At 45.0% G+C, this 144,179-nt stretch overlaps 2 protein-coding genes and 1 pseudogene across 7 annotated transcripts; 1 reads left to right on the forward strand and 2 right to left on the reverse strand.

Annotated features, from left to right (window-relative positions):
• Positions 1–7,912: 7,912 nt before the first annotated feature.
• Positions 7,913–31,027, reverse strand: LOC309630177 (interleukin-10 receptor subunit beta-like). Of its 4 annotated transcripts, none has more exons than XM_082395103.1 (7): positions 30,825–31,027; positions 29,433–29,556; positions 25,750–25,907; positions 24,331–24,431; positions 20,454–20,601; positions 15,547–15,704; positions 7,913–8,801 (listed from the first exon to the last, which is right to left on the reverse strand). In XM_082395103.1, exons 1-7 carry the CDS (start codon positions 30,871–30,873, stop codon positions 8,640–8,642), a joined length of 900 nt encoding a protein of 299 aa, XP_082251229.1. In that variant the 5' UTR covers positions 30,874–31,027; the 3' UTR covers positions 7,913–8,639. The 4 variants fall into 4 exon arrangements, with proteins under 4 accessions (XP_082251229.1, XP_082251227.1, XP_082251230.1 ...); XM_082395101.1 differs by having other exon boundaries at positions 24,331–24,497; positions 30,825–31,024; XM_082395104.1 differs by lacking the exon at positions 7,913–8,801 and adding an exon at positions 8,812–9,887 and having other exon boundaries at positions 24,331–24,497; positions 30,825–31,025.
• A 752-nt stretch (positions 31,028–31,779) lies between these two features.
• IFNAR2 (interferon alpha and beta receptor subunit 2) lies at positions 31,780–65,169 on the reverse strand. Of its 2 annotated transcripts, XM_082395068.1 has the most exons (9): positions 63,882–64,014; positions 50,751–50,842; positions 49,601–49,642; positions 48,260–48,383; positions 46,738–46,910; positions 44,557–44,717; positions 42,972–43,140; positions 37,363–37,493; positions 31,780–33,196 (listed from the first exon to the last, which is right to left on the reverse strand). In XM_082395068.1, exons 2-9 carry the CDS (start codon positions 50,803–50,805, stop codon positions 32,492–32,494), a joined length of 1,560 nt encoding a protein of 519 aa, XP_082251194.1. In that variant the 5' UTR covers positions 50,806–50,842; positions 63,882–64,014; the 3' UTR covers positions 31,780–32,491. The 2 variants fall into 2 exon arrangements, with proteins under 2 accessions (XP_082251194.1, XP_082251195.1); XM_082395069.1 differs by lacking the exons at positions 46,738–46,910; positions 48,260–48,383; positions 49,601–49,642; positions 50,751–50,842 and having other exon boundaries at positions 63,882–65,169.
• A 1,109-nt stretch (positions 65,170–66,278) lies between these two features.
• Positions 66,279–86,543, forward strand: LOC309630184 (mortality factor 4-like protein 1 pseudogene; annotated as a pseudogene). Its single transcript has one exon. The product of its transcript is annotated as a mortality factor 4-like protein 1 pseudogene (transcript).
• The last annotated feature ends 57,636 nt before the right edge of the window (positions 86,544–144,179 follow it).

Raw genomic sequence — 144,179 nt, forward strand, 5'->3', positions numbered from 1 at the left:
CCCCGCTTGGTATCCATACATTTGTTCTCTATGTCTGTGTCTCTGTTTCTGCTTTGCAAATAAGTTCATCTATACCATTTTTCTAGATTCCACATACATGCGTTAATATATGATATTTGTTTTTCTCTTTCTGACTTACTTCACTCTGTATGACAGTCTCTAGGTCCATCCATGCGTCTGCAAATGGCACAATTTCATTCCTTTTTATGGTTGAGTAATATTCCATTGTATATATGTATCACATCTTCTTTATCCATTCCTTTGTTGATGGACATTTAAGTTGCTTCCATGTCCTGGCTATTGTAAATAGTGCTGCAATGAACATTGGGTGCATGTATCTTTTTGAATTATGGTTTTCTCAGGGTATATGTCCAGGAGTGGGATTGCTGGGTCATATGGTAGTTCTATTTTTAGTTTCTTAAGGAACCTCCATACTGTTCTCCATAGTGGCTGTATCAATTTACATTCCCACCAACAGTACAGGAGGGTTCCCTTTCCTCCACACCCTCTCCAGCATTTATTATTTGTAGATTTTTTGATGATGACCATTTTGACCGATGTGAGGTGATACCTTATTGTAGTTTTGATTTGCATTTCTTCTTCTAGGTTTTTATCTTGTTCCTACATTTGGAACATATTCCTCCATTGCCTTGTTTTGCCTAATTCTTTGTTTATTTGTATGTGTTAGGTAGCTTGGTTATGTTTCCTGATCTTGGAGAAGTGGCCTTATATAGGAGATGTCCTATGGGGCCCAGCAGCACACTCCCCTCTGGTTATGAGAGCTATTGCTCTAGGGGTGTCCTCCATGTGGGCTGCATGGGTTCTTCTGTTGTGGCAGGGCTGACTACTGGGGGTGTGCTGGTAGTTGGGGCTGCCAGGCCCTGCCTCATGCAGTGGCTGCCAGCCCACTGGTGGGAGGAGCTGGGTTCTGGAGTGGCTGGCTGTGGGTCCTGGGGCTGGTGCTGGTGTGCTGGTGGGTGAAGCTGAGTCCTGAGGCAGCTGGCTGTGGATCCCGGGGTGTTCCAGGACTGGTGCTGGCCCGCTGGTGGGTGAGACTTTGTCCTGGGCCCCCTGGTAGGTGGGGCCAGGCTCTAGGGCAGCTGGCTGCAGGGCAGGGCTGGCCTACAAGTGGGTGTGACTGGCTGCTTGGCCTGGGTGGCTGTGGGACTGGTGCCAACCAGCTGGTGGGTGGGTAAGCCCCCAACACTAATAGGCTAGAGGGAGGACCCTAAAATGGTGCTTGCCAGTACCAGTGTCCATTCCAAAAATGGCTGCCACAAATGTTTATGTCCCCATGGAGAATCCCAGTGTCCTCCTGCCTCTCTGGGAGGCTCTCCAAGATCAGCAAGTGGGTATGACCCAGGTTCCTTTCAAATTACTGCCTCTGTGCTGGGTCTTGGAGAGTGTGAGAACTTGCACACACCCTTTAGGAAGAGAGTCTCTGTTTTTGATGGCCCTCTGCCTCTCCTGTATGCAAGCCCCACTGGCCTTCAAAACCACACATTCTGGGGGCTCATCTTTCCAGTGCAGGACCCCCCAGCCTAGGGAGCCCAACGTGGAGCTCGGACCCCTCCCTGCTTGGGTAGAATCTCTACAATTGTTATCCTCCTATTTGTGGATTGCCTATAGTGGGGTATGGGTCTTCACTATATAATGTCTCTACCCCTCCTACCTGTCTCATTGTGGTTCTATCTTTATATCTTTAGCTGTGGAAAATCTTTTCTGCTGGTCTTCAGCTTGTTCTCATCGATAGTTGCTCTGTAAATAGTTGTAATTTGGGTGTGCCCATGGGAAGAGGTGAGCTCAGCGTCTGCTTACTTTGCTACCTTCTCTGTCCTTTGTAACAGGACTTTTAAAAAACTTAAGTTTCTTTTTAAAAAACCTTAACTTTCTTCCACAGTATTTGGTCCATCCTTATTACAGTTCTCCATTTCTTTCTTTCAAAGAGCTAAATTTTAAAAGCTCATTTGGTGAAAATACTCCACCATTGGTCCTTGTGCTCAAAGATGACTTTTAACATTAAAACAAAGTTTACTACTGATGGTATGATTTCTAACCCACTTTTCTGCTGCTAACTAAAATAAGGGCTGCAGTTTTGGCAACAAGAAGTAAAAATACTAAAAATGGGGAGTAAAATTGAGATGCTGTAAAATTCTGAGTGACCTCTGATATACAGTTGAAGGTGACAAACAACTTCAACTCAATTTAAAAGTAGTCAGGACAACCGTATAGAATATAACCTTTTTCTTTTATCTGGAATATTTTCACTGATTTTATTTTTCTCTTGCATATGTTTTGTGTTCTGTTAACTTACTTAAACAGAATTAGTTCTATTTCATCTGCGTGTGTTAATGAGTCTCTGTTTGATCTTCAGTGTAGTTACCAGGTATTCAAGAAGGCTTCAGTTTACCATTTTTTATTATCCATTATTTCAGCAGACACTTCTTAGTACTAGGTACTGTGTTAGGTGCTAGCACAGAGAAAGGGGTAGCTGCGGGGAGAATTACTTCCCAGATGGCCAGTGGTGAGCAGCTCAGAAGCCTGGAGCAGTGCTGGGAGGGAAAGTTTTCTGCCATGAAAATATTTTCCAGAGATGTTCACAACCCCAAATGACTTCTGACCGTCACGTAAAAGTGGAGAGTGATGGTGGACCCTTTAGCTGGGTATTAAAAGCAAGAGTGATGCCTTTGAAGGCTAGAGAACAGGAAGACAGATGGGAGTGTAGGGTAACAAGTACTTACAACCTCTCACACCTGCTCTGACAGAGCAGCAATCTGCACCTTGGTTGCAAACTCCCTGGAATAACCTGGGAGAGATTTAAAACCTAGGATGCCTGAATCCCACCCCAGAGAGCCGGAATTGTTTGGTTAGGGTGAGACCTGGCATTGACACTTCTAAAGCTCACCAGGTGGCTGCATTGGCAGCTGTGGCTGAGAACCACAGTGATGAGGAGGAACAGGGTGACCTGGAGGCTGATCTGGGGTTGGAGGGCAGGGTAGGAAGTGCCCGTGAGGAAGTGCAGTGAGCTCCTCTCTCACAAGGCTGGGCTTCCAGAAGAAAACAGCAAGGGGAGGGTTGGGAGTGACAGGAAGTTGGCTCATGCTGGCTTCCCTCAGGGGGCCTTTCAAACAAACAGGACATATGTTTCTGCTACAATGTCTTCATGGTGGCCCACAAGACGACCTGCTGAATCCCTTTCCAGTCTCAGAGTTCTCGGACATTTTCTCACTGGTGAGATTCTCCCCTCCTTCTTCACTTCCTAGCTGCAAAGTTTGCAGCCTCAGCAGCCAGTTGCCCACATCCTCCTCAAGATAGCCGGGCTCTAGAGACTTGGCAAGGCCACAGAATCCACCCTGAGCACCAGCAAGGCCCAGGCCATGGCCCTCGTCACACATCTGGGATGAACTCTTAGTGCAGCTCCCATGGCCTGCCTTGGGCTTTCGTTACATGGCTTCAGAGGGTCCTGTGGAAGGTTCAGCCACAAAGAATAAGTAAGATAATAAATGTAAAGTATTTATCACAAAGCCTGGCTTCTACTCACTTGATGTCAGTTGGGACAATCAAAAGTGTTTCCAGACATTGTCAAATGTCCTGTGGGAGACAAAACTGCCCCTCCTCAATTAAGAACCACTTCTCTAGTAATGAGGTGACTCTAGAAATTTTAATACTTATCCATGGCTCAGATTCATCTTATTCTCCTCTGAAACACAACAGGACCTTAGAACGTTTCATCTTCAATCGTTCTCCTCCCTGTGTTTAAGTTGTTTTTTAAACCCAGTATATATTATTATTGTTTTATACAGAAAATAGTTGTTTAGATTTACTCATATATTTACCAGTTTCTTTCCTGTATTTCTTCTTACATAACTTCCATCTGGGAATAGTTTCCTTCTGCCTGAAATATATCCCTTAGATCTTTATCCAAAAAGGTCTTTTTATGTCAAACGTCATCAACTTTTGTTTGTCTGAGTCTTTATTTTATCCCTTTTCCTGAAAGATATTTTTTGCAGGATATACAGTTCAAAGTTGACAAAAATTTTGGTGCACTTGGAAGGTAGTCTATCACTTTTTGGCTTTTATTACTGCTGAGAAATCATCATTTATTATTTAAGCTGTTTATTTTATATTGGAGTATAGTTGATTATCAACATTGTGTTAGTTTCAGGTGTACAGCAAAGTGATTCAGTTATACATATATATGTATCTATTCTTTTTCAAATTCTTTTCCCATTTAGGTTGTTACATAATATTGAGCAGAGCTCCCTGTGCTACATAGTAGGTCCTTGTTGATTACCAATTTTAAATACAGCAGTGTGTACATGTCAATCCCAAACTCCCTAACTATCCCTTTATCGGAAAAATCTGCGTATAAGTGGATCCACACAGTTCAAACGTGTGTTGTTCAAGGGTCAACTGTATTACATTTTTCATTTCCAGAGGTCTGTTTACCACGTCCTCTACTTCTTCCCCCCCAACCCCCCGCCCCCCACCGCCAAATCTGTTTGATCGTTTCTTAGTCTGCAGTGGATTGTAATTATTGCTCCCAGTTGTTCTCTCTCTTCCTTGGGAGGGAATCATACAGTCCCGACTGCTCCTGTGTGACTTGGAGTTCCTCCCTGGGGAGTCATACACTTCCCCATTCCACTGACGTCTCACCTGGCCATACCTTTGGCCAAAGGAAGTGCAAAGCAGTGACATGCTCCGTGTCCAGCAGAAGCTCTAAGGACTATTGTGGGGCTGGCAGTTCTCTCCCAATTTGGCAGGTCCTTCAGCCTAGATCCTAGAATAAAGATGTCACTGAGATAAGAACAGACCCTCAGTTGACTGAGAGCCATAAACAAAATTAAGTGAGAAAGAAGTCTTTGTTCTCAAAGCCACTGAGATTTGCGTTCCTATGAATCATTCAGCCTCTTGTGCTGTCCTGATGTTATCAATGTCTTCTTACATTTCTTTGACTGCACCCGGCACACTGTCTATTCTCGGAGTGTTTATGTCAGTATCTGAAGTGTTGGTGGATCTGGCTCAGCTGCCTGTTGTTTCTGCTGGCTCTTGCTTGTGATGCTTTCTTTTTGGGTTTTGTGATTTCTAACAGTTAACCCTGAAGTTTTATTTGGCCACCCAGAAAGTGTGATTTGGGGCTTCGAACCTACAGTTTTGAGATTGTAACTTCTCAGGAAAGATACTATCTTGCCTCTCCACTCAGAAATAAAACCGAAGCCAAAAAGGTTCGCTTGTAGTCCCTGGGGAGGGTGTGTAGTAGGCTGAATAATGACCCTCAAAGGTACCAGGTCCTAGTCTCTGGCATCTGTGAATGTGACCTTATTTGGGAAAAGGGTCTTTGCAGATGTGATTAAATTAAGGATCTTGAGTTGGGTAAGTGATCCCGGATAATTATCTGGGGGGGCCTTAAATGCAACCACAAGTGTCTCTATCAGAAGGAGACACACATACAAAGGAAGGGCAGGTGATATGATTATGGGGCAGAGATTGGAGTGATGCTGCCGCAAGCCAGGGAACACCGGCATTTGGAAGAGGCAGGAACAGGTTGTCCCCTAGAAACTTTGAAGACTTTTTCGACACATTAAATTCAGCCTAGTGATACTGATTTTGGACTTCTGAAGTCCAGAACTGTGAGAGAATAAGTTTCTGTTGCTTTAAGTCACAAACTTTATGACACGTTATTATGGCAGCCACAGGAAACTGATATGAGGGTGGGATGGAATTCACTTATTCCCGGTTCGCCTTTTACAGGATAGCGGACGTTCTTTGGGATTTCAGATTTATGGGGAGGCCTCCTTTACGCCCCACCTTGAGTGAGCCCAGAGCTTTGTCTTCTGTCCCCTGAGTCCTTGTGAGGGGCTGAAATCTACAGGATTTGTCAAATGCCCTCAAGGTGAAAGGTGGTACTTGACAAACTTCTCTAGGTTTCGGCCTCTGAATATTCCTTCCTTCCTTGCTAGGAAACATTTGAAGTGTTGTTTTTTAAACATAACATCCAGCATTTTAGTTGAATTCATCTGAGGGTCAGGGAAATTGCCATCCTGCGGGACAGGGAAGTCTAGATGTAGTTCCCTAAGATTGCTGACATCTTGGGGGCCAAATGGTAGACATGTCCCCTTCTTATTCATCGTGCAGAGACATGAGCAGATTTCATCATTAAAGAGGCGATCAAGAGACACACGGAGTCATGAGGAGGATGGAATATGAGGGAGACCTCAGCAAACATCCATCAGTGGTGGGAGTTGGGGATGTATGCCGGGGGAGGGGGGAGGCACTCAGACAGTGGACAGTGCATCTCTCAGTGTGGCTAGAGACCCTGGTGGCTGAGATGCCTCTGATTCCACTCCCACAACACAAAATATGGGGCGGGCCAGGGCAGCAACTCGGGTCAGCTCCCGGCCCTGGAGGGCCTGTGCCTTTCTTTGCCCCCATCTTAGCCGCACTGTATCTCCCATTCTTGGTAGGAGGTTGTTACACCTGCAGTCTCCAGCTAGTCACTCTCAGGCTTCAGCTGGTCCCCCGAAGGCCTCCAGGATCTCCCAGCCCTGGAGGACAGGTGCTGCTGAAAATCCCTCTGCTGGGGAATCATGCAGAGATGTGATGGCTCACTCCTGTCTTACTCGTGTGCCCGCCCGGGTGGGCTTTTAGGACTGGGAGATCCACATCCACTCTGTTTTGCTTCTGGAGGCCTGCTCGGGGTTTTAGTTGCAACCACTGGAAGCTGACTCTGGCTGATAGAAGCAGGAAACGAGTGTCTCAACCTGATCTTGGGGAGCTCACAGAATCTCAGGAAGGGTTGGAGGAACAGCCTTGGGAGGACGCAGGCAGGAACAATGTCCAAGTCAGACCTAGTCTGTTGCTGATGCTAATTCCCCCTGGCTACTGGATGCTTCCACCGGAACCCCTGCCTCTACTGCTGCGCACCCACCTCCCCATCTTCCAACTGAAAGCTGGGCTGGAGCCCCGGTTATGTGCCTATAGTCCAGCAGCAAGGGGGCTGGAAATGAGCAGGTGGCATTTTGAGCCCCTTCAGAACACTTGCCAAGATGGAGATTCCTCAAACATATGAAGAGGGGTTTAGGCAGGGACTGGATGAATAATGGGGCATCTCCTTTCCTTCTCTCCCAAGTCAGGTGCATCTACATGTGTACAACTTGACAGCCCTCCTGTCACGCCTCCTTCAGGGAGGAAGAGCTGAACTGGGAAAGAGAATTAATTTCTCCCTTGTCGTAAGACTAGCCCCAGATTAGAATCAGGGGCACTAAGAACCCAAAACATGGTGATCTCTCCCTCACATTATTGAAAGAAATTTAAAAATACTGAACGGGTCAACAAACTTCTGATCTCTTCCCCCATGTAGTCTCTTTTAAAAAATGTCAAAAAAACCAAAAAAACAAAAAAACAAAACAAAACCAAAAAAACAAAACAAACAAAAAAAAATGTCAAATTATTTCAAATAGTGGTTTTTCTATTCTGGGGACTTTTGATGGATCTGCTTTATTTGTCTGCTAGGACATTTGTTGCTGACCGAGGTTTGTGAAGTCAGTCATACCCATGAGATTATGTAGCTGGTAAGGCCAGCTACCGTTTATTGAGTGACTACTATGTGCTGGCACTGGGGTGGGCATTTTTCACCAAGTGTCACTAATCCTTACATCCCCAGGTACAGATGAGGAAACTGAGAGGTTACAGGCTAGTAAGTGTCCGAGGTAGAATTCAAAGCCCAGGGCCTTCTATTCTCTGAAGATTCCCAGATGCTGTCGGGCCCCTGCTCCTGGCACAGTCCCTGGTTGACAGCAGGCAGGGACTGAGGAACATCCGCTGAATCAATGAACATTAAAGATGGCACACGAGAGCCTGGTTGAATCTGACAATCACACAGATGTAGTGTCATTAAACGAACGCACACGGATTAAACAGAGAATAAGACTTTAATTGAGCACCAGCACTATATATATAAAATGTGTCCGCATAGAAAAATAAATCCAGTCAAAGTGTCCCTGAGAATCCACAGAGTCTGCGCTCTGTACATGTACAGTGTTTGCTGACGGTTACTTTTGAGTCGAGGCCATTTTTCACATCAGTCTATCGGCACTCTGGTCAGGTTTTACAGCATCTTGGTTTTACTCTGGTCAGGTTTTACAGCAAATGTTTTACAGCATTTTAAGTATTTTTTGTTTCTCACCATTTAAAACTTGTTTTTCGTTTTGTTTGTTGGGCCGCGTGGCTTGTGGGATCTTAGTTCCCTGATCAGGGATTGAACCCAGGCCCCAGCAGTGAGAGCGCCGAATCCTAACTACTGGACCGCCAGGGAATTCCCTGGAACTTTTTTATATGAGTGAGCACATGAGGCTGAAGATCATACCTTCAGTGGCTAACTGTTTTTTCAAATCATTAAGGCCTTTATAAGGTGACTAGTTCCCAAGATGGAGTATTTGTGCCAAGTGAGCCTTTCAAATCCGGCTCCTTGGCGGTGTGGATGTTGTCCCAGCGTCTGAGGTTCTCAATTTGGGTGTTACTCAGCTGGTCTCAGCCCTTGTTTGTCGGCTGCCCTGATCACCTTCAGAGGCAGGCGTGAGAAGGAGGGGGTCGCTGTGCCCGGCTGAGTGTGTTTCCTCCTCGGAGACCAGCTCAGGGGATCACGGCCCAGACAAGGTGCTGAGGCTGCAGCCCGCCCCGAGCTTCGGCGTGTGGCTTTCGGACACTTCTGTGATGACGCTCAGCGTGTCAAAGACTTCATTCTCAACAGCCAGTGGGAAGGAGAATAAGAGAAGTGTGCTGTGATGAGAGTGGTTCAGAAACTGCCGGAGAAGAAAAAGAGTTACTTATCAAAGCTTCCCATTTCTTTTTCTGGGCTCACAGTTTTATACAGAACTCCTGGCTGGAAAACGCTGTTTTAAAAAAATGTGACAATAACAGTATGACACTTCCTCAAAAAATTAAAAATAGAATTACCATATGACCCAGCAATTCCACTTCTGGGTATACACCCATAAGAACTGAAAGCAGTATCTATCTATCTATCTATCTATCTATCTATCTATCTATCTATCTATCTATCTATCTATCTATATACCCGTCTTCAGAGCAACATTATTCACAATTGACAAAGATGGAAGCGGTCCAAGGGCCCATCCATGGAGGACTGGATAAACAGAATGAGGTCTAGCCGTACGATGGAATATTTTCTGCCTCAAAATGTAATGAAGTTGATACACGTTACAACGTGGATGAACCTTACGCTAGGTGAAATATGCCAGACAGAAAAGGACAAATGGTGCATGATTCCACTTATACGAGGCACCTAGACTAGGCAAATTCACAGACAGAAAGTGACGGTGGTGGCCGGGGCCGGGGGGAGAAGGGAGATGGGGAGCTTTGTTTATCGGATACAGTTTCTGTCTTGCAAGATGAAAGGAGTCCTGTGACTGGAAGGTGGCGAAGGTTGTACAACAATGTAAATGTACTTAATACCACTGAACTGGACGCTTAAAAGTGGATAAGGTGGTAAGTTTTATGTTATGTGTATTTTACCACAATTTAAAAAACGCGACAATAAACCTGCATCTCATGTGCTAAGTGATCACAGGTCCCCCTCTGAGAGTTCCTCCTGTAAACCCAGAGGGAGACTTTTAAGAAGATCCGATGCTCTGGGGCTGACGCAGCCTGCCATCCTTGCCTCTAGGAAGCAGGGACGCTGTGAGCACGGCGGGTAGATGTGTCCTGGAATAACAGTCAGTCTCCCGTGCGTCCTCAGGCTGAGCTGGGGGCCCTCTTTGGCGCTCCCCAGCAGCCTGTGTGTCCCTCTGTTTCAGCCCTCAGCTCCGTGGCGTCCAGCGTGGCGGCCACCAGCCGCTTGAAACCTGGCTGGTCTGGATCTACGTGTGCTGGAGGTGTAAAACACATACCTACCTGATTTTGAAGACTTCGTATGAAAAGGAGAATGTAAATATTTCAACAATGGGAACAAATAATTGATTGCATGTTGAAATGATATTTGGGATATACTGGGTTGCATAAACTGTATTATTAATATTAATTTCCTCTGTTCCTTTTTACTTTAAAAGTAACTGTGGCTACTAGCAAATTTAAAATCTATGTGCTTTGTTTCCATCTAGCCCATTTTACGAACGATGACTCCTCAGGGTGTGTCCCTCCCAGCAGACGGGCTAGTTACAGACAGGAACCAGAGTCTGATCATCCTTGTCACTCCAACACTTCAACCATGAAGATGCCCATGTATGTTTCCTGAAATATCTGCTGAGTGCACGTTCTCCACTTTTCATCCTTGTAGGTTCACCAAGGCTCTTAATCTTCAGGACGAGGTGCAGAAACATTTCTTAAAGCGTGGCATTTTTAACTTCTTCCCCTCAGTTGGTTCCACCTTTAAGGGATCAGTTAAGCCTTCTGAAAGTAATTTCCATACCTCAGCCCTTTAAGACGACTTAACCTAAATTCTACCCTCCCCCACCCCCATCAGCCGACAGAAGGGAAAGGGAGGGGTCAGAGGAATTTCGCCCAGATCTGTTGTGCAAAGGCGGTAGCTGGGGGGAGGAGGGACCTCCCCAAATGCTCTGTTCCAGCGGAGCCACGGGAACAGACTGGAAGCTACCCTTGACTCTCCTGGGAGACAGGAGAGGCGAGAACAAAGCAAGATGTGCTAAATGTCAAGAAAGCGAATAGCAGGTTGGTGGCCGGCTCAGTGTATCTGCGGTGGGTAAACCTCCCGATGGCTTTTTCCACTAAAAGTCTCCATCCCCAGCAAATCTCCCTCAACTCAAAATTATGGTTAATGAATTCTCTGCATTTTGAGTCAAAACTGGAGAATTTCATGATCTGAGGACCCTGATCTGCTCATGGGTTCCTGGCACTTCCTTCGCCCTCGCTCCGCTGGCCCCTCTCCAGCCTCCCCCGCCCACCCATATTTCTCACTGGTCCACAGTCAAGCCTGCCAAGTCTTCTAGCCTTGGAGGCCAGAGCTCCTGCCAACTGACCCCTTAATTAAACTCGTCTCTGGCTTTGATTTGCCTGATACCACATTGTTGTCCCATCTGTCCTTTCCTGTCTGATGAGCCCCTTTGATGGTGAAGGCAGAAGCAAAAAAGCAGGTGCACAGTTTTGCTTCCTCTTGGCTCTCCATTTACACAACACCTCCTACGCAGAGCAAAGGGCCTGCCCCTCTTTGTTCTTCCTGCCGCGAATACGGCTTCTCAGAAGTGCCCCTCTAGAAGGTGCGTGTCTCACCCTGGTGCTGCAGTCTCGCTGGCACTCTCGTTAGAAGGTTCCGGCCGCTCTGAATCTCTTGCCTACAGTCACGCGGTCCACCTTCTACCCACGTCAGGAGCTGTACTGCCCACACTTGTTCACTGGAGCTGAAACAGCTCCCAGCCAAGTCCCTGTCCGGGAACTGCCCTCCGCAGAAGGGAGCCGCCTCGCACGAGTCCTTCCCAGGGGCAGCCGGGACAATGGACCGGCCGGTGTGGGAACAAAGGCCCGACGTCAGCTACCACGACGACAACACGTTAACAGGCCCAGGAAAGCAAGAAGCGGCAAGGCCTCCCTAAGACACGCACTTCAGAGGGTGGGGAACTCACCCTGTGAAGAGTCAGGGACCTGTCACATCAGTTTTAGGGATCCCACGGAATAGGGAATGCCAGGACATCCTCTCCAAAGGAAGGGACCGTTATTGTGTCTTACCCGCCACCCCTACCAGGGAAGCACGATGCGAGGTGGGCCTCTTTGGGTTCTGGGGGGCTGCACGTTCCACACCAGGAATATGGCTCCTGGTGTGAGTGATACAGAAGGCCGCCGGCTCTGAGGGGACCCTGGAGCAGGAAAGGGCCCCAGAGAGGGTACGGGCTTTGGAGCAAGCCGTCCTAGCCACACCTCATGCCGGCTAATGTCGGGGTACGAAGGCCCGGCCTCATCTCCCAGTGGCATCTCAGCTGAACCCAGTGAACGTGAAGAGGCCGTGAGACCCGGCAGATCCTTGGAGGGTCCGTGGTGGGTAAAGAGGCTGAGTAGAGTTTATGGCAAATCCCAAGAGGAGAATCACTGTGTGATCACTACAGTTCTGAGGCCAGGCTGGTCACCTGCAGCAGAGAATTATACCCTGATTGAAAACAGCTCTGGGAGTATTGGGCATGGGGACTTGGGAGAGACAGAGCCTTGGGCCACAGGACACCAGGTGACCGTGCCACCTAGAAGTGACCCTCACGAGGCCTGCCAGACCCACCAGGTCCTGAGGTGGGGTCAGAGGGCACACATGCAGGCGGCCCGGCCTCCCCTGCACTTACCCCTGCTGCACCAGCACATCTGCCTCTGCTCACACCATGACCGCGCCGGGGGACAGGTCCTTGTGACCAGGAGAAGCAGGAAGAGGCCAAACGTGGCTCACAGGGAGGTCAGCGTGGCACACGGGTACAAACCAAAAATGGCCCACAGCTGCACTGGAGCCCCAACTGGGGGCCCTGAATGGCAGTGGGGAGAAAGCTCCCAACAGGCAGAGCTCTGGGCCGTGCGTCTGGTCATCCCCTTTGTGTGGAAAGAAAAGCGGCCCAAGATCAGGTACTCATGGAATCCGAGGCAGGGGCCGATGGCGAGGCTGGTGCTCAGGGGCCAGAGGAAGGGAGTCCGGAAAGAGGCGTGTGGATGGACTATGGGAGCAGCTGCAAGTGGGGAGGTCCCTGGACCACACATGAACTCCGAGACCCAGAGCGGGGCCCTCTGCCAGTGGAGCAGATGCTCTGTCAGGCCTCAGCGGTGCCGGCCGGGGCCCCGCAGGACAGGGACAGCCAATCATTCCCGAGACAGGTGTCAACTCCAGTCAGAGCGCACTGGTGCCCCTTCCAGAGTCCATGCCTCAGAATGTGACTTTATTTGGAGACAGGTCCTTACAGAGGTAATCAGGTTAAAGGAGCTCATTAGGGTGGGCCCTGATCTGACCTGACTGGTGTATTTAAAGAAGAGGAGATTTGGACACAGCTGGGAGAACGCCATGTGAAGATGAAGGCAGAGATGGGGGGATGCTTCTACAAACTAAGGAACCAAAGGTTGCCAGCAACCACCAGCAGCCTGGGGAACGACCTGGAACGGCTTCTCCCTCACAGCCCTTGGAAGGAACTGACCCTGCCGACACCTGCATCTTGGACTTCCAGCTTCCAGGACCTTGAGACAATACGTGTCTGTGGTTTAAGCTGCCCAGCGTGTGGCACTCTGTTACGGTGGACCGTGCTGGCTGACACAGACCTCACGTTACATCACGTCAGGCCATGGGACCCAATGACAGCAGAGGAGGCCAGGAGTGCAATACCCTGATGGTGCTGCACGCTGGGCCACCCACCCAGCGTCTGCCAGCCTGGAAGGGCGACGGCCGGCCCGCTGAAGGTACGGGGGTAGGGGGGGACTGGGGAGTGGCGCCAGCTTGGAGACGGTGCCCTGTGAGGACCGGGCATTGTCCTCCAGCACCAGGCGTGCACTGAGAATCGATGACAGTATGTGATGGTGTGCCCCCAAGAAGTAGAGTACAGGGGTTCAGGGACCAAGGGGTAGAAGTAGGAGTGGCCCTGCCTGCCATCACTCCCGCTGACCCACTTGGGGAACTGGTGTCCATGCAATCTTAGGCTCTGTGAGCTCAGAGCAGGGGTCAGCAAGCTGTGGCCCACGGGCCGAATCCATGTTTCTTTGTATGGCTCAGGAGTTAAGAATGGTCTTAGAGTTGTAAGTGATGCCATTTAAGTGGTTACGTAAGTATCTACATAATGTCTCAATCTTGGTCTCAAAGCCTAAAACAGTTACTATCCCAGAGGGGGACGTTTCCACCAGGAGACACAGCAGGGATCCCATCGAACTTTAAGTTATAGCTGCCACCTCGTCATGCCAGGATCCTTGTGCCAAGAAACTAGCCAGCAAGGAAAGGAGTCACCACATGGGTCATCAGGAGGAGAAAAGGCTGCTGCTACATGATGGGGGGCACCCAGCTGGGTGATGGGGCATCTCATGGTATTGGGACTTCCCCTACCCAATTCTGATGGCAAGTGGATAAGCACAAGCGCCCAGATCTCTGGTGTCCTGCGACCAGGGGCTCAGTCCTCGCAGAGCGGAGGGTCTGAGTCACCCCATCAGGTCAGTAGCCTATGTCAGCAGCGGCTGGTCAGGGGAAAGGGGCCTCTAGAAGGGAGAGCCGAGCAGCGGGTGTTACTTGTGCCCGTGGGACCAGCTGCAGTGATGGGGCTGACCTTGTTCTGTTAACCTTCCTCTTGTAACCTTCCCCGGGGGAAGAGATCGACTTAGCTCCTCGAGAAGCTGCGCCCGTGGGTCCCGGTGGTTTACGGGGTGGGCTGGAGTGGACGCTGCAATGCGCCACCCAGAGGTCCTTCAGGAAGGAGGAACTTGCTCCCCTGGCTGCTGGGAGTGGGGCTGCCTCCCCGCTGAGTGTCTCCCCCAAGGTTCCCGGGGCTGAAGGAGCTGCCACATCTAGTTACACCTCCTTCCTGGGGGCGGCCACACCCAGCCCAAGGGTACTGTGGGCCCGCAGGCCCTCTAGCCTCAGCCCTGGACGTCTCTAAAGAGCCACCCCAGCTCCAGAGCCCCTGCAGGACTGGCTTCATATCCCTCATCCCATCCTGCTGCCCCCTCTCCCTCAGAGGTGTTACTCCCGAGGCTACCGCCACTAAGACTTCTGAATGCAAATCTCCATTTTAGAGCCTGTTTCCTGGGGAATGAGACCAAAGACAGGTTCATTTGGGGCTGAGCCCGGCATATTTTCATTTCTAAGTGTGAGAGTATAGCCACGATGATTTCATTTCTAAGTGTGAGTATAGCCAGGATGATTTCATTTCTAAGTGTGAGAGTATAGCCACGATGATTTCATTTCTAAGTGTGAGTATAGCCAGGATGATTTCATTTCTAAGTGTGAGAGTATAGCCATGATGATTTCATTTCTAAGTGTGAGAGTATAGCCACGATGATTTCATTTCTTAAGGCCACTTCCGTCCTACAGTCTCTATCCAGGTACATCCTTTCTTCTTCCCAAACCTTTTGAAAATAGCTTTCTTGAAAAAAAAAACAAAACTGCTTTCCTAAAGTCTCGGACACACATCCCATAATTTCAGTCACTCTCAGATATCCCACAACTGACACCGCTCTTGCCCCTCCCCCCACCCTCTGCCCATGGCTGTTCGCTGGCACTCAGCCTACAGTTTTCCCTCTCTCATCTTTTCTGCTCTGAGCTCTGCTTTACCTCTTCCTGTCCCAGGACCATCACCTTTGCTCCCTGATGACTTGGGGGTCGGGGCAGGGAAGGTCGGAGAAGGAACAAGGTCCAGGTTGGAGGGCGGGATTTGGAAAACAAACCTTTACCCCCTCCCGTAGGGCTGTCCCATGAGCTCAGACTTCCCTGAAGTGGCACCAGGGATGGGACCAGCGTGCAAGGTGTGTGTCATTCTCCAGGAAGCCACGCTGAGCTGAGTTAGGCGGCCCTGACTTAGAAGGACAACTTCCGGTCAGCGTTTTCGAATCCACATCTGGCTCCATCCTACTACCTACCTCTTTCAGGTGCTGTGGAAGAGAATTCCTCGGGGGGATGGCATGCTTGGCTTTCTTGTAAACGCACCGCAGCAAGACGAAGCAGCCAATGAGCAGCAGGAGGGCGGCGCACACCGAGGCTCCCAGGACACCGGCCACGACCCAGGAGGGGGTGGTTTCTGCAGGGACAAGGGGCTGGGTCATGTTCTTGTCATGCACAGATTGGGTGACAGTGACCTTAACATTATTTTCACCATCACATCCAATGGTAACCCTTTACCGTTGGGGGGACCCACACGTTTGTCTTGGAAGGTGTGAGGAGGAAACCCAGCAGTTGTTCGAGGATCCAGCGGTTTCCAAGTCTCACCCTCTCCTGTCTTCCTCCAAGTTGGGTTTCTGGCAGGATTGCTGATACACACAAAAAGCAGCAGCCGCAAGAACTCTGATCCACCTTATCTACTCACAGGGTAGCAATCAGCCCCCTGGTGGGGATAAACCTCTTCTGCCTTGAAGCAGAAAACAGGACCCCCTGGGCCCCAGAGCCCCAGTGAAACACACACGCTACAGCGTTTTGAACTGAGAACTTCACAGATGACCCCACCTGATCCCCTGCACTCAGAGACCTCCCCAACAGCTACTGTGGTCGCCAGCAGCCTAAGGCTGAGCTCTGGGACCACTCAGCGCCCCCTTGAGCTCCTCTCTGGAAAAACTCAAGACTACCCAAAGAATTTACCTTTGTTCTGCCAACTCTTGACCTTCCTTTCTCAGTGCATATTCACAAAAAGCTCGGGACTGTAAATCTTTCCTCTGTCCCTTTGGGACCTATATGTATCTCCTACAACCAAGGAGTGTCTTTCTCAAGGACCTGAAAGCCATTTCTTTGAAATGTCATCATCGGGAAGGAGCAAGCCCCCGTCTAAGAGTTCCAGTGGGACCTACCCTGGCATGGCTGGTGACACTATGATGAACCCCTGGGGGACAGTGCCTGGGTCTCCTTGGGTCTCCAACCCAGACATCTTAGCATCTTAGACAAGGACATTCCACAGGCACAGCTGGTTGATGGTGACAAAATTCAAAGGATGCTTTTGTGACTCACCAAGAGGGGGAAATGGGGAAGGAGAGCAGACACTGTTTTACGCAGGCTGTGAATTGTGGGAGAATCTAATGATCAACACCTTCTATGTAAGGCTCTCTAACTTGTTTCAGTCTGTCTGAATGCTGTCAGGTGGACTCCCTTTCTGTTTCACCCACAGGGAAATCGTGCCTTCGCTTACCTATGGGATTAATCTGTAGGCAGTGGGCTTAGATGTTAATTCCTTCCTGTCATTTACTAGCTGAGCAAGTTTGGGCAAGTTACTTCACCTCTCTGGACCTTCATCTTCCGTCTGTGAAAGGGGAGAAGAGCCTTTCAATGCTCTCATTGAAAACTTGTGAGGTTTAAATGAGAGAACTATGTTTAAAAAAACCTAAAATGATGTTTGACAAAAGCAGATTTTCAGTGGGTTATACTTTTCCTTTTTTAAAAAAATTTATGTATTTATTTAGTTTTGGCTGTGTTGGGTCTTCATTGCTGCGCACGGGCTTTTCTCTAGTTGTGGCGAGCAGGAGCTACTCTTCCTTGTGGTGTGCAGGCTTCTCATTGCAGTGGCTTCTCTTGCTGCGGGCATGGGCTCTAGGCACGCGGGCTTCAGTAGTTGTGGCATGTGGGCTCAGTAGTTGCGGCATGTGGGCTCAGTAGTTGTGGCTCATGGGTTCTAGAGCGCAGGCTCAGTAGTTGTGGCGCACGGGCTTAGTTGCTCCATGGCATGTGGGATCTTCCCGGACCAGGGACCGAACCCATGTACCCTACATTGGCAGGCAGATTCTTAACCACTGAGCCACCAGGGAAGCCCTACTTTTCCTTTTCTTTTAAAAAAATGTTTGGATTTTGTCAGTTAATGGGTGATCACTTAAGAGTCACGAAATATTTGAAATAGTTCTCTTTTCGGTCAAAGTGTGTGCCTCATGCCATGTTTCATGATATAAACCTTAAGGAATATTTAAATGTATGATTTTAATAATGTCCTTATAATAATGGTAATGACATCTAACCCATATTGCGGGCTCACTCTGTGCCTGGTGCTGTCCTGTGTGACACCCTTTGATTCCCCTCATTTTGCAGACGAGGCGGCCAAGGCACCAGGCAGTTCAGGATGCGCCCCACACCACTCGTTATGTTGGAGTTCACAGCAGGGAAGGACGGGACACAGGACAACCGGGCATGTACTGTACTCAGGCTTGGGGAAAGCAGTTGGCAGGTGTTTAGAGGAAAGAGGGATGATTCCAAGGTCAGGGATTCTAGTGATTCAAGCTGAATGGGGATTCCCAAAGCACAGAATTCTGATTCAAGCACAAATGATTCATGAAAGGAATAAAAAGATAAGCTCTTGTTATTTAACGGTGCTTTTGAGAGGCTTAGTCATGGCAGGAGGAACACAGGCAGGTCGACTCAGCCTCAGATAGAGGCGTGGCACTGGACAGGGAACTACAGAAAAAGAAAGGAGACTGACAGAGAATTCCCTCCAGAGAGACAGCAAGACTTTCCATCTTCTATATGGCTCTGCATTCCTGAGAAAATTTGCTTAATATGATTGTAGAACAGCTTTGGATGGCACTGAAAAGATCATGTGCCTGGGTGAGGTGAAAGATTCCTAGATTCAGGCAAGTAATTTGTGCATTTACAAAACGAGGGAAAAAAACCCAACAACAACAAGATTCAGGAAACTCCAGGCTGGAAAGCTTGATGTGATATCCAGAAAAAAATACAAACATTCTAGAATGGATGGTTAAGTGGCTAATTACAAATACTTAAAAAAGATAAGGACAATAACAAAAAATAATAACATGAGGACACTGTAAGAAATTAGCTCAAAGTGGCTGCCTTTCCTTTTTTGGATAGGGTTACTTGTTGGTAAATTATGGCACATTATGGGCTGGTTTTTCCCAAGCTGTTTTCCTTGGAATGCTCATCCTCAAAAAAGATGTTGAGGGCTTCCCTGGTGGCACAGTGGTTGAGAATCTGCCTGCTAATGCAGGGGACACGGGTTCGAGCCCTGGTCTGAGAAGATCCCACATGCTGCGGAGCAACTAGGCCCGTGAGCCAGAACTACTGAGCCTGCGCGTCTAGAGCCTGTGCTCCGCAACAAGAGAGGCCACGACAGTGAGAGGCCCGCGCACCGCGATGAAGAGTGGCCCCCGCTTGCCGCAACTAGAGAAAGCCCTCGCACAGAAACGAAGACCCAACACAGCCAAAAATAAATAAATAAATAAATTTAAAACAATACCTTGTGCCTATGTACTTATTAAAAAAAAAAATGTTGAAAGATCAAATATGCAAAAAATGCTAATATATAGGGTAACTTTTCTGAGAGGGAAATGCGGTGTACCATCATTTCTAAGCACATCTGACTACCGGGCTCTTGTTTTGAGAAATATCCCATAATCACGCATGGGACACAGTTGTGACAATGCTGCACTTGGCACTGGGTGTCAATTTCAGCTGATATTTGCCAAAGTCTTTCATGGTGACTTTGTGGACAGTAAAACGAAATAGCTTACATAATAGTCCACTATATTCAGATGGATTGGTGAGCAGTAAGCAACTAGTTAAGCGGTCCAGAGGAAGGTGTATCCTAGACACACCAACAGTTTAAACAACAAACTGGTAAGGATCCTGAACCTCGTACCAGCAAATCAGTTGATGAGACAAAGCAAAACAGGGAGAGAAATATGTTCAATGACAAAAACCAACATTCACGAAGAACTTGATAAGCTGAAATGATGAATCACTGTGATGGCAGCACTGCAACTGCCTCAGAACTGCAGTGACACAGAAGATGAAAAGTTTTGCTCTCTGGAGGGAATTCTTTATTACTTTATTACTCTCCTTTGTATTTCTGTAGCCCCCCAGATCAGCACCTTGCTTCCAGGAGGGCCTCCGTAAATGAAAATGGTCAGGAGCGGACCTGCACGTATGCATCCTTTTGTGGTCTGAGCTGGCGAAGCCTCTGGACATCTTTAAGTAACAAAAAGGCCCCAAAAGGCCTGACGTTTGTACACAGACATCTAGGCCACAAGTTTTTATCATTCTGTACGCCAATGCAATGCATCCGTACAAAATTACTCAGTGTCTAGGCCATCTGGTACCCTCCCCCTTCCTCTTTTCCTCCTTCCCTTCCTCCTTCCCCGTGTTTTTTTTTTTAAGAAACACCAAGCATGGAGGCACTCTGCTAGACACTGGGGTACATATCATATGTGGGGGACTGTGTTGAGGTCCTGAATTCACGAGGAACCCTAAAACCAGCTTGCTGAGGACAGGGAAAGGTTTTCCAAACTCTTCCCACCATGTGCCTGAAGGAACTGGAGATGTGCAGCCTCGGAAGGAAAGACTTCTGGCGGGGGGGGTGTCAGGGCTCGACCTTGGCTGGGTGGGCTTGGGAGGACTGAGACTTGCTTCAGGGAGCCCAGGAGGACAGAACAAGCACACTGGAGGCGGACGCGTGGAGGGAGACCTCAGCTCCCCGGACGGAAGGACCTCCCATCAATCCCTTTGGTCTAGGAGTGAATGAGCTGCCTCAGAAGGTGGGGTCTCCTTCCCAGCATGAGGCGGTCAGTCACGGCTGAACGGGGTTGGAGTTTGAGCTGGATGATGATCTCTAAGGAGGCTTCCGGCCCTCACACTCCCGGGGAGTCTCTAAAGCTACTTAAGATGCTCAGAGGAGGGACTTCCCTGGCGGTCCAGGGGTTAGGACTCCACGCTTCCACTTGAGGGGGCGTGGGTTCGATCCCAGGTCAGGGAACAAAGATCCCGCAAGCTGCATGGTGCCCCCGCTTCAGAAAAAAGATGCCCCGAGGAGACAGAACTGCAGACGGTGCATCTCGAGACTCACCGTCAGTGGTTGTCTGCTCACAGACAGGCTCACTCCACTCCCCAGTTTTGTTCCGATCAGGAAGAAACCCTCGGACTTGAACACAGTAAGTGGTGTGTGACTCAAGATTTCGGAGGACCTCGAAGTCATACTGACCAGTAGCTGGAAACTAGTAACAGAGACAAAAATAAGAACATGCCTCAGCAGAGAAGGGATGTCATCTTTTATTTTCTCCCCCCCACTTACTGGTTATAATCGTTCCTTCAGGCTCAAACTAGGAGGATGAAGGACGCAGGCGCTCCTCCTGGTCGTCTCTGGGGCCCCGGAGACCATTCTAAGGTCGGGGTGGGCAGGGCAAGGACCGACCACGGTCCTGCCAAACCACCTCATGCCCTGAATTCTCCAGTTTAAATGACACGCAAGCCATCCCACTTCTTTTTTAAAAAAAAAATAAACCAGTTGTATGGGTTGAATTTCGCCCCTCCCAAATTCGATGTTGAAGTCCTAACCCTTAGTACCTTCGAAAGTGACTTGGTCGGATAGAGGGTCTTTACAGATGTAATCAAGGTAAATGAGGTCATTAGCGTGGGCCCCAATCCCATACGACTGGTGTCCTTACAAGGAGAAAATTTAGACACAGACGTGCACACAGAATGCCACGTAAGGATGAAGGCAGGGATATATACTCAGGACCCAAAGATTGCCAGCACCCACCAGAAGCTGGGCGAAAGGCCTGGAAGAGATCCTTTCTCGTAGCCCTTAGAAGGAACCAATCCTGCTGGCACTTTGATCTTGGGCTTCCAGCCTCTAGAACCTTGATACAACACATTTCTGTTGTTTCATCCACCCAGTTTACGGTACTTTGTTAAAGCAGCCCTGGCGAAGGAACATACCAGTCATCTACAGTAAGACTCAGTGTGATTTTCTAAGTCCAGAGCGTGTTCCTGACAAGGCGGCCTGGGGGTCTCCTCTGAATTACTTCTCCATTCACGAGCCTGAGCTGCCCGCCCCCAGCAGCTCAACTCCCCTTGGGGGCACACCCCTCAGCCTAACTCTGGTGGGGGCATCCCAGACTCATCTTAGTTTAATTTAAATATATCATAATTGATGATGTATTTCTGAATTTGAGAAACCAAAATAGTTTACAGCAAAATAAAGGGAATTAAAAGAGTACATACTGCCTGTATTTCCAGCATGGTTACAATTTCCTCATAGAAGGGCCTCATGAAAAATCTGTTACGTGAATAGGAGCTGCAATAGAAAGTGAGCACAGACTCTGTTTTTACTTTAGTAATTGGTTACTTTTCTTTGGGGGCTGGGCCTGCTGACAGCTTGATTCCTTTACTGTATAAGAAGCTAAGTTCACTGAAGGCGAGGATTGGATTTTACCGATTGAAAACATGAAGAGTACAGTATAACTTCTAATCATTAAAAGCAGAAATAAAAACAAAAAACCCCTGGTTTTATTTCCAGGAACCCAATACTTCTAAAACCTTACAATGCATTTTTTTCAAGGCTAAACTCAGAGGCTGACACGTCAGAAGCATACATGGAAGAGGGTGGCACGGATGTGAGGGCTTTTCTAGCCTTTTTTTGCTTCTGGACAACTTCTGATTTTACCTTCTCACTTTCTCCCATCAGGAAGAAAGAATTTCTAAAAGCTTTTAATGCTCTTAGCTCGTGACCTAATATGGCACGGTCTCAGAGACACCTGCATTCTAGAAGGGAACCCTTTAATCTTATTTCTTTCAGGCTGCTGTAACAATACCAATGGCTGGGTGGTTTATCAACATTTATTTCCCACAGTTTTGGAGGCTGGGAAGTCCAAGATCAAGGCACTGGCAGATCTGGTGTCTGAGGAGGGCCTGCTTCCTGGTCCATAGCTGGGTCTTCTCAGGAGTCCTCACATGGTGGAAGGGGCAAGGGAGCTCTCTGGGGCCTCCTTTATAAGGGCACTAATCCCATTCATGAGGGCTCCACCTTTATGACCTAATCACCTCCCAAAGGCTCCATGTCCTACTACCATCACATTGGGGATTAGGTTTCAAAGTATGAATTTGCAGGGGAGTGTGGGTGGGGTGGGGAGAGGGGGAAGGGAACACAAACGCTGAGTCTATAGCACCTATAAACTGGTAAAGGTGACCCTGCAGGCACAGTGAGGGAGGCACTGGGGAGCAGGCAGCCTTTCCAACACTCTGTGTGTCCCACCAAAGTCTTCCACACTGCAGGCAGGCAGAGTGAAGGCACAAATGTGTAACCATATGCCTGTCCTGAGGGCATATTCTAGGTAAGAAGCTAAAGACATAAACTGGGTTTTGAATTTCATGCCTGGGGCAGGAGGCACTCAGGCCTGGTAACTGTGGAATCTGATCCTTAATCACAGTAGGCTGCTAGCTCCAGGAGTTATCTCCAGACTTTAGCAGGCACACTTGCATTTGATAAGTGACCATAAAACTTTCTGTGTTGCTTCCTAGGTACACAAATCCTGGGGTCTTGACTATAAGCAAAATCATCTATTCTGTGAAGAAGGCAGATACCCTGCGTCAGTTAACGAAGCATTTTTAAAAACTGAAGTATAGTTGATATACAATATCTTATTGGTTTCAGGTGTGCAACATAGTGATCTGACATTTATATATGTTACAAATTGATCACAACAGAACATTTTTTGGGGGGGGAAATTAACTTGAGATTTTTGGGGGGCTACATAGTATGTAGATATAAATTTAATTACATCATTCCTCAGACAATATACACAGGTGACCCCTTCTTCCCAAACGCTTGAGAATCAGTGATAAAATCAACATTTAATGCAGAGGAGATAACATACGCATAACTTAACTTACATAAAATATACGTAAGTTAGTTTAGGACCACAGATGGCATTCAACTCAGAAGCACTAAGTGTAAGAGTTGACCAAAGATGAATGAAAATAGCCTTAACACGTCTACACAAGGGGACGGGAACCTCACGTATTGACCATACCCATTGTTCAGGTAATGGGACAAGCTTACTTTTTTCATTATGTCATTAAATTCCTCAACAATCCTATAAAGTAGGTTATTATCCTCACTTTATTAATGAAGTGGATTATATGCCCATTTTGCAGACCTGAGAAGCTGAGGTCAAGAATGTGACTAGAGTCACACAATGGTAGGGGCAACGTTCCAACAGGATCTTTCCACTCCCAGCCCATGTTGTGAAAGGCACTGTCCCTGGAAGAGGAGGAAAGCAGTGGGGAAAAGTGGGGTCAGTCCAGTAAAATGTGACACCCACCATTCATCCAGGGCTGGGGCTGCCCTGGCCACAGCCTTGACTATTCTGTGGTGTACTGGGGCCTCATGCCATGGAACAGTAGACATTCACTGATCACCTGACTCCGCTGACTCCAAGTTCCGCCAGCCAATAGCTGAGTCAGCTCTGCCTTCTCAGGCGACTTCCCTTTGGGGAGAGAAAGGCCTGAGCTCCTGCACCAGCACCCAGGAAGTCTGCTCTGTGCATTGCCCTTGTGGACTGGGAAGCATGACCTGACATACCGGCCAACCCCCACAATGGGAAGCTTCTGGAGTTCAAAGGACCAGGCCTGAGATCCTCTGGACCAGCGGTCCCCAACCTTTTTGGTACCAGGGACCGGTTTTGTGGAAGACAATTTTTCCAAGGACCAGGGGCGGGGGGGATGGTTTCGGGATGATTCAAGCGCATTACATTTATTGTGCACTTTATTTCTATTATTATTGCATCAGCTCCACCTCAGATCATCAGGCATTAGATCCTCGGGGTTGGGGACCCCTGCTCTGGACCATAAGGTGCTGCCACCTGGCAAAGCCTCCCTCCGACCAACACTGAGCAAAGGAGAGGGAGCTTACATCTGCAATGCATGTGATTCGCCATGCTTACCTTTTCGTCAGAGCCATTTTTCCAATATTGCACATGATAAGTCCATGAGTTATAAATATTCCTCATGGTCCATGTTTCAGGTTCATTCTTAATTTTCGGGGCTAAGAAACGCATATGTAAAGAATTAGCAAGTGCTTCCACTTGGATTCTGGGAGGTCCGATAATGGCTAAGTATGAGAACAAAGCAAAATGACAATCAAAATTCACATGTTAAAAACATCAACATTTATTTTTCGTAACTGGGCAGACCAACTGGGCTACTGAAGTACTCTGCCCTGTGATACACTGCTGAGGTGATGCTGACAGACATGGCTAAGGAGGATTCTTGGATTTTGTTTCTTAAAAAAAAAAAAAAATCTTTTAATCTTTGCCTTTATCAATCAGGTTTAGTCCATTTATGTTTACTGTGATTTGATATATTTGGAATTATTCCAACTACATTACTTTGTGTTTTCTGTAAAGACTCCCTTTTTTTTTTTTTTTTTTTTAAATGGCTTATTCCTCTCCTCTTTTTTTCTTTCTGTTGGGTTGAATTTTCTTTATTTCCATTGCTGGGTTGGAAGCAACAGATGGTATTTCTATTTTTAGTGTTGAACCTATATAATTAAACCACTTTCCAGCAAATACATTTTCCAACAAAGTCTGAAACTAGATCTTCCCAGACCAGGGCTTGAACCCATGTCTCCTGCAAGCGGATTCTTAACCACTGTGCCACCAGGGAAGTCCTGGGCAATCCTTCTAAATGCATCTCTCGATCTGCTCTTTGGAGGGCTGCACTTGAGTTTTGTTCATGAGATTCTTATCCTCCTTATTCTCTCAATTGCTATCTGGTGGTTTAATTAGTTTTCAATTCCTGATGTTCTAATGATGTTCATTTCATGACCTCTGGTGGGTCCCCATGACTTTCCAGCTCTAACCTGGGAATACTTTTTTCAATGCCGACCAACCAGCCTGACCCAACCCATCTGCCATCAGCTGTATCCGTCCCTCTGTCCTTCATCCTGGGCCAGCTGGTCTTTCTGTCTCTACACCTGCCTAAAATCAGTCTTTATTCTTCTGCTGATGGTATCACATTTCTTTAAGTCATGATTCCAAACTGACTTCCTCCCCCAAAATTCAACACACAAATCCTTCTAGTTTTTCTCATTAACAGCACTGGCCCCAACTCGTTTTTACCCTCGAGGCATTAAAGTCATCAAATTTATATTTAATTATCTTATTGCTTTATGCCTATCCTGTCCTATCTCTCCCACAAACGCCTTTAAGGCCACAGCCCTCTTTATTACATTCCCTAAGCTCCTCGTGCAAGGCCATCCACTTTGTGGCACTCAAAGAATTCTTGCTAACGGGCCAACCAAGGGGGAAATAATCAAGGCAAGATGATGGCATAACAACAAAATAAAAACCGAGATGGCTTACTGTCATCCACAGGACAGAAGGTGATGTTTATCCAGTCTGAATGCTCGTCTTCAAATTGAGCCCTGACCCTCAAGGTGTGGTCACCATACTTGGAAAGACTTGAGAAATCACATTCCGTCAAGACAGTACTAGTGCATATATCTTGGAATTTCCTATAACTACAAAAGCAGAAGGAATCATGAGAGTTCTAACCTCAGTCGCTCTGAGGCTGACTGGTGCTTTATTCTTCTGCTACCAAAGGATAATGGAGGATGATGAGAGAAGAATAAAGCAAATTCTTTATTGTCAATTTCAAAGAATACTACGTATCATTCATAGGAGCATTTTCCAAACTGTGCTCCATGGAACCTTAATGATCCTTGAGGTATCATAAGACATTTCAAAAATAATCCATCCCACAGTCAAACAATTGGGGGCAAAAACTGGGTGAGACATGAATAGGTGTCTGTCTTCACAACAGAACTGCTCAGAGACTTTCATATCCTAATAAAACGTGTCTTTCCAAAAAGGGGTTGAGCATTCAACATATTTGACCAAGAAAGCTGCCTTCTTTGACTATGTATTTCTGAAACTTGTGGGGCATGGTTTGTGAAATGTTGATATTCACAGATTAGCCAAAATAAGTGTATCACAATGATTTCAAATAACGTCTCGTAAATGACTATTGTTCAGTTACGCTGGAAAAATTATAAAATTCGTTGACCTCAGATCTCCAGCCCTGGCACCAACCCCTGAAGGGAGGGTGGCAGAAACATGAAGTGGAAGGAAAGAAATGTTTGAGAATACCTACCAGGTGCGTGTAACTTAACCTCACAACAGCCAAAGGAGCTATAATTAGCTGACGTAAGGAAATCCAGGCTCTGGTCTTGCAAAAAGTAAGAATTTTGTCTGACTGGCACCTTCCTGTCTTGGTGCCAAAACCAATCTGGCTACCCTAAGAGGTAACAATGAAGGTGATGGTGATAAAAATAATGACAGCCAACACTTGTCAAGCACGTAGGTGTCAGGTAGGGCACTGATTTCGCAGTATCATCTCACTGAATTTTCACAACCCCAGGAGGGCGGAACTGACATCACTCCTATTTTATAGATGAGGCACAGGCGTGGAGAGCCTAAGAAACTCGCCCATGGGACTCAGGTGTGCTTGACTTCAGAGCCCATTGCCTCAGGCACCACCCCACACTCCACTGCGCTCTTAGGAGGCAGAGATAATTGGGCTTATGCTATCTTACCGTCTGCTTTTTTTACTTAATAGACCACAAACATTTCTCTAATCAATCAACTCTTCGTGGCTGCCTAACATCCCATCACTGGGGAAATCCAAGGGTCATTTCATGAAGGGGGTTTTCTCACATGTGGCCATTTCTTTCCATGCATTTAAACTAATGCATGACTTGGGCGGAACACAGAGTATTTCAAGAGTTGTTCTGCAATAACTTCCCTTTCATTAGGTCATTTTTATTGCATCTACATATATTTTTCTTCCCATCAAGTAGCTAATAGGATCTATTCCCCATATTTACATCTAATTGTTTTATTAGATGTTTCCATATTAAAATCACCAAGCCATCCTCTGAAGTCCCCTCCACCACCGGTCACCCCTACCCAATGTACACATACAACAACAGTTTGTGCTATGCAACTGCTCAGGTTAAATTCTAATCAAACCTTTCCCAGGGCCACAGAAGGGTAATCAGATTTTTCAGGATCCAATTTCTTCCACACCCAGCACGTGTTTTGTTTTCCCCAGCACAGGCCATGCTTGGTCTGCACGTCTATGCTGAGGAGACCTGGAACCCAGGTATCCATTCTTGGTTGCTGGGAGCTCTCATCTAAAAGACAAACACCTAAAACCAAACACCTCTACTCCAATGGCAAAGAAGCAAAGAACAGAACAACAAGAAATAAACCACAGGGGAGAGGGACAGACAGAGAGGGAAGTTCATTTTCCACAGTGAAATCCCTAGAGCTATCAAGACAGAGTGGAGAAAACACAGAGACGAAATTATAAAACCAGTCAGTGCTAGAAAATACACCGCAGGAGGAAAATAAATCTCAGAATGATGCTTATTGAGTCCTTGGGGAAACTGACAAACCTGGAATATGGACTTAAAGGACTGTATTATTGGTGATGCTACCAAATCTTGACAACTGTACCACAGCGACGTAAAAGGTTATCCTTGCTCTTATGAAGTACACAATGAAATATTAAGGGGCAAAAGCAAGAAAATGCGGCGAACCTTAAAAATTGGTCAGTATCAGCTCTTTGGAAGTTCTTTGTATTATACTTGAAATTTTGAAATGTTTTGTTACCTGGGAATTATTTTGAACTAAAAAGTTTTAAGGGGCTTCCCTGGTGGCGCAGTGGTTGGGAGTCCGCCTGCCGATGCAGCGGGCGCGGGTTCGTGCCCCGGTCTGGGAGGATCCCACGTGCCGCGGAGCGGCTGGGCCTGTGGGCCACGGCTGCTGAGCCTGCGCGTCTGGAGCCTGTGCTCCGCAACGGGAGGGGCCGAGGCGGTGGGAGGCCCGCGCGCCGCGGTGAGGGGTGGCCCCCGCTTGCCGCGGCTGGGGAGGGCCCTCGCGCAGAGGCGAAGACCCAACACAGCCAAGGATAAAAATAAATAAAATAAAAAAAAAATAAAAAAAAAAAAAGTTGTAGCACTGAGTGCAACTCTTAAAAAAAAAAAGTTTAAAAAAAATGTAAACGAGGATTATCTTATTCATCTTTCTCCTTCTTCTCTGACTTAGCAGGCCTTGGATATGTTTGTAAAATAAAGGCCAGGTGGGAGGAGTGTGGGATCCATGGCATCTGAGACCCCCATTTCCTCCCTCCTCACTGAAGGAGTCGTCTGCCTTTGACAAAGTTTCCGAGTCACACGGGAAGCAGGTGCGCGGCTCACTGGCCTTTGGCCTCCTGTTGCTGTGTCTGCACCTGGCACAAAGGTACATCATCTGCACTCCAGCCTGGGGTGTACAGTGGCAGGCTGCCAAGGGAGGGCTGGCACAGGGAAAAAACCGACAGGCCGGGCAGGTCCTGGGAGGTCAGAGCACCACTGAGGCAATCGTGGTTGGTGATACCCTTCCTTCATAAGCGGCTGCTGTCTTCAGAGGACACAGCCAACAGCCAGCAGCTGTCTTACATTCAATTTCAGAGTAACTGAGTGCCCACTATGCAAATGATCTGCACCCCCCAGCACTGGGGTGTGCAGTTTATAACCTACTGGAGGGGGTCGGTGGTAAGCAAGCAAGGGGCTTCCTGCCTGCTTTGCATACCTCAGTTTTCTTGGATAGCTTCCACTGTTGACTTCTAGCAATACTACTCTAATAACTGGAAGATGGTCACCACTGGCATTTGTCTCTTAAAAAACATTAATAGTGACAAGCCCGATAGGTTTGCATTGCAGTAGGCTGCCACGGGGGCCAATGACACTCACCATCTACGTGATAAAATGTCTGTCACACCATGAACCATCACAGGAAAAAGGAAAGAGGATTTTACTTGTCTGTTTTCAGAGAACAGAGCTTCCACAAGAATTTCTGGGACAGAAAGAAGGCCAGGAGAGAGGCTCCCCCTGGGCTGTCAAGGTCACTGGGGTGACAGCAGTCAGACTCTCTCCTTGGTCCGGCCCAGTGACCAGCCCAGCCAAAGCCACCATCCTCTGCCAAGAGCACCCCAGACTTACCTTTGGTACTGAGCTGTGAAAGTCAGATTCCCCTTGGGAAAAACAGGCGACTCCCACTGTAGAATGTTCTTGAAATTAACTGAATTCATTCTGACATTTTCAGGAGGTGGCACCATTCCTAATGCTGTAAAAATAAAGGGGAAAAAGTTGGCAACTCTCTTCCTCTAAAAGGCTGTCCAAGAAAATAACTATATCCAATACTCAGGTCTTCCCTATGTCTCCAAGTCTTCAAATGGGCATGTGGGTGAAGGAGAGACATGCTTTAGCTGTGCTGAGGAGTCTGGATTGTATTTGAAGAGAAGAAATTGCTAAGGGGAGGAGGATAGTAAGAGAGAAGTGGGGATGGCTGAGGGTGACCTGGATTTGGGTGGTGGTAGAAAGGTGTGAAGGGGTGGGTAGATGGATTTTAGATATATTTCCAGAGGTATAAAATCTAGGCTTCCTGATACATTTGGTGTGAAGAAGTAGATGTTAATATCCATTCCTGGCTGAAGCACCTGATGGCCTGACTGGGGCTGGGGACAGGGAAATCAAGAGTCCCAGTTTAGAATTTGTATTAGGTTTGAGATGCTGAAGGATACGTAAGTCGGAATATCAGAGACAGCAGGGTGAATGAGCCTGGGGCACAGAATATAGATTTGGGCTAGAGACAGAAATAGCTGGTAAACTTTTTAATAGAAAATGCCAAACATACACAAAAGTACCGAGAAGAGTATATTAAACCGCCACCGGCCCATCACCCAACTAATGCCAACAGATATAAATTTGAGAGTCATGAGCCCATACCTGGTATTTAATGCTAGAGTTCTGCTGATACCCCCCAAAAGGGATTAGTGTAGGGGAAGGAGAGAAGAGGGCTCGGGCATGAACTTGGCTGTATGGAGATCTGGTAGAGGGGGAGGATCCCAAATAGAAACTGGCTGGTAGGTAGGAGGGAAACCGGAGAGCAAGGTACCCTGGAAGGCCAGGGATGAGTTCATCAGAAAGGAAGGAGGGATCCATAGTGCTGTTTGAACCTGGGCTGGCAATTTAGAGCAGGACAGGAAGGGTTTCACTGGATTTAGAACTCAGAAACCATAGAGCTGCGGAGTTGAGGGGCAGAATTCAGATCTTGGGGTGCTGGGGACTTAGTGGGAGGCCCTGACGGCCCGCCCAGGCACTTAGTCACTTTGAGTGCGCCTCTGGGGTCCGCTCAGGGGTCGTCTTTGGGGCCATCGCTGCCCGACGTCGTAGCCGGGCCTCCTGGTTCCCGAGCGCACCTCGGGTCGGGACGCAGCGCCACGGCGGGGCCGGATCCTCGCGCAGGCAGCCCGGCTTGGGAAGCGCGCTGGGCGAGTGACTGAGCCGACACTCCGGAGAATGTCCGGCGTCCCCTCCCCGCAGACCCCTCACCTGACACCAGGAGGCAGCCGCCCAGCCAGCTCCGGAGGCTCTGCGCCATGGTCGCGCATGGAGCCCGGGTGGGCGCTCGGGGGGCCGCGAGCAGCCGCCGGGCGCCGGGGTACGCACCCCTACGCCCGCTTCCGCGCCGGCGTAGGGGAGATCCGGCCCGCCCGCCCCGAGGCTGCTTCCGAGAACCGGCGGGGCGGGGCGACACGAAGCCCCGCCCCTGCCTCGGACCCCGCCCCCGCGCGTCAGTCTCGAGAGGCCGCTCTCACCGGATTGGCAGGGGCAGGTGCAGAGGTGGAAGGGCACTTTCCTCCTCCGGGTGAGTGGAAAACAGATTGTAAAACAGGTTGCAAAACTGTACGTGCCGTGTCCCCATTACATTAAATGCGTGCTTTGAAAGGAGCCGCAAGTTAAATACATACACTCCAACGCCAACCCAGAGGTGATATCTGGATGGTGGTGGTTTACACCATGCAGTATTCCCCAAGTTTTCTCCAGAGAACAAGCACGGCCTCTATAATGCCCTCTCCCCGCAAATAAACTGATCTTAAAGCACTCCATTAGCAAATCCAGTTTGAGAGGGTCTTCTTTACCGTAACTCCCCCCTCCCCCCTGGGATAAGCAACAACACAAAGCCAAGTCATTTCTTTGGCAATAATCGTTTCTCTCACAACACTGCTGAGAAAGGCCTAATTTCCTCTTTTTCAGCTTTGCAGTGGTGAGGTTGGAAAACCCAGAGCAGGGTAAGTACCAGGGGGTGTAAGACACTGCCTGACGCCTGTCGCTAGAACACCTCACGTGAACTTGAACGCAGGGAGGGAGAATGTGCCTTTGGCCCCCAGAGGCCACTGCACAGAGTTGGAGGGAGTTTTGTGCAACCTAGAGATGCCAGCAGAACCACACATCCGCTGCATATATATCCTGTCTAATAAGAAACAACTCTGAAGACATTCCCAAGTTTATATTAAAAAGCGTGTTTTCTTTTTTACCAACCTCCAACCATTGTACAAAATTAAATCTTAAAATATGACACAGAGATTCTATCCCTCTCCCTTACGCAAATGTTTCTGTATTAGTCACCCGCCCCGCACTAGAGTTATTTATGGTGTGTCTGTCTTCCTCACTCAGATTGAGGAGGGTTGTGCAAGGGGCTGAGAGTTGAATTTTCAAGAGTGTAGGCGACAGAATATCATCTGGGAGGTGCCCAAGACTTGGCTGGACCTTCCCTACTTCTAACCCAACCCGAAGCGTGTGCTTCTGTTTCCTGGTGTGTGCTGCTTTCTCTCCCGCAGCCCAGCCTCCCTTCTCTTTTTCTGCTGCTTTCCTGGAGCCTGTGGAAAACAATGCTGACTGCTCCTGCCATAAACCCTGCTCTTTACTCTGGGAAACATGATACAGAAACATTAGACACCCATGAGAGTAAAGGGAATGGACAGGGCCTTTTCCCTTCAAAGCAAATCACTTTGAACAGGTAAACAACGCACTGAATGATACCAGAATACTGTTTCCCACCTCCCCTTCCCCCAGACTGGGAATTTGCACAGATGATGTCACCAATCTCCTAATCCTTCCCTCGGAGAACACTTGGAGACCCCAAAGGAGCAAGTGGGGGTGCTGGGAGGGACAGCACCGGAGGTAGCAGGTGTCCAATTAAATATTTCTTGATTCATTCATCTCGTTACATAACCATCCCCCATGTCAACATCCGACTCGGAAGTGTCACTTTTATCAGAAGGAGTATCTTCAGGCCACGGGCACTCCGCAGAGGGGCCGGGGAAGGGCAGCTGTGTCCCTTCTCCACTGGCCACCAGAAGGTCCGATTCTGTCTCGTCGGGGTCCTCTAGCATGACTGTCTCTTCTGGACGAGATGGTAACACTGGAGTGACTTCTGAGTCGTCGTTGTCCTCAAGGGCCCTCATGCACACAGAGTTCAAATCCACATTGAAGACAATTCTGTCCCCAGACCCCTCCGTGGAGCTGCTGTCCTCCTCGGAAAAGTGGTCCTGCAGCAGGTTCCCTCTCCCCTGGTAGCCCCTACTTGTGCATTCCGACTGCCAGGGGCTGGGCCCTGGTGCCATCGGGGCCTCAGCACCAGCCTTGGGCTCGGGCAGGTCACACTCCTCAGTAGCCAGGTCACTGCAGTCCTCCAAGGTGGCCGAGGACACAGAGGCGGGACACAGCCTTCCCGTTAGTCCGTGCGTGGTGTAACCACCTGCGCTTATTCGGGGGGCTGCTTCATTATCGCTGTCACTTTCATCATCATAATTATAATTCCACACTTTCTTCTTTCTGTTGATGTGAATGACCTCCATGGTAGCCACTTTTTCCAACGGAGGCAGCTCGGGAAATACGCAGACTGACAATTTATAAAAATTCTTTAAAAAAAAAAAACAACAGAGGGTATCAATTCTGAGTGTTTGTTCTTTACTTTCTGACATAATAAAACTTAATGAGGTTAACTACACAGTGATGGGGAAGGTGGTAATGAGGACGATGACGACAACAACGGCAATAATGGCTAATGGTTACATAGTGTTTGCTATTTGCAGGGCACTGCTTCTAGTCATCTACACGTTATAATTCATTTTACCCTCACAACCGCTCTATGAGGTAGGCTTACTATTCTTATCCCCACTTTACAGGTGAGAAAATGAGGCAGAGAGGTTAAGAAACTTGCCCAAGTTTCACAAGCTTCAGGAATACTAAGTGGTGGAGGCTGGGTTTCAAACCAGGAGGCTGCCTGCAGCAGAGACTGGGCCGCTCCTTCCTGCTGCTGTTTCCTCGCTGCTTCTTGCTTGTCAGGGGAATCTATCCATTTAGTCTGGATAGATTTCAGCCCTGGACTGCTGACATTCTTAAGGGTGTCAAGGAACTGTGAGTAAGGAGAGATTCAAGGGAGCCCATTTCCACTGGGGTCAAAGCCCTCTGGACTGCAGGACCTTAAAGAGGCAGGTGACCCCTAAAGGGTCAGAGGTGAGAAGAGCAGGGAGACTGCAGCTTGCTCTGATCCAGCACCTCCAGGACACAGAAGGTGAGGTGGGCTAAGGAGACTGGCTACAATGGGGTCACGCTGAGGAGGGTGGTCACGAGATTCCTTTCACAGACCTGGAATCATCATTGACATCCTCCTCCTCTCTGTTCTCTTGCTCAGGCTGCCCAATTTGACAAGCCTACTTTTCCCTGACTCTATCCAGACCTAGCCTTGGGATGAATTGTTCCATTGGGTTGTTCATCATTTTTCTTATTGATTTATAGGGGCTCTTTATACAATCTATAATCTAGATGCCAATTATTTGTTGATTATTTATGCTATATGTAATTTCCCCCAGTCTCTGGTTTAACATTTTACTCTCTTTATGATAACATTTGATGGAAAGAAGTTCTCAACTTTACTGTAAGAAGATGTTTCACTTTTCTTTCTTCATGGTTTCTGCTGAATCTTCCTTGCCCCAAAGTAAGAATCTCCTTTATTGCCTTCTAAAACTTTTAACAGTTTTGCCTTTCACATTACAGTCTTTAATAAGCCTGAAATGGATGTTTGTGTATGGTGTGAGGTAGGGATCCAATTTCATTTCCCCCCATATAGATAACAATTATTGACCTGTCAATCCTTTCCCCACTGCAATTCCTACTTGTCATTAGTCATGTTTCCACATATGTGGGTCTGTCTCTGGGATCTCCATTTGACTAGATCTTTGTTAATGCTTTTCAATAAGGTTAGATAATTTTCTCCACAATGGGCTTGTGACATCTTCTGTTAGATATCTTCCTTGTTTTTAAAATATTTTTATTACCATTGTAATGGTATTATAAAAACGGTATGTTTTCATTTAAATCACATTATTCCATTTAACTGTATGATTCCAAGTTCAAAACCAGGTAAAACTAATCTATGCTATTAGTAATCAGGAAAGTGGTTATCCTGGATGTGGGCAGTGACTAATAGGTAGGAGAGACTTCTGGGGAGGTGGTCATGTTTTCTTTCTTGACCTGGGTGTGAGTTATGTGGGTACATTGAGTTTGTGAAAATTCACAGAGCTTTTTGCTATGATTTGTGTACTTAATTTCTTGGATGTTGAAAAGCAACTTATATAAAAATGTATTTGTATTCTAAGTGATTGTTGCTAGTGTATAAAAATGCAAGCATTTTTATATTGATTATTTTGTGTGTAACACATTGCTAAACTTATTAGTCCTAATAATTCGTCTCCAGATGCTGAATTTCTTACTTAGCCAGTCATATCATCTATAAATTATCATTGTCTCTTCCCCCATTTTTCAGACTTTAAGCTCCATAAGGGCACATTTTTTGTTTGCTTTATTCACATCTAGATCCCCAGCACCTATAACATGTGGACACACAGTAAATACACAACACCTATTTGTTAAATGCAAAAGAGGAGAAGGAGGGGGAGGGGAGGGGGATGGGAGAGAGAGAAAAGACATTGTTTAAAATTTTTAATATCTGTTCTTGATTAAACATACATACACAAACATACTAGACCTAGGGTGTTCTGTTTTACTATTCCTAGAGTTTTTACTTAAACACAGAGTAACAATTTTTAATGGAGAAATACCAGGCAGACACAAGATAACAATACCTCCTGTCATTACTTGGGGTTAGCACAATAACAGGTATAAATATAATTGGCATATAATTTGGGTGCATTTTAAGGATGGGAAGAGCCCCAGGGAGACCTGGGAGGAGGGTTAGTAATGAGTTTAGGTAATTCAGGCAGAAGATTACCTAGGAGGTGATGGGTGTGGTGCTAGGGGCCTTTATATCTCAAGGCTGCATGAGAAATATGAATTGGAGTGGGATTTGCCTAAGACCTCAAGGCCAAAGCAGTACATGGCCAACAGAAGAGTTGGAGTGAAGGCTGAGAATAAACTTGCAACTGAACACTAACATAAAAGATTCAAAATATACATTGTTAAAGACACAAAGATAAAAGTTACACTGATAGATAAAAACCAACCATTCTTGCAATACAGGGATCATAGTGTGGATGAAATCCAACACAGAGCAATTTACTTCTCATAAGCTACAACCAAATGCCATCTAGGTTCAAACACTAATGGTAATTAAAAACTCCAAAAGCACCCCTCCCCCCAAACAATCCCTCCCCCAACCCAACCTGAACAAATAAGAACAAGAAAAAGAAGAGTACATCATCCATAACAAAGAATGAAATAATGCCATTTGCAAAAACTTGAATGGACCTAGAGTTTATCATATTAAGTGAAGAAAGTCAGAGAGAAAGACAAATATCATATGCTATCACTTACTTGTGGAATCTAAAAAAAATGATACAAATGAACTTATTTACAAAACAGAAATAGATTCATAGACATAGAAAACAAACTTATGTTTACCAAAAGGGAAAAGGGACAGGGGTGGGAAGAGATAAATTAGGAATTTGGGATTAACATAAACATACTACTATGTATAAAGTAGGTAAACAACAAGGACCTACTGTATAGCACAGGGAACTATATTCAATATCTTGTAATAACCTATAATGGAAAAGAATCTGAAAAAGAATATATATATATTCTTCCTGTACACTTGAATCACTTTCTGTACACTTGAAACTAACACATTGTAAATAAACTATACTTCAATTAAAAAAATTTTAAAGAAACAAAAGAATTAAAAAATAAAAAGACTACACTTTTATCACCTGTGGAGGGATATTTATTTGTGGCTGTTAAAAAAATTAGAAGAAGAAGGTGAATGAGTTCAAACATAGAAAAATAAGATATTTCTGATTATTTTCTAATGTAGAAGGAAAGTGACACGATAGGGAAAATGAAAAATGATGGGCAAAGTGCTTGAGTCAAAACACATGAGGAGGCTTTAGAAATATGTAAGATCAATACCCAGACTTGGCTGAGTGCTAAAGGCTCTGAGCAGGAAGAATATGCCTCAGGTAGCAGAGAGAAAATATGAAGACAAAATGGCTGGTTTCACTAACAATGAACACAAATAAGAGCAACTCTGGGGGACAGTTATACTACGATAAATGAACAAAAGTAGAAAAAATGATTAATTAATGCCAGCAGAGCTTTGGAGAAAGGTGTCCATCTCTATGTTGACACTAGCATTATAAAATAATTCTTTATATTTTTATATAAGATAAATTCACTTTGTGTATCTATTCCATGGAAGTAATCCAAACTAAAAAGACAACCTGTATAAAAATGTTCGTTGCATTATTCATAATGGCCAAAGACAGACATGAAAGGAAAAGAAATCAATCCAAATGCCCTACAGTTGAGAAATGATTAAGGGAAAAAGAAGACATTAATAACAATGGAAAACTATGTGATTATTGAAAATCATATGTGGACAAAGTATAAAAAGAAAGCAGAAAATTCAAAATAGAGGTTTATAGGGATGGAAAAGAACCCAGAGTGATAAAACACCTTGATGTTCTGAGACAATGGGGTTTTCTTCTGTGAAAATATTTAAGCGTATAATAAAAATTCTTAAGTTAAAATGAAAAATAAAGACAGGAATTAAAAAAAAAATACGTACCAAAACTTTGGGTAAATCATTTCTTAAGCATATGTAACCGATCTGTTTCAGCATCATTACAGTGCTTATGATGACAGCAGCTATTAAAAACAGAGTAATTATTCCTCCTATTGTGGCAGATTCTGATGACTCTGTTGATGAAAAATTAAATGGCTTTATTTCAAAATAAATCCAATGAACAATTGTGGTTGGGATTAAATGCACATTGATCTGGCGGTGGAGGGGTTTATCAAGGGGGCAAAAGTTGGAAAAACTATTGTTAAATACCAAAGAATGGAAAGTAATCCAAGTACACATTTTAAAAAAATGATAAAAATTCAGTTTTTAAAAGTAAAATTTCTTCCAGTTGATAATTATGCTCTATAACTGCACTGTCCAATATGGTAGCCACTAGCCACATGTGACCATTCAAGTGTAAATTATCAAAATTTAAAAAAAACAAAAACTTTCTGAGTCACACTAGTCAGGTCTCCAATGCTCAATAGGTACAGTTAGCATGCACGACAGGCAGGGAGGAGTGGAAAAGGGGAGTTTGTCTGAAGAAAACAACTGCATCACTCTGAAGCTGGACTTTGGCCATGCCAGGAGCCAAGAACTTGCTTTGTCCTGTTATGAGTTCTCCTTTAGTTTCTTGTCAAAATTACTTTTGGAAAATTTCAATTTTCTGAATGAAAATAGCTTTCTTCCATAAGTCCAACTGGACTGAGAAGAAATCAATAGTTACATAACTAAGGCTCTCTTAAATTTCCAGAAAGACTTTTATTAATATTAATCCTATAGCCACAGCCTCAGGCAAAACAAATACAGGAGAGGAAAAAGTAAAGATGGCTCATATATTTTTAAAGTCTTTCAGAAGGTTAAAGAATGAACAGAAAGAAACTCAGTGAAGGTCTGCTCCCTCAGATGGCAGAAGATTCACAAACCCCTTTCATTCCCATCAAGAATGAATGGGTCATCTTCAAAAAACCTACAAACAATACATGCTGGAGAGGGTGTGGAGAAAAGGGAACCCTCATTTACTGTTGATGGGAATGTAAATTGGTAAGACCATTATGGAGAACACTATGGTGGTTCCTTACAAAACTAAAAACAGAGTTACCATATGATCCAGCAAGCCCACTCCTGGGCATATATCCAGAGAAAACCATGATTAGAAAAGACACATGCACCCAATGTCCATTGCAGCACTATTTACAATAGCCAGGACATGGAAGCAACCTAAATGTCCATCAACAGACGAATGGATAAAGAAGATGTGGTACATACATACAATGGGATATTACTCAACCAAAAAAAAGAACAAAATAATGCCATTTGCAGCAACATGGATGGATCTAGAGATTGTCATACTGAGTGAAGTAAGTCAGGGAGAGAAAGACAAATACCATATGCTTATATGTAGAATCTAAAAAAATGGTACAAATGAACTTATTTACAAAACAGAAACAGAGTCACAGATGTAAGAAAGAAACTCGTGGTTACTGGAGGGAAAGGGGGGGGAGCAAACTGGGAGATTGGGATTGACATATACACACTACTGTATATAAAATAGATAACTAATGAGGACCTACTGTATAGCACAGTGAACTCTACTCAATACTCTGTAATGACCTATATTGGAAAAGAATCTAAAACAGGGTGGATATGTGGATATGTATAACTGATTCACCTTGCTGTACACCTGAAGCTAACACAACATTGTAAATCAACTATATTCCAATAAAAAAAAAGAAGAATGAATGAAGGCATGTCATATCAATGGCAGTTCTAGAATCAGATCTAGCCATAAAGGCACACCTTTATAATACAAAATTCTTACACATATAGAGCTTACATTCCTGAAGAGGATTCTGTGAACCAAAGTGATTTCTTTGGAGAAGCAATGATGTCATAGAATTCTGACCCATGTGTCCACCCCTCCTCCTGCCCCAGTGAGTCACTTGAACTAGAATTTTGGTTTTGGCTCCGCTTCTAGGGAATGTAAACAAGACACCACCCTATTTAAAAGAGACCTACCACCCTCTACCTGAAATTGCCCCCCTCCCTGCACCCTTTCTGCTTAATTTTTCTCCATAGTACTTACCATCACTTAACACACTATATATTTTATTTTTTAATCTTGTTTCTCTGTCTCCCAATATAAGCTCTATAAGCTCAGGAATTTTTATCTGTTTTGTTCACTGCTGTATCCCCAGTATCTAGCAAAGAATCTGGCACATAGTAGACCCCTGATAAATATTTGCCAAATGGGGAACTCCTGGTGGTCCAGTGGTTGGAACTCTGCGCTTCCACTGCAGGGGACACAGGTTCTATCTCTGGTCGGGGAACAGAGATCCCGCAAGCTGTGCATGTATGTGGCACGGCCAAAAAAAATTTTTTTTTGTCAAACGGATAAGCACAGCTTTCCCTCAGGACCTTACTGAAAAAAGCCAACCAATTAGTTTAATGTTTGACAAAGGGGAGACATTTCTCCAGCTCTCTGGACTAAATTCCCCCATATCAATACTGCCTTAAGATACCAGTGTTCACCACTGAGTCCCAGTAAGTTAACTCTGGTTCCAGGTCATCCTTCAGGAATTCCCCACCTGGTCCCTGAGTTTGGCTAGTTGAGGGTGGCTCACACGGCCAGTTTGGATAGTGAGAGGGGCCACGTTATATGAACCTACTTGGTTCCTGAAGTTTCAGACAAGAATTGGGACATGAAATATTTGGATAGTGAGGCACACCTGTACTTTAACTGTCTCATGTAATGATAAAAATAATGGAGGTTGACAATATGCAAGGTGATGTGTTCACACCAAGGAAACATGAAGTGATGGGACAGCATGCTGCTGCATGACCATTTCTTTTTTAGTGGGTGAAACAGAGAAAAGTCAGGGGAGACACTGAACCATCACAGAACAAGGATATCAACTTCCAAAGAAGCAGTGCCTTTAGTCAGGCTTGGATTCACCTAAGTGCAGACTGAGTTTCAGCAAACCACTGTCTGTCATGTCATATTACTGAGTTTTTTATTGCTGTGATATTGTGATTTATAATAAGAAGTACATATTTGGTCTTTGTCATCAGTTCTGAAATCCTTAGAATTTCCTAAGTGATTAGAGCAAAGAAAGTGAAAGGAGCATTTTTTGTTATTCATAACAAGCCCCTCTCAACCTCACTTTACATTAAGGAGGTGATTTTTGGAAAGCCCCAGAGGATGGGCGCTGGTTGCCAGGGGAACCAACCCTGTGATTTAGAGAGTTGGAACTTTCAGCCCCACCCCTTGACCTCTGGGGAGGGGAGAAGCGGGAGGTTGAAGTAATTGCCAATGGCCAAGGATTTAATCTGTCATGTCTACATAAGCCTCCTTAAAAACCCTAAATGATGGGGTTTGGAGAACTTCCAAACCTTGCCCTATGCATCTCTTCCTTCTGGCTATTCCTGAGTTGCAACCTTTTATAATAAACAGGAATCTAGTAAGTAAACTGTTTTCCTGAGTTCTGTGAGCCATTCTAGCAAATTATCAAAGCCAAGGAGAGGATGGTGGGAATCTCCAATTTATAGCTCGTTGGTCAGAGTTCACGTGACAACGTGAACCTGCAACTGTGTTTAAGTGGGGGGGGGGGCAGTCTTGTGGGACTGAGCCCTTAACTTGTGGGATCTGACGCTTTCTCCAAGCAGATGGTGTTAGAATTGAGTTAAATTGTATGCCAATGAGCTAATGTGGAAGAAGTGTTTGGTGTGGGAAACCCCCCCCGCCCCCCCACAGATTTGTAGTACAGAAGTATTCTGCTGAGCAGAGGAGAAATAATTTCTTCATTCAATTGGTTTCACAGTTCTGTTTGTTTATAAGATCATGGTATAGTAATAATAATAATAATAATAATATCTGGCCTTTGTCCCTGGTTCTTGGCACAGAATTTCAAAAACCCTTGGAATTTCCTCAGTGATAGGAGTGCCTTTTGGGCACTATATCTGAGTTTATGTTAATGAGCTGAACTTCTGGAAATTCTGGTCCCACCCCTGACCTCTAGGGAGGGGAGAGGGGCTGGAGATTGAGTTAATCACCAATGGTCGATGATTTAATTAACCATGCCTACGTAATGAACCCAATAAAAACTCTGGACAGTGAGGCTTGGGGAAATTCTGGTTGGTGAACATATCAAAGTATAGGGAGGGTGGTGTATCCCGACTCTGCAAGAACAGAAGCTCCTGCACTTGCAACCTTCCAGACTATGTACCTCTTCATCTGGCTGCTCATTTGTATTTTCTATAATAAAATGGTAAGAGTAAGCATAGTGTTTTCCTGAGTTCTATGAGTCATTCTAGCGAATTATTAAATCTGGGAACCTCTGAATTTGTAGCCAGGTTGGACAGAAGTGTGGGTAGCCTGGGGACTTAGGACTTGTATGGCAAGTTGTAGGACTTGTAGGACTTGCTGGCATCTGTAGTGAAGGCAGTCTTGTGGGACTCAGCCCCTTAACCTGTGGGGCATGCGCTAACTCCCTGTAGTATCAGAAATGAATCGAACCTCTGGACACTTGGTTGATGTTGAGAATTGGTGTTAGAACACAGATATGTTAATTTGTTTGGGGTTTACATTTTTGTAGGCATGAAGAATCTGTATGCAGTTTTAGGTTTGCCCATATTTAACTGACATTATATAAATTATTTAAGCTAAAGTCATGAAATAAAATTGGCCTGTGTATCATTCCTTTAAAATTAGCCTGTGTATCATTTGATTCTGAGGAATACTGGAGAACAAAATCACACTGCCTGGAGTTATAGCAAACACCAGGCACCTTGATATGCCAGGCACTGGTTAGTGAAACTCACTTCATACACAAGTAAGCCATAGCACTTACAGTCACTTCCTTATAAATCTCATCTTATTTTATTTTTACTCCGGTAGATCAGAGCATTAAAGAAACTCTCACTGGGGTTGGGAAATTCAGAAAGGCTTCTTTGCGGGGGAGTTTTTCACTTTTGGCAAAACATTTTGGAGACCTAGTGACTTCCCGAGAAAATAATCAGCAGTGGATGTTCCTAAGGCTGATGGATTGTTCTCCCTGCAAATTCCTCCATTCAAAGGAAGGTTCGGGGAGCATGCTGTGTACTGTTCTGATGCCTTGGCCACAGAAGGGCTTTCAGCATTCAGCAGTGACTATCTCATCCACACTGGCAAGTTTCTCTTTCATCTATGAGCTACAGCCAACCTTCCTGAGAGCCAGGCCACATATATGAACCTTACCACATCCATCATTCTACCCTTTGATACCTCTGCAGGCAGTTGTTTCAGCAACCCAGCCTCCTCCAGCTCTTGGCTTGAATAATGGCTGGGCTAAGGGCACACAGAACTGAACTTGATCCTGACTCCCTGAAATAAAAGCATTTCCACTTCAGGAGGATTTCTGATGTTAAAAAGGAAGATACCTGATTGTCCCCATGGTATGGCAACATAAAAGTGACTCCACCACACGGTAGAGACTGACTGACAGAAAACATCTCTGTGATGTGCCTGTGTTGGAAGAAATGCCTTTAGTGCTCCACAACTTTCAGATTCTTTTCTTGAAACAGGTTTTCCCTCAGAGTAAAAGCAAAACATGAATTTTCAAAAACTGTCATACCTGATTCCCATCCAGGTTGAAAGAGGGTACATTTTAAGGGAGATCTATTTATTTTTCTCGGATCTTTAGGCTCAAAATAAACAGATACACAGTAGTTTGTTTTTGGAATTAACTTGTTGATGACATAACTGAAATTTTCAGTGATGTTTCCATTTGTTTTGGGTTTATGCTGTAAAAATAAACAAAAAAATCAGTAAGACTTTAAGTGAGAATTTCATTTAGAGGCAAGCCTTAAGAGAGTCTTTGGAGATTTGTCTTCAAATCTTAAACAGGGATAGAAATATCACAGGCTTGGCAAGAAAAAGTATTTTATAAGTTACTTGGGGCAAGCAATTTATCACAAAACTACATGTACGCGTATACACACACATACATGCACACGCACACACACATGCACACATACATTTTTAAACCATGAAATCTAGTCTAACAACTTCCTTTTACAAATGAGGAAAAAGTCACAACGAGGAGTAAAGGTCTCCATGATGTCATGTTTGCAGTAAGATAATCTTGCAAAAATAAGAAAATAAGATTATCCTATTTCATTAATGATATGTGTCTATACTTCAGAAATTGCTTTTATACATATTAACTCATTTGATTACCAAAAGAGTCTGCAAAGCAGGCATTCTTCCCATTCTCCAGGTGAGGAAACTGCAGCTCAGAGTGGTTAAGTAACCTCCTCAAGGCCACACAGCTTATCTGTGGCAGAACTGAGGCTGATGTCTAGTTTCCCTGTCTTCTCCCTAAAAACACTTTGCCTCTTCTTCGCCAGCTACTTCTGTTCCATTTTGGAATTAAAGAGATGATCTGAAGGTTCTTTCCTGAAGAATAACTTTTGTATAATGTTTTATAGTTTTCAAAGTACATCCTTATCAGTAGTTTTATACATGAGGATTTCCACCAGCTCAAACACAGCCTTCTATAATAATATTTTTCTGCAAGTTTATATTTGAAAGGAGGAGGATTTATTTTTTAACATCCCGCCCCCGTAGCAAACTAAAAGCTCATGCCTGGAAAACAAGCAATGAGGAAGAAGAGGGCCAGAAACCAGAGGAAGTGTCATGGTGAGAGGGCTGTCCTCGAAGGGAAACTGCAAACCGACAGTGGAGAGTCAGAACGCCTGGGTTGCATACCTGGCATTAGTCACTGTGGTCATCGTGTGATCTTAAGTCGGCAATGCTTGCTGCCTGTTTCACCGGAAGCTCCCTCCCACTGTGACTCGGATGCGTAGTCCCTGCTCCGAGCCTAAGGCCAACCCCGTCTCATGCTCACGAGATTCCGTCCACTCTCATCTCCTCCCCCAGACATTGCTCCCTGCCCTGCACCCCCCGGAACACTCCTTCTGCACACGAACATGCTGTCATTTCTTCCATCTTAAAAAGTCCCTCCCTCGACCTCACCTTTCCCTCCAGCTACCACAGCATCTCTCTACTTCCCTTTATACAGAAACTACGGAGACCTCTTTCCTGAAGTCAGACCACACTGAAGCCTAGACCCTTCAGTTGTAATTGTTCAAATCATTACAGATTTTTTTTTTTGGCAATGTATTCATTGCCAACTCAGGACTGTTTTGACCACTTACCTTCTTAACGATCCCCCCTGATTGTTCTTCAATTAATGCTAGGTAAAACTGTAATTCTTCCTCATTTAGTATCTTGGGAGCGACAGACTGAAATTTCACATTCACACTGACGTGGTCTGTAAAACGAATAATCTCAAACTCTGGTGGGTCCAAAGGCAGTGCTTAGAAAACAAGACAAAGCCCAAGGTCAGTCAATAAATAGCATAACCATAATGATACCATTGTCATGATACAACCATACCTCTTTACAACTGTCTTTTAATTCCCCGTGGCCCTCGTTGTGGTGTGGGTTATATATATTTTTTATTGGTGAAAAACTGAGAACAATAAAAGTGAAGTGATTTGTTTACTATTACCACAAGAAATGGAAGACAGATTTTGGGATGAAAGTCAGTATTTCCCCAATTTTCAGGTTGTATTCTAAACACAAGAGTGAAAATGACTTCTTCTCATACAATAATAATAATAATAATAATAATACATAAACATTGCAGAAATATCAGAAAATACAGACAGGATTGTCCCTGAATGTGGTTAATCCTCTTTTGTCCATGCTGTACGTGTGTAAATATATCTACACATATAAAAACTGAACTAGTGTACACACACACATACACACACACACATCTAAACTAAAATTAAGTTATTCTTACACTGTTTTGCATGGTATATGTTTTCACTTAATTTATTTCATAAACATATTAATGCATGTTTATCTACATCATGAGCTGGCAAACCATGGCCCGTGGGTTAGATTTTGCACAGCCTGCAAGTTTGGAATGGTTGTTATTTTTGAAAGAGTTGTGAACAAATGAAGGATCTGTGACAGAGACCATACATGGCCCACAAAGTCCAAAGTGTTTCTTCTCTGGCCCTTTACAGAAAGTCGCTGACCCTGATTCTTCATCATAAATTTTCACAGCTAATTCTATTCCACTAAGCGGCTGTCCCATAATTTAACTGATTCACTCTTTTGAACATTTAGATTGGCTCTAAGTTTTCTGAATAGAATCTATACAGCAATGAGTATTCTTAGAGCTCAATCTTTGCATTTGGCTGTAATCATTTCTTTAGGACAAATTATTAATGGAATTCTGGATTAGAGCAGGCACATGTTAAACTTTTCAATACATACTGCCAAATACCTTCAGAAAGGCTGTGTCAAAGCACGCTCCCTGCATTTCCTCTAAATCTGGGTATTTACATATTTTTAATATTTACCATTTTGAGCCTTGAAAAATGATATCTCATTACTATTTTAATATACATTCTTTAATGGTCTGAGTAACGTGTTCTATAAGTTGGGTTATTTCTTTTCTCTGTGGACACAAACACAAACAGGCAATTCCACAATTCCAGAGAAGCTCATCAGTATCTAAGTTTGCTACAGCAGGATTCAGCTGTCATCTGAATACGTGCTTTGCTAAGCACATATGTGCGAGTATACACCTACACAGCCTTTAACAGGGCCCTGAAGCCGAATCTTTCTCTTGGAAACAGGCTGCAGATCAGGACACTGAAGAAGTGATGGGGTCTGGCTGAGAGCCACTGCCAGCTGCTCTGTAGCTGTTAACACAAGTGCCAAAGGGAGCTGACTCCAGTTGTAGGGAAAGAAAGAGAGGGCAGACCCGCTCTTGGGATCCAGTCTTCTCTGAGTCTGGGCCCCGCGTGTGCACACATCTGGGCATTCACACGTGCAAGAGCTATTGGGCTCTGATCTGGGGCAGGGGCTGAAGTATTAAGGAAAACATTGGCCCAAGGAGTTGTGACAGCTCTTACAGGCCATCTGAACTCCGTTCTCCACTTCCTGTCGGGTTGTGAAACAAAGCAAAAAGTAGAAGCTTCTATACACCAGAAATGAACACAACATTGCAAGTCAACTATACTTCAATAAAAAATAAATTCAAAAGAAAAACAGCAGCTACTACTGCCTGAATGCCTGCCTCGTACAGGCATGGATGCAAAGGACAGGTTAGCATTCCACTTTTGGGAGAAGAAAACGGAGGCTCAGAGAAGAAAAGTCACCACTCCACGGTTACAGAGTTGGAAGTAGCAGGGCCAGGAGGTGAACCTTAACCCTGCGTCTCAAACACCTTGGTAGAACTTCCTACTTCATGGCAAAGCACATGACGATGACCTTGAAGATGATGATGGTGAAGATAATAAACAAGATCGACTCACTGTCCATTGCCAGGAAGAAAGAGCCCATACAACTGACCAGAGCTGCGTTCCCTCTGAATCCAACCACTTTGGGGATGTACATCTCTGTCATGTTTACCCACACATCTGTTAGGTCACAGAATGATCTTGTGATATTTGTACAGTCCCCAACGATCTTCATATCTTCTTGTTTACTTTGAAAGGCAAAGAAATGGTAAAAGAAAACTTCAGCATTTATGTGACGAGAATCCATTAACTGCAAGCCCCACTTCCACATTCCTGTCTAGCTCTGCTCAAATGTCCCTGTGTTGTCATCTGCCCTCACCACCTTATTTCAAATGGAACACCTTACCCCGTGCCCCCCACCCCTCTCTCTTGATCCCTCTTTCCTGTCTCTATTTTTCTTCATACCATTTGCCACCGCCTGCCCCATTATATCTTTGTTTACTGATATCTCTGCCTACTTTCAGAATGTCTGCTCCAAGAGAGCGGGGATTTGGGTTCATGGTTTGACCCCTGGCATGTAGTAGGTGCTCAGGAAATATTTGCTGTATGAATGAACGAGCAAATGTTGGGCGTTCATGGCAGAGGCCCCAGATCTCCCTGCCCCTACAGGACAATCATGAATGCGCCTTGCTGAGACCCCCTCTCTCTCTGGCTGAGGACCACATGGTCCAGTCCTAAGTCAGCCTGTGCTATATGGGGACAACACAGACATCTGCTCTCTTAAGCTTCAAAAAGGTAGGTGGGCGATACATGTGACTGCCTAACGCAGGGAGAAACTTAACGACTTTAGCAGGTGCCAAAGCGAACCCCACAAGAGGCCCTCCAGCGGGTCAGTCAGCAGCAGCAAGAGCTATAAGCCAAATAAACAGCCAACAAAAGGACACCCCGAAGGGCTACTGGATCAAAGTAATGGCTTAGGAGGGTGATTGTTAGATGTGGGAAGAAGAGAGCCAAAGAGGGCTCCGTCCATTAGGTCACGAGTCCCTCAGCAACCCCTAAGTAGGAAGATTTGCACAGAGAGGCTGCACTCTGCGTTGGTTAGTGACCAAGCCAGACTTTGGACCTGGGCCTGTCTTAGTCTGGGCCACACAGCTTTCTGATGTGCCACATGCCTCCCTGAGTAAAGGAAAGTAAACACAACCCATCAATATGATCACCAGATCTTTGGACTTCTGTCCTCAGAAAATGCAGCACTTTTCAACACCCAGACTTACTGAATTAGAGAAATAATTGTGAAAAACAGACACAATAATTATTTTGCTTCTGAGGCTTTGACATGTAGAAATTAGCTTTGGTTCTAAATGCAAGCTTTGTCAAAAATAACTTTGGGTTATTAAAGTATTCAGTGTAATTAAAAATGGATGGGTCTTTTGTCTTTAGACTTTTAAAGCTCTGATTAAAAAACCAAAATTGAGAAGGGGCGAGAGAGGGGGAGAGAGAGAAAAGCTCTATCACAAGTAAGATCACCTCTTCCCCACTCCCCACATTATAGAAAGATAATATATTTAGCAAGAGAAAAATGAAATGTCAAACCAACCTCATGATGGTGTACCATAATGTATAGTGAGTTGGTACAACTGAATGGTTTTTAAATTCCCATGATAAGATTGACTGCAAATTTCGTAATGTCATCTTTAAAGTGCAAGATTCATCTGAAAAATCTAAAGGGAACAAGAGGAAAAAAAAGAAAGAAAGATTGAAACCTGGAGCCCAGCGTTGTACCTTGGCCACTGTTCAAACTGTCCCTTGGGATCTGGAGCCCGACACTTCTAGCAGAGAAGCCCTCCCAAGAGCCCTGGGATCTTGGAAACACAGAAGGAACTGGTTTTGCTGGACACGAGAAATGAGCTAACACAATTAATAGATGAGTAACACATTGTCAGGGTGGACAAGCTTAGGAAACAGGAACTCAGCACTGTGTAAACAGAATTTGGGCTCACCCAATTATCACCGACTCTCAGCGGCTGTTTGGATCAAAACAATCTATGTCATCCTGGGCCACCCATCCTCTCAAGTCAACCCTCGACCCCTCCTCCAGTCCCCCTAAGTAGCCTGGCCCACGGCAAGCTTTCCCTCCTCTGAATTCCCCACTGTGCTTATTCCCTATCACAGAGAGGAGAGGGAGAATGTGTGTCCAGATTGAATCTTCCATTTCATCCCCAAGCCTATGCTGAAGTATTGATAGGTGCTATTAACAAACCCATTTTACAGACTGTGAAATTGAGACGTTGAGTTATGTAATGTTAGGTAGCTGGGAAGTGGCAGCAGCAAAGGAGACTTCACAGCTGCATTTGTCAAACCCTGCCTTATATGGTTAAAGTTTCAAAAAGCATCTAAGTTTCCTATGGTTAGGACCTGGGCCTTTGCTTTTTGGTTGCCAAATCTTCATTCCCCCAGTGCTCTTCACAAGGCTGGATACATATTTAACACATAGTGATGTTTTGTGGACAGGTTTATATGTAGGTAAGAAATTTAGTTTAAAAAATGTGATTTCCTTTATCTGGTACCAGGTACCAGGTAGCAGGTGGAAGAATGCAAATTAATGGGAAATTATTTCTGGATGATTTTTTTGTTTGGCACAGTCTGTGTCTCCTCATTCTTCTACTAGTGAGAATATTAAGAGGTGAATATTCTTTTAAGGGGTTTAAAGATTAACTCTAGTGTTAATTTCTTATAATAGTTTTATGAGACAAATGTGAAAACCGGTATTGGCTAAATTCTCCTTTAACAGGGAAAGTATTTGAGGAAAAAGATTCAAACAAAATGGCAACAGATCTGGGATCAGGAATCAAATTTCCCACACTTTTGACTTCTAAATGGTCACTCCAACACTCTGACCCTTACACAAAGTTTTGTCAAGCCAAGAAAAATCTCTTACCAGGCAAAACGTACGAAATACCAAACATGAGGCTGATGTGCACTGGGAAGAAGAAAAACATGTTAGACAAGCAACAACACTTTCACCAGGTTCAATTTACAATTGCTGCTCTGAGTCTGGGATTCTTCTTCACAGATGTATTTATATTGGATTGAGACTTTTCTTACGCTAACGAAAAAAGCTCAAGTAAATGGTTCTTAGAGAGCGGACTTTGGTATAAGCAGCGCATTGTCTAAGGATGTTTTGTCCTGACTGGATCCAAAATAAGATGTTTGGGAGCTGATACTAGTCATGAGGGTTGGCTGGTTGAGGGACTGTCCTGAGAAGCAGTCATCTGTTTGGAACAATTCTCAGAATATGAATAAGCATGTTGCTAATTAAAAAACTTCCAAGGTAAAGATATTTACCAGGGTTGGTGGAAGAAGAAAGGTCTTGGTGATGGGAAGTGGGGATTCTCATTTGTTTCCTGGATGTCACCACGACTTGGCGAGTCGGGTGGCGGGTTAGGGGCATTTTTAGTAGGTGGGGGACCAAGGCTGTCATATACTCTCCAATGCATGGCACTTGTCGGGGGAGAAGTGTCCCACTCATGGATACCTTACTGATAAACTATGGAACAGATGACACAGTGATACTGAAATAGAATCAAAAGAATGGTAAAGAAAAGGCACAAATGAATAGGACTATAGAAAAAGAAATCAATAATAAATGAAGTGTGGAAACCAAAGTTCAGGGATGACTGTTTGGTTTTGTGATGAGGAGGGAGATAAGGCGTCTGGCCTCTTTCCAAATGTAGGAGTAGAGTGATAAACTCCACCCTGGATTAGAATGAAGGTATTCAGGGAAATTACTCTTCAAATTACAGTGAGGCTAACCCCGTTCATTATTGAGCCTTAAGTCAATTATTATTTGTTTGTTTTCCTAAGACAACAGTAGGGCAGAAACCCATTGTGAATCAAACCATTAATGTTTGTTTCCTATCTACGTTCCAGTTGGCTCTTGACATTGGGCAGCTGATACTGGATCCTCAAGGCAGGGAAATCAATTGGGTACTCCCTAACAGGGTCCCTGGCAAAGGACCCTGAGAAAAGTGTTACTATGAGAAAAAGGACCCTGAGAAAAGTGTTACTATGAGAAAAGTAACACTTACCCATGGGATACAAATTAAGTGGTCCAACCGCTGAGACATTCTGGCTCAAAAGCATCTTTGTTATTTTATATGTCCTTTCTTTACTTTCACATCTGAAAAGCAATCAATATTAGGTGATCAAAATGCTGAAGTGTCTAATTAAACTTCAAAGATAACGGGCAAAGACAAGACAATGAAAGATCAGCAGGAAATTCCTGATTCCATGTTTCCTCTGCCCTTTTGGGAGCTGGACCATTTACCCCATTTACACGAGCAGCTTTACCTCAGCTTCTGGGACCAATTCCCTACCTAGGCAGGGAGAAATTTTAAATTCAACTTTTGAACAGATAACACAGTCATTTGGTTCCAAACTTTTAAACATACAAAAAAGTAAATAGTGAAAAGTCTTGCTTCCTTCAGAAAAGGATTTTTATTTGTTTTTTTTTGGTGAGTCCTTCAGAATATCTTCATGCATAAGCAAAAACAAATATGTACTCTTATCCCCCCCACCCCTTTGTTTTACACAGAGATAGCATATACATTCCCTGTCCAATTCCTGCTTTTTCTACTTAAAAATATATTTGGGAGATCTTTCTACATCAGCACCAAAGAGAATTTCCTTGTTTTTTAAAATAGTTGCACAGTCTACTCTACGGATGTACCATGATTTATATAATCAGTCTCCACGACGAACATTTGAGTGGCTCCCAACTGTTTCTGCAATGGATAATCTTGGAAATGCCTTATTCTGCACATGTCACGTCTAAGTGTGAGAAAGCTTCCCAGAAGTAGGATTGCTAGGCCAAAGCGTGTATCAGTCAGGGTCCCAGCAGGAAATAGCACATTCAAGTTAGGATAATTTGAGGAAGATTTTAATCAAGGGACTATTTACAAATGTGTAAATAGCCAGATGCAGGCCAACCATAAGGAAGAGTGTAGTATCTGAAACTAACAACAGCAGGGGTTCTTATCATCCTGGGCTTGAGGTGCAGAGGGAAGATATCAACACTGGAATTTGGAAGGAGAGAATCCTGTGTGAGGAGCTAGGATGTAAGCCGACCCTAAGTGACTGTGCAACGAGGGGGGCTGAGGGATAAACATTCCTCACTGTCTTCTCTTACTTGGGGCTCCCCATTGGCTGAACCCAATCAGAAGTCACAGGACAAGGCTGTGGGCAGCTGTACCCATACAAGACAGGATCCCAGGGCACAGTAAAGGGTGGGGAAGGTGGAGGCTGGGTTTGCAGGGGCAGACAGAAGAGACCTGGCACAGAGGGGCCATTTGTAATTTTTCTTCTTTTTTTTTGGCCGCACAGCGTGTGGCTTGTGGGATCTTAGTTCCCCGACCAGGAATCGAACCTGTGCCCTCTGCAATGAAAGCACGGAGTCCTAACCACTGGACCACCGGGGAAGTTCCTGCATTTGTAATTTTGATAGAAACAGTCACACTCTCGCCGCTTGTGGCTGTACCAACGTACACAACTGCCTGCGACGTGTGAGAATTTCTGCTTCCCCACAAAGGAAGAGCTTGTGGGGATGGATAATAATTATGATCATGATAACCATCAAGCTCTTGGATTTCTAAAAATCAAATTCATAAATGCAAAGTTGTCTTCGGACTAATATTCATTTTGTATTTCTCTTATTCTGGGTAAGACTGAGCATGTTTTCATATACGGAAGAGCTATTTCCTTTCTTGTTAACTGTCTGTATCTTTGTCCATTTTTCTATTGAGTTGTTGCTTTTTTTTCTTATTGGTTTGAAGGAGCTTTTTAAGTATGAGGGAAACTGGCCCTTTGCGATATGAATCACATCTTCTTTTATTTTTCTCTGCCGTTGTCACTTGTCCTTTGATTTGCCAGTGCTATTTGTGTTTTTTAAACCATGCAGAAACTTCTGGGTTCTATGCTTTCAGACTTAAAGGTATTTTCTTTCTTAGCACTTGCATTCTGAGTTACAGACTCTTCCTCCCTCCAAGGTGAGAAAGGAATTCTTCAAACATTTTAAGGAACCCCCAATCGGTCTCATTCCTTCTCTCCCTCGGAGCTTTTGTCTCCCTCCATCCAAGCAACTGGGTATTCTTCTGTCCCGCAAAACACTGAGGCAGCATCAAGCCCCGAGTCAAAATGAAAATGCGAGCATGCCTTGAAGTAGCAAACTCAAGAAGCAAACCAGACTCAGGAGGGTAGCAAGGAGGAAGAGACGGTCCCCCCAGGCACACAGCCAGCCCAAGGAGCACTCTCTCATGCACAGGGATACTCAGGGCCAGTGCCACTCCCCACAGGTGCACACATGCACTTGCACCTGAAGGATGCTGGGAACCCTCTCCTGCTAGCCACCCAACACATCAGCCTGGGATGGGCTCTGGGAAAATCAAACCCTGAGTCTCCCCTTTCCAAGGATCTGCTATCCCAATCCACAGCGTGCTGGTGACGCTGAAATGTCTTTAAACCTCTGCTCCTGGCCACGCTATGTACCTGAATCAAGGCTGACCTAGAAACTTAACCCGCGATGGACCAGCTAGCCACTCCCTGGGTGAGGCGGGCCGGGGACAGCTTCCAGTCTGCCCGGCCTACCCTCCCTGTACGCACGCCAGATGGGCATCAGTGCAACATGGGAGTCTCCCACGATGCAACCCAGCTGCTGCCCCCATGAAAAGAGTGTCAACGGTCAAGGGGTGTAGAGAGAGGCCAGGCAGGGTCCCCATCCTGCAGAGAAGGGGCGAGTAAGACCCAAGTGTGAACTGAGACTCCAAGCCTGCCGTGTGTTCCATTGTCCCATCAGATTTCACTAACAAAACACAACTTCAAAGATAAAATGATTAAGAATTTCAAGACAACCACAGGAGAGCAATAAACCAAGTGTGGGACTCTTCTACATGCAGGGTCCCTGGGGACTGAAGCCGGCCCTGGCTACAGAGATGAGAGTAACGAGCGCTTCAGGAAGCCTGTTCTGTTTGGAGTCGGGGAGAGTCTTAAGGAGATTCATGAACAAATCCAGGCAGGATGCCAAGATGGGAAATTAGATTTTCCAAGCAAGCAATAATCTAGTACCAGAAATCTAACTAGAAGTGGAGTATGAGTCACCAGGAACAAAGAGAGGGAGGAGGCGTCCCCTGGCTCAGAGCAGGAGAGTGGGGCTTCTCATTGTGTAGTTGTGTGTGTGTACTTCTCAGCTGCTGAACAGAGGGAAGGTTTTGCAGATGCAGAACAAAGGCAAAGATGTGCTACCATCAGAACAAAACAGAGGGACCAGAGGCCACAGGACAGATGACCAGGTAACAAGGGAGTCACACCCAAAGTGGCATTCTACAACCTTGGTGCGCCCAGCACCTAGGGAACGTCCACAATCATGCAGGCCCTCTGCTGAGGAGTAACGATGGGAGATGACATCACATCTCACAAAGATGTCTCTGTGGATGTTCTGAATGGATACAATATTATGGGATAAGTTGAGGTGCCTGGATAGCTCATGGGTGGTAGATGGCAATTTTGACTTGGAATCTTTTGGATTTCTCTAGAAAACCCTGGGTGAGACCTGATAGCGTGATAGTCAAGAGGACTTTTTAATGTGTTTTTAGCTTGAATTCAAGTCTGCTATTTTGTGTGCTATGAAATGCCAATTGTAATTCGGTGATTCTTCATTTGGATTAAATGCTCTTACATTTGCATTTAGATCTGGCTTTTGCACAATGTAAAGGAGAATGGTAAAATTCATGTTAGTAATTAAATTTATATTTTTTTACTTAGAATGACCTTCAATAGAAAAAAAAAAAACGGGCAAGTTGAGAGACACCATGGGAGAAAAGAAAAAGCTTTAGAATAAGCCAACAAAGAGAGGGAGGAGAGAAGATGGCGGAAGAGTAAGACGCGGAGATCACCTTCCTTCCCACAGATACAGTAGAAATACATCTACACGTGGAACTGCTCCTACAGAACACCCACTGAACGCTGGCAGAAAACGTCAGACCTCCCAAAAGGCAAGAAACTCCCCCGGTACTTGGGTAGGGCAAAAGAAAAAAGAAATAACAGAGACAAAAGAATAGGGACGGCACCTGCACCAGTGGGAGGGAGCTGTGAAGGAGGAAGGATTTCCACACACTAGGAAGCCCCTTCGCGGGCAGACACTGTGGGTGGCAGAGGGGGGAAGCTTCGGAGCCGCGGAAGAGAGCGCAGCCACAGGGGTGAGGAGGGCAAAGCGGAGAGATCCCCGCACAGAGGCTCGGCGCCGAGCAGCACTCACCAGCCCGAGAGGCTTGTCTGCTCACCCGCCGGGGCGGGCGGGGCTGGGAGCTGAGGCTCGGGCTTCGGGAGGTCGGATCCCAGGGAGAGGACTGGGGTTGGCGGCGTGAACACAGCCTGAAGGGGTTAGTGCACCACAGCTAGCCGGGAGGGAGTCCGGGAAAAAGTCTGCAGCTGCCGAAGAGGCAAGAGACTTTTTCTTGCCTCTTTGTTTCGCGGCGCGCAAGGAGAGGGGATTCAGAGCGCCGCCTAAACGAGCTCCAGAGACGGCGCGAGCCGCGGCGATCAGCGCGGACCCCAGAGACGGGCGTGAGACGCTGGGGCTGCTGCTGCCGCCTCCAAAAAGCCTGTGTGCGAGCACAGGTCACTCTCCACACCGCCCCTCCCGGGAGCCCGTGCAGCCCGCCACTGCCAGGGTCCCGTGATCCGGGGACAACTTCCCCGGGAGAACGCACTGCGCACCTCAGGCTGGTGCAACGTCATGCCGGCCTCGGCCGCCGCAGGCTCGCCCCGCCTCCTCCGTACCGCTCCCTCCCCCGGCCTGAGTGAGCCAGAGCCCCCGAAGCAGCTGCTCCTTTAACCCCGTTCTGTCTGGGCGGGGAACAGACGCCCTCAGGCGACCTACACGCAGAGGCGGGTCCAAATCCAAAGCTGATCCCCAGGAGCTGTGCGAACAGAGAAGAGAAGGGGAAATCTCTCCCAGCAGCCTCAGAAGCAGCGGATTAAAACTCCACAAACAACTTGATGTGCCTGCATCTGTTGAATACCTGAATAGACAACGAATCATCCCAAATTCAGGAGGTGGACTTTGGGAGCAGGATATATTAATTTTTCCCTTTTTCCTTTTTTTTGTGAGTGTATATGTATATGCTTCTGGGTGAGATTTTGTCTGTATAGCTTTGCTTTATAATAGCTTTATTTTACTTCACTATATTATAGCCTCTTTCTTTCTTTCTATTTTTTCTCCCTTTTACTCTGAGCCGTGTGGATGAAAGGCTCTTGGTGCTCCAGCCAGGCATCAGGGCCGTACCTCTGAGGTGGGAGAGCCAACTTCAGGACACTGGTCCACAAGAGACCTCCCAGCTCCACGTAATACCAAACGGCAAAAATCTCTCAGAGATCTCCATCTCAACATCAAGACCCAGCATCACTCAATGACCAGCAAGCTACAGTGCTGAACACCCTATGCCAAACAACTAGCAAGACAGGAACACAGCCCCATCCATTAGCAGAGAGGCTGCCTAAAATCATAATAAGGCCACAGACACCCCAAAATACACCACCAGACGTGGACGTGCCCATCAGAAAGACAAGATCCAGCCTCATCCACCAGAACTCAGTCACTAGTTTCCTCCACCAGGAAGCCTACACAACCCACTGAACCAACCTTAGCCACTGGGGACAGATACCAAAAACAACGGGAACTACGAACCTGCAGCCTGTGAAAAGGAGACCCCAAACACAGTAAGATAAGCAAAATGAGATGACAGAAAAACACACAGCAGATGAAGGAGCAGGGTCAAAACACACCAGACTTAACAAATGAAGAGGAAATAGGTAGTCTACCTGAAAAAGAATTCAGAATAATGATAGTAAGGATGATCCAAAATCTTGGAAATAGAATAGACAAAATGCAAGAAACATTTAACAAGGACGTAGAAGAACTAAAGAGGAACCAAGCAATGATGAAAAACACAATAAATGAAATTAAAAATACTCTAGATGGGATCAATAGCAGAATAACTGAGGCAGAAGAAAGGATAAGTGACCTGGAAGATAAAATGGTGGAAATAACTACTGCAGAGCAGGATAAAGAAAAAAGAATGAAAAGAACTGAGGACAGTCTCAGAGACCTCTGGGACAACATTAAACGCACCAACATTCGAATTATAGGGGTCCCAGAAGAAGAAGAGAAAAAGAAAGGGACTGAGAAAATATTTGAAGAGATTATAGTTGAAAACTTCCCTAATATGGGAAAGGAAATAGTTAATCAAGTCCTGGAAGCACAGAGAGTCCCATACAGGATAAACCCAAGGAGAAACACGCCAAGACACATATTAATCAAACTGTCAAAAATTAAATATAAGGAAAACATATTAAAGGCAGCAAGGGAAAAACAACAAATAACACACAAGGGAATCCCCATAAGGTTAACAGCTGATCTTTCAGCAGAAACTCTGCAAGCCAGAAGGGAGTGGCAGGATATACTTAAAGTGATGAAGGAGAAAAACCTACAACCAAGATTACTCTACCCAGCAAGGATCTCATTCAGATGTGATGGAGAAATTAAAACCTTTACAGACAAGCAAAAGCTGAGAGAGTTCAGCACCACCAAACCAGCTTTACAACAAATGCTAAAGGAACTTCTCTAGGCAAGAAACACAAGAGAAGGAAAACACCTACAATAACAAACCCAAAACATTTAAGAAAATGGGAATAGGAACATACATATCGATAATTACCTTGAATGTAAATGGATTAAATGCTCCCACCAAAAGACACAGGCTGGCTGAATGGATACAAAAACAAGACCCATATATATGCTGTCTACAAGAGACCCACTTCAGACCTAGAGACACATACAGACTGAAAGTGAGGGGATGGAAAAAGATATTCCATGCAAATGGAAATCAAAAGAAAGCTGGAGTAGCAATTCTCATATAAGACAAAATAGACTTTAAAATAAAGACTATTACAAGAGACAAAGAAGGACACTATACAATGATCAAGGGATCGATCCAAGAGGAAGGTATAACAATTGTAAATATTTATGCACCCAACATAGGAGCACCTCAATACATAAGGCAAATACTAACAGCCATAAAAGGGGAAATCGACAGCAACACAATCATAGTAGGGGACTTTAACACCCCACTTTCACCAATGGACAGATCATCCAAAATGAAAATAAATAAGGAAACACAAGCTTTAAATGATACATTAAACAAGATGGACTTAATTGATATTTATAGGACATTCCACCCAAAAACAACAGAATACACATTTTCCTCAAGTGCTCATGGAACATTCTCCAGGATAGATCATATCTTGGGTCACAAATCAAGCCTTGGTAAATTTAAGAAAATTGAAATCGTATCAAGTATCTTTTCCGACCACAACGCTATGAGACTAGATGTCAATTACAGGAAAAGATGTGTAAAAAATACAAACACATGGAGGCTACACAATACACTACTTAATAACGAAGTGATCATTGAAGAAATCAAAGGGGAAATCAAAAAATACCTAGAAATAAATGACAATGGAGATACGACAACCCAAAACCTATGGGACGCAGCAAAAGCAGTGCTAAGAGGGAAGTTTATAGCAATACAAGCCTACCTCAAGAAACAAGAAAAATCTCAAATAAACAACCTAACCTTGCACCTAAAGCAATTAGAGAAAGAAGAACAAAAAAACCCCAAAGCCAGCAGAAGGAAAGAAATTATAAAGATCAGGTCAGAAATAAATGAAAAAGAAATGAAGGAAACAATAGCAAAAATCAATGAAACTAAAAGCTGGTTCTTTGAGAAGATAAACAAAATTGATAAACCATTAGCCAGACTCATCAAGAGAAAAAGGGAGAAGACTCAAATCAATAGAATTAGAAATGAAAAAGGAGAAGTAACCACTGACACTGCAGAAATACAAAAGATCATGAGAGATTACTACAAGCAACTCTATGCCAATAAAATGGACAACCTGGAAGAAATGGACAGATTCTTAGAAATGCACCAACTGCCGAGACTGAACCAGGAAGAAATAGAAAATATGAACAGACCAATCACAAGCACTGAGATTGAAACTGTGATTAAAAACCTTCCAACAAACAAAAGCCCAGGACCAGATGGCTTCACAGTTGAATTCTATCAAACATTTAGAGAAGAGCTAACACCTATCCTTCTCAAACTCTTCCAAAATATTGCAGAGGGAGGAACACTCCCAAACTCATTCTACGAGGCTACCATCACCCTGATACCAAAACCAGACAAAGATGTCACAAAGAAAGAAAACTACAGGCCAATATCACTGATGAACATAGATGCAAAAATCCTCAACAAAATACTAGCAAACAGAATCCAACAGCACATTAAAAGGATCATACACCATGATCAAGTGGGGTTTATCCCAGGAATGCAAGGATTCTTCAATATACGCAAATCAATCAATGTGATACACCATATTAACAAATTGAAGGAGAAAAACCATATGATCATCTCAATAGATGCAGAGAAAGCTTTCGACAAAATTCAACACCCATTTATGATAAAAGCCCTGCAGAAAGTAGGCATAGAGGGAACTTTCCTCAACATAATAAAGGCCATATATGACAAACCCACAGCCAACATTGTCCTCAATGGTGAAAAACTGAAACCATTTCCACTAAGATCAGGAACAAGACAAGGTTGCCCACTCTCACCACTATTATTCAACATAGTTTTGGAAGTGTTAGCCACAGCAATCAGAGAAGACAAAAAAATAAAAGGAATCCAAATTGGAAAAGAAGAAGTAAAGCTGTCACTATTTGCAGATGACATGATACTATACATAGAGAATCCTAAAGATGCTACCAGAAAACTCCTAGAGCTAATCAATGAATTTGGTAAAGTAGCAGGATACAAAATTAATGCACAGAAATCTCTTGCATTTCTATACACTAATGACGAAAAATCTGAAAGTGAAATTAAGAAAACACTCCCATTTACCATTGCAACAAAAAGAATAAAATATCTAGGAATAAACCTACCTAAGGAGACAAAAGACCTGTATGCAGAAAATTATAAGACACTGATGAAAGAAATTAAAGATGATACAAATAGATGGAGAGATATACCATGTTCCTGGATTGGAAGAATCAACATTGTGAAAATGACTCTACTACCCAAAGCAATCTACAGATTCAATGCAATCCCTATCAAACTACCACTGGCATTTTTCACAGAACTAGAACAAAAAATTTCACAATTTGTATGGAAACACAAAAGACCCCGAATAGCCAAAGCAATCTTGAGAACGAAAAATGGAGCTGGGGGAATCAGGCTCCCTGACTACAGACTATATTACAAAGCTTCAGTAATCAAGACAGTTTGGTACTGGCACAAAAACAGAAATATAGATCAATGGAACAGGATAGAAAGCCCAGAGATAAACCCACACACATATGGTCACCTTATGTTTGATAAAGGAGGCAAGCATATACAGTGGAGAAAAGACAGCCTCTTCAATAAGTGGTACTGGGAAAATTGGACAGGTACATGTAAAAGTATGAAATTAGAACACTCCCTGACACCATGCACAAAAATAAACTCAAAATGGATTAAAGACCTAAGTGTAAGGGCAGACACTCTCAAACTCTTAGAGGAAAACATAGGCAGAACACTCTATGACATACATCACAGCAAGATTCTTTTTGACCCAGCTCCCAGAGAAATGGAAATAAGAACACAAATAAACAAATGGGACCTAATGAAACTTAAAAGCTTTTGCACAGCAAAGGAAACCATAAACAAGACCAAAAGACAACCCTCAGAATGGGAGAAAATATTTGCAAATGAAGCAACTGACAAAGGATTAATCTCCAAGATTTACAAGCAGCTCATGCAGCTCAATAACAAAAAAACGAACAACCCAATCCAAAAATGGGCAGAAGACCTAAATAGACATTTCTCCAAAGAAGATATACAGATGGCCTACAGACACATGAAAGAATGCTCAACATCATTAATCATTAGAGAAATGCAAATCAAAACTACAATGAGATATCATCTCACACCGGTCAGAATGGCCATCATCAAAAAATCTAGAAACAATAAATGCTGGAGAGGGTGTGGAGGAAAGGGAACACTCTTGCACTGTTGGTGGGAATGTAAATTGATACAGCCACTATGGAGAACAGTATGGAGGTTCCTTAAAAAACTACAAATAGAACTACCATACGACCCAGCAATCCCACTACTGGGCATATACCCTGAGAAAACCATAGGTCAAAAAGAGTCATGTACCAAAATGTTCATTGCAGCTCTATTTACAATAGCCAGGACATGGAAGCAACCTAAATGTCCATCGACAGATGAATGGATAAAGAAGATGTGGCACATATATACAATGGAATATTACTCAGCCATAAAAAGAAATGAAATAGAGGTATTTGTAATGAGGTGGATGGAGTTAGAGTCTGTCATACAGAGTGAAGTAAGTCAGAAAGAGAAAAACAAATACAGTATGCTAACACATATATATGGAATCTAAGGAAAAAAAAAAAAAAAGGCCATGAAGAACCTAGTGGCAAGACGGGAATAAAGACACAGACCTACTAGAGAATGGACTTGAGGATATGGGGAGGGGGTGGGGTGATATGTGACAGGGTAAGAGAGTGTCATGGACATATATACACTACCAAATGTAAAATAGATAGCTAGTGGGAAGCAGCCGCATAGCACAGGGAGATCAGCTTGGTGCTTTGTGACCACCTAGAGGGGTGGGATGGGGAGGGTGGGAGGGAGGGAGATGCAAGAGGGAAGAGAAATGGGAACATATTGTATATGTATAACTGATTCACTTTGTTATAAAGCAGAAGCTAACACACCATTGTAAGGCAATTATACTTCAATAAAGATGTTTAAAAAAAAAAAAAAAAGAAAAGAAAAAGCTTTATATTTTAGTACCTTTGGTGGTACTTTTTCCTACTTTTTAATCCAATGGGGCCCTGCATTTTAATTTTGCTCTGGGCCTTGCAAATTCTGCCACCAACCCAGCCTGTAGTTCACTGCTGCCTGACAAGAAACCAAAGCCTTAGGTTGAATTCAAGGCTGCCACCAGCCTTTCCAGTGTTCCCACTACTGTCCCACACATCACATCCTGCTCTGACACTCCCATCACCACCCACCCTGCCCCCTCCCCGACTCCCCACCCAGCAATCCTTGCCATTGATACCCAAAGAAAAAACTTTCCATTTTTAAGGCCCAGCTCAAGGAGATGCAACCTGGGCAAAGTGATTCTTCTCTGAATTTCAACTCCTCCTAAACAGACAGACAGACAGACAGACAGACAGCCCTCATGGAACTTGCTGCCCCCTATTCTCCTGGTAGAGAGCAGAATGCTGTCTTTTCTCCTACCCAGCACAGCCTGACACCTGGCGCATCTTTGCTAATCAATGAATGAATGGATTCAGAAAGACTCTACAAATAAAACTACATACTTTTTCTCCTGGAAATTAAAAAAAAAAAATACAAAAAAAAGCACAAAGAAGAAAGTACCAATCATCTTTATTTTTACCACCAAGCACCAACCATTGTTTACATCTTGGCATATTTATTTCTAGTTTATGTCTTGTTTTGGTAAAAATACTTGTACGCACTCATTAAAAAATTAAAAATAATGTATAAAAGTAAAATCCCAGCATCCTGATATTTCCATCATTAACATTAGGTGAACAGAATCCCAGAGATCTTTCTATGCATAGACACACACAACACACACACAAACACACTCACACAGATGTTTCTGTCTAAATTTATTTTACTTGGAAAAAAACTGAAGCAAAGCCTGAAGAAACTGTTGACACAAATTATTTCCGTAAGAAAGAATAGCTCCCTAAAATATCCCTCTAAAGTTAAAGAAAATTACAAAAGACATTAGGAAGTTGGAATATGATCTGTTCACAGCATTCTAACTGTTCGACCCTGTTTACCGATCCATGCTTTCAAAGACGAGAACTAGGACTTCCTTGGTGGTGCAATGGTTGGGAATCAAGCCATTTCCTGCGACAAAGAGTCAAACCTTATCACTGATGCGCACATTACTAGGAAATGTTTTCTTTAGAGCACATTTTGCTATGGCCTCGCTTCCACCCCTTTTGTCTCCAAGCCAGAACCGTAGGGGGAAGGATACTTTGAAACCTGTTCAAGATGCGGGACAAGTGACGGAAGGCCTGTTGGTCTCAGCCGCCGGGGTCAGTTAGTGTGACACCTGGGGGAGGGGGGACTCCAGGCCTCTCGCTCGCTGCGCCTGCCTCTGCACCTCCCATCTCGTTCCGCTCAGTTTCTAAGACTTTTTGCCAAACAAAAGCAAGGAGATCAAACAAACATTAAAAGAGAGAGAGAGACGGACAGACAGACGGGACATCTAGAGTTTCTCAAAGCCATCGCTAGCCACACAAGTGGGTTGATGGATCCAATTAACTGGGTTTAACTGGTTTCTTTGGTCAGGGTTGAAACGCGAGCGTCGACTCGCACCCCGTTCCTCATTCCTTCCCGACCCTGGAGGGGGACCCACTCCTGTCCCCGCGACGCTGTCCCATCGCCCCGTCCTCCCTCCAGCTTCCAAGCGATGGGTCTGAAATGACATAGGACACTCCAGCTCCGGTTGCCCTTCCGTGACCCTCTCCCGCCCGGGAACAAAGGATGGCTAAACTCAGTTTGCTCTCTTGGAGGGCGGGCGGAAAACCCCGGACCGGAGACCCGAGCCGGTAACCCAGTTTTGCAAGGCGTTGTGGATCGTGAGGAGTTTGACTTTTGAACTTGACAGTGGCTCTCATCTCGCAGCGACCCGCGCCCTCGGTGTGGCAGGTGGCGGAGCCGCAGGGCTGGGCGCGTGAAGACGGCTCCCAGGAGGGGCGATGAGCGCGGGACGGCCGGCCAGGGCCGAGGGCAGCGCGGCCGCGGGGGACAGTCAGCGGACGCACTCCAGCGACCCGCCGGGCCGCGGGGGGCGTGGGCGGGGGGCGGCCCCCGGGAGAAGGGCGGCGGCAAACCCCCCTCCCGGCCCGGAGCGCCGGCGGGAGCCCGTGGAGTCCGGTGCGGGGCGGGGGAGAGACAGGAACCTGGAGAGGGATTCCGGGAAGCGGCTGCGGGGAGGCGGCGTTCGCCCGGTCCCCACCCCCTGTCCCCGCCGCCCCAGTAGTCCCGCGTTACCTCGGCCGCTTGGCCTCGCCGTTGTCCTCGGGGTGCCAGCCTCGGGCGCACCCGCCGCAGCCGGGCTCCGCCGCCACTCCTCCGCACCCCTGGTCGGCGCTCGCGACCAGGATGCGCGCGGCTGGCGGCCCCTTCGGCAGTGACGACCGTCGTGGGGCAAAGGCGAGAAGAGTGGCGGGGTGGTGGCCCTCACCATCCGCTCCGATGGTGCCCCGGATCGGTCCTCGGGGTCTCCTCCCCGAGAGGTGGAGCAAGTCTTCAGTGCGGGTGCGCGCGCCGAGCGCCGGCCCCCAGCGGAGAGCTCGGGCCCGGGCGGGGCGGGGACACCAGGTCTTGTAATTTACCGAGATTTATTAAAACAGCGCCTCCCGCCGCCACCCCTCCTCCATGTAAGCTCCACTGGGGAAGAGAGAAAGGATTTTGGCTGTTGTGTTTACAGCAGTATCCTCAGGGGCTGGAACAGTGCCAGTCACTTAGAACAACGCCTAGCACATTTAATCCACTCAATAAAAATGTGTTGAATGAATGAATGAACGAAAGACCGAACGGGCTCTCTCCTGCACTCCCCGCCTTTACTAGTTCCACAAACTGCTCAGACCATAATTCTCCAATCAATAAAACAGGGATAAAAATAACTATCATTGAGTTGTAAAGGCTTGGTATCGTTGCAGGCTCAAGCAGAACTTTGTAAATATGGTAAATATTGGCTCCCTCCCCCTTCTCTGTGGCTCTTTCCTCTGTGCTCCTGGTTGCCCAGTCCTCCACTGATTAACGTCTTTGGGGGTAGGTAGAGAGGAAAGACAGTCCCTCATTATTTTGTTTACCTATCATTTATATCCCATCAATTTCCAAAATAGAACATGAGGTAGCTTTCAGTAAAATGTGTGTAAATTTAAAAAAATTTATGGGCTTCCCTGGTAGCGCAGTGGTTGAGAATCTGCCTGCCAATGCAGGGGACATAGGTGCGAGCCCTGGTCTGGGAAGATCCCACATGCCGTGGAGCAACTGGGCCCGTGAGCCACAATTACTGAGCCTGCGCGTCTGGAGCCTGTGCTCCGCAACAAGAGAGGCCGAAATAGTGAGAGGCCCGCGCACCGCAATGAAGAGTGGCCCCCGCTTGCCACAACTAGAGAAAGCCCTCGCACAGAAACGAAGACCCAACACAGCCATAAATAAATAAATAAATTACTTAAAAAAATTTTTTTTAAATTTCTGTTTATTTTTTGGCCGTGCCCAGGGTCATGCCAGATGCAGGATGCTAGTTCCCCAACCATGGTTGGAACCGTGCCCCCAGAAATGGAAGGGTGGATTCTTAACCACTGGACCACCAGGGAAGTCCCAAATGTATGTATATTTTAAACATTAAAGCTACTGAAATGTACATGTTAAAATCCTTTTGAAGGAGGAGAAGAAAAAAAAAACAACTAACCATCTAGATAATTCTAATTGAGAATTCAGTTTCACTTTCAGTTTTGTGACAAGGGAGGAGTAGGAGGGGACATGCAGGGGACATGGGTTCGAGCCCTGGTCCAGGAAGATCCCACATGCTGTGGAGCAACTAAGCCTGTGCGCCACAACTACTGAGCCTGTGCTCTAGAGCCTGTGTGCCACAACTACTGAGCCCGTGTGCCACAACTACTGAGCCAGCGTGCCACAACTACTGAAGCCCGCGCGCCTAGAGCCCATGCTCCGCAGCAAGAGAAGCCACCGCAATGAGAAGCCTGCGCACCTCAACAAAGAGTAGCCCCTGCTCTCTGCAACTAGAGAAAGCCCACGTGCAGCAACGAAGACCCAACACAGCCAAAAATTTAAAAAACAAAACAAAACAAAACACAAATGCTGTCCACCCCAAGATGTAAAGAGTTTAGAATTTTGTCACTCCACTCTTCACAAGAGAAAAGCTGAACCACTGGAAAAATCAACTCTTCTTAGATGCATTAGTGAATTGAGGTCACAGGGCAAACTGCAGCCCCCAAAACTGGAGAGACGGGCAAATGCAGAGAATCAGTGGACAAGGGGCAGAAGCCTCAGAAAACAGGGAAACAAGCCGTGCTTGACTTCCTGCTGGAGGCTGAGCGTGGACTAGCTTGAGAGTTAAAAACTCCTGGGGAAAGATCGGCCCTGGATGTGGAGCTGGCGGTGCCTGAAGGCATGTCTGACGTGGAGCCGGGCGGGGTAGAGAGTAGGGGGCAGTAGTCGGGGTGGTGGGAGGAGGAGGAGGGGGCGGCCAGTCACTTAAAATTGGTGCCCAAGCAGGACCGGAAACCTAAATTCCAGGAGGGTGAGAGAGTGCTGTGCTTCCATGGACCTCTTCTTTATGGAGCAAAGTGTGTAAAGGTGGCCGTAAAGGATAAACAGGTGAAATACTTTATACATTACAGTGGTTGGAATAAAAATTGGGATGAATGGGTTCCAGAAAGCAGAGTACTCAAATACGCGGACACCAATTTGCAGAAACAACAAGAACTTCAAAAAGCCAGTCAGGAGCAGTATGCAGAGGGGAAGATGAGAGGGGCTGCCCCTGGAAAGAAGACTTCTGGTCTGCAACAGAAAAATGTTGAAGTGAAAACAAAAAAAGAACAAACAGAAAACACCTGGCAATGGAGATGGTGGTAGCACCAGTGAGACACCTCAGCCTCCTCACAAGAAAAGGACCCGAGTAGATCCGACTGTTGAAAATGAGGAAACATTCGTGAACAGAGTTGATGTTAAAGATTCCTGAAGAACTAAAACAATGGTTTGTTGATGACTGGGACTTAATTACCCGGCAAAAACAGCTCTTTTATCTTCCTGCCAAGAAGAATGTGGATTCCATTCTAGAGGATTTTGCAAATTATAAGAAATCTCGAGGAAACACAGATAATAAGGAGTATGCTGTTAATGAAATTGTGGCAGGGCTAAAGGAATACTTCAATGCAATGTTGGGCACCCAGCTACTCTACAAATTTGAGAGACCACAGTATGCTGAAATCCTCGCAGATCACCCTGATACGCCTATGTCCCTGGTGTACGGAGTGCCACATCTACTGAGATTATTTGTACATATTGGAGCAATGTTGGCCTATACACCTCTGGATGAGAAGAGCCTTGCTTTATTACTGAATTATTTTCATGATTTCCTAAAATACCTGGCAAAGAACTCTGCAACTTTGTTTAGCGCCAGCGATTATGAAGTGGCTTCTCCTGAGTACCATCGGAAAGCTGTGTGAGGTGCTTATACTCACTCATGTTTGGATCTCTGTAAACACATTTTTGTTTCTTAGTGCTTCTCTTGTACAAATGATGTACTTTGGAAATGTTAGTGTATAACAGAAGTGATGTTTGTTTTCTGTTTGATTTTAAACAGCAAATAAAAGGGGTTACAGCTCCTTTTTTCTTTTCTTTCTTTTTTTTTTCATTTCAAAGTTGCTACCAGTGTATTCAACGATGGACAACAGAGAGACGTACTGTAGAGTGTTTTATTGCTTAGTTGACAAAGCTGCTTTTGAATGCTGGTGGTTTTATTCCTTTGGCACTATGCACTTTTATAATATGTGTTAATACTATATGACAAAATGCTCTGATTCCTAGTGCCTAAGGCTCAGTTCAGTGTGTATAACTGAAGACACTCGTCCAGTTGTGCCCCCCCTTTTTTTATGGTGCTTACAGTAAAGACCCCATCCTTTGCAAGTCATCCATGTAGTTCCTTAGGCATTTTATCTTTGCTCAGATTGTCAGAGAATGGTGGCTTGTTTCATGGTTTTTGTATTTGTGTCTAATGCGCACTTTAACATGATAGACGCAATGCATTGTGTAGCTACCGTTTTCTGGAAAAGTCCATCTTTTTAGAAATAGTTTTTCAGATCTTCAATACATTTTTTCTCTAGGTTTCAAAAAAACAAAACAAACCAAAAAAAACCCCCAAAACTCCTGGAGACCCAGTCTTAGTGGGGTCCTCCTACTTTCTTGAGCTTTTTTCACAGGTGCCCCACCAGAAGGAAGAGAAAGCTTCCTTCCTGTTTAGCCAGAAGGAGGTGAAAAGTAACCATCTGAAATACACTGAGAGTGTTCTGTTTAAAAAAAAAAAAAAAAAAAAAGCCTGCTTTCAAGGGGAATTATTTTAGCCAAGTCTACTGTGACCCAGCTCAAAGGCAATTAGCTCAGCCCCCTCAAACCTTCTTGTCATAAGGGGAGGAAAAACAGAGGGACAGAGGCTAAGAAACTCCTCTGAGGGTCTCAGTCCAGAGGTTCAGGCTCATTAAAAAGAAAAAACAAACCCTGAAATTTAATTTTAAGATTATTGAATGTTTCCCCTCCACAAAACCTTCCACCACACCCATAAGACTCCAGTGGATTACAACTCTATTTAAGAGAGAGCTTCTAGGGAAACCCAGAGACAACAGGGAAGACAAAAAAATGAAGATACTGGAAGAAATCAAAGCCTCTGACACCCACAGGGGCAGCAAGCATTAAACACAGACTAACTCTTAACCAGATAAACATGACACTTCACAGTAAAGGATTATTTATCTCAGCTCCTGTTATCTGATACATCATGTCCAACTTTCTACAAAAAGTATAAGAAAAAAAAAAGCAGGAAAAACACAATCTGAAGAGACAGAGTAAGCTTGAGAACAAGACTAAGATGTGACAGAGAATCTGGAATTATCAGACTAGATGGATACATGACATCATGCATTCATCAAAACCCATAGAACTGTATAACACAAACAGTGAATTCTATTCTACAAACTATTACAGCATTTGGTTAATATTAATGTATCAATATTGGCTCATCAATTGTTACAAAGGTACCACACTAGCCCAAGACGTTAAAGATAAGGGAAACTGTGTGGAGGAGAAGAGGCCTGTGGGAAATCTCTGTACTATATGCTCTATTGTCCCATAAATAAAGTCTACTATATTTTAAAAAATACACATTTGTTCATTCATTCAGAAATATTCATTGAGTACCCGCCCATGCCAAGCACTCTTGTAGGTTTTGGAGTCAGTAGAGTATATGACACAGGCCAAGTTCCTGCTGTCCTCTGGAGCTTATGTTCCAGTGGGTGGGGAGGTGGGGGTGATAGTGGTACAAACTATAAATAAACAAGATAACTGCAGAGTGACATGAAGACAAAACAACAGGTGGTGAGCTGGAGGGTGCCTGGCTGGTCTTTCTCAGCTGAGGACATCTGGGCTGAGATCTGAGCTATGAGAAATCTGCAGCCAAGAGTTCCTAGAGGGTGGGGCTGCAAAAATAGTTACTAATTACGCAGGGGACCAGAGTAGCTTTACAGTGGCAAATACTGGCAGAGGTCGTCTTAACCAAACAATGCAATCGAACACCATCAACGATGGAACGGAGTAGAATTCCACAGCACTCAACAGGGAGCAATACCACATCTGTGACACTTGTGTCAAATGTGCGTAACCAGAGAGAGGGACATTCTCCAAAATCTCTGGCCGCTAGTCTCCTAAAGTCACGGAGGTTAAGTTGTGACGGTCAAAGTCTGAGGAATCATTCAAGACTAAAGGAAACTAAAGAGACTTGACAACTAAATGCAATCTGTGACTTTGAGACGGATCCTTTTAATCGGAGAGGGCATGACCAGTGACACTTGAAGAGGGTCAGAGGATTAGACGGCATTCATGTATCAAAGTTGAGTTCCTGATTGTGAGGCTGTATTGTAGTTTATACAGAAGTGTGTTCTTGTTTGCAGGAAATAAACACAAAAGTATTTAGGGGTGATGGGGGCACCAGAAAATGGTTCAGAGATAAAGGTCTCTGTACTGTAGTTCAACTTTCTTGTAAGTTTGTGATTGTTTAAGAGTACAATTTTATTGAAGATGTACCAAGAAGGAAGCAGCGAGGTAATACAATTTGGGGTCTTTGTGGAAAGGTATGAGCCGGAATTATAAATTTGCACGTCATCAGCATAGAGCTGAAATGTTAAATAATCAATTATGTGGGGTCACCTAAAGAATAGATGGAGAAGACAGATGAGGACCGGGCCCCTGGGTCTCACCAATGTTTAGATGGCCAGGAGGGAAGCAAGGCAAAAAAAACAACCAAAAAAAAGTCATACATGGTCAGTGTGGTTGGGAGGAAACCAAGAGGCTGGATGTCATGGAAGCTGAGAGAAGAGAATTTCTTGATCACTTCTGTCGAATGTGTTGAGGGGTTAAGTAAGACTAACTCGTGACCAGGGCTCTGCCACTCAGAGGCTGCCGGTAATCTCTTGATAAGAGCTGTCTCAGTGGAGCCCAGGTAGAGAAGAGGCTGAATAATCGCTCCCAAAGATGTCTACATCCTGATCCCCAGAATCTGTGACTATGTTAACTTATGTGGTAAAAGGGACTTTGCAGATGTGATTAAAGATCTTGAGAAGGGCAGATTATCTTGGATTATTTGGGTGGGCTCAGGGTAATAACGAGGCCTATATAAAAGGGAGACAGGAGGATCAGAGTCAGAGAAAGAAGATGTGAGGACAGAAGGAGAGGCCAGACATTGGAAGATGCTGTCCTTGAAGATGGAGGATAGGCGCCGTGAGCCAGTGGATGCAGGTGGCCTTCAGAAGCTAGAAAAGGCAAGGACATGGACCTTCCCCTACAGTCTCCAGAAGACACAGCCCTGCTGTCATCTTGATTTTAGGGCTGACCTCCAAAACTGTAAGATAATAAATTTGTTTTAAGCGGCTGAGATTGTACTAATTTCTTATAGCAGCAGTAGGAAACCGACACAGGGAGAGAGGGTTAGGAACAAAAATGGGAGGTGAGAAAAGAGAGGAAACAACTTTGAAGAAGTTTTGTTGTGACAGTGAGCAGAGGAAAGGGGTGGGAGCCAGGGTGGGCCATGGATATTCATGGGCCATTGAATATTTTTAATTTTTAATTAATAGATTTAATTTTTAAAGGCAGTTTTAGATTTATAGAAAAATTGCGTGGAAAGTACAGAGAGTTGCCATCTTACCCCTCCCTCCAGTTTCCTCTATTAATATCTTGTAATAGTGTGGTACATTTGTTACAATTGCTGAGCCAATGTGGATACATTGTTATTAACTAAAGTGCCTAGTTTACATTAGGGTTCACTCTTCATGCTGTACATTCTATGAGTTTTAACAAATGTATAATGTCATGTACTCACCATTACAGTATCACACAGAGTTAGTTTCTAAAAATGCCCTGTGCTGCATCTATTTGTTCCTCATTTTTTCCTCCTTAGCCCCTGGTAACCACTGATCTTTTTACTATCTCCATACTTTCGCTTTTTCTAGCATGACATACAGTTGGAATCATACAGTACATAGACATTTCAGGCTGGCTTCTTTCACTTAGCAATATTCATTTAAGGTTTCTCCATGTCTTTTTGTGACTTGATAGTACCTTTCTTTTTAGTGCTGAGTAATATTCCATTGTATGGATGTACGACAATTTGTTTATCCATTCATCTATTGAAAGACATCTTGGTTGCTTCCAAGTTTTGGCCATTATGAATAAAGCTGCTATAAACATCTATGCTGGACTTCCCTGGTGATGCAGGGGTTAAGAATCCGCCTGCCAATGCAGGGGATATGGCTTCGATCACTGGTCTGGGAAGATCCCACATGCCGTGGAGCAACTAAGCTCGTGCACCACGACTACTGAGCCTGTGCTCTAGAGCCCGTGAGCCACAACTACTGAGCCCACGTGCCACAACTACTGAAGCCCTCACACCTAGAGCCCATGCTCCGCAACAAGAGAAGCCACTGCAATGAAAAGCCCGCGCACCGCAACGAAGAGTAGCCCCTGGTCGCCGCAGCTAGAGAAACCCTGTGCACAGCAACGAAGACCTAACACAGCCAAACATAAATGAATTAATTTAAAAAAATCCATGTGCAGGTTTTTGTGTGAACGTTTTCAACTCATGGGTAAATGTCAAAGAGTGCAATTGCTGGATTATATTTTAAGAGTTATATTTAGTTTTGTAAGAAACTACCAAATGGTCTTCCAAAGTGGCCGCACCATTTTGCATTTCCATCAGCAAGGAATGAGGGTTCTCACTTCTTCACATCCTCACCAGCATTTGGTGCTGTCAGTGTTTTGCATTTTAGCCATTCTAATAGGTGTGTAGTGGTATCTTGTTGTTTTAAGGGATGGATATTTTTAAGATGGGAGATTACTATGCATGTTCACAGTCTGTTGAGAATGGTCCTATAGAGAGTGGTAAATTGATAATGGGGAAGAGAGGAGATAAAGGCAAGAGTGAAATTGTTCAGATAGGAGGGGGGAATCCAGGAACACTGGAGGGGCTGGTCGTAGGTAGAGGGGACGTTTTGCCTTTTGTAACAGGAGAAAGGAAGGCAGAGAGAGGGTAGATTTGGAGGCAAAAGATAAGAGAGTGTCTGACAACTTTTGCTTTTTGCAGGAAGTATGTGGCAAAGTCATCTGCTGAAAATGAGTGCGTGGACAATACTCTCGTATATCAAAGACTTCATAATGGGAGGGGACCTGTGAAGGAATTCCTCCGGACTGAAGAGAGTACTGATAGGGGTTTGATCCTTCCCTTCATAAAATCCACACCCCTACACCTCTCTACTCTCCTGGGGGTGGGGGGAGTTCAGTGGAAAGAATGCCAAATTAGGAGTCCAAGAACTGCCTCGGGTCTCAACTCTGGCATGAGCAGCTCATTGGTCAAGTTTACGTCTGAGGTCAGAGGCTTAGCTCTAACTTGCACTTGGTGGCTCCAGGCTAGGAGTCTAGATGCTGTGCCCATGATAAGCTATGAGTTCTCCCTCGAACTTGCACGTGTGACAATGGTGGAGTCAGCTCCTCCCCTGAGTCTCTGACTGAGAAACCCCAAACTGTAGTTTGACCACATTTTGCTTCTCTTTGTGCAGCTGCCCTCCTTAGCCCAGGCAAATGGAGTAAAGGAGCAGCGAGGGGCTGCTTCTTTCAACTCGGCTGCAAGCTCTCTCTACTAATAGCAGTTCAGGGCATTGCAGCCTTGACACCTCGTGCCCCTGTGTGAGCGATGAAGAGTGGCTGCCCTCATCACCCCAACCTCAACTAAGGGACTAAGCCACAGGCACATGACTCTCTTTCCCCACTTCTGATTCTCAGAATGACTCATTTCCTTCCTCCTTCCCCCACTTTTTAAGCCAGCATTGCCCTTTACCTTGGCTCTACCCATACCCTCACCTTGTGAGGTATGTACCAGGGCCTTGTGGCCACTGCAGTTGAATGCAGTCGAGATCATCCCCCTAGCTTGCTTGAGAAATGGGTGCCACCAGGGCTTGAAAGGAAAGAAGAAAAGAAATGAGGGGATTTGAGACAACTTTCTCATCTAGAACATGCCTGTTAGACCATGTGATTCCTGAAGTCTCTTGAGACTTTGCATTGTGGCAATGAATTAATTTTGCATATACATTAATAAATATCATCTAGTGAGTGACTACATAAATGTAGATTGATTTTTAAAAAACCCTAAACCTCATTGTTTTCTCTCGTACCCCAAGTCTCCCAATGGCCCATGACCATCTGTTGGGAGAACTCTGGGCATAGAAAGCTGATGGATTCCCAGGAGGCCCCGCTTTTCTACGGGAGTAGCCCCAAAAGGAAGGTAGCTCATATGAGGCTGGCAAGGGCAGATCAAGGTCCTTGGACTCAAACCTAGGTCCCTGTGCATCCCTGGGAAGCAACGACCCAGGGAGAATTCATTCCGTGTCCACAGAGGGAAAGCTGTAAGAAACTCCAAGACAAATGCTATGAGCCCTCTTGATGGGATTAGTGCCCTCTTAAGAAGAGGGAGAGATGACAGTTTGGGGCAGAGAGAGTTGGAAGTATGGGGGTCATTGAAGAAGTTTCCAGGAGGGAATTGGTTCTACGCACCCAGAGTGAAGAAGATTTCGGCTGCAAGGAAGGATTTGGAGATGAGCAGTGTGCAAATGGCAACTGATGCTGTGGGAGCAGATGAGCTATTCCAGAGAGATGAGGGAGCAGGGCCCAGGGATGTGAGGACAGAGCCACAAGCAACGTCAACAAGTACAGAACAGCAGAGGAAGATGAACCTGCGGATGAGACAGGAGAGGAGGGGCAGGGAGATGACAGAAAAAGCAGGGAGCTGTGACAGCTGCCAAGGGAAAAGGGTGCACGGAGGAAGTGGTCCAGAGTCAAAGGGCACCAAAATGTCAGGAGAGTTAAGGGCTGAGCAGTTGCCTGTGACCTGGTGGAGCACACGTGTTGTCCAGTTGGGAGGGCAAAAGCATGGGCTGAGGACTGAGACCGAGAATGTAGGGGACTTGTCTGCAGGAAGTTTTGCTGGGAAAGTGTGGGAGGGAGCTGGTGTTGCACGTGTGGGGTGTAGGGGGGAGAGAGGTCCTGCTTCATTCTTACCCTTTTTCTTCCGCAAGTGGGAGAGCCCTGAGTGTGTTTAAAGGCTGGTGCAAAGGACCTAGCAGCACTTGGGAGGTGCAGGCAACAGAAAACCAGGAAGCCTGAGGTTTGAGTGGTGGAAGTGACAGGCGATCTCCCCAGATATGTTCAGATGAGGCGTTTCTGAGAACAAATGGTAATTTCTACTTACATTTTGGAAGGTTTCCGGGGTGACGAGTTTGTCCTGAAGAAATCAGTCACTGCCTCTTTGGTGCTATCTGGAACCCAAGGGCTTCGCCTGCCCTAGAGAGAATATACTTTTCAATTCCTTAGTATGTTCTTTCATTTAAGAAGTATTTTTTCTTCTTCATTTTTAATTAGACTTCAGGTACACAGAATAGAAATTATTAATCATAATCCTCAGTACATGACGTTCTCTCATCACTGGTCCATATTTGTCCTGCTTCAGATTAGTTATTTTATTTTATATTTAGTATTTATTTATTTATCCAGTTTTATTAAGTTCTAATTGACATACAGCACAGTATAATTTAGTTATTTAAAATAATATAATAACATCTATGAACCCACTTACCCTCTTCCCTCCCCAATCTAGACCCCCTAACAATAACCTACATCTAACTCCTCAGCTACCTGGCCCTCTGCCTCCCCCGAGCTGGGGCATCCAGAATCCAGTCCACCATCTCGTTATTTTCTTTTTTTTTATATCACTCTGTTGCATCTATATGTAATCCTTTAAAAGCACTTTTAAAATTTTAGTTGTTTTTAATTTAGAGTCTTTTGGGACTATATTTTTTTCATATGATGTTAAATTTCTAAGACTCATGCACATTGTTGCAGGTGACTGCGTTCATTCCATTTGAAGCTATGTAATATTCATCGCATGGATCGAGCATTGTGGAAGGCAGAATTCTAAGAGGGCCATGAAGCTTCCTAGGCCCTGGTGTGCATACACATTATTTAATCAAACACTAGGTGCTGCTGTGATGGGATTTTACAGATACAATTGGGGTCCCAAATCAGATCTTAAGAAAGGGCACTGGACCAATCACATGAGCCCTTTAAATCTGGGTCTGGAGTCAGAGATGGAAAGCTGCAGTGGAATTTGTAGAAGAAGACTGTCATGTTGTGGAGAGGGCCCTGTGACAGGTGGCTTCTAGAGGCTGAGAACAGCGCCTGCTGATGGCCAGCAAGAAAGTGGCGCCTCTGCCCTACAACCACTAGGACCTGAATTTTGCCAACAACCAGTGAGCTTGGAAGTGAACGCCAGCCTTGGATGGGATGGCAGCCCTGTCTAGCACCTTGATCCAGCCTGGTGAGACCCTGAGCAGAGAACCCAGCCACGGTATGTCCTGACTACTGACCTACAGAACTTGGAGACAGTAAATGGGTATTGTTTTAAGCCACTAAGTTTGTGGTAATTTGTTATGCAGCAGGAGAAAATGAACCCAACCATAATCTATTTTCCCATTTTTCCTTGAGTGTTTGTGTTATTTCCAGGTTTTTATTATTGAGAGCAGTCCTGCTCTAAACATTCTTGTATATTTTTGCTGGTTTTACAGGTGCAAGAGTTTCAAGTGTGTTTCTAAAAGTGAAACTGCTGATGTGAATTTCTAACTTTAGGAGGACATGCCAAACTTTCCACCAATGCTCTTACATCAGTTTATATTCCCACCAGCAAATATGCAACTATTTTTGTTTATATTGGCTTCTATCTCAGTTGCATGTGGTTAGAAGATCTGGTTTGGGTGATATCTATTCTTTGAAGTTTGTTTAGGGTTTCTCTGTAACCTAGTATATGGTCAGTTTTTGTAAATGTTTCATGTGTGCTTAACAAAATGTTTTCTTTAAGTTTTGGGTGCATAGCTCTCTCTATTTTTTTTTTTAGATGATTAAATCTTTTACATTCTTGCAGATTTTTTTGTTGTGGTTTGTTTACTTGACCTATCATTGATTGAGAATGTTATATTGAAATCTTTCACTGTGAAGGTGGATAGCATCTGTTTCTCCCTATATTTCTATCACTTTTTGCTTCACATATTCTTGGGGAATTATCATTTTTAGAGACCTTCCTCATCCTTAATAATACTTTTTGATTTATTTTGTATTGTATGACTGACCATAAATCCTGATTTGCCTAAGAAGTCTTGGTTTATTTCTCTTTTCCTGTTGTAATTCTTAATAATACCTTTTATTCTCAAAGGTATGCTGGTTTATACAATAAATTATATATAGTTACCCTAATTTTAGATGATATTAATATTGCTACAAGAGCTATCTTTTGGCTAGTATTTGCCTGATATGTCTTTTTCCATGCTTTTGCTTTCAACCTTTGTGTGCTCTTATGTTGTATGTATATCTATTAATCTCTATTTCAGTTATTTCTGCACTGATCTTTATTTTTTCCTTCTTTCTACTAACTTTGGGCTTTATTTGTTCTTCTTTTTCTAGTTCCTTTAGGTATAAAGTTAGATTGTTTATTTGAGATTTTTCTTGTTTCTTGAAGTAGGCCTGTATTGTTATAAACTTCCCTTTTAGAACTGTTTTGCTGCATCCCATAGATTTTGGTATGTTGTGTTTCCATTTTTATTTGTCTCAAGGCATTTTTTGATTTTTCCTTCAATTTCTCCGTTGACCCACTTGTTGTTCAGGAGCATGTTGTTTAATCTCCACATATTTGTGATTTTTCCAGTTTTTTTCTTATAATTGATTTCTCATTTCATACCATTGTCATTGGAAAAAATGCTTCATATGATTTCAATCTTCTTAAATTTATTGAGACTTGTTTTGTGGACTAGCATATGATCTATCCTGGAGAATGTTCCATGTGCATTTGAGAATAATGTGTATTCTGCTGCTTTTGGATGGAATGCTCTATATCTGTATCTATATCTATATCTGTATCTATATCTCCATCTGGTCTAAAGTATCATTTAAGGCCAAAGCTTTCTTATTGATTTTCTGTCTGGATGATCTATCCATTGATGTAAGTAGGGTATTAAAGTCTGTTACTATTATTGTATTGTCAATTTCTCCCTTTAAGACTGTTAATATTGTCCATATATATTTAGGTGATCCTATGTTGGGTGCATAGATATTTACAAATGTTATATCTTCTTGTTGAATTGGCCCCTTTATTGTTATGTAATGCCCATCTTTGTCTTTTACTATATTCTTTTTTTTAAAGTCTATTTTTCTGATATAAGGATAGCTATCCCAGGTTTCTTTTGGTAACCATTTGCATGAAACACATCTTCCCTTCACTTTCTGTCCCTTCACTTTCAATCTGTTTGGGTACTTACATCTAAAGTGAGTTTCTTGTAGGCAGAATATAGATGGTCTTGTTTTTTTATCCACTTAGCCACTCTATGTCTTTTTTTTTCTTTTTTTTTAACATCTTTATTGGAGTATAATTGCTTTACAATGGTGTGCTAGTTTCCGCTTTATAACAAAGTGAATCAGTTATACATATACATATGTTCCCATATCTCTTCCCTCTTGCGTCTCCCTCCCTCCCACCCTCCCTATCCCACCTCTCTAGGTGGTCACAAAACACCGAGCTGATCTCCCTGTGCTATGCGGCTGCTTCCCACTAGCTATCTATTTTACATTTGGTAGTGTATATATGTCTTTTGATCTGAGAATATAGTCCATTTATATTTAAAGTTATTGTTGATAGGTATGTAGTTATTGCCATTGTTTTACTTGTTTTCTGGCTGTTTTGGTAGTTCATTTTTGTTTTTTCTTTTTCTCTTGCTTCTTCCCTTGTGGTTTGATGACTTTCTATGGTGTTATGCTTAGATTCCTTTCCCATTATCTTTTGTGTACCTACTATAGGTTTTTGCTTTGGGGTTACCATGAGTCTCACACATAGCAGCCTATATATACAACAGTCTGTTTTAAGTTGATAGCAAGTTAAGTATGAATGAATTATAAAACTCTACATTTTTACTCTTCCCATCCCAATTTTTATGTTTTTGATGTCACATTGTACATCCTTTTATTCTGTGTGTCCCTTAACTAGTTATTGTAGTTATAGTTATTTTTACCACTTTTGACTTTTAACCTTCACACTAGTTTTATAAGTGATTAATCCATTACCTTTACTATATATTTACTTTTACCAGTGTGAGTTTTAATTTCATGTTTTCTTGTTACTAATTAGTGCCCTTTCTTTTCAATTGCTGGCTTAGTGGGATGAACTCCTTTAGCTTTTGTTTGTCTGGAAAACTCTTTGTCTCTCTTTCAATTTTGAATAATAGCCTTGCTGGGTAGAGTATTCTTGGTTGAGAGTTGTTTTCCTTTTATTACTTCGAAAATATCATGCTGCTTCCTCCTGGCCTGCAAAGTTTTTGCTGAGAAATCTGCTGATAGTCTTAAAGGGGTTCCCTTGTATGTAACAAGTTGTTTTTATCTTGCTTCTTTTAAGATTCTCTTTAACATTTACCTTTTTTTTAAACATCTTTATTGGAGTATAATTGCTTTACAATGGTGTGTTAGTTTCTGCTTTATAACAAAGTGAATCAGTTATACATATACATATATCCACATATCTCCTCCCTCTTGCATCTGCCTCCCTCCCACCTTCCCTATCCCACCCCTCTAGGTGGTCACAAAGCACCAAGTTGATCTCCCTGTGCTATGTGGCTGCTTCCCACTAGCTATCTATTTTACGTTTGGTAGTGTATAAATGTCCATGCCACTCTCTCACTTTGTCCCAGCTTACCCTTCCCCTTCCCCATATCCTCCAGTCCATTCTCTAGTAGGTCTGACCTTTACCTTTTGACATTTTAATTATAATGTGTTTTGGTGTGAGTCTCTTTAGATTTATATATATTTTTGGAACTCTCTGGGTTTCCTGGATCTGGATGTCTGTTTTATTCCCCAGGTTGGGGAAGATTTTCAGTCATTATTTTTTCAAATAAGTTCTCTGCCCCCCTTTTCTTTCTCTCCTGCTTCTGGACCCTTATAATGCAATGTTATTGGGTTCCATATGTTTCTTAAGCTATCCTCACTTTTTAAAATTCTTTTTTTTTTTGCTTCTCTATTTGGGTGAATTCCTCTGCCTTGCCTTCCAGCTCACTGATTCTTTCTTTACTTCATCTAGTCTGCTGTTCAACCCTTCTTTTGTATTTTTTAGCTGAGTTATTGTATTCTTCATTGCTGTGACTTCTGTTCATTATTTTCTTATATTTTCTCTCTCTTTGTTGAAGTTCTCACTGTGTTTATCTATTTTTCTCCTGGGTTTGATGAACATCCTTATGACCATTACTTTAAACTTTTTATTAGGTAAATTACTTATCTCCATTTCATTAAGGTTTTTTTCTGGGGTTTTATGTTACTCTTTCATTGGGAACATATTCCTCTGTCTCCTCATTTTGCTTGACTCTCTGTGTTTATTTCAATGTATTAGGGAAACAGCTATCTCTCCCAGTCTTGAAGGAGTGGCCTATGTAGGAGATTAATGTTATTATTTAAACTTGCCCTAGCTTTGGTTGTCACTTGAACCTTTGTGATTGTCTAGGCAGTCTGATTTATTCTTGATACGTCCAGTCATTGAGCGTGTGCCAAGAGCTTTGAGTATTCCAGAGGGAGGGATCTCTGTCCACACCTAGTATTAGGCTGATTAGAAGCTAGACCCTCAGGCAGCAGCTTTTAAGGTATGCAAATATATACCATCCTGTGAGACTGCAATTGTAAAGGCTACTGACCTCCAGCCCAGATGATCTGGAGGTGTTTCCTTGGCAAAAGTTGCAAAAATTGTGGCTCCAGTTGAGTGTGTGAGCTCCTTTCTGGAAGGTACTGGTGAGCTGTAGTGAGGCCAAGGGAGAGCACAGAGATGGTGTCTCCTGGCCTATGTTCCCTGAGAGCACTTCTGTAGCCTGTAGATGTGTGGTAAACCTGAAACCTACTTCTTAGGCTGAAGCTCCAGGACAAGTATTTAGGCCTTTCTTCACAAGGATACTGGGGTTGTGTGTTTCAGTCTGCTGTCTGTGCATTGCCCTGAGGATGGTAGCCTGCCAAGAACCGTCCCTCTGATTGTTTCAGACCAGTAGGTCCCAGAAATGCAATCTCCCTTGGCCCATCAAGGGGCATCCCCTATGTAAGCTGTGAGTGCCTTCCTGGCTTTGGTAGGGCCATGGGAGCACCTCTGTCCCTAGAGAGAGTCCGGACAGGGTTCTGCCTCTCCAGCAGATGCCTTAGGATTAGCAAATGAGTTTCCTTCCCATATGGTCTTGGTGTGGTTCAAACTGTGGCTTTTGTTCAAGGTCCCAGGACAAGTGAGTATTCCTGTGAGCCCTTTAAGAGTGGAATCTCTGTCAGCTCGGTGCTTTACAACCACCTAGGGGGTGGGATAAGGAGGGTGGGAGGGAGATGCAAGAGGGAGGGGATATGGGGATATATGTATGCATATAGCTGATTCACTTTGTTATACAGCAGAAATTAACACAACGTTGTAAAGAAGTTATACTCCAATAAAGATGTTTAAAAAAAAGAGTGGAATCTCTGTTCCCTAGAGCCCTATTGTTGCAGGAAAGAAAATGCAGCCGGAGAGAATGATCATGTCCCAGGTCTCAGGCGAGTCCCTGGGACAGCCGCCAAGTGTGGGTTCTTGGCTTCGCGCAGAAAAGAATTCAAGCGCAAGCCATAATAAAGAGAAAGAAGGTTTATTCAGGGAGATACACACTCCACAGACACAGTGTGGGCCATCTCAGAAGGTGAGAGGCCCCAGGGTATGGGCTTGTCAGTTTTTATAGGGGTGGGTAATTTCATACGCTAATGAAAGGGAGGAGTATTCCAGCTATTTTGGGGAAGACATGGGGATTTCCAGAAATTGGGCCACAGCCCACTTTTTGACCTCTTATGGTCAGCTTTGGCACCTGTGGGTGTGTCATTTAGCTTGCCGATTTATTACAATGAGTGTATAATGAGGCTTAAAGTCTAGTGGAAGTCGACTCATCCACCATCTTGGACCTGGTTGGTTCTAACCAGTTTATGTCGTGTGTTCAATGGCTATCATTCTTTTGAAGGTTGTGCCCTGCCCCCTTCCTGTCTCACTATGGTTTTCCTGGATATAAGCTCCATTGGTTTTCAAAACAAGACATTCTGGGGGCTTCGGTTCAGGTCCCGGGGATTGGGGTGCCTCATGTGGGTACAGACCCTTCCCTCTTCAGGGAGAAGCTCTGTATTTGTGAGATCCCTCCTGATGGTGGGTGTCTGTGCCAGGGGTGGGGTTTTTGGTGAGACTGCATCTCTGCCTCTCCTACCTGTCCTGATGATGACTCTTTTCCCCTTTGCTGTGCAGGAGCTGTTCAGCCAGTTTTCAGACCTTTATCAGAGGGAATTGAATCATATTTATCTGTAAATTTGTTGTGTCTATGGGACATGGTAAGTTCAGTATCTTTTTTATCTTTTTATACCTCCATTTTTAACTACCCCTTACCCCCTTATTTCTTGATAGTTTATTAGACTCATTTTAACTTCTTGGACTTTAACAACATTTCTGTTTCTGATGGAATCTGTAATCCAGTATTTGTTTTTGTTTGTTTCGGAAATGGTTATTCTTATCAAATGTCTTTTGCTATTTTGACCTGTGAGCTCAATTTTCCATGGTGAGGCTGGGGGGGTGGGGATTGATGTCTCTGTTAGGCTTTATCTATGGAAGAAAGCTGGACTCTAGCCCACACTTCCCCCGAGGGTGATGGGTGGGGACGGATCAGTGCCAGACACCACCATCAAAGCTTCAACTCAGTCCTTAGAGTATCAGGAGTTTTCTGGGAAAGGCAGCCCTGAGGAAAATTCCAGAAGCGGAATTCCCACACGTGGCTGTAGAATTCCCTGTGAGCCATGTGAGCAGTGGCCGGTTGCCAGCACAGACATCTAAGAGGAAGAGCAAAGAATGATCCTGGCCTGCGGGCTTTTGAGATGTCTCAGAGGAGAGCAAGTCATCCCATCACTGTAAGCCCAGTTCTACTTAGGCCTGTTGGAAACAAGAGGAATCATCAGTCTCACTGAATATTTACTAGGAAAAAAGATGATCGAGAGAACAAACTCATGTGTTCTCACTGAGTCATCATCTGGCAGATTCAGTTACGGGCTGTGGGTGCTGGATAGTCTCTTTACTTTTCACGTGGTAGTTTCTTGAGTTGCTTCATCCTGTGCTTCTTTGTCTGAATCATTGGACATGATTGATTCTCTCTGCCCTGTATTTATTGTTTCACTTTCTTAATACCTGGTTCGAAGAAAAGTTATAATATAATACACACACCTCAAGTCCTTATCCTTACTACATGGCATATGCGCTATTCCATTCCTTTCCTTTCCTTTCCTTCCCTTCCCTTCCCTTCCCTTTCCATTCCTTTCCTTTCCTTTCCTTTCCTTTCCTTTCCTTTCCTTTCCTTTCCTTTCCTTCCCTTCCCTTCCCTTCCCTTCCCTTTGCTTCCCATTCCTTTCCTTTCCTTTCCTTCCCTTCCCTTCCCTTCCCTTCCCTTCCCTTCCCTTCCCTTCCCTTCCCTTCCCTTTCCTTTCCTTTCCTTTCCTTTCCTTCTTTTTCTCTCCTTCTGCCTGAGACTCCCTAAAGTGATTTCATGACCCACTAATAGGTCCCAGGATGCAGTCTGGAAAACATTGATTTGGAGGAAGGCAAAGGAAGCCCACAGGCTGCTGTATGTGAGGAGGTGATTAAACACAAAAACAGGGGAGGTTACTTCTTAGGTTCAAATTAGCCAGGCAAACGCAGGGACAGGGCCTCCCCCACCAGCCATCCTGGCAGGCTGGGAGGCTCTGCCCCTGCCCGTTGGTGGCTGGGCCAGCCACAGTGGGGAGGTGGCTGTGTCACACCTGCGTCCCAGGCTGTGCCAGGAGCTCGGCCAGAGAGCAGCCCAACACTCGTCTCACAGCAACCTGTGGGTTCCCTCTGCTTCCCTCCAAGTTAGTTTTTCCAAAGTCTAGTTCAGGACCTATTCGTGGGTCATGAAATAATCAATTTAGTGAGTCTCAGACAACATTAGAAAAAAGAAAAGAAATGGAAAGGAATGGAATAGAAAATAGCAGAGCACATTGTACATAGTAAGGATAAGTACTGGCCTGTTTCAAGTGTGCCATATATGGTGTCCGTGTGGTGAATGGTGCGTGTGGTGTGTGCGTTTTCTGTGTGGTATGGCGTGTGGTGTGTGCGGGGAGGGTCGGGGAGGGGTGTATGCGATGTGGATGTATTGGGATGTAATCAGAAGTGGCTTTACCTCGAGGCTCATGGGGACAATGTTCAAGTATTGAGTTATGGGGACGTCATTCTGGCTTATACATGGTTTGGTCTGAACTTCGTGTGAACTAGAACGGCCTGACTCATGCCCTGTCAAACATACATAGCACATCTTTAACCATTAAGGTCAAGAATATCCACTTCGAAGGTGAGGACAAATGACTCCCTTTCTGTGTCCATGTTAACCCTCCCTTGAAGATAAGGTTCCCTTCCCAGACACCAGGGTCCAGCTGTCTCACTGTATATGTACTAAGCTGTCTCTTTTTTAAAATTTAAATAAAAATTTATAATTTATACAGACTTTTTCTTTAAATAAGCAAGGTTTTCTTAAGAAAATGTTACAGAGGGATTTTTTTTCATCAGTTCTTCATACAGTACAATCCTCTTGTTGAACAAAAGTTATACTGGTAATGAGTATTTACAGATCCAAAAGAGACTCGAGCTTCAGACATAAAAAATTTAACATTCATTCTAGTTCACTGATTAGTCACAGAAATTAAATATCTGCCCAGATTTACACAATTCAGTAAAAAGCTCTCTCTTTTGAAACCCCGAAGGAATGTTCCCTGTCATGTTAAATGTATGTTCTTTGTTCTGATAGCGTATGACTATGTTGACAACCATGCTTTTATGCAGCAGTTTCTCAGAGCTACTGAGAGGCTGCCTCCCAGGCTATAGTCCTCAGTTTGGCTCAAATAAAACTTTCTTCTCTTCCTTATTATATATTGATATTGATTATTGATTATTTGCTTCGACAAGGCTAATGAACTTGAACTTCAGGAACCCTAGCACTTTGCAAAGCCCTGTCCCTATTTTGGTATTTGGAATGCTGTACTGTATTATTTTCCTTAAAGAGGGAAAAGCTTTACAGTAAGTCCCCTACATACATATGAACCTTCAAGCTGTGAACTTGCAAAGATGTGAACGTGTGTTCACATGTCCAATCACGTAAGTTAGTTCACGTGTCTGATGTACATTGTCACCTGCGTGCATTCTCTACAAGTGGTTGTGCTTTTGTGTACTTACTTTGTGTAGCTTACTGATGAAGACCTGATGGAACTGGAGGCCCAGAGAAAGGACAAAGAGAGACAAGAGGAAGAAGAAGTAACTGAAGAACAGAAGAGATTCACGATGCAGGAAATGGCAAGGGGATTTTCTTTACTTGAGGAGACACTGTTAGTTTTTGAGGCACAGGACCCAAATGTAGAATGGTACACGAAGGTTGCAGCAGCCATTCAGAATGCAATCCAGTGCTACCGTGTCATCTATGATGAGAAAAAAAGAGCTACTACCCAGACATCATTGGATCATTTTTTCAAGAGGGTAGATAGAATTGAATCCAGCAAGGAACCAGAACCTGTGCCATCAGGGTCAGGCGTGAGTGAAATTGCAGCTTGCCCTCCATCTCCTATTGCTGATGATCCTTCAGCTCTATCATCTCCACCTCCTCTCCCTCCTCCAGTCAGTAACTCTTCTTGCCTGTTCACTCGATGCCAGCCCCTGGATGCCAGCTGTTGCACTGTACTACTGTACTTTTCAAGGTACTGTACTGTAAGATTAAAAATGTTTTCTTTATTTTTTTTCTATTGTTTTTTATGTATTATTTGTGTGAAAAGTATTATAAACCTATTACACTACAGTACTATATAGCCGATTCTGTTAGTTGGGTACCTAGGCTAACTTTGTTGGACTTACGAACTAATTGGACTTACAAACGTGCTCTCGGAATGGAAATTTTTTGTATGTAAGGGACTTCCTGTATTCTCCTCAAACCCTGGGCCTGTTTCTGGTTGTGCTGTAGCGCACTTTACTTCCTGTGAGTCATAGTCAAAAAGGAAAAACACAAAACCTCACGTTCTCACTTTCCACCTAGCAGCCAGCGCCACCTTGATAAGTGGAAATTCACCCCCTCACGTGAGCCTCCTCGGAATAAAATGCAGCCGCCTCAACCGGGCCCAAGGCCTCCTGTTCTTGTTCCTGCTTCCTGCTCCTGTCTTATCTGGACCCCTCTTCACCCCATTCTCTGCCCCTGCTATAGTCTACAGTAGTGGCCTGTCCTCCAACCCTTTGTTCGCCCTCCGCCCTCAGGGGGTTTGCATGCAAATGCTGTTCTCTGACCCTGGAAGACCTTTGACCTCCTCTTTTCTGGCTGCTCCTTTCCTTCCTGGTCTCTGCTGAGCTGTCGTCCCTCCCTCCAGGAAGCCCTCCTTCTCCAGGTGTGAGGGGAACTGACTGTGAATGAAAAGTGTGGCCTACCATCTCAGTAAACAAAGGATGCTGCAGCCATCAAGCCACTACGGCCACCCCTACAGCGAGCCCTGAGGGAACTCAGGCTGGAGATAAACTGCCCACCGCCAAGTCCTCAGCCGCTGCTGCCCCCCCTCCCCGTGGTGCACCCTGAGGGGACTCAGGGCGGGAAAGCGCAGGATACTGGCGTTAGATAGCTAAGGTGCATATCCAAGGAATGATTTCAGCGAGTCCAGACTCTTGCACCTTCCAGTACACAGAAAAGTGCTCAGTGCTTTAACTTGAGACGTCTGCTTTTCTTTAACTAGCAGTGATCTTTTGCTGTTCCGACCACCTGGTCTTTGTTGCAAAACCCCCCTATACATTCTGGATCCTCCCTCACCTCTTCGGAGCTGTCCCTCAGAGTTCTTCTGAGAGGCTCTCTCCACGGCTTGAAGTCTTCAGAAAGTCTGCCAAAGAAAACATAATTCTCAACTTTTAGGTTGTGCATTTTTTTTCAGTCGACGTGATCCTCCTGTAAAGCCCAGGGCATCCCGCGCTTCTACCATCAGAGCACGCTGACACCACGTTGAGGCTTGACCTGACCCTACGCTGTGTGCCTGCCCCGTAGCAGCTCCCGCTGTGCTCTTACTCCAGGTGGGCCCTGCTGCACGTGCTTGCCAGGTGCTAAGTCCTCCCCTCACATCAACCCTAAGAGTCCGGAGCTGCTGGGGAGGGGGTGTAAGATGGGTTCAAAGTTGTATTATACAACATGGGAAACATAGCCAATACTTTGTAATAACTGTAAATGGAAAGTAGTCTTCAAAAATTGTACAAAAAATTTTAAAAATTAAATTAAAAATGTAATCTAAAAAAAAAAAAACAGTCAGGAGCTGTTATCACCTTCCCCATTTTACAGATGAGAAAAGGCCCAGAGAGGTTAAGTAACTGGCTCAAAGTCACACAGTAAGTGGTCAAGCCAGGATTCTAACCTTAGGGTCTGGCTCCAGAGCCCGCTTTGTGAGCACGAAGTAGAAGGTACTTGATGAGAGTTGGTTAAATGGATTGTTAAGAGAACAGAAAATGTAAAACTCGTATGTAACCTAAGCTGATCTTTAAAAAGAAAGCTCAGGTGAGCCCCCTGATGGGGTTGGAAATGACAGGTGGCACAGGGGCTAGGGAGAGCTGGATTTCACTGCAAATGCCACCGTGGAGCTGTGTGCGCTTAGAGGTAGCCCTGGAGGTGGAGGAGCTCCAGGATTGAAGATGGGGGCTCCAGCGAGGTGAGCATGATATGGGAGAAGTGGGGAGAGAGAGCGTGCTCAGGCATCAGAGAGGAACCCCCCAACCTTCTGCAGGGCACAGGGAGAACCAAAATCTCAAAGCACATATTGTAAGGTTGTTTGCTGTGGATTTTGTGATGTAACCATCGAGCACTCCACACCCCGCCATGACGCTTTCTGGAGGGCTCACAGGGCTTTTTTTGTGTGAGCAGATTCCTTTGACAGAGCTCAAAGAAGTCTAAGGATGCAGGCCCAGTGAGCTGACCTCATGCGTTGTGACAGGGACTGGCCTGAACCCATCATACTTGGATCTTCAAAGCGACAGGGGTCCTAGCAGACTTCTGGGATCTAGAATGAATGGCTGAGTGAATCATCGTTGATGCAAAACTACCCTCTCATTTCACTGGAACTGCCCCTGGTCTCACAGCCCCAGACTCTAGCTTTTCATTTTTTATAAAAATTAAACTCTACCTCAAATGTCCTGACGTGCCCAGTAGGTACAAGTAACCTTATGGTAAAGCAAGTGCACTTTTAGCAACGAATCCTACTTTCAGCAGAGAATCGTTCTTTCCTGGTCACATCTACTATACTAGTAGTGGTAATGGTGTATTTTGCATAAAATCTTTGAAACATGGAGGCATAAAGCTGTATATACAAAACCTTTCTAAGGATGTTTATTTGCAATGAACTGATTGTTGAGTAAGATGACTGGTTACTATTTGGAGGCATTTGTTCGTCCTTAAGACAACTCTTTAGACAGGGTAGGCCACATTTTAAGACGGCAGGGTGGGATCCGTGGTATGTCTAGGGGCCAGTTCCCCTGACCTCTCAGGACACCTGTAAATGCCTTTGTTCCTGTTCCAAGGCTCTCAGTTAAGGGTGTATCGGACAGGGCTCCGTTCGCCTGGGGAGCAATGTGCCCCGTTGTAGCCAGGTTGCTATTGTCTAACTGCAGGATTGGTGAGGCCTCCCAGGCCCAGTGAGGTTTCCTGTGCCACCGCAGGGGAACCAATCAGCAGAAGTGCCCCAGCCTTGGGTACATGAGCAGCGGTGCGGGACGGGGAATTAGGAGGGAGGGGAGTCTCTGAGACGGGGCTTGAGGATGTCTGAGATGGCTCTATCCTGGCTTTATCGTCTGCCACTCCCCATTTGGTGAGTCAGGAACTTGACTGGGCCTCTGCAGATGGCTGCCAGCTGCCCTGCTTGTGTCCTGAGCTCCCAGACTTTCTTCTGTATCGTTAGATACGGGAACTTGCGTGACTTTGCCAAGAGGTACCTTGGCCTGGGCTTTCTTTCAATCTGAGCACACCGCTGATGTCTGCTAATATGGCGGTGGGGCAAAGACCTTTGAACCACTGGCTCATCACCACGGGAGTAAAAACAATATAGGTGATTTAATTTTTAGAAAACAATGGAAACACATTGAAATATATATATGTTTATTTTTAACATATATTATAATATGTAATATATACTATATATATAATATGGAATATATAATATGTGTAATATGTAATATTTTAAAAGATATATTTAAAAAAATATATATTAAAATAATAAAAAATGCTTTTAGGGTTAAACAAAACTGCAAACAGCGTGGCTATTATGGGCTGAATTGTGTCCCCCCAAAATTCATATGTTGAAGTCCTAATCCCCAGTACCTCAGAATGTGACTGTATTTAGAAGTAGGGCCTCTAAAGCGGCGATTAAGGTAAAATGAAGTCATTAGGCTGGGCCCTAATCTAATATGACTGGTGTCCTTACAGGAGGGAATTGGGACACAGACACAGGGAAGACCATGTGAGGACCCAGGGAGAAGACAGTCATCTACAAGCCGAGGAGAGAGGCCTCAGAAGGAATCAACCCTGCCAACCCCTTGATTTCAGACTTCTGGGCTTCAGAACTGAGAAAATACATTTCTATCGTTTGAGCCTCCCGGGCTGCCGTACGTTGTTCCCAGCAGCCTGGGAGGCTAACACAGTAGCCATCTTGCTAGTGTCTGTAGCATCTTTTACGCTAGGGAATGGCGCCCTCTGCTGGGTCTTTATGTTAAACGCCACATGCCCTGAAAACAATGCATTTCATGTTTGGACACCGTAAAATTACGAACAAAGTACTCAGATGCTTCTTTATAGAATCCTCGATAGAATTAAGAATGTAGAATCTTCACTGAATGCTTTACAGAATCCTTCACCTGTAAGCAGGGTTGATATTAAAAATATTCAGCAGCTGGGGTGTGGGGTTGCTACTGTGCCTGGTGTGGAGGCCGGACTGTGAGGAGGGGGTGGGGAGGGTCCTGGGGGAGGGGCTGGGTGGCCAGGGCAGCATGGGGAGGACCAAGGTGGGGGGAGCAACTATGCACCAACCCTTATGGAAGATGCAGCGGTGTGGGGTGTCCCGCTGAAGATCGGTTTGTAATCATATAAAATTGTTTTCTAATACTTCCTTTCTAAAACTGCAAATCTTTAATGTAGTCTAGTGCTCCTAGAAATAGTCCTCAAGCAAGTACTGTTTTCTAAGCAGGAAATCACTGTCCTTCTGTCATTTGTGATTGTTCAACACACATCTCTTGTAAGTCAGATTCATGCTATTGACCTCACTCTCCTCCTGGTGGACAAAATGCATTGCTAATGCTACGAACGAGACAGCAAGTCTTGAGACCAAGTCTGGTGCATCGCAGTTAGAGGGTTAAACTTTCCGTCACTTCCATCGCTATGAAACAGAGGGCAACCCAAGCAATTTGTGCTCCAAAAAGCTATCATGAGAATGGAAAAATCACTAGATTGGTGCACACAGTAAGCACCCAATAAATAATTTTTAAGTAAGTGAATGGCGATCGGACACCATGAAATGAAAACACTTGGCAGCCCGTGTTCCAAACTTGGGTCGTTCACTAGGCAGTTCTAGATTGCTTCTATGAAGTGAGGGTTTTCTTCTGTTGTCCAGATAGCACCTTTTCTAGATGCAAATGAGAAAACCGAGGGTGAAAGCACAGAGCCCGTCCAGCCTCAGCCTCCATGACCCAGTCCAATAAGAGGAAACAGCATTTGAAATAGGGACTTCCTGGCATGTCCAGGCTGCGTGGAGTGGGGTGTGTGGTCAAGCCACACTCCTTAGAAGGATAAGGAAGCTTCCAATGAGTCCTAACTTGAGCCTCCCGTTCATTCCATGACTCATGGATTCCGGAAGCGTTTACTGAGTGCCTCCCATGTGCCTGGCACATGCAGGGGTTATGGCAGTGAGCACAAGGGACACAGACCCTCATATCTGGGAGCTTACACTCACGAGGAGGACAGTTACACAAATGTTGTAATCGTGATGAAGCTAATTAGGGAGAAGTACAGGGTGACAGGGCAACATGAGAACAGGAAAAGGAGCAACTTCCAGCTGTGAGCAGCTGGGAAGGCTTACCCAAGACAGTCATCTCTAAGACGAGGCTTGGGAGGGGAGGCAGAGGGGGTGGTGACGTGGGGAAGCCTTTCAGGAAGACAGAACAACCCGAGTAAATGTCTAAGGCAGTGGCACCATCAGAGCAGACTGGGGCGCGGCATGGGGGGAGCTCAAGTCCAGCTGTGGGGCAGTGGATTTACCCAGTTCCCAAGAAGATGCCCACACCTGGGCTGCACTGGTCCAGAGGATATGCTTTTTCAAAACTTGCACAAAGGGGCCTTTGGGCTGGCGGGTCCTGAAACCTGGCTCATTCAGAAAACTGAAAGTATGACAGATCACGAGGAGCTAAAACCTCTTGGCCAGTTACCAGCTGCTCCTCATAAATAACTGTCCTCATCTTTACCTGTTGACCTATATATCCTGGACTCTCTGTTCAGGTAAAGTCCCTCTCCATCCACTGACCTTGCCCCTTAGGGAGATATCTCTTATCCCCCTGCATAAGCTCTCGCCTCCTCTGGAGCCAACCAAATGCTTCATGTGCTTACATCCCACCAGAATCACCCGAGACCTTGGTTTGTTGCTGTCGTCGCTCTATGCCCAGTGCATAGCACATAGTAGGTGTTCAACTAAATGTGTAGTTGAATGAATGAATCCGTTTTCAAAAACATGGGGACCCCTCTTTGGGAACAGCTCTTACTCTGCCTGAATGCAGGCTTCATTGTAACACACATTTAGCGCTCACTTCTGTGCATAACTCCTGCAACCATCAAAGGTGATACATACTGTTAATCTCTAACATCTCACCTCTCTGGAGCTACATCAGCTTTCCAGAGGCCACCAAGAACAAAATAAAGCAGTCTCAGAAAACAGTGCACTGAGTACCACGCTCTGGGTGCTGCAAAAGCAACTGTCAGCACTCTCTGTCCAAGCTTACTAACCCTTATTTTATACACAATGATAACTAGTGTTGATTCTCTGTTGTCCTAGCCTCCTGCAGAATAGAAATTGTAGAAAGAAAGCATGGGTCATTGGGTTGGGGGGTAGAAAGAAGGAAAAGAGGAGGCTAGCAGGATTAGTTCAGCCACGGCTGCTGCTTTTGGGGCCCTCTTCCCAATACTCTTGCAGGGACACATGCCCTGTAGACAGTTCTGCTTTTCTGCTCCAGTTCATCCTTGGAAGTTGCCTCTGTGGTGTGACCATCAGCCCCCAGCCATGCTGGCTTCCTTCTATTTCCTCTTTCTCAGGCTTAGCCTCTGAGACACCATGGAACGGACGCTGCCAATTCTGATTACATGCAAAAACCGTATCCCAACCATCAAGCATTTGATTCTCAATTTCCAATTAGTTGCAAATTGGTGATCACTTAGCCTTGAATATTATAATTTCCTGAGTATAAGAAGATGCTTAAAATTGAGAAATTCCTTGCTTACACAATTTTTCTTTTTCTGGCATCTGCCTGTGGTTTAGATGCCATATTTTCACTTCTCCTTCCTCAAAGGGTCAACCCAACTCTGCTGTCTTGTTCCATCTGGGTCTGTTCCTACTTCTACCCACAATCCAAAGTTCACAGGCACTTCTCCGATCCCCCTCTCAGCTGGGCTTTTTCCTTGGGCTCTGTCCTAAAAATAGCTTCACTACCATCTCAAATATGCCTAATCACCCCAACTTGTATAACTTCTGTTTTCTGCATGCAGATCATACTTTTTTTCTAATACATCAACAAATATTTAGTGACTTGGTATTTATGTGCCCAGTATTCTGTAAAGTGTAGTTGAGGAGATAGACTGGAAAACCCGATCTTGCCAACTAGAGTCATCTCAGCGGGTGAGAATACAGGAAAGCGTGAGATATGCAGCCTGGAGCACCCGGCACTGGGCAATGGCTCCCCACTTCTCTCCTCAGCGGTGCAGAGGAACATGATATTTCCAGCTACCATGCATCCTCATCGGCTTGGGGTTGCTCCGCCCCTTTCCCAACCAAGAAAATCTAGGGAATGATGGGATATTATCAAAGGGACAGTCTTTTTTCTTTTTAATCTTTATTTTATATTGGAGTACAGTTGATTAACAATGTTGTGTTAGTTTCAGGTGTACAGAAAAGTGATTCAGTTATACGTATACATGTATCTATTCTTTTTCAAATTCTTTTCCCATTTAGGTTATTACAGAGTATTGAGCAGAGTTTCCTGTGCTATACAGTAGGTCCTTGTTGGTTATCTATTTTATTTTATTTGTTTTTTTATGTTTGGTTGCACTGAGTCTTTGTTGCTGCGTGTGGGCTTTCTCTAGTTGCAGCAAGCGGGGGCTACTCTTTGTTGCAGTGCACGGGCTTTTCAATGCAGTGGCTTCTCATTGCAGTGGCTTCTCTTGTTGCAGAGCACGGGCCCTAGACTTGCAGGCTTCAGTAGTTGCGGTGCGTGGGCTCAGTAGTTGTGGCTTGTGGGCTCTAGGGCACGTGGGCTTCAGTAGTTGTGGCGCACGGGCTTAGTTGCTCCGCGGCATGTGGGATCTTCCCGGACCAGAAATCGAACCTGTGTCCTCTGCATTGGCAGGTGGATTCTCAACCACTGTGCCACCAGGGAAGTCCCTGGTTATCTATTTTAAATATAGCAGTGTGCACATGTCAATCCTGAACTCCCAGTTTATCCCTCCCCCTCCACTCTTCCCCCCTGGTAACCACAAGTTCCTTCTCTAAGTCTGTGAGCCTGTTTCTATTTTGTAAATAAATTCATTTGTATCATTTTTTTTTAGATTCCACATATAAGCAATATTATGTGATATTTGTCTTTCTCTGTCTGACTTACTTCACTTAATATGATAATCTCCAGGTCCATCCATGTTCCTGCAAATGGCATTATTTCATCCTTTTTAATGGCTGAGTAATATTCCATTGTATATATGTACCACATCTTCTTTATCCATTCCTCTGTCGATGGACATTTAGGTTGTTTCCATGTCTTGGCTATTGTAAATAGTGCTGCAATGAACATTGGAGTGCATGTATCTTTCTGAATTATAGTTTTGTCCAGATATATGCCCAGTAGTGGGATTGCTGGGTCATATGGTAACTCTATTTTTAGGTTTTTAAGGAACCTCCATGCTGTTCTCCATAGTGGCTGCACCAATTTACATTCCCACCAACAGTGTAGGAGGGTTCAAAGCGACAATCTTAAGCATTCTCTATTTCTCAGAAGAGTCATCTTTAGAAACGGTGATACTTAGTAATGAATCACCATATCACACCTTACAGTGAGTCCCACCCATGCAGCTTAGGCAGCTACAGCTGAGGATGGCTGGCCGAGATAGGGCTGTTTTCTGAGAACAAATCGCACTTCAAGGAAATAGAGTTCTTGAACTGCCTTTGCTTCCGAACTGCTGACTGCGACGGGCAGGGCCACACTGTGCTGGCAGATAAACCTTGAAAAGCGGCAGTTGCTGTCAAGTTCTTGGTCGACTCAGGTCCCTCCCTACTCAGGAGGACTGTGTGAACATGAGTGTCTGCACACTCAAGCTTGGAGGCCAGAACTGTCATTTCTCAGCCTCTCTGAGTCTTCATTTCCTTGTGTTGAAACATGGGGATCTTAATTCCTACCTCGCAAGGGCTGTGGTGGGAATTCAATAATTTTGTGAGAGCCCTTAGCACTGGGCTGGCATTAAGTGCTTGCTCAATAATTATTTGCCGGGTGGAAAAAAAAAGGTATTTACTTAAAAGCCTGCTATGCAATTTTTCTTGATAAAAGTACACAAGAGCCATCTGCCGGTGATATCGTGCTAAAATAAAAACAGGTGGAAACTGTCTTAAGTGGAATTGCCTATAGAAGAGGTGTGTCCGTTATCATTGTTTTATAGGCTTCAGTTAATGCAGTGTGTTCCTTGCTTGCTTTCCTTCCCAGGAATTGTTCCGTGGGTGAACTCCGTGAGCTGGGGCTGTGATCATTAGACCAAGGCCATGCATCTGTCCCCTGTGGGCCAGTTAACTCAGCTTGGCTCCATGTCCGTACACATTGATCTTAACCCAGCTGGCAGACTCACAAACGTGTGACCATGTCCCCAAGGACACCAGGGGGATGGGTTTCTGTGGATATGGCAAATAACTCCTGTCTGCTGGAGAAGCAACTCCGCAACAGCTCTGTTATGGTTATTGTGACCTGAAGGTGGCGCTGTTTCTCAAGGAAGAATGGTATGGGGCTTTTACAGGCTGTGTGAAATGTTGGACTATCCAGAGTTGGAGAGAATCTGCAAGGTAACTGGGTGCAATTCTCTCCTTTTCCAAGCAAGGAAATTGAGATCCAGAGATAGAAAACTCCTGTCTGAAGCCAAACCACAGAGGCAAGGCTGGATACAGGTCTCCCAGATTATACACTTGCAGGTTTCACTACACTGTTTTCTGGTCCTAATGGTATTAAGCAATTAATAATGCTTACAACAAAATGGAGTGAATCACTGGTACCTAAACTGGTGATGTTTCCAAAGAGCTACACTGTCATTGAATTTCAAATGTCTATTATTCCTAATCACAGGCCAGGTTCAATCTGTCTGTTTTGGTTTTTATTATAAAAGGCATTTTTATGTATCTATGTTTTCACGGATGATTTCGTTTTCTTTTCCATACAAATGAAAGAAGGAAAATAATTGGTGTGGGTGGAATTTTATTCTATACTGATTTTTGTTTTGAAACGTAAGCATGATTTCTGTTTAAATGATCACAATTGAGATGTGGGTTTTTAAAAGATGCTCGTGGATAGAAGCTTGATAATGAAAATAATTCCAAGGTAGCTATTTTTAGCCCCTTTCCTAATTCATAGAAAGTGGAGCACATCAGGGAATGGATATAGTAGGTACATCCCCACAGGCATGCACAGAATGTAAATTCAGTCTTTTAGAAGGTTTCTACTGTGGAAATAATTTTTTTTTTTTTTTAAGTAATCTTTTGCTTACTTTCCGGGGAGAGTAAGAACTGAGGAAAGTGAGAGAAGTGAGTCCTACATCCTCATGGTGGGGCCTGTCACAGCATCGTTAGTGAGGTCCTCCAGGTGCTCGGAGCCTGTCTTACAGAATTCAAGGTTGCTAAAAACACAGGGCCTGTACCTCTGCTCTTGGCACCAGTTAAAACTTTTCTTGAGATGCAGATGAAGCAGAAGACATCATTCCAGTGATAGCAGTATCGTTTCCCCCATTCACCTGGGAGTTTATAATTCTTATATTTGTTTTTTACCTTCAGAGCTAAGGGAGATGTACAAAAAGATGTTTTCTGAAATTTGGGTCTACTGGATTCAGGAAGGCTGGATTTCTATTTTCCTGAAAAATACTCTTTATCAAGTAACTTAGAATTTTTTTCCATCGCAGCTTCCTATGATATAGCAGAATTGCAGCATCTTCAGGTTGTGCTCTGCTCTTTATTTTTACCTCTATCCACACTCCCTTAAAAGACTTCCTTTGTTACATCAGTATCACCCGGGAGCCGGTTAGGAAGGCAGAAGCTCGGCCCACCTCGGACCTATGGGATCAGCCCCTGGTGTGTCAGCGTTCCCCAGGTGAGTCGTGCGCCCATGAATGTGAGAGGAGCACAGACTAGAACACACAGCTCTATCAGGTGGGAGCTGAAATGCCAGTAAACATTTAGCTTAGTTCAGTCTCTGTTTTCATATCAGTGTTTTATCCTTCTCCACTTAGCCTCTCTCGTTCATGCAATTCCATAGGTATTTATTGAGTGATGTGGCTGAAGGGCTGAGAATAAAGATGAAAATCCTTGGCCTCCTGGAGCTGATGGGGGGAGACAGAAAATAAACTTTACTTATATTTTTAAAAATTTCTTTCTTTTTGGTTGTGTTGGGCCTTCATTGCTGCCCGCGGGTTTTCTCTAGTCGCGTCGAGCGGGGGCTACCCTTTGTTGCAGTGCGTGGGCTTCTCATTGCGGTGGCTTCCCTTGCTGCAGAGCACGGGCTCTAGGAGCGCGGGCTTCAGTAGTTGCGGTGCGTGGGCTCAGCATTTGTGGCGCACGGGCTTAGTTGCTCCACGGCATGTGGGATCTTCCCGGACCAGGACTCGAACCCGTGTCCCCTGCATTGGCAGGCGGATTCTTAACCACTGCGCCACAAGGGAAGGCCTAAACTTTACTTATATGTATAATTATATAATGTACAGCATTTGTAGAGTGATAAGCTATGGAAGAAAATAAGGCAGGCTAAGGGGGACGCGAGTGTGGGAAAGGGTACAGTGGCGTATGGGATGGTCAGAGCAGGCCTCTCCAGCGAGTGGGGCCTCTGAGTGGAGACGGGAAGGCAGTGAAGGTGGGAACATGTAGGGGAGGGGGCCTGGGGCAACCTTCTGCCACCCTCCTTTAAAGTTGCTACATGGATCCCTGTGTGTCAGGTTTGCCAGATTTAGCAAATAAAAATACAGGATGCCCTGCATTTTTGAATTTGGCTTTGAGGTTGAGTTTCAGACCTACAATAAGTTTTTGGTATAATATACTAACTTGTAGTGTTATAATATATGTACATATATCAATAATTTAATACACGTGCTAGCACATAAGCCTGGTACTAAGTTACAGTGTATATATTAAAAAATTTTCATCGTTTACCTGAAATTCAGACTTCAGGACTGGGGGTCCTGTATTTTACCTGGCGACTCCTCTGTGACCAATGGCCCCGGATCAGTCCGTGGCTGAAGGAGGTGGCTTTCTCCGTAGAACCACCATTTCCTTTCTCCGTCAATCTGCATCTTCCTTCCTGGGCCCTGGCCAGCGGCACCCGGAAGGCAGTGGCTGTCCGTGACCTTGTTGTGTTATCCCCATGGATGACGCCTGAGGGTGGTTCCCCTGGACCTGTTTTCTGCAGTCAGATAAGAATTTCCTGAACTAAATATTCCTAAAAAGTCTTTTCTAGTGAAAAAAAGACCCATATTTTAGAATACCTCTAGTTATACATTGCCTTGTGACTGTATCAGCCATCACCTGTTGGAAAAAAACCACTAACCATTCCTTTGTCCATCTAGTATGTATGGGAGAAACTCATGAGTTATTTTGCAGGCAACCTCCATACAACATGTCAAGTGCAGTTTTCCAAGTGCTGTTTTTGATGCGGGAAGTGTGGCCCCTCCCGCCTCTTCCCAGAAGAGTCTAGGGCATAACATCTGTCTGCCAAGCTCAGAGTCAAGCCATAACCCTTCCACATTTAAGCAAGGGGAAATCCTCCTCCCTTCCTTTACTTATTTATTTTTAACCATACCAACTGGCAAGGACGTGGCTGCTGAAATGACAACAGCGCTATGTCACTTTTCAGTAATTGCCCCTTACAGAGCCCAAGTTTGAAGAGAGAAGGTTCTAGAACTGGAAGCTTTTGTGTTTTCTCATGAGGGGAAGGATGACTATAAACAGCCTACCTGACTTAGCCAAGATAACCTGAGGGGCCACTTTGCTGTCTTCTCTCTTGTGCTTCTGAACACCTGCCATCACAAGTTAAAACCATTAATAACACCCAACAAAACAAAATTCAGTTGCATTTCATAATGACAAGCCCTTCTGATGAGAGGTCACAGCTGATGGTAGAAATAGAATTTCTTCTTTGCCTCCTGACTTGGGGCAGCGGGTGGCAGCAGGGACTCAACGGCCTGCTGCAATGAATTTCTAGATCCTGATCTGCACATGTGACAGGTCCTGGGGTGGGACTGGAGTGGGCCAGACAATAGGGTGACTTTTGCCGAAATGTTTTGTACAAGTAACACCAACACTGTGAATTCAGCTTCAAAATAGTTTCAAAGACACTGATTCTAAAGTACCCCTGGAGGTGACAGTTTTTTCCATATAATTAGGAGTGCATTAATACTTTATCTTTGTTTCTTATGTTCTGTTTTCAGTAAAAAGTGAGAAGACTTATCTGAAAAGAAATTAAGTTGCTGTCTAAATTAATTTGTGGCTTTATTGGAGATGCAAACGAACTTAGACCTGCTTTCTGCTGTTCTTTGGTGCTCCAGAGTATTTCTGTTGAATCAGCTGGTTTGCAATTCTAAACACTAGTTTCAAAATTTGGGATTGTGAATTAGATTGGGGTGTGTGTGTGTGTGTGTGTGTGCGTGTGTGTGTTACATCTGTATTTTTCACATTCTACAGGCTTTCCTACTCATTAGTTATGACTTGGATTTGTAAAACTGGGACACTTTGATAGAAACTTCAGGATGACAATAAAGTACAATAAAATGCTCCATAAAAGTGGAAAACAGGAAAACTACCACCAAAGGTCAAACAAAAGCAATCAACCAACCAACCAATAAGTAAACAATAAGAGGAAAGAGCACTTACATTTTAATTACTCACCAGGATATATCAGAAGGAATTTGAAAAAATTTAACGTACAAGTGAATTTTTTAAACATAATATTTAAGTAGGAAGATTGATAGCAGTATTGATTTTTTGGTTTATGAATATAGTTTTCACATTAAGTAACTTAGAAGTGAAATTATGTATAATTTGCACATGAACTAGTAGAAGTCATGCTACTTGTAGCAGTTATATATTTTAAAATATGATTCTTTGCTTATTAAAATATAGATACATATACATTTTGGGGAATTTAGGACATAGAGATAAGCAAAAAGAAGAAAACAATAATCACAGGTATCGTACCAGGCAGAGAGGACCTTTGTGAATTTTAGTGTACATCTTTCCAGTTCTTTTTTCTATCTGTATTTATTTTTTTAATGGTATTGCCTAAGTTCTTTTCAAACTCTCATTTAATCTGTATGTCATATGAGGAAAGGAGGAGACTGGAAGGGAGAGGAAGGAAAATGAGATTTTGCAGTGACTCTGATAATAACATATGAAACAAAGAACTGCTAGACAGATAGAAAGCAGAGTGCCGTAGTTCTCTGCTGCTTTTATTTACGTCAAAGTAACGGGTCCATGGCAGCCTGAAATTTTCATCATCAGAGTCACTCATATTTTTTGCATGGGTTAAAAGCATACATCTTCATGATGTAAGAACGAAGGATAAGTAGGATTAACTTTTCTGGTTTAGTTGTGATTCATTTCAGAAACATTTGAAATTTCCATCCTTGACATATTTGAACCTTGCAACTTAAGTACGTGGATTTAGCAGTCAAGACTAGCACATTTTCCTCTCTGCTTGTAACAGAAATGTCTAACTTCAAGCCGCCTGTGTTAGAGGCAGGCACGACCAAGGAGAAACTGAGAAGACCAGCACAATCAATTTACCCCCAAGCCAGAGGCCATCGCGAGAGCCTGCTGGGTTCAAGACCCGCTACAGCGAAACGGGCAGCCAAAGAAAGTGAAAAACTTCACCAATTCGCCCAATCCCTGAAAATAAATAGTCAGAAAACGACGACTCCAGGAAACAAATGTACTTAGGCTTCATCATCAGAAAGATTTGCAATGGTGCACAGACAGAAGCCAGCATGAAAACAATAAGAACAAGAATAGTTGTGTGTGTCAGCTGGGTGTGTCACCATATTGTACTCAACGTGAGGATATTAATTTCACAGTTTTCGTAGATAAGTTTAAACATAGGAACATGTCACAAATAAGCAGCGATCTCCGCGAGGCTACATCAGCTGGGATTTCACAGTCTGCAGTTTTTAAATTCAGCTGGGTCTCCAAGGGCCAATCAATATTGGTGGCAATTATTCTTAGTACACAGTCCAAATGAAATGGGTGTGTTTTCTTCTTTTTTATCAAGGTGGGAGATGGTGATATAGAAATAAACAAATTCCCTTGTGGATGGCAATTGGGCCGCCTAACAGCTGCAGCAAGTCGGCTGTGGGTCTCTTTGGCCTGTTCCTTGGGAATAGTCCAATAATGACCCCATTATTTTAACCCTTCAACGTAAGCTGTGTTTGATAGCTAGCTTGGAAAAACCTGGCATGTGTCAAACAAAGAAAGAATGAAAACAAAACAACAACAACAAAAACCCCAAACCCAGGGGCACCTCCCAAAGCAGCTGCTGGCAGCATTACCTTATACACAGGTTTTATTTATACCCTGGTTTCTAAGCCACAACCTCTAGAGGGCCAGTGCGTGGGACACAAGGATGTTTTCACAAAGCAGAGTCAATTTACATTCTAGAGGGAAAGCAGTGAAAACCTTAAAAACTTTTTTTCCAAAAGGCAGATACTGAATTATGCACATCCCTAGATTTTATTCTTTGAAAAGTTAGTTTTTTTTTTCTTCTTTAACTTTTGGTCTTTTTAGGGGAAGTTTGGGGAGGAGCAGTGGGGGTAGTGATGGTGGGGAATGGGGAACAGAAAAGTGGAGGAGAAGTGGACCTCAGAATGACAGTTCAAGTTCCTTTTCTAGGCGGGGCCCAAGTTTGAGTTAGTCAGCACTCACTGGGAGGGATTTGGCTGGCAAGACTCACAAAACCCAGGTCATAGGCGGGCAAAGCAGGGACAGGAAAATGCACGCCTTATGACAAATTAGGGTTGTGTTTGAATTTCCTAATCCTTGGAGTAGGGCTTCTTTTATCTTCAGCCTGGTCTCAAATTGGGCTTTTTCATCCCATTTGGCTTTTTATCTAATTAATCACTTAAGATAGAGTGCTAGGAATCTAAAATTATCCTAGTGTCATCTTATGTAAGCTGATAAAACAAACAAAACCCCAAATCAAAACTGAGTGCTCTGTTCCTACCTGTGTATTCAAATACCCGTTCTCTTAAATAAATGTTGCAAGAAATGGAACATTCTGGAAAACAGCCAAAGATGCAAATGGAAAAGGACCATAATAATAACAACCTGGTGGTTCTTTCTATAAACCCAATAGCCCATTAGCCACCTTGGAATTAGGGATTATTCTGGTGGAATCTGGTTTTTTTCCTCTCGATTTGAAATAGAAACTAGAATGAATGAAAGGGAAATTTTAGAAGAGTTTTAGGATCATAAAATTCTATGCGCCCTTTGAAGGTTCCAGGTGCAGGTGGATTATCATTTATTATTTGGAGGGGACTCCAGGAAGGAGGTAAGGATGAATAAATAAACAGAATGGGGTGCTACTGAGTTTAAGATGGTATTTAATTCTTTCTTGCCTGAAAAAAAAAAAGGTACAGAGGAGGTATTCATTCACTTACTCTGTACTGCCTTTTCCGTAATTACGATTCTTTCAGTTTCTTTGAGTGAGTGGATCGAAGTCTCGAGGAATTGGTGGTTAGAAGTCAATATTCTAAAGTTCAAAAATACATTGTTTTCTTTCCCTCCTCCCCAACTTTGAAAATGTTTTAGAATAAAGGCTCCTGATTGCAATGGTGATTTGTGGTTAATATCATTAGACTTCTGGTTTGGATTAATGCTGCTAATTAGTTGCTGTCCTTGACTTTTTCTAATTAAAGCATAGAGGCTTTGGTGCTAAACACCTGGGCAGATTACCTAATTAGATGACACAAACATACACAGTTGTTCACAGGTAATTATTTTAACTTTCACTGCTTGTTTGGTATTAAACACACTGATGAAAAGGGCATCCTTTCTACCCTACTAACCTCAAAGTATCAGTTCATTGGCAAGGAAGCTGGTACTGGTACTGCCTTCTAAATAGACAATGTTGAGCCCTTTTTTGGTGAATATGTGCAGAAGTGACAGATTCGGTTTTCTTCCCACCCCCCCCCACCCCGAGACATAGGAGAAAACTCATATGCTAGTTGCTCTCACTCCGTTCCCTACGTGTTCCTTTGAGAAGGCAGTTTCCTTTGATGGGCCAAGTAGAACTTGGATGCTCTCTTTGGGTGCACAATGCTCTTGGGAATTTTTGGAAGCATGCTTTTTGGTCCCAGTGCTGAATAATTTGGGGGGAGCCTCATTGCTCTAAACATGGGATGTATTCTCTGGTTTAGAATTCAACATTGAAAACCCAGCGTCTGCACCCTTTACGTTCTTAAAAATGGAAAAGACTGAAAGCTACTGGGATCCTTTCAACCATGGGAGCGGCTCCATGCGTCATCCCCAACTCGCACCTGCTCACGGGAAGAGTCAGGCCCAGATGCAGCTGAGAAGGAGGTGCCTGCACTGGGACCCAGAGAACATTCTACCCCTCGAGGTACACACACTGGAAGCTTGTAACAAATCTCCGTGCACGGTGGCAACTGGCCTCTGTAATCTCAGCCCAACCAACCCCTAAGGACCAGCTGAAGGGCACACTGGCTATTTTCTAAGCATTCTCTGGCTTTCCTCCCCTTGGCTTTTGCTCTTACTAATTCCCCTTCCAGCCACACCTCGTATCACATCTTCATCCCTTGGGACCCTCTTCCCCCTTTGGGGTCCATCCCCCACGGCGCCCCTTCTCCAAACCCTTTCCTAGAACTCTCAGTTGATTTATTTCGCTTTCCTTGGAAGCCCTGTAGCTTGTGTAACTCTCCTCCAAGCCTCACTGTATTCTGTTTTGTATTATTGTTATTTGAGGCTCTATCTTAGCAGTGATATTATCAGCCTCTTCATTCATTTACTCAGCAATTACCAAGAGCTTGACACATACTAGGTGCTCTTTTAGGTGCTGAAGATTCAGTGACGACAGAACAAATTCCCTGCTCGCATTGAACTTACATTCCAAGGAGGAAGGAGGGCAGATAGCAAACAAGCGAACACACAGACAGATATAATAAGGTCATACAGTGATAACAGCTATGAAGGAAAGAATATCACTAGACAGAGTGATGGAAGAGCAATTTAGAAAATGATGATGACACTCGATGAGCATGCGTGTTGTCAGTTGTATCTATTAATCCGTCTAATCCTCACAATACTGTTATGAACTAGGTACCACTAGTCATCCCACTCTAGAGAAGAGAAATTGAGACCAAGTGGTTAGAAAGCTTGCTTGAGGTCACGCAGCTAGTCAATAGTCACATGGTCAGTACCTGGTCACCTTCCCTTCCTTTTTGTCCGGCCACAACAGGGCCTGGAGCAGACCTTGGAGTGAGGCCCTTGATGAAATACGTGGTCACACACCTACGGTTTTCTTTCCCCAAAATGACTCATGAATCTGTCCCTTTTTTTTTTTCTCCCATCCTCCCCACTTTAGGTCAAGCCCATATGATCTTGGGTCAGGACACCTGGCTTCTGTCTTTCTCAGCTCTGGTCTTCCTGGTTTCCTGCAGCTGCACAGCTACAGAGGCCCTGGAGGGATTTGGCTCTGATGATGAGATGAAAACTCCTGAGATGTGCTGCCCCCTCCCCTGCCGACTCCAGGGAACCCCAGCAGTGGGAGACCTGGTCAGAGGTGAGCAGGGTGTTTAGATCAGCCTGGGGGCAGCGCAGGAAGGTCCAGCCACAGCTCAGGTGCAGGCAAGAGGCTGGAAGGCTGGTCCCTGCCTGGGAGGCTCATGGGCTTCTAAGAAGCTGGCCATCCAGCTGGACTGAATCAGGTCCTGCTGTGTCCATGGGACTCCTGACCGCCACCTTGGACCCAGGCGCCATCTGACCCCACCTTGTCCTACCACTCATTTTCATCCTGCCCCAACTCACCTGGTTGCCTCCAGCCCTACTTGTTTCTGCCACATTGTAACACAGATGGATAAACCTGAGGAACAGACAAAGGTTGCGGTCCTTTTGGGCCAGTGATTCCCAATCCAAGCCTCAGTTTCCTTATCTGTGAAATGGGCTAGTGATAGAGTTGCTGTAAGGATTCAACCGAACGACATTATGTGTAAGTACCTAGTTGAGTGCCTGCTCCCCAGTAGGCGCTCGGTAAATGCTAATTCCATTCGCTCCAGGAGTCCTCCAGGCCGGTTGCTGGCCTGATTGGCATCTTCACAGGCTTCTAGACCAGTCCTCCTGACATCACAGCCCCCCAGGCTCCAAACCCTTTTCTGGCCCCTGAGCACCTGCAGAAGATCAAATCCAAAGATGCCCCTGAGGTTTCCCATGATCTGCCTCCAGCATGATTGTGGTTCTGATTCGGCAGCCTCAACCCTCTTCCATCACACTGGTCTTGCTCCCTCTCCCCACAGATGGTTTGCACTTTGGTCCCTTTTTGTTGCTCCCCCTGTAACGGCCTCTTCCCGTTTCCTCCTAAAGGGATCTCATCCCTCATTAGTAGACATACCTGAGGGCTCTGCCTCGCTTCCGGCAACCCACCTTTCCTGGCCACAGCGCAGCCCTGGGCGCTGGGTCAGAGGGGTGGACTTCTCTGCAGCCTCAGAGGACACCTCAGCCAGCTGGGCCAGGCAGATGTGTCTCCCAGGAATTTGGCACTGAGTCAGGCCCTCGGGATGGCTTGATCTGCACCTGGCCATGGCTGCTGTGGGCCAGGGGAAGTGCGTAAAGCAAGCACAGAGAGGGAGGCACACCCACACCGGCATCTGCTCGTCCCACAGCGCCCGTTCTCTCCAGCGCCCTTACCGTCCATGCTGCATGTCTGAATCCCCGCTCCCTGGAGATTCTGCGAGGCCTTCTATTAGCACAGCCTGAAGCGCACAGTTGGAAGTTGGTTGTTGACTGAATGGATGGGTGGATGAACAAATGCTGGGGCGAGAAACCCTAACACTACAGCAGGGGATTCTCTGGAGAAGGGGTTAAAAAGCTGATTCTCTGGCCTCACCCTGATTTAGTATTACAGATTCCAGGTGGGGCCGGAGAATCTGCTTTGTTACAAGCCCTACCGATGTTCGGATACAGGTGGTCTGAGAATCACAGAGGTCGGGCAGCTCCGGACTCCTGGGTCTGCTAACAATGCCAGTTCTCTGAGAGCGTCACACGTCGTGCATTCACTTGGTGCCAGGCTTGTGCTCGGATCCTGACACGTGTCATCGCACCCCGAGTGAGAGTCCCGCGAGGTGGTGGTCCTCTGATCTGCAGCGCCAGATTACAGGCAGGTTAAGTCCCTGGCCGCAGCCGCGCAGTGAGGTGTCCACCAGCGTGCTCCGGCCCTCGGGCTCCTTTGAGCGCCCTCCCCTTGTCTGGGGAAGTCTCCATCCCTTGAGTCTGCTCCTCCTTCAGGAAGCTCCCAGGCGTTCGCTTCCCCAGCCTCCCTTGCCATGTGGGACTGGCCCCGCCAGTCAAACGCCCCAGCTTGGAGTTTGGGTCAGGACTGACAGATACCAGGAAGCGGGCTCTGCATGGACCCTTGTGGTTGGGGTGGTGGCGTCCTGCTCTTGGGGGCACCCATGGCCGAAGTTCTAGCACCGAATGCAGTGTCCACTGTCCCTGGTATGATCTTCGGGGGTCTCTGCCCAGCAGGAGTGGCACAGGCCTTCACTGTGGCACCCCTGTGGTGCACTGTGGGCAATGCTCTTGGCCTTGGAGCTGCTGTTCTGGTTGTCTGTTACTGGGTAAGGTACCACTCCAGAACTTAGAGCCCTGAAACAACGGTGATATTTATTTTACGTGTGAATCTGCAATTTGGGCAGGGCTCGCGGAGACAATAATTTCTGTTCCACTCAGCGTTGGTTAGAGTGAACTGAAGACCTAGGGGGATGGGGGGGAGCAGGCTGGACCGTCTCAGGCTTGCTCACCTGCATGGCTGGCGGTGGATGTGGGCTCTTCTCTGGGCCCTTAGCTTAGGCGGTGACCAGAACACCTACATGTGGTCTTTCTATGTGCCTGCTTGGTTTCCTCACAACATGGAGGCAGGGTTCCAAGGGTGAACACAGAGAGAGACAGAGACGGAGAGAGACAGTCAGCAGCAGCTGCGTCACTGAGCTTCAGAAGTCATGCAGCCACTGAGGCCGGCCCACATTCAAGGAAGGGAATTAGACTCCACCTTTGATGGGACGAGTGTCCAAGAATTTTCAGACAGGTTTTAAAACGAGTGCAGCTGACTTGTCTGGTTCCCTACCTTTTCTGGAGCTTCTGAATTTAAAATAAATTCCCAGGTTTAAGCTCTCCGGAGTTGTTTCTATTGTCTTCTTCATATAGCTGGTATGGGTGGAGTCAGGCTGCACACCCAAGTCTGTCTGATTCCAAAGTCTGTTCTCCGAATCCCATATCCTCTCCCTCCTGGAGGGCACAAGAACAGAGCTCTTGTGGCCAATTTACGCATTCATTCAACCAACCAACCAAAACTCACACGTTTAACAAGTACCTCCCATTTGTTAGGCCCTGAAGTTTCAACAGTAAACACATTTCCCCGCATCACGTGTACAGCCTGAGGAGAGGTACAACACATAGTGAGGCTGCCACAGGGCAGCATGATGAGGGCTAAAATAGGGAAACTTCAGGAACACAGGAGATGCGCCTAACCCAGAGGAATGAGGGGGTTGAGGAAGGTGTTCTAGGGAAATGATATCAAGTCTGAGACTTGAAGAGTGAGTATGAATGAATTAGGCTAGCTGTGGTGGTGGTGATGGTGGTGAAAGAATGCTCCAGCAGAGAGAACAGGGTGTGCAAAGGCCCAGGGGCAGGCAGGGGCCTGCCCCTTTACAGGAGTAAGGGAGTCGTATGTGGCTGGAGCACCGTGAGTGGAGAGGGAGGAAACAGAGACGTGAAGCTGAAGAGGAGAGTTGGAGGCTGGTCATGTAGGGCCTTCAGTAACCTGGTCACTTAATTTAAGGACAACCACAGTGTTGGACATCAGAAGTACTTGGGGGGAAAAGTAGGATTATTTGTATAAAGTCAAGGGCCCACATTTAAATTCTGGGTATTCAAATAATTTTATCAGGATATCATTCAGAAACTTCCTGAATTGCTGCTCACTCATTCATTCCACAGATATTTATTTGAGAGCCTCCTACACTCCAGGCCAATCCTAGCACAGTTTGATGAAAAGGATACTAGCATGCCAGTGTTTGCTTTTCTGTGACCTCTAAGGGGAAGGTTGCTTTCTTTTCAATGGATACACCAGTCACCCTGTGGTCAGGACGAGGTGTCAAATTAATGCCAGCAGCGTGGTGACAAACGCTAACTGGCCAGAGTCACAGATGTGGTGCCATCCAGCTGTCCAAGCATTACAACCTTGGCTGTAAATGGGCAAACCCAGCTGGCTGCCTTCCTGTTGTGAAAGCACAAAACCAACAGAATTTCTTCATACTGAAAGGGAACAACACACAAACTTCCTGTTGCCTTTTGGATTGACGGCTTGAAAGAAGGAAATACAGATGAAATCTCTCCTTGACTGAAGGTACCTGAGCAATGAAGAAGGCTTAATCATGGCTATAGACCTTTAGCCAGACCCCCCTCATTGTGGTCTTCCCGATTCTAGTTTACTCAGCTATTGGGAGCATCTGTAAGTTACTGCAGGCAGGCAACTGGAGGGGAGGACAATTGCATCCTGATTTGCAAAGATGTGTGCATGGATCCCAGACCGACAGTTTCAGAAATAAAATAAAATTTAAAGCTAAAGCTCTAGAGTTTCATTGATCAAGATCAACATGACTTTCTGTTCAAACAACCAAGGACAAGGCAAGTGGGTGGGATGGTGAGGCTGAGAAGCTGGGGTGTCTTCACCACTTAGGAGCTGATGTTCTGGTGTTTTGCCCAGTGACCCACCCGAGATTCTGATGTGGTAATTTCCAGTGTGTGCAAAGTGGGTAACTGACCCATGAGTTGAATGATACAGTGTCATGATGCAGAATAATGACGGGCCATTCTTGGTCAGCTTGGGCTGCTGTAACAAAATACCATAGACTGAGTGGCTTAAACAATAGGAATTTATTTCTCATATTTCTAGAGGCTGGGAAGCCCAAGATCAAGGTGCTGACAAGGTAGGTTTTATTGTGAGGCCTCTTTTCTTGATTTATGGGAGGTGACCATATTGCTGTGTGCTCTCATGACCTCTTCTTTGTGTGTGCGCTCAAGCGGGGAGAGAGAACAAGCTCTCTGGTGTCTCTTCCTTTTCTTACAAGGGTACTAATTCCATCATGGGGGCCTCACCCTCATGACCTCATCTAACCCCAATCACCTCCCAAAGGTCCCACCTCCAAATACCATCACATTGGGGGTTAGGGCAACAACATATGAATTCTGCTGGGGCAGGAGGGACACAAACATTCAGCCCATAACGTTAATGGACATACAATAAAATTGCTAACCTACAAAAAGATCAACCCTCTTACTATCTCTCTTTATACTTGATCAATCATCTGAGAATTTGAGGGGATAATGTGAAATGTAGGAGTATGTAGATTTTCTTACTGAGTTCAAGAGACTGGATATATTTCATAATTAAGTCACATGGTCCTTTGTTGTAGAGGGTTGAATTCAGAGGTTGTAAATGGGACAGTGAAAAAGCAAGCTGACATTTAAAAATCACAAGATTTCACATAAACTCCTAGATTTTTATTACTTCTCTTGAAACATTGCAAGATCTGGCTCAGTGATGACATGTGACAATGGCTGGAGCAGCAGTTGCCCACCTCTGGTCATCCTAGTCCCCAGCTGTCTTCAGTGGGATTCCCTGGGAAGCCAACTCAGATGGGGATTTATAGTTAGAGGTGTTTTGGGGAGTGGTGTCAGGATCATTACTGGTAGTGGGATGAAGGAGGAAGGATTGGATGGAAAAGCTGAATCACAATGAGGTGAATCAGTCACAGCCAAGGGCTCAGCCCATCCCAGAGGAGGTAGACTGGGCTTTCAGGGTTGTCCTATCTCAAGGGAAGGGAGCCAGACCTTTATTTCCCACTTTGACCATTCCTGGATGTGGGCTGTCCCCAGGAAGGGGCGTGACGTTGGGCAAGATGGCTGTTTTCAGCTGAGGGCAATTCCCAAAGAGTGACCCTGCTAAGAGCCAACAACATCCACACTCCCAGCAGCGTGTCCGTCCTGCAGGGGTCTGGGCAGCACACCACAGCATCCACTAACCGCCACCCCCTCTTACCTCCCTGAGCCTGAAGCCAGTGTCACTTGTCATTTGTAGTTGCCCTTGCACTGCAGTCTGTCTGATGGTAGAGATCGTTCCTCTTTTACTTATGTCTCTAGCAGAAGTGACAAGGGAACACCAGGGAAGTCTGTCTGTTTCAAGAAAAGTGGAAGAAAGCATTGATACTTTTGGAAGTGAAGAACATTCCTTTCTGTGTGATTGATTTGCAAACGCTCCACCACTCCACTCATTCATATCACTTGCCAGCCACTGTGAGTATTTGTGTGCATGCCCCTGGGGAAGGTGAGGGCCCGGGTAGGAGTCACAGGGGCACACATTTAGTTCAACTGGAATCAAGGTTCCTTTGACTACACTGCTCTTCTCCACATCTGTCCCCAAGATGGACCAGGTCTGGCTGGAAGGGCTTTTTAATGGAGTTCCTCTAGAGGCATTGATTCCACAGAGTTTGCAATGGTTTCTTTTAGTTTCCTGTTGTCTCCAATAGAGCAAAAACATGTGATGTATTTCTGTGTGACATATCACTCCAAAATTTAGTGGCTTAAAATGATAATAATGTATTAGTTCTTAGGATTCTGTGGCTTAAGAGGTCAGACAGGGTTTAGCAGGCTGTTTTGCTCCAAGCGATGTCAACTGGGATCATATATGTGACTACATTCAGTAGGGAGCACAGTTGGGGCTGAAATGTCCAAATGGGCACCCATCCCCCAGGTCCTCTCTCTACACGGCCTCATCATCCAGGACTCTGGCTTATGGCACAGCAGCTGAGCAACGAGAACAAAGGTGGAAAGTGCGAGACCTTTTACAGTCCAGACCAGGAAGTGGCACAAGGTAACTCCTGCCCTGTGTTATTGGTCAATGCAGCTCATAAGACCAACTCAGAGTCTAGGGGAGGGGCTGAAATAGACTCCACCCCTCAATGGAGGAGCAAGAAGAATGGATGGCCATCTTAAATGCACTGCAGACACAGCCCTCTCATTCCTACAGATTTCTGATGAATCACTATTAGAAGAAGATTAAAAAAAAAGGCACATAGCCATCCCTTTCATGTGCCCTGCAACTGGAAGCACAATCTTTAGAAACCCTTTCCAAAATGGCTTGATACAGGCGTGGAGAGATGGGTTGTCTCCAGAGAGGAGATTTTCCCAACCCACCCTTGGGAGGAGTTAACGGTTCTGTAAATTTCAGCATCAGGAGGTTTTGCTGTTTAGCTTAACATCCACCTGCACGATTCCATTCAATCGCTCCCACTTGTGATCGTCAACATAGCCATCGAATCAGCATTACTGTCATCAGCAGGGCAGAGCCTTTATTAGGCACCTAATTGCATGTGGAATGGTCCTGGGAGATGGAGAGCAAGTACAGGAAGGCTCAGTGCAGGCCTGCCTGGGTGGACGGCCGAGGCTCGATCGGAGGTGCCTGAACGCACACGGAAGCTGTGCAGGCCCAGATCAGGAAGGAAGAATGAGTGCCCAGACTCAGAGCAAAGGGCTCACATCATGTAAGCTCAACGGAGGTGACAGTGTTGGAGAACCAGAGCACGGCGTTTTGCATTCACGTTCTCCTGGTTCTGCCGGTTACTGAGGCTCAAGTTCAGTTTGCAGAAAATTAATTCACAGAATGACCCTTTGTTGAAACTGTGAGAGAGAGTCTTCAGTCTGGGTCTGAGCAGATTTTGGTTTCTCCATCAAAGGCAGAGACAGAGTAGAGGCAGGACATATGTCTGCAGAAAGAGAGGACAGTGAAATTCACACAAGGAGAGGACAGTGAAATTCACACAAGGCACAGCTCATGCGTTCATGTATAAAAACGTGATGGGCAAGTGCTTGACCCTAGAAATGTGAAGCACCAGCAGTGCCAGCATTCAGCTGTGCTGGGCCAACAAATTTAGAGCAAATTAACTGCAGTAAAAAGACTGGAGTGAAACTGTAGTAAATCTACAGGGAGATGAGGACTTCCATAAATCATCTGTAAATTCAGCAAATTACTTGAGTGAGTTGATCACTCAGCCAGTGCGTGATGTGGCTGGTTGCTTTTTGTGCCTCAGCTGGTTTCCACATACTGCTTAAGACCTTGGGCACATCGTCTCACTGATAAAGTGGAGATGACCTGGTAGTTGCTACTTCATATGGTAAGATAATGTATGAGAAAATACTTTAGAAAATGTAAAGTATATAAAAATATTAGTCTTTACAGAGGAGTAAGTGCATTTTAGCAGCAGTTGGTGTAAAGATAAGTTCACAGAGAAACTGGGGTGAATCACACTTACCTGGAGAGAGTGTGGAACAGTCCAAAACGGCTTCTGGGTCTCCCTCCACATGGGAAGCAGGTTCTGCTCCTCCTGGGGAGATTTCATGGTACAAATAGTCTTCCAGGAACTTCCTATTGTGATGTCTGGTTGAAAATGGGCCTTTGGATTTCAAAAGCCAGTCCTTGGCGAGGACAGGAACTGATGCAGCCATAGTTCTCAGATATAGGAGAGGCATAATGATGTAAGAACAAAGCTCTTTGCTTCTGAATTAGAAAAGGATGCTCCAGGCTGCGGGGAGAGGATAATTGGGGCAGAAGTGGGTGCATGAATATTTGTGGTCCCTGCGCAAAAAGAGTTTTGCACCCCTCTTCCCCACTGGCTGAATCCAGATGGGGGTAAAGAAGGTCTGTGGGATGGACAAGTACAGGGGGTTTGGGAGAGAAATGAGACTGTGGGTGTCAGCGGGGGTCTAGGTGGGCTCTGCCTTCGAAGCCCCGCAGAGTCCTCTGGAAAGCCAAGTGCTACAGGTGTGGTGGCTGGAGGAGAGGTGACAAAAGCCCAGATGCACGCTCTCTCCTTCCCTGTCACCTTGGAGCCCTGTGAACCCCCCTCCCTGCCCCCCCCCAATAGGAATTACTCCTGGAGAAAAGTTATCCAAGAAATGGACTGAGGTGCCTGTCTGCCAGCTGAATGGGCCTTGAAAGAGAATTCAGGTAACCTTACTGTTGTATAATAAAGCATTTGACTGGCTTTTGTTTCTGGTTCATGAAAGGGAGCCTCTAAATCCTTGGAATTTCCCAAGTAACAGGAGTGTCTTTGTTACTCATGAGCCTCTTGGATCACACCTGAGTTTATACAGAGAGCTGTGATAACTCAGGATCGGGGCTGGTCACCAGAAAGACCAAGCGTGTGATTAGAGGTTGGGGTTTGGGCCAGCCTGACCTCTGGGGGGAGGGAGGGAGGCGGGATATTGATTTCAACTACATGGCCAATGAGTCAATCAATTGTGCTGACATAATGAAACTCCAGTGAAACACTCTGGACGTTGAGGCTGGATGGAACTTGCTGGTTGGCGAACTTGTCAATGTGCCAGGAGGGTGACATACCTGATTCCATGGGGAAGGGGCACAGAAGCTCTGCATTTGGGATCTCTCAGACCTTAGCCTATGTGAGCATTCATTTGGCTGGTCCTGGGTTGGATCTTTTATAGTAAAACTGCGATTGTAAGTATAACACCTTCCTGGGTTCTGTGAGTCATTCTAGGGAATTGTCAAACCCGAGGGGTCATGGGAAGCTCTGAATTTGTAGCCAGTCAGTCAGAAGTGCAGGTTGCCTGGGAACCCCTGAAGTGTGGCTGGCGTCTGAGGTAAGGGCCCTCCTGTAGAGGACCTGGCCTTTAACTTGGGGGCCCCGAGGTAACTCTGGGTGGTTGTGCTGGAACGGTATTGCAGCTGGTGTCAGAAGAGTCACCAAAAAAATAAAGTCGCACACTCACAAAGGGGACACAAGTCCCTCATAGGGTTGGGTTTCAAGAAGCAGAGGCAAGTAAAGCGGTTCTCACTGTGCTTGGGACAGAGAAGATCGTTGGTCAATGTCTACTGTTATTGTTTTACTATTAAGCTAGTTTTGGGGAAAAGTCCTGATCTATGACTCTTTCCCCAGGTAAATTAGGCTTCCTTCATTCTCCATATCAACTTCTTTGTCACAGTGAGAGGAGGAGGTGGGAAGGGAGACAGGAAAGATTCTTGAAAGATTCCTCTTCAGCTCTTGTTTTCCTTTCACGATCATTCATTCATTCACTTATTAATTTTTTCACAAATTATCCCTGCTGTGAGCCTGGTACTGTCCTAAGCTCCCAGGATGTCAAAGCTACTGTCCTGGCACTTACCTGGTTGCTGTGTGTGTGTGTCAGGGGTGGGGGGGGGACCCCGACTATATACTATATACTATATATATATATATATACACACACACACAATATATATAATATGTATAAAATATATAATATACATTGGGTTGGCCAAAAAGTTTGTTCGGGTTTTTCCGTAACATCATATGGATGTTATATATATACATTCTTTTAAAAAAATATTCTTTTTCGTTATGGTTTAGCATAGGATATATTTTTTAAAATATTTATTTATTTATTTATTTATTTTGGTCTGTGTTGGGTCTTCGTTGCTGCACGCGGGCTTTCTCCAGTTGTGGCGAGTGGGGGCTACTCTTCGTTGCACTGTGTGGGCTTCTCATTGAGGTGGCTTCTCTTGTTGTGGAGCACGGGCTCTAGGCATGTGGGCTTCAGTAGTTGTGGCACGTGAGTTCAGTAGTTGTGGCTCACGGGCTCTAGAGCGCAGGCTCAGTAGTTGTGGCGCATGGGCTTAGTTGCTCTGCGGCATGTGGGATCTTCCTGGACCAGGGCTCGAACCCATGTCCCCTGTATTGGCAGGAGGATTCTTAACCACTGCACCACCAGGGAAGTCCTAGCATAGGATACTGAATATAGTTCTCTGTGCTATACAGTAAGACCTTGTTGTTTATCCATTCTATATATAATAGTTCGCATCTGCTAATCCCAACCTCTCACTCCATTCCTCCCCCAAACCCCTTCCCCTTGGCAACCACCAGTCTGTTCTTTATGTCCATAATTCTGTTTCTGTTTCATAGATAGGTTCATTTGTGTCATATTTTATTAAAAAGATTTTGTTATTGAAGTATAGTTGATTTACAATGTTGTGCCAGTCTCTTCTGTACAGCAAAGTGACTCAGTTTTACACATATATACATTCTTTTTTTAATATTCTTTTCCATTATGGTTTATCCCAGGAGATTGGATATAGTTCCCTGTACTATACAGTAGGACGTTGTTGTTTATCCATTCTAACTGTAATAGTTTGGGTCTACCAACCTCAAATTCCCAGTCCATCACTCTCCCTTCCCCCTGCCCCCTTGGCAACCACAAGTATGATCTCTATGTCTATGAGTCTGTTTCTGTTTTGCAGATAGGTTCATTTGTGCCATATTTTAGATTCCACATGTAAGTGATATCATATGGTATCTGTCTTTCTCTTTCTGACTTACTTAACTTAGTATGATAGTCTCTAGTTGCATCCATGTTGCTGCAGATGGCATTATTTCATTCTTTTTTATGGCTGGGTACAATTCCATTGTATATATGTACCACATCTTTATTTATTCATCTGTCGATGGACATTTAGGTTGCTTCCATGTCTTGGCTATTGTGAATAGTGCTGCAATGAACGTAGAGGTGCATGTATCTTTTTAAATTACAGTTTTGTCTAGATATATGCCCAGGAGTGGGATTGCTGGATCATAAGGTAATTCTATTTTTAGTTTTCTGAGGACCCTCCATACTGTTTTCCACAGTGGCTGCATACAATTTTAAATAGGGAGGTTAACATAGGTTCATTGAGGAGGTGATATCTGGGCAAAGACTTGAGGTAGGTGAGGGTGGGAGTCATGAGGATATCCCCGGATGCGTGTTCCAGGCAGAGAAACAGGCTTGGCGTGTTTGAGGAACATGGGGGGCTGGTGGTCAGGGAGCAGAGTCAGCCAGGGGGAGTCATAGAACCCAGATGAGGTTCAAGAGGAACTGGGGCTGGGGTAGGACAGGGGCGGATCTTGGAGGGCATCAGGGCATTGTAAAGACTTTGGCTTTGACTCTGAATGCAATAGAGGAGTCCCTGGAGGGATTGAAGTCAAGCGTGCTGACTTGTTCTGACTTAGGTTTTTAAGGGACCATTCTGGCTACTGTGTTAAGAACAGACCGTGTGGAGCAGGGAGACCAAGTGAGGCTACGGGAAGAATCCAGACACTGTATGATGGTGGCCTGGATGGAGGTGTGAGAAGTGGTCATATTCTGGATATACTTTCAAGCTTAGGATTTGCCAACAGATTGGATGTGGGATTAGAGAGAGAGGGGAAGATGCCTCCCAGGTTTTGGGCTAAGTCACAGCTGCCACTCACTGAGATGGGAAAGGTTGTAGTGACCTTTTGGGGACCATCTGCTAGTCCTGCAAAGTCACGGCCTGCTTGGTCGTCCCCGGTTGGCTTTATCACTTTTTATTTCTACCAAAACGGCCTGGTTTGTTCCAGCCTTTGGTGGAACTTTCCACGGAGAGCTCTGGCTTTAACCCTACAGACAAATCAGCTGCTTTTGATAAGACTGATGTATGGTTTGTCCACAGAGAGCTCCTTCAGAGTCATTCATTTTGAGTGCTTGTTTAGTAAGTGTATATACTCATATATTTAATGTGGTGGTAACTGAAAATTAGTCAAAAAAATTTTTTTAAATTGGAGTATAGTTGATTTACAATGTTATGTTAGTTTCAGGTGTACAGCAAAGTGAATCAGTTATACATATACGCATATCCACTCTTTTTTCGATTCTCTTCACATATAGGCCATTATGGAGCATTGAGCAGAGTTTGCTGTGCTATACAGTAGGTCCCCATCATAAGATATTATGGAAAAACCCAAACGAACATTTTGGCCAACCCATTACTTTTAATTTTAGATCCATCCTTTGGAGTTGAGCTCTCTTTTTCACATCGCTTCTGTCTCAGTGATAAAAAAATTAATGTCCAATTTTTTCTTTTTTTTAATTGAAATATATTTGACAGGTAACATTGTGTAAGTTTCAAGTATGCAACATGTTGATTTGATACATTTATATATTGCAATATGATTGCCACTGTAGTGTTAGCTGACACTTCTATGGCACTTCTATGGCATCACATAATTATCATTTCTTTTTTGTGGTGGGAATAATCAAGAGCTAGTCTCTGAGCAAGTTTGATGTTTCTAATGCAATATAGTTGTCTATAATTGTTATACTGTGCATTAGATCTCCAGGACTTATTTATCTACTAGTTGCCCGTTTGTATTCCTAAAAAACATCTCTCCTGTCTCCCCCCACCCCTCTGCCTCCAGGCCCTGGTAACTGTGTTTCTCTTAATTCCACCCCACAAGCTCCAAAAACAGTATATTCATTGCACTGAATTTCCAAGGTCATTCTGGAATGCATTCGGAAATACAGCCTCAGCATTTGTGGAATGATTTTGCTTGTTCAAATCCCAGGCTAAACAAGGGATTGTGACATTGCAGTGTGCTCCCTTTTGGAAATCTAATGGTAATCTCTTCAACAGGACAACTTGAATCTTTCAGAGAGCATTTGGGAGCCCATTAAAATGTCCAGGCACGCTGACTTATTTTACTGTTCAGATGAATGGCACTTATTTGAATATTATTTAGACAGTCAATATTTAGATACTTAATTGTCTTTTGAAATTACGATCAAGGTTTAAACTTCCAGGTACTTTAAAATTGTTTTCAAAAACTGAATGTCCAAATTGCGCAGAAAAGATACAGAATAAAAACCTTCCCAAATGGTCAAAACCGAAAGCATCCTATAAACACAAACGTGGAAGACGCTCCTTGACACTGAAACAGCACCATCAAAAGAAAGAGCATTCATGTTCCCTGTCCTTGCTTCACATTTTGTGCAAGACTTCTTTTTTTTTTTTAATTTTTATTGGAGTAGAGTTGCTTTACAATGATGTGTTCGTTTCTACTGTACAGCAAAGTGAACTAGCTATACGTAGACATATATCCCCTCTTTTTTGGATTTCCTTCCCATTTAGGTCACAGGGAACTCTACTCAATGCTCTGTGGTGACCTAAATGGGCAAGACTTCTGGAAGCAATGGAACTTTGCTAGATATTGATGGTTCATGTCCCCTGTTAGACTTGCTTCCGAAAACGGTTTTCCAGGAGGGTTTAATCATTTCCCACACTGTGGAGCCACAAACCGAAACATTGTCTTTAGGATTGTTTGCTATTTTTTTTTTCTTTTTAATCAGTTGCCATTGAAGAAGTCACAAAGTAGTAATGGAATGTATCATTACTCCTTTTTGGTGTCTTAGGATTTGTGTTTGTAGAGCATCAAGTTAGCAGCAAAGAGCATCCTGGAACACACGTGCTGTGAGCTTTATGCTTCTTCAGCTGGACGGAGGGTAGATGTGGGCGAGCATTCCTGCTGTAAAAGGGTGTGATACCGATCTTGTGAGCTGTAAGCTTAATTTTGCCTAAAATTTCTACTTTGTTTCACTTAAATTCTTCCTAGGACAGGGATGAAAAAAAATTTTTAGAGTGGAAAAATTCAAACTTATTTGTGAAATTTAATGTCCAAAGCAGAGAGAATGGTTTTATCAATTCTTATGTGTCCGTCAGCCAGCTTCAGCAATGACCCACGCTTGGCCAGTCGTGTTTCATCTGTATTCCCGATCTGCTGAGGGGTTTTGAAGCAAATCCAGACATTAGGTTATTTTATCCATAAGTACATATGCATAGAAAAGTGAAGGACTTAAAAAAAAACATAACAGTATAGAACAAAGGTGGTTTATTTTGGATCCTGGCTTGTGGACTGGTGCTAATTCCGGCATTATTTTGTCACCATTGATTTGCTACTTGGGACATGCTTGCCCCATTCAATAAAAGTGGATACATTAGCTATTCTGTTTGTATATTCTGGGACTGTATTTTGAAAGAAGATTTATTTATCCAACAAATATTTACTGATTCCTACTACGAGCCAGGACTGGGCTAAGCACCGGGGACTCAGAGACAGAACACCCCGAGCTGGGAAATCAGCCTTGATACAGATATATCTTGAAACGCTCTCTGGCAGAGGTGTGTATGGATTGCTTCGTGTCTGGGAGATATTTCTTTCTCTTGCTCACAATTTAAAAATGCACCTTGGATTCCACATAGTAGCGATGTATCATACGATATTTGTCTTTCTCTGACTTACTTTACTAAGTATGACAATCTCTAGGTCCATCCATGTTGCTGCAAATGCCATTATTTCGTTTTTTTTTTATGGTACAAGTGAACTTATTTACAAAACAGAAATAGAGTCACAGATGTAGAAAACAAACTTATGGTTACTGGGGGGCAAGAGGGGAAGGGATAAATTGGGAGATTGAGATAGGTATATACACACTACTATATATAAAATAGATAACTAATAAGGACCTACTGTATAGCGCAGAGAACTCTACTCAATACTCTTTAATGGCCAATATGGGAAAAGAATCTAAAAAAGAGTGGATGTATGTATATGTATAACTGATCCACTTTGCTGTACAGCAGAAACTAACACAACATTGTAAATCAACTATACTCCAATAAAAATTAAAAAAAAGAATTCTAGAAAAAGAAAAAAAAAATGAGCCTTGATCCCGGTTAACTTTCAAGTGTTGCTTATTAATTAATTAGGGATACATAATTTACAGCCCATTTTAGGTGTCTGTAGGTTTATCACAAACAAACAGGCCAGAGATGCCTTTCTCGATGCATGCAACTCGAATGAAAAGGCTTCCACTGCTTCTCTCCAGCTTCGTCTCCAAATAACACACACATTGCCTCTGCTTTGGTAGCAGAAACACTTAAAATGAATTCTGTTCTTGGAAGTGAGGGAAGCGCGAGAGAGGGAACACAGCGGGGAAGGCTGGAAGGAGGCCGATACCAGCAGGGCCCTCAGCCTGACCAAGTCCCCAAGGGCCTCCCCAAGTAGTGGGAGGTGCCAGCAACTGCTTGTGTTTGGAGATGAAATGACTGAAAAGCTGTCAAATGCCTGTCACACACACACACGCACACACACAGAGTCTCTCTGGATCTCTGGGAGTTCCACTTTCATCCCCTGGGTCCGGCTTGCCTAGCACAGGGGGGTGAGGGCGCAGACTCCTGAGGCAGGGGTCCCTCACTCTTTTCCCTGCCCCTCTTCCCTCTCCTCCTCTCCCTGGGTCCCTGGCACCTGCTGAATAAGACCAGATCTATGTTAGAAGCTGCTTCTCCCTGGCCTGGGGAGGGCAGAGGCCTCCAGCTTGGGGGGTAGAGTGATGATCTGTTTCTGGGCCTCCCCCCTTCCCCCTCCGTCCTTATCTCTGGCCTGAGGTCTCGCGGCCTCACTCTGGCTTGGTGGGCTCCCACCCGTTTGGCGCCACATGTGCTCAGCCCCCAGGGGCTGCCGACAATCTGCTTGGGCCCAGGCCCTGAGCGGCTGAGCTGGTTAATTAGTGCCGGGGCACAGGAAGCCCCGTCTGCTCCCAGCACACTGTGCTGCTCCGATCCCCCCGCCCGCTGACTCCCAGACCAGCAGAATTCCCATCCTCCCACCCCGCTCTCCCTGGAGATGGTCCCTCCCTAAGTGCCTTGTCATGGGGCCCCAAATCAGTGGTCACAGTCTAGGCAAATCCTGCTCTGTACCCTGCCTGCAGGGCAGGTCGGGACAGGTGGGGCGGGGGGACAGGGGGACAAGGGAGAGGCAGCTCCCAGCGGTGATTGCTGGACCCCCCCGTGCTGCCCGCAGACCCTGGGGCCACTGCCCTCCTTTGTCAAGTGCACGCACAGCACCCAAGAGGATGGTTTATGGTGAACCTGGCCTCTTAGTTGGGTTCTCCCAGCGCAGAGCCTGAGACAAGGGTTTGGATGTGGGTGGTTTATTTGGAGGGGGGGGACCCCAGGAAGCGGGGGTGAGGGAGAAGGGGTTGAGAAACAGAGGGAGGAAACGCCAAGGAGAGGTCCATTATTGAGATCGCTGCTGGACGCAACAGAATCCTGCAGGTGAGAAAAATGTCTTTAAGAGAGTCGCTTCCCTGATGGGTTCAGAGTGTGTGAAGTCTTTCCAGGCTCGCCTGTCATCATCCAAGGGAGCAGGCAGAGTAGGGGAGGCCGGGGGGAAGTGCTAAATTGTTGTGAAATGTGTTCTAAACCAGACAGTGGGTCTAGATCCTCTCTCCTACTTCAAGTGACTTAAACTCATCCAATTTAGCAAATATTGGTTCAACACCTTCTAGTGGATTTAATGGAATCTAAGACATCACTGGCTGTAAGGAATGCTGTTATTCTAAGAAGCACTAAGAAAAATATTGCTAACTAAACTATGATACACTCTCCAATGTAAGACACTTTCTTAGTTCAGAGATGAGATAGTGTGAAAAGAATGTGAGTCTTGGGACAGACAGAGCATACACCACACCCTAGTGGGTGTTGTGGGAGATGGTGAAACTGCCTTTGCTCCCTGGAGAGGAGAAACGCCCTTCACCATGCAGGGAGATGGCAGTGACACATAGAATAGGATGATGGGAACAAATCAAGTAAGAGCCTTCAGAGCACATGGGAAGAAGAGATGAATTCTGGTGGGGAGGAATCAGGGAGGTCTTCCGGGAAGAGGGGGTGGTATCTGAGCTGGGTTCAGAGGATGGCAGGGTTTGGACTGTTGGGCATGAAGAGGAAAGGCGCTCCATGCCGTGGAAACAACATTGGCAAAGACTCCGAGCTGTCCCCGAAATGCAGAGATGGTACTCATCTAGAATGTAGGGTTTGGGGATGAGCAGAAGACAAAAAGTTGAGAATTAGAAAAGCAATGAACATACCCGTTGACCCCCAAATTCCACTCCTAAGTGTATTCCCAAGAGAAACTTCTGCTCAGGGGCGCCAGGAGACAAACATATGAGCATTTACAGCAATGCTGTTTATGATAGCAAAACATGAGGATGCCCTTTAGCAAGAGAAAGAGCAGCGAGAAGAAGGGATAAATGGGGAGATTGGGACTGACATATACATACTACTCCATATAAAATACATAATTAATAAGAACTTACTGTATAGTACAGGGAACTCTACTCAGTACTCTGTAATGGCCTACATGAGAAAAGAATCTGAAAAAGAGTGGATAGGGACTTCCCTGACGGTCCAGGGGTTAAGACTCCACATTTCCACTGCAGGGGACGCGGGTTCGATCCCTGGTCAGGGAACTAAGATCCCGCATGCTGTGCGGTGTGGTCAAAACAAACAAACAAAAAGAGTGGATATATGTATATGTATAACTAACTCACTTTGCTGTACACCTGAAACTAACAGAACATTGTAAATCAACTATACTCCAAGAAAAATTTTTTTAAAAAGTATATGTTCATTTTCTCAGATCAAAGCCGTTCTCCCAAATACATGCATTTTTATTGCCTCAAAAAAAAAAAAAAAAAAAAAAAGAATGTTTCTTTAGGGAAATCAACCTGCTGCAGAGAAGCAGGGGAGACCGGAGCAGGAAACACTTTTAGGGGGTAGTCCAGACCAGAGGCAATGAGGTTCTGAACCTAGATGGTGGCAGCAAGAACAGGGAAGGGGGAGCAAGTCGGAATGACAGCATAGGGGAAGGGTCGACAGCACTTGGTGGCAGGGGAAGGGGTGCTGGGGTAGAGACTGGGAACTTAGGACCAGGAGCAGGGTCAATTTTTTTTTTTTAAGGGAGAGGGAAGCAAAGAGGATTCATTTGGTCTTGTACATAAACACCCCCAGGGCACTATCCCTTGCATTTAAATCAATTGGCCTCTGTGACATGGCTCTGCTCCCATTTTCCATTTCCCTTATGTTCTCCCCCTCCTTCACTGGCTCCTCTGCCCTCTCAGCATCCAGGTTTCCGAGGGCCCCGCCTTTGGGTTATGAGGTGCCTCACTTTGTACACACTGTTCCTGGGGCTCTCATTCCATCTCACGAGCTCTACCTCTGAGCCGACCTCTCCACTGAGCTTGCCAAACATCTCCCAGGGTCCCACAGCCCTTTCCACTTGGCCTTTCTCCAATGAAACCCTTATCCTTCCAACTCTCATCTTTTCCTGTGCTCCACACGCAAGTGGACAGAGTGCCCCCAGCCGCGAGGTTACCCAACTCAGAAACTGGGCCTTCCTTTCACTTCCTCTCCCACCAGCTTCTCCTGACTGTCCCCTTTGTGCCCCTGCTCGCATCCTCTTGGCTCCCCTTTGGGTTCTGGGCGTTGCTGTGGCCACTAGCTCTAGGATGTGGTCTGAAGCAGCACAGTGGGTACCTTTTCCTCTCAGCCCAGGCCCGTGTGGACTTGCCTAGCCGTCCGGGCTTGTGTGTAATCTTGGTAGTTCAAGGAAGGTAACATTCCTTTGGATAAACCTTGACCAATGGAGATGGGAGCTGATGGTCAATATTCCTTCCGTCCATGTCTTGAGTGAACAATTCTGGGTCCCTACTCCCTACACACTGGGGTCCCTTCTCACTTCCTCAGAGGGTCTGGAGGGGAGCCAGCCTCAGCTGCCCACTGTGGTGACCAGCCCAATCACACCCCCTTGACTCCCTCTCCCCTCTCTCACTCCTCCCAGCCCCCATTGCTCTCCCCTGGGATCACTTCCTAAACTGCCTGCCCATAAACTCGTGTCACAGGCCCTGCTTCTGGGGGAGCTCCAGTTAGACACCCCTTACACATCCTTCAGAGCTCTTCCTCTGCATCCGGTATCACTGCCCCCACTCACACCCACGCCATCGCTCACATGGACCAAGTCACAGCAGCTCAGAGTCAATTCTCCTCTGCTCCTGTTCTGTTTGAATCCATCCACATTTTAGCCAGGGCGATCTATATAAGGTGAAAATCTGGTTTATGCCACTCCTCTGCTTTAAGTCCTTGGGAAGCATCCCAGTGCCCAGAGAATAAATCCCAAGCTCTGTAGCACAGAACACAAGACACTCCTAGCCTGGTCCCTACTTGTCTCTCCAGCCTTGCCGGTGTTTCCTTCCTCCTGTTTACTGGTCTGTTAACTCCAAGCTGCATGAGTTTTCCTGCACGTGCCACACTGTGTCACGCCTCGGTGCTTTTGCTCATATGCTTGCCTGAATGCTGCCACCTTCCCTGGCCTGGCTAATCTTCACCTGGTCTTTAAGACTCAACTTGGACGTCACCCGCAGCCTCTGCCAGAGCCCTCTGCTGTCTCCACTGTAGAGCAATGCTCTGTGGATCTGAGCTCCTCCAGGGGAGGAACCACATCTATTAAACCTTTAAATCACCACCATTAACGCTGTACCTGGCATAGAGCAGGCACCCAAGAAATGACTTTTTAGACTAAGTTCTAAATTAAATCACCATTGATGCCAACTTTTTGTTGCCCAAATTTCTCGTGGTTGTTGGTCCCATAGGATAGCGGGGTGCTGGGAAATGTTGGGAGGAAGGGCTGGGGAAGGTGTCCCTGGCCGCCGGGGCAGGGAGGCGACTGAACCCCCCTCTGTACGGCTTTGCATTCTCTCTGCCCTCATCCCCCAAGCCCATGTCTAGTTGGCTCCTCTCGGCTTCTTCAAAACCATACTCTCTACTCCCAGTACCAAAATCTGTATGAGTTTCCTAGGGCCGCCATAACAAAGTTCCACCAACTGGCTGGCTTGAAACAATAGAAATGTATTGTCTCGCATTTCCAGAGGCCACAAGTCCAGAATGAAGATGTTGGCAGGATCATGTTTGCCTCTGAAGTCTCTCAGGAAGAATCCTTCCTTACCTCTTCCAGCTTCTGATGGTTGCCGGCAATCCTTGGCGTTCCTTGGCTTGTAATTTCATCATTCCAATTTCTGCCTCTGTTCTAGATGGCCGTCTTCCCTCCGTGTGTCTCCAAGTTTCCTTTTCCTTATGAAGACACCGGTCATTAGATTTAGGGCCCACCTAACTCCAGTAGGACCTCCATCTTAACTTGATGACCTCGGCAAGGACCCCATTTCCAAGTAAGGTCACATTCAGAGGGGCCAGGGTTAGGATTTCAACGCGTCTTTTTTAGGGGACACAATTCAACCCAAAACAACTACAATTCACTGAACACTTTCTATGTGCCCAGGACTGTGCTGTGTGTGTCGAGTGTAGAATCATATTTAATCATCCCCTGCCAGCGAGGTCGTATTATCACCCCGATTTCACATGAGAGGAGCCTGAAGCTCAGAGAGGCCCCACAGCTAGTTAAGAAATAAGACCATCCTGTGGGGCTTCCCTGGTGGCGCAGTGGTTGAGAATCTGCCTGCCAATGCAGGGGACACGAGTTCGAGCCCCGGTCTGGGAAGATCCCACATGCCGCGGAGCAACTAGGCCCGTGAGCCACAACTACTGAGCCTGCGCGTCTGGAGCCTGTGCTCCGCAACAAGAGAGGCCGCGATAGTGAGAGGCCCGCGCACCGCGATGAAGAGTGGCCCCCAGTTGCTGCAACTAGAGAAAGCCCTCGCACAGAAACGAAGACCCAACACAGCCATTAAAAAAAAAAAAAAAGACCACCCTGCGGTGTACATCATACATCCCCAGCTCTGGGACCACTGTGAGCAAGGCAATTTTGAGGGGGATACAGAAAAAAAGGAATCCTGGGCGTTACCTTCAGCAAGCTGAAGTCTGATGGTGGAGTCAGGATCAAACTATCCAAAGAAAAGGGAAGAATCTGTATAAGGCAAATAGATATACATTTATGAAACATCTCAGAATCAGAGGTTGAGTGAGGGCTGGGCTGCTTTTATTTTCTGAAGCTCCTGACATATTAGGAGAAAAAAAGAAGGAATGCTGAAAGAGGCTTATATAAAGTACAAGATATTTTAAATGTTTACATCAAACAACTGAACAATTTGACATGTCAAAAATACAGTGTCAGACAGAGTATTTAGCCTCAAATGGTGATAACATCAAAAGCCTGAAAAGTGTAGCTTTCGGGGAACGTGGGCTTCTGGTTCTAGGCAGAATACGGACCACAGAGAAGAGCAGACGTGTTGACCAAACAATGAGGAAGGGGGCACTGCTGGGCACCATGCTCCTGGGAGGACCGGCCACCTCCCACTGCACAATAGCCAGCAGGGAAGGGCCGTATGGTGTGAGGGTCAGGAAGCGGAGGGGTCCATGCGGAGCAGGCTGACAGAGCAGTTGGTGACCCCATTTCCCTAGCTTTCAGCCAAAGATATCTCTGATGTCCTGGGAGAGCCACTGAATGCTCTCAGCTCTGGGTTTTCATGCCTCTGCCGGCTTAGCACCAGACAGTGGTCTCCATCCAACAAATGTTTTAGAGAAAATCTTTTTCTGGGGGACTTCAGAATAATCAAGAAAAAGATCCCTCTTGTGAGAGGGAACGGAGCTGCCAGCCTCAACACAGCTCCTTGGAACAGGTATTTGAGGCTTGGATTCAAGCAAAACTGGTACATCCCATCTGGCCTTCTGGTCTCCTTAGGACCAATTACTCCATCTGCAATCAGAAGTACCTGGGTCCCATCAGAATCTGCTCAGTCAGAATCTGGGTAGAGGCAGGGAGGGGCAGAGGTACTGCAGGTGATTGTTACACACACTGAGGCCTGTGGTCCCTCACTTTAAGCTCTGGGGTGGATGTAGGCTGGAGAAGATGGGGTAAGTTACGAATTCTTGAGGAGCAGGGGAGTAGTTTAAGTGACTGGGAAGGAGGAGGCCCACATGTTAGGTGGCGGGGGGGGGGACGGGTGTGCCATGGTGCTGGTGGCTATTTAGGGAAGACTGAGCCAGACAGCATCCCCTGAGCCTCAGTTACTAAACAGCTCTGGCCTTGTCACCTTGCCACTTATTCTGGTCGGTGTGCAGCAAACCACCCCAAACCCTAGGGGTTTAACCAACAACAGTCATTTTATTATCTCTCACAGTTTCTGCGGGTCACAAGTTCAGGAAAGGCTCAGCTGAAGGGTTTTATCAAGGTCTCTCATTCGGCTGCCGTCAGATGGTGGTCGGAACTGGAACATCAAGGATCTGGAGCCCTTTCTCTCTCTTCGTGTATTCTCACGTGCTTCTCCAGGAGGCCTTTCTGAGTGGGATCGCTTGGGCTTCCTTACATCATGGCTGCCTCATGAGCCCTTTTGCAGTGTAGGGGCTTGGGACCCTGCACAAGTGTTCCAGTGAACAGGGTGGAAGCTCCATCCCCCCCATTTTTTTCTATTTTTTTTTTTGGCCGCACTGTGTGGCATGCAGGATCCTAGTTCCCCAACCAGGGATCAAACCCGTGCCCCTGCAGTGGAAAGCTCCATCGCCTTTTATGACTCAGCCCAGAAAGTCACGCAGTATCACCTCTGTCACATTCTGTTGGTTACAAGTGGGTCACAAGCCTGTCTAGAGTCAAAGAGAGTAGGCACAGCACAGACGCCCACCTCTCAATGGAAGGACTATCAGAGTCATGACTATAGAAGGCCATGTGGGGTGGAAGATGCTCTTGCAGCCATCTTGGAATAGTGTATATTTGTATATAATATAAATATAAGTATACACGCAATATAAATATATATATTTAATAAATATATAAATATATTAATAAATATACAAATATAAATATATTTATATATAATATAAATATAAGTATATATGCAATATAAATATATATATTTAATAAATATATAAATATATTAATAAATATACAAATATAAATATATATAAATATATTTATATATAATATAAATATAAGTATATATGCAATATAAATATATATATTTAATAAATTATAAATATATTAATAAACATACAAATATAAATATAAGTATATATGCAATATATATATATATTTAATAAATATATAAATATAAATATATTAATAAATATATAAATATAAATATATATTTATATATAATACAAATATAAGTATATATACAATATAAATATATCTATTTAAATATATATATAAATATATATTTGATACCATATATCAAATATATATTTGATATATATTTGAAATATTGTATCAAATATATATTTGATACAATATTTGAGATTTTTGTATAATAATATATATTATACAAATATAATATATATGATTATATAATAATATATATTATACAAATATAATATATATTTGATTCTGGGTGTGAAAACAATATATGTACAAATGCCTTTCCTTGGATTGTTCTCAAGTAGTTGGAGCTTTTCATTCTGAAAATGAGGAGCTGGGAAGTCTTTATTTTTCTGAAAATATGTCAAGGGATTTTTGAGGCCTAAGCCATAAATAGTGTTTTTTCAGATATCACTTAGAAAATTTGCTTAATTATACATGGATGGGTGCTTAAGAAACACCACTTCCCATTTTATTGATCAGGAAACTGAGGTTCAGAGAAGAGACCCAGCTGGACCCGAGGTCCAGCATTATAACAGAACAAGGACTCACCAGGATTAAGAATTTCTGGTTTCCACGTGAATACACTACTGAACTGTACAATTTAAAATGATTAAGATGGTCAATTTAATGTTATGTGCTTTTCACCACAATTAAAAAAGAAGAACGTCTGGGTTCCACACTAGAGCCTCCATCAGGTGATCCCCATGGGTGTGGGGAAGCCATTCACAGTTTCCAGGATTCATGTTGCAATGTCCAGGATCTGATGGCAGGCCAACAAAACTCAGACAAAACCGAGGACAGTTTGCCTCCTTGCTCGGAGCTCTGCAGTGGCTACCGGCACACACAGGATCAGGTCTAAATCTCTTTGCAGGGTGTTCAGGGCTCTGCAGGATCTGACGAGCTCCCTCAAAGTCTGCCTGCGAAGGGAGAGACCCAGCAGGGGGACTGGGTGCCTTCCTTACCTCTCTCACATGGTCAATAACAACAGGGGGATGAAATGAACCAGTTTCTTGTATGTATCATTCCTCAAAATTAATTCATACTTGTTGGAGGCCGACAGGCGTTGGGTCAAGATAACAGTTTCTGAAAAAGCTGCTCCATTGCTCTCCGCACCCCACCCCAGACACCCACCCCCTCTTTCTTGAAGAGCCCTTGTGGTTTTTAACAAAGGAGAGAGACCCACTTTGAAATTTCCTGTGTTGCATCCGAGGTGTGAAGCTGAAAGAGAATAGGTTTGCCGTCTGGACGGACAGAGGAATAATGGGGGCAACAGGCCGCAGAGGAGGCAAGAGAAATCTTGGGGAGGTTTCCATACGCTGAGGAGTTTGCGGAAGAACTTGAAGCCAACTGCGCTCTTCTGAACAGTGCTTGTTCTGCACGGATCCGATGTATCTTAAGCGGCCCATAAAATTTTTACTACGTTTTGTCCACCCACGGATAATGTGACCTGACGTGACCCAGTCAGAGATCTGTTTTGGCAGTGTTTTCAGAGGGGATTGGAACGCCCGGGCCGCAGCCGAATTGACAATGTTCGCTTTAATCAGGAATGATGGCTTCTGGTGGGAGTGGAAGGCAGGTGGTGCGGGGAGCTGTGAACTTTGTCACAGAGCAGTGACTTCTGTGAAATTCACAGCAGTTCCTTCCAATTCTGTCGGAATGAGCTGGAGTGACTACAAATGTATCCTATGGGCTCCAAGGAATGATGCAAACCGAGTCTTATTTCAACCTCCAACTCATGGGAGGGGAGCTGAAATGGGCAAAACATGAATTCTTTCATTGTTTGAAAGCATTTTATTTCCTATTCTTTTATTTTAATAACTCAGATTAAATAAGTGGGAATAGATGAGAAAATATGGACCCTGTTTTTCTAAGCTATTACAGTTAATCTATTCGGGGGATGTGTCTTTTAAATTGTTGTTGAATTCCCCATGGTTGGTTAAGAAGCCCCCAAGGAAAAAATTGGTTTTACTTCGAGGTCCTTAAAAACCTTGAGACTTTTTGTAGTCTTTCTAAATGTGGGAGAGTAGCAACAAGTCCCTCTGGATAATTATTCGATTCAACACTTGGATGCATTTGAGTCAGCGTTTGCTGGCCCATTTTTATGACTGTGCTGGAATTATCTTGTTTACCCTTTTAAACTTCACGCTTCTTATACTTTTCTTGTTAACCTGTCAGACGAGACCCAGGAATCACAGCCACATTATCAATACCGTTTCTGGCAACAGTAATATCATCTTGGTGAATTCCACCTGACTTTAGGTTAGTCTACATGACCTTGATAGAAATGGAAGCAAGTAAAGCATTCTGTACTTTTGATGAAAATATATTAGATGCAAAACCTCCAAGTGGTAGAAGTGTTTTACAGACATAAGTGTATTTGAAACAATAAAGAATCAGCACTATGACCACCACTGCCATTATGACCACCACCACTGACAGAACCCTGTGAATCAAGGCTGTCTAGAAATACTGACCCTGCAAGGATCAAGGCCACTTAACAGCTCTGGCCAGCTCAGTGGTGGCTTTTAGTTGTCCCTGATTTTATCATTTTTGCTGAGCAATGGCCTTAGCAAATATGGCTCTTTAAGGCTGTCTCCTGGCTTCACTAAGTTTGCATCAGTGTTACAGGCAAAATAAGACTGGTGACTGAATCAAAACTTACAAAAATCAAAATCAAAATAGCCACCAGAAATTTTGAATGCAAAGATTTAACTTGGTCAGGCTTGTGGCATTTGGGTGAGTGACCAAAACAAACCTTGCTTTTCCCTAGGGCTGTGATCCTTACCATTGTGGAACTGTGACCCTTTCTTACTGGATATTTGGTTTGGTGACATTCCCCCCTATTTCTAAAAGAGCTATATAAGATACACACACATGTGTGTGTGTGTCTGTGTGTGTGTGTGTACGTTTCAATTAAAGCAACATTGATGTAATTTTCTTAAGAAAATATTTTATTGATTTTACTATGCTGTTTGAGGCATCTGGAGATGTTTTGGGCTTTATAAAGCCAAGGCTGAGAATGGCCATTCCATAGAGATCTGCTGCTCTATTTGGGCACCTGTCAATTAACTTTCTCCAATTCCAGAGTGTGGGAAACAACAGGAGAGACTCACTGAGTTATGCTTGGTTGTGGTGAGTGAGAAGGTGTGATTTGGAGGGTAAGGGCTGAGCTGTAACACTGCTTGGACATTTTAAATGGCCCTTGCTTTGAGCCTCAGCAGGCAGCTTCCTGGTCACCTTGACAGCGGTTGTTAATTGCTGAACCCAGAAGCCTTGATCCCCTCTTAAAACTCCTGACTCCAAGAGCGTACCAGACTGCTGGAAGTAAGACTACATTTTCCAGCCTCTTTTGCTGATAGGTGTGGTCATAAGAGTAATTTCTGGCCGATCGGTCAGGATGTAAATAGAAGAGTAATGCCACAGCTTCTAGGGCCAGTCCTTAAGAGGTGGACTGGTTCTCTTCTAAAGAAGGGACATAATAGCAGACACTTTAAAGAATAGTATTTTTCGTTCTCCCACATACATCACTGATCCTTTTAGGCACCTGTCTGTGTGCAGTTAGTGAGTTTTGCTGGGGGGGGGGGTCATTGAGTGGAGGGGGTTTGGAATAAGGCTGAACACATGAGAATCCTTATTTTACCATTTATTAACTGTGTGCTTTTTTAGGCAAGTTGCTCAGCTGTTTTTGCCTTTGTTTCCTCATCTGTAAAATAAGAACAATATTCCCCACGTTATAGGGTGACTGTGAGAACTAGGGTGGTACTGTGGGAAGAGGGCTTAGCACCACAGGAGGTTCACAAAGATGACAGCTGTTGGTCTAGGCTTCCCTGGTGGTGCTGTGGTTAGGAATCCTCCCGCCAATGCAGGGGACACGGGTTCGAGCCCTGGTCCGGGAAGATCCCACATGCCGCAGAGCAACTAAGCCCGTGCGCCACAACTACTGAGCCTGTGTGCCACAACTACTGAAGCCCGCATGCCTAGAGCCCATGCTCCACAGCAAGAGAAGCCACTGCAATGAGAAGCCCACGCACCACAATGAAGAGTAGCCCCTGCTCGCTGCAACCAGAGAAAGCCCACGTGCAGCAACGAAGACCCAACGCAGCCAAAGATCAATCAATCAATCAATTAATTAAATAAAAAGAAAGCTGTTGGTCTTACTTAGGCTGAGGTGGGTGTTGGGAAAAGGGGGATAAAAGAGTCTTGTAAGTTGTCAATTTATAATAAATCTCCAAAGAGGTAGTCTTTCAAATGCATACTTATTAAAAAATTTATCAACAGGGGAAATGTTCTTAGGAGAGAAAAGGAATTTTTTTTCTTTTAAGCATAAAGCTGGTTTTCTAATATTTGAGGGAGGCTTAGAAAGTGTGGTCAGCAGAAACCAGTCCCTTGTCCCGGGACTCCTAGAAGGTGGCGCTATCTTGACGGAACTCGGTCTGCTCCCCTGGGAAGTGAAGAGTATGTGGTGCCACCCACTCTCTGAGGCCACACGCACCTGAACATCTGTGCCTTTCATGTTACACTACAAATGAAAACATTTTATCAGCTGTTTGCTTAAGTATGGGTTATATTTAAGATACACATATTTTTTCTTGCCTGCAAGTCACTGCAGTGAGAGCAGGCTGGAAGTATGTCTAGGGTGAGATACTTTTCTTGGTGGGCTGGTTTTCTTGATCATTAGACCAAAACTCTCATTTATAATAAATGGAGTGGTCTGTCCCTAGCAGGTCCCGGAAATGTGGGAGGTGTCCTTGGTGCTGAATTACAGGAAGGGGGTCCATTAATCAACACCCAAGACCAAGATCTGTGCCTTTGATGAGAGATAGAGAAAGAGACAGAGATAGAGGGAGAGAGAGAGAGCGGGATGGGGGGTGGGGGGGAGGAAAAAACCTGACACATGACACATTCCAGGTTGTTTGTTATGTTTTTTTGTTTTTGCTTTGGAAAGGGTGGGTGGGGCAATGTGCTGATCAGAGAAAGTTTAGAAAGAACAAGATTCTTAAAAATAAATCTGTGGGGATGCCCATGGGGTGGGTGCTGCCCATAGGTTTTCAGGGCTTCCCTGTGTTGTCATGGGGATTAATTAGTCAATGTTTGTACCTTATTTTGGAGTCACTATTAGTTAAGCATATTCGGGGAGCTATGACTCAGATGCTGAACTATTTTCAAAAGGAAGAGTGTGTGGTAAGGTTTCTGAGTGGTAGAGCCCCCATACATGTAATATCACCCTCAAAAGCACTCTTTTGCTCTATATGAATGACATCTTGCCAAAATATGTTGACTATTTTTAGCTAAAATTTTTTAGGTTAAAACTAAATTTGCAAAGTGACATCTGAGAGGAATATGTTGGAAATCTAGGGAGAATTGGAGTCAATAGGATCTTTAAGAAAATTCCCTTCTTTTCTTTATCTTTCTTTTTTTCCTTCCCCACGACTGCTTCTCCTTCTTATACTTAGTCAATATAAGAAAACAGGCCTTTCCATAATATGAAGTCTTTATTGGTAGATTAAACAGCTCAAGTTTATTCAATCATTATTTACTCCATATCTTTCCATTAAAATCACTAGATGAGCCTTATTTATCTTTATAGTCATCAGAGCAGCTACAATTGCATCCATTCATTCAACAAACATTCCTAGAGCACCTTCTCTGTGCCAGGCCCTGGTCATAGAATGGTGTTTCATGGAGCTCTAATTCAATGCTCACATCATAGGGGCCCATACAGTACCAGTGGATCAGTTTTCTTATATAATTACCTATCAGGAAATGTAAAATCCTTAGACTTTTAGATATGAAAGAGATATATGCATGTGTTTTCATTAAATCAGAGTAGACCCTTATGACCATCAGTTGTTTCTGGTAACTTATAAGTAGTGTAAATGGTCTTGTCCTTGCTTTTAGTTAAATTTTGCTTTTTAGTTCTTCCCAGGTAAAGAGATGCTTCCCGGTTCCCTTTGTGCTCTGTGCTTTGTTTCCTGGTCTGGCTGGTCGCAGGTAACCACCAGTGTGTACTACATCTTCAAGTAGCCCATTGAAGGTGTTGTGGTCATTAAGAAACTCCTCAGGTCTGAAGGAAGACCCAAGGGTTAAAATAATACCTTGAATATTTAAAATGACTATTAATACAGACAGGGTCTTGTTTGGTAAACATCATAATATAAAAGGCTAATAAATTAGTTTGTATAAACTCAAATATACCAAATCCATATACCTCTTGAATTCACTAAGAGCACTTAGTATGTGCTTTGCATGTACTCCATGCATGATGAATATCATTGGAATATTTGGAGTATTGATACAATTTGCTCTTTGGATCTTTTCTGTTTTCCGTGGCATGCATGCTGGTCCCAGGAATTTGGAAGGACTAAACGTGGCAAAGTCTATGTCTGTAATTGACATTCAAATTTAGGCAACAGCCCATTTATAAATGAGTTACTTTTCAAAACCTCATTTGTTAAATCACCACGAGGCATTCACAGCATATTTTTCAATATAAGTACCATTATACCCATTTTATGCATATGTCAGAAAACCCATTGGGGGGCAGGGATGGAGTCATACTCATTTTTGGGGCTCCAGCACCATGTCTCCCTTGTAGTAGAGAGAATGACAGTTTACCCCTCTCTCTGAATGTCCCCTTCCATCCTTCAAGATTCAGCTCAAATGTCACACCTTCAGTGAAGCCCAGTGACCCCAGGTAGAACTTATTTGCTGTTCTGTCAGCATCCTTATAGTATTTTGTACTATGTACCACTTATCACTTTGTATTTTGATGAATTAGTGATGATTTTCCTGGTGTTGCTGTGAACTTCTTGAGGGCAGGGACCTTGATTCACTTCCCTGTGTACCCCTAAGACCTAATTCTGTACCTGAAACCTGGTTGTATCTCAACAAATATTTAATTGAATATATACGTATTTGTTAGAATTGCAGGCCACTCCAGAAAAAGTTAGTGTAACCTGTAATGTGGCTGAACTCTAGTGCCTAGAAGCTACCACTGAGTGTAATATCACTTCTAGGCAACAGCTCATTCTAAAGTTCAATGTTGGAAAGAGAAGTGTCCAGTATGGGGGGTAGGGGGTGATGGAAAGGGTCTTTGGGGGAGGGGAAGTGAGAAGGAGAAATAAATCCCAGGCATTTCCAACAGTAATACAGTGACCACGAGGAAGATTTCCAGGTCTGGTGATGAAGATGTGTGTCCTCAGCAGTGTGTGTCAACCATTGACACGTAAGGGATGGCCATCACATTTGGAAACCAGAGAGCACTGTCAGTGAAAACCCACCAGTCTCCCGCTTTGGCCGGACATGTGGTATTTTTGGGAGCCAGGGAATGGTGGGCTGGGTCTGCTCTGCTCATGTTCCCACGACACGGAGGCTCCAGGGCCCAAGCCTGGTTCCCTGGGGCGGCAGGGTGGGCTGTGTAGGTGGCAGCCACTGTACCCTGGGGACAGACACCTCCGTGCGCTCAGCTCACCAAGTCACGAAGGGATGCCCGACATCCCTTAGGTGGGAGTCACCTGCCTCAGGGTTAGCGAGAGAAAAGGGGGAGACTTATGTGCTGAGCATGACTTATTCAACATACTAAACCGAAACCATTTTGAGGGCCTTTTAGAAATGGCAGCTGACTGCTGGCTTCAAACCGCTCACTCATTCTCCCAGCCTCCAACTTCCAGCAAAATAGGTCCATTTTACTCCGAAAGGCTAAGTACTGGTATTTCAAGTTGGTTCTTCAGTGTGATATTCTTAAACAACCCCGGTAAAATTTAAAGCTGGAAGTCGACGGCAAAACAGAGTGGGGTGCTGGTGGTATCCTGGCCTGATCTTCGAACAACGGGCTGTCATGTGGGAAAGGAAAGAATGTATTGAAAGACAAGATTGCGGAGACAGATGAAGTCCAGTGATGGCTAGCGGCTCTGTCTTGCTGCTGTCCACAGAAGGCCGGGAGGAGGGGAACATAAACAGAGGCATCTGGTCCCCCAGCATGGAGCGGCGGGTCCGTGAACCGTGGCAGATGCAGCCTCAGCTGTGATTGGGCACGAGGCATCGGTGTCCAAGCCCGGGTCACGCGCAGGGCCCGTTTTAACTGTGACAGTGCAGTGTCAAACTGCCATTCTTTCTTTCTCGGGTGGTTTTTTTTCCTCTGAAATCTGCCAGCTCTCAGAAGCAGCCTAGACTAGGCCCCTCGGGTTCACAGGCTGGAGGAAGTGAGAGGGAAAAGCAGTGAGTGACATCCAGAGAAGGGCGCTGGAGGGGGAGCGAGAGAGCCAGCAGCAAGCCCGGAAAGATGTGAACAGAGGGGCCCTGGGCTTTGCGTCATTGAGGGCAGAATTAAGTGTAGACGAGGCACTTAGCAAATTATGCAGGAGAACATTTTTAAGGCTTTGCTTCTGAGATGTAAATGTGAGCTCTGCGAAGACTTAAAGTGTTCTTTATCAAAAGTTAGGAAGATAGTGTATACACTAACAAAGGTAAAATAGATAGCTAGTGGGAAGCAGCCGCATAGCACAGGGAGATCAGCTTGGTGCTTTGTGTCCCCCTAGAGGGGTGGGATAGGGAGGGTGGGAGGGAGACACGAAAGGGAGGGGATATGGGGATATATGCATACATATAGCTGATTCACTTTGTTATACAGCAGAAACTAACACACCATTGTAAAGCAATTATACTCCAATAAAGATGTTTTAAAAAAATAAAAAAACAAAAAAACTTAGGAAGAAAGCCAGTGGTATCATGTTTCCTAAGAATCACTTGATGTATTCATGGAGGAAACCAAAAGAATAGGTGTATTTGTAAGAAAACCTGTGTCCTGGCAAAATGTAACTTTGCGCTCCCAGGTCTCCGGGGAGTTTAATTAATATAACTGGCTTCACCCTGAGGTTTGGGGAAATTTGGTGGAGTGGACCCCATTTGGTGATGGCTACTAACAATTCTAAAACCTCTTCTGGGAGCGATTTGAAATACCTGGCCTTTTTCCATTTCGGGTTCACTCAGTTTCCCTCTCTCTCTCTTTTCTCTCTTTTCTTGTTAGGAAGGAGGGAGTTATTTCCAGAACTTGGCTGATTTAAAAAAAACACACTACCAGGGCAGGTTTTTACCTTCTGTTTGTTTCTGAAAGCCCAGAGATGGGGGCGAGGAGATGAGACTGCAGTCCGGATCAGAGGAACATTTGTATCAGTTGGCTGAGTCTGGTGGTGAAAGCTACATGTCTTACAAACCTTTCCTTCCATAGTCAAGCTTTTGTGTTGGGCTTTTTCTGTTCTCCTTTCTCTCTCTTTTTTTTTTAGTGCTTTGTCCCTCGTGGGGTTCATTCTGGGTTTTTCTTATTTCCTTTCCTGTCCCTCCTCCATCAGGAAGGGACTAATAAGTCAGAAATGACTCAGAAATCTCTAGGCGAAAAATACTTCCCAGTTCTGAGTGGAGAGACCTGACAAATACCCTAGTGATGGGGCATCCCAGGAGCCTCGGGCCCCCGAATCCCAGGGAAGTGCATTGGGGTTGTGCTTACAGTTAGAAAATAAACAGACAAGGAAGCAGACAGAAAACCTAATCATCTTACTTGCCACAGTCTGATTTCTATTAAGCCCAGATAGATTCCTTACAGATGTGGATTCCTGAGCCCCTAAATCCCGTAATTTCCTATAATGGTAGAACCTTCCTCATCTCCTTTCTTTCTCGCTTTCTCTCTAGAGAGATGTAGTCCTCACATTCTATGTTTAGAATTTGCTTCCATCTCTCACTAGTTATTTGTCCTATACCACACCAAAGTCCCTTCCGACTCTCCAGCTTGATGATATATTGTTTCCCATCTCTGTTCCATTTACGTGTCTCTGCGTTTGACTTTCTCCCTTTGTGTCGTGTGTCTCCTCCCCTCCTTCCCTCACCATTCCCAAGGGGCTGATCAGCTTTTGGTACTCACCTCTGCACCTCTTCTACTCAAAACTCTTTGGAAACAGGGCATGGGGTGGTGCTCTGACACCCTAAACATTTCTTGGTCTCTGAATAGAAGTCGGTCAAATGCACGGGCTCAGATCGTGCAGGATAAGCAGGGCTGCTTCTAAACGGTGTGCAAGCCGGGCGTCTCAGCCATGTTTTTTCCATTGAGTTTGTCCCCGTCCATGCGAAGCCTTGTATTCACCCTAAACGAAGCCTCCCCAGAAGACCATCTCTCCATTTATTACACCGGAAAGTATGATAAACGGCAAGTTTTCACGCCACTGTTGGTGCAAGGTGCCTTTCCTCTGCAAACATCTGGCCCCTTGATAAATGGTTACAGTGCTCCCGGCCTAGCGCAGAGCCTGCGCGCGCTGCTCGGGATCTGTTCTCAAGTTGTTGCCGGGACCCCGCCGTATGATGACAATTAGGAGCCGTTAGTGTGCAGATGAGGCCTGCGAGTGGCAGGTGGCGGGAACGGGCCTCAATTAACTAACAGGCACCAAATCCCTTCCTAATGAGGCTGGGCCACCCAGATGAGCCAGGAGGCATGTGTCAGTGACAGCAACAGAGGATTTGCAATGCAGAGGGGGAGAGGGCAGTCAACAGGTACCTGGCTCGGCTGCAGAAACAGCCCTTTTGGAAGGGTTTCATGGCTCAGAAAGAACCCTGGGGCCGTGGACAGCCTGGAGCAGGCGTTGTGGGCGTGGCACGTGGGGGACTTGGTTTTGCTCCTTTCATCTTTCCGAGTGGACCCCTCCCTGGTCAGTTCACCTCCTTAGAGTGTATGAGTGAAGAGTTAGACTGTCTCCCAGGATAAGTGGTACGTGAGATGTGGCCGGCCAGCAGGCAAGGTAATGATGTCAGAAACGTAATAAAGGACCATTGTCTTGAGTGGCATTTGAATACCAAATCAGACACCGCAATAACGCAGCAAGTGTCACATTGGGCTCTGTAGTTAAGGGCTGGTTGCCATTTCCATTGCAAATCTTCGGGGGCTTTGTGTGGATTCGTCATCTGAATTTATACGGGATTGAAATTTGTCTGGCTCACTGTGAGCTTTTACGAATTAAAAAAAAGGAGAACAAAACTTTAAGAACTCACCAAGTGTTATCAAGGGCAGCCTCATTGGAAGAATTCTGGGCTCCTTGGTGGCTCCAATCCCTTGTCTGAAACGGCTACCCGGAAAGTTTTGAGACTTGCCCTGCTGTGTGTATCTCCCAGTTTTTCAAAAACTGGAAATAAATCAGGATCTCTCTCTAGCTGTGCATTCATGGTTCTGCTGCAGTGGGCAGGAGGGCACCGATTATACATGCGTTTTCCTGGGACCACAGCTTGTGTCCTGGGGAGTCTTGAGAGGGGCCTTTGTGTGTGCACAATTCTCTGATCATAAACCCATATTCCAGTGTGTGGGTTAGAGCTGTGTTTGAAACTGATTATTTGCGATTCTTCCCTCCCTACCTTCATTCTTCTCTTGTAGCACAAAAACAGTGTTGAAGAGGGTCCGACACCTTAAAAATAAGGCAGAGAACCAGCCTTGGGGCTGTGACTGCCCCTTTGTCCACACGTGTGACAGTGTTTGGATAATATTATGAACCATATGTGCCAGGCTGGAGCTCAGAGACAAAGGGGTAAACCAAGAACCCCTGGGGACCACCCCACGCTTCTCTCCTACTGTCGTTTCTGATCCAAGTAGTATTTAATTGAACGTTTCTGTCCTTTCTCTAATATTTTGTTATAACAACATATGTCTAGAAAGAGGATTCTCCTTTTGAAAGGGGCAGTTTGCCAACCTTTATTCATCCAGCTGATTTTATCTTTACACGTTTGTATCTCTGTGTCTTGGACAACTGAAGACTCTCTATTTAAATTTTGTGGCATAAGTTTATTTATTGTCTTGAGTATCGCATCCTTAGTCTCCAAGTCCTTTCGGGACAGTCCAGAAACACCAGTGATTGTTGAGTTGTAGGACTGGAAGATGGTACAAATTTTATTTTTTTTCCTTCCTTTCCTCCCTCCTTCCTTCCTTCTTGCCTGCCTCATTCTCTCTTTTTTTGGGCAAGACCCAACTCCAAACCCACTTTAAGTCAAATCTGTCTTTGCTCTTCCAGAAACCCCATAGGGAACTAAATCCCTCTGTTACCGAATTAAGTCGAATTTAAGTCTTATGGACCCTGCTAGGGCCCTAGTCCAGCCTAGAGATCCTTGGGAGGGGGAGTTTCTTTCTCCTTTCAGCCTTGAGCAGCCGAATAATGAATCCAAAGCTGAGATCGACACAGCACAAGCTTTATTAAATGGCCAAAGAATGGAGAAGTGGGAACTAAGTTCTCAGATTAAGTTCTCGCCCGCATGAAGAGTAAAGGCAAAGGGAGGAGGAGTGGGACTAATGATGCGGAGGCACATGCATTAGTCTACTGGGGAAGGGGCAGGGCTTTTTCCGAGGGAGTGCGGTGCCACCCCCTTTTTATCTTTTTTTGGTCCTTAATGTCCAGTCCCGGCTGCCAGTGGGTATGTCATTTAATATGCTAATGTAGTAAAATCAGGGTATAATGAAACTCAGGGTCGGTTGGAGGTCAGATTTGTTGCCATCTTGGTTCCATCCGGCTTTTTGTTTGTAGCTTCCTTTCTTATCTCTAGACCCTTTAACTTAAAGATTTTTGTTAACTCCTGCTAAAGGTGGGATTGGAGGGTTCTGAGCAAAGACCTGGAGCAGCTCTTTCTCAAAGAGGCAACACCTCTTTCTCAGAGACATCTAATGTCTTCCAAACCAACCTAAGAAGTTTCACCCAGTGCATTCTTAACTTATCTCAAAACCTGACGCATCTACCATCTCACACCACTCACTCATCATCCCTGGGAGTGGGGCAAGGGACTGTCTTATGTGTACCCACTTTTTGGAGGATTGAAAAAGCCCTCAGACGGGTTCAGCAATTGCTTAAAGCTGCATGGCACATTTTTAGAATCCTGATGTTTTCTTTCTGATTTCTTCAGAAGCTGACTCAGAGACAAAGATTGGAAGCAAATAATCTATTTGAGAGATGACCCTAGGAAACATTACAGGAGAAGGAGGAAATGAGATGGGGGAGGGAAGGAAGCCAATAAAATGTGTTATTAAGCTAGTTACCACTGTGGGAAACCAGCCCAACCTTCTGAGGGGTCTCTGGGGACAGAGAAGGAATCCCCAGTCAGAGCTATTCCAACCAAGGGGCAACCTGTCTTCACTGGTTGAAGCTGCTTCCAGGGACATCAACAAACCAGCACAAAGCATGGCCTCCAGGCCAGAAAAAGCCTTCAATTAAGGAAGCAGTCTTTGGAGGAATCTTCAGAGTATAGGGGATATTAATGGGATGCTGATCGTATCTGCTCCACCTGACTTCTGGATTCCTCAGCTGGATTTGTTCTGCTTTTCCATACCCTTTGGTGTGCAAGGCAAGTGTTGGAGGCACACGGGAGGGGAAGGAGACAAGGAGATGGTAGGGAGGGAGGCGGCGTCGGCAAACTTTCTTAATATGCATGTGACACTTAGAGCTAGAGCAGCGGTCCCAACCTTTTGGCACCAGCTACCGTTTTCATGGAAGGCAAGTTTTCCAAGGACCGGGGGGTGGGGGGGGGGTGGTTTCGGGATGATTCAAGCACATTACATTTATTGTGCACTTTATTTCTATTATTGGGGCTTCCCTGGTTGCGCAGTGGTTAAGAATCCACCTGCCAATGCAGGGGACACTGGTTCGAGCCCTGGTCCACATGCCGCGGAGCAACTAAGCCCATGCGCCACAACTACTGAGTCCACGTGCCACAACTACTGAGCCCGCGTGCCTAGAGCCCATGCTCTGCAACAAGAGAAGCCACCACAATGAGAAGCCCATGCACCGCAACGAAGAGTAGCCCCCGCTCGCCACAACTAGAGAAAAGCCCACGCACAGCAACGAAGACCCAATGCAGCCAAAAATAAATAAATAAATAAATTTATTTCTATTATTATTATAACAGCTCTGCCTTAGATCTTCAGACATTAGAACTTGTGGGTTGGGGACCACTGACTAGAGAGATGCCACATCCCAGCAGCTTTCAAAAATTGAATTGGATGAATGAATAAATCTGTTCATTTTCATTACTTATGCTCCTGGACCAGATCAGCGGTGTGGCCTATAGATTTCCTTGTATATTGTTAGTTAACTTTCCGTGTAAGGATGTGTGTAGTTAGAATCATAAATGTGAGCCCTGGAAGGGAACTCCTAAAGGCCTCCTCCTGAAGTAAGACAAGGATCTCCCTTATCTTACAGATGACGCTCTGAGGACTAGAAGAGTTCCCCGGTCAAGGGCCTGTTGCTCACGGTGCTCGTGAATGGCCCCAGCCTCTTGCGTCCTTATGTCTACATCCCCAGGTTCCTCAACAACTGAGCCAAGGGGGACTTCTAGCCAAATCCCCCATCAGTCCTTAGCTTTGCCTTCTTCTCTACTTCTTAGGCTCTATATTAGCTCTCTTCTCTTGCCCTCTGAACCCTGACTTGATCAGTCTAGAACTCAACATCAAAGACCCCCAAGATAAAAGTTCCTTTCAGCCAGTGGTGTGTGGTAAAGGTTTAACATCTTGCTCTCTGGGGGTGGGGTGGAGAGAGCTCTGATTTTTAGCATTTACCAGTTTCTGTGGTGTAAACACTCCCACAGTGGCTGTTTTCTGAACCTCCAAGAGAACATTGCTAAACACAGAGTTGGGAAGAGACACTCACAATTGGTGCCAGTGCAAGCCAGCTCCACAAACCACTACTTCAGTCCCCAAAGAGCTGAAATGCCCACCTAACTGGGAACTCTCCCAGCCCCGAACAGCTACAGTCCCAAAGCCCCACCATCCAAATCTACTCGTCTGCACCCTCACTATCCCCAGTCCCTCAGCACTTGCCCCCCCAGCAGTTCTAGATCAGGGCTTGGTCCTTTCAAACTGTCCACTTAGGACAGCTGTCCCTGGGGAGGGGAAGAGAAGGAGGGTCTTCTACCTGCCTCCCACCATATGTGACTGATTAGGTCTGCACATCAGGTTTGTCTCTTTCAGCCCATGAGGTGTCTGCAGAGGCACCAGACCTCCCTCCAAATCTTCCTGCAAGAAATAGCTTTGTTCACTGGGACAACACTGGGATGGCATAGGATGTGAAGCTGACACTGCTCGCGTTTTGCACTTAACTGTACTGGCTCATCGGGTTTACAGCCAGGCCTGTGCCCATGACACCTCCTCAGGGAAGCCTTCTGAGACTTCCCTCAGTGTAGATTTCTGTTATTCCTTTTCCATTGGAGACCTTTCTCATTCTTTAATATGATTATTTAATTATTTCTCTCCATCACTAAGCTCTATGAGGGAAGAGTGTGTGTCCATTTGGGTTCCTTAGGGTGTCACCAGGTGCTAGCACAGTGCCTGGCACACAGTATCAATGAATATTTGTGTAATGAATGAAAAAACCCATCAATGGAATGAATGAAGGACCTGGAGCACTGCTGCTCTTGAAGAACCACTGTTCTCCCCACCGGCTGCCCATGAGACTCAGCAGGATGCGTTCCAAAAAATAGGGTGTGGGGTTTCTGGCTCTGGTAGCTCTGGAAGGTTCCAGAGGTGATCATCATGTGCATCCAGTGCTGAGAGCCACTGGTCCTGAGAAAGGGATCTGAGGGGTCTTTACGAGAGTGGTTTTCAAATGTGGCTGCATCTTGAGACCCCCGAAGCCCAGACTGCACCCTGGAATAGTGTCTTTGAGGTGGTACCCACACACTAGTATTTTTAAAACTTCTGTTAACATCACTAATCATTAGAGAAATGCAAATCAAAAACGCAATGAGGTATCACGTCACCCCTGTCAGAATGGCCATCATTAAAAGTCTACAAATAACAAATGTGGAGAAAGGGAACCCTCTTACACTGTTGGTGGGAATGTAAATTGGTGCAGTCACTATGGAGAACAGTATGCAGGTTCCTTAAAAAACTAAATATAGAGCTACCATATGATCCTGCAATCCCACTCCTGGGCACATACTCAGAAAAGATTAAAACTCTAATTCAAAAAGATATATGTACCCCATCGTTCATAGCAGCACTATTTACAATAGCCAAAATATGGAAGCAACCTAAGTGTCCGTCAACAGATGAACGGATAAAGAAGATGCGGTACATATATACAATGGGATACTACTCAGCCATAAAAAGGAATGAAATGTCTTTTGCAGCAACATGGATGGACCTAGAGATTACACACTGAGTGAAGTAAGTCAGATAGAGAAAGACAAATATCATATGATCTCACTTATATGTGTAATCTAAAAAAATGATAAAAATGGACTTATTTCCAAATAGAAACAGACTCACAGACATAGAAAACAAACTTATGGTTACCAAAGGGGAAAGGGGGAGAGAGAGAGATAAATTAAGAGTTTTGGATTAACAGATACACACTACTGTATATAAAATAGATAAACAACAAGGATCTACTGTACCAGGGAACTATGTTCAATATCTTGTAATAACCTATAACGGTGAAGAATCTGGAAAAAGGTTCTTTTATACATATATATATCTATCTAAACCACTTTGCTGTACACCTGAAACTAACTTTGTAAATCAACTATACTTCAATTAAAAAAAAGAAAAGGGAAAAAGAATTTCTGCAGGTAATTCCAACATGTAGACGAAACTGAGAACCACTGCAAAAGGTCCTCTCTCTCTTAAGCTTCCTCCTCTCTCTCGTTTACGAATGGTTACCCCTTCCCCCACCTCCATGGTCACCCCACCCTTTGACTGTAGGTGTGGCTATAGAGCTTGGGGTGGCCCTGTGACTTTGGCTGATGGGATGTTAGTGGACCTGAAGCAATCAAAGGCCTTGAAAAGCCCTGCAGGACTGGGCTTGCTGCCTTGAGTTTTTGCCGATGCCATGAAAAGAACATGTCTGGCAGCCTGTTGGTCCAAGGCAAAGGAGAGACACGTGGAACAGAGCAGCTCCCACAGAGCTCAGTGTCTCCCAGGCCTGCTGTGAGACACATAGTCACCCCAGCGGCTGGTGCCTGAAACACAGCTGCTCAGACAGGCCAGCCCAGATCAGCCGAACCCCAGACCACCCACAGACATGCAGACACATCAGTGCTAATAAATGACCGTTGTTTGAAACCACTGAGTTTTTGGTTCATCACACAGTGATGGAAAACTGATATATTTTCTTTTCCACAATAGTATAAATATCCACCCGTGGCTAATTAGGTGGTCAGTTCACCTTTGCGAGACCTTAGTGGTGTTAGTTTCTTCACTGCTTCCCCAAGAAAAGAAAGGTTACAACTGGACAGAATTTTGACTAGTTTATAAAATCACACTGTGTATGCATCCTGTAAGTCATATTGGCCAATCTCCTTCGGTTAAGTTCACAAGTTGGGGGGC

Source organism: Balaenoptera borealis (genome assembly GCF_965194805.1).
Source record: "Balaenoptera borealis genome assembly, chromosome: 5".
Lineage (NCBI taxonomy): Eukaryota > Metazoa > Chordata > Mammalia > Artiodactyla > Balaenopteridae > Balaenoptera > Balaenoptera borealis.

Excerpts from the sequence above, each read along its gene's own strand:
- IFNAR2 (XM_082395068.1), bottom strand. The coding sequence starts at position 50,805 with ATGCTTTTGAGCCAGAATGTCTCAGCGGTTGGACCACTTAATTTGTAT. Across the intron at positions 49,643-50,750 it reads ACTTAATTTGTATCCCATGG|TGCACATCAGCCTCATGTTT; the intron begins GTAAGTGTTACT and ends TCTTCTTCCCAG. Across the intron at positions 48,384-49,600 it reads TATTTCGTACGTTTTGCCTG|ATTTTTCAGATGAATCTTGC; the intron begins GTAAGAGATTTT and ends TGTTCCCTTTAG.
- LOC309630177 (XM_082395101.1), bottom strand. The coding sequence starts at position 30,873 with ATGGCGCAGAGCCTCCGGAGCTGGCTGGGCGGCTGCCTCCTGGTGTCA. Across the intron at positions 29,557-30,824 it reads CGGCTGCCTCCTGGTGTCAG|CATTAGGAATGGTGCCACCT; the intron begins GTGAGGGGTCTG and ends TTATTTTTACAG. Across the intron at positions 25,908-29,432 it reads TTCACAGCTCAGTACCAAAG|TTATAGGAAATTCCAAGATA; the intron begins GTAAGTCTGGGG and ends CTGCTTTTGTAG.